This window comes from Cynocephalus volans, chromosome 9 (assembly GCF_027409185.1).
Source record: "Cynocephalus volans isolate mCynVol1 chromosome 9, mCynVol1.pri, whole genome shotgun sequence".
Taxonomy (NCBI): domain Eukaryota; kingdom Metazoa; phylum Chordata; class Mammalia; order Dermoptera; family Cynocephalidae; genus Cynocephalus; species Cynocephalus volans.
The window spans coordinates 94,060,793-94,186,654 of NC_084468.1; the positions used below are offsets into that span (position 1 = coordinate 94,060,793).

General features: G+C 39.0%; 1 protein-coding gene across 6 annotated transcripts; it reads left to right on the top strand.

The window, feature by feature from the left end:
• Positions 1–33,156: 33,156 nt before the first annotated feature.
• Positions 33,157–107,983, top strand: SGMS2 (sphingomyelin synthase 2). Of its 6 annotated transcripts, none has more exons than XM_063108062.1 (7): positions 33,158–33,367; positions 37,757–37,852; positions 91,347–92,045; positions 95,448–95,565; positions 100,315–100,468; positions 104,484–104,650; positions 105,957–107,983. In XM_063108062.1, the coding sequence occupies exons 3-7, from the start codon at positions 91,594–91,596 to the stop codon at positions 106,158–106,160; spliced, it is 1,095 nt and encodes a 364-aa protein (XP_062964132.1). In that variant the 5' UTR covers positions 33,158–33,367; positions 37,757–37,852; positions 91,347–91,593; the 3' UTR covers positions 106,161–107,983. The 6 variants fall into 6 exon arrangements, with proteins under 6 accessions (XP_062964139.1, XP_062964132.1, XP_062964136.1 ...); XM_063108066.1 differs by having other exon boundaries at positions 37,761–37,852; XM_063108064.1 differs by lacking the exon at positions 33,158–33,367 and adding an exon at positions 33,506–33,815.
• Positions 107,984–125,862: the final 17,879 nt, after the last annotated feature.

A 125,862-nucleotide genomic window follows, 5' to 3' on the forward strand; every position in this document is an offset into this window, starting at 1 on the left:
GTAATCATTCTCTGTGTCCCTTAATCAATTTCTCATTAATTTTTCATTAATTCCCTTTGTCTCCCCTCCTCCTTCCATTTCTAGTAACCACAGTTCTGTTCTCTCCTTCTAAAAGCTTGACATATTATTGTGATTGTTGTTTCTTTCTTTATTGCTTATTTATTAATTCAGCTCCCACTTATGAGTGAGGACATGCAGTATTTCTTTTTCTATGCCTGGGTCGTTCCACTTAACATTATCAATTTTTTAAAAAGTTTAAATCTTCCCATGAATGTTCGGGCTGCCGCCCCCTCCTTTTGCTCCCCTTTGCAGGAAAAGCTTTCTGAAAGAGTTGAGCACACTTCTATCTCCCCTTCAATCTTAAAGGAAAAAAGAGTTACAATGTGTAAATGATTTTTATGTAACATGTGCAAATTCTTTTTAAGATTCCACTAGTACTAAAAGGCTTTAATGAAAACTAACACTCCATTGCCCAGCCCACAGTCCTGCTCCCCTACCACACTCCCAGTGAAAACCACTTTCAACTCTTACACTGTTTCTACTGGTGATTATTTACATATTTCAAAATTATAGGCTTATACTGCTATTTCTTGATCTATTCTAAACTTTTCATATTCACCTCCTATTACAGAAGTTGAAGTACGTTATGAGACACACGCACGCGCGCGCGCGCACACACACACACACACACACACACACAGAGATAACTTCCCCTTCTGTCTTCATCCTCTCTCTACAGCTTTATTATAATTTTTGGCTACGTCAGCAGTCACAGTCATTGACACTATTATGACCAGTAAATATTCACTGCTCAGTATTATAGAAAACATCAAATTATCAATATTTTTGTTTATCCTGCAGTTAAAACTGTCTTTGCTTAGCTTTCCAACCAGCTCCTATTTGTTTCTAGATGTTCTAATAGATCTGCTGAACCTTTATCCATAATTTTTGCCAGACGACTGAACATATCGGTCCTATTTTTCACCTGGCAACCTCCCCATCGAGCCCTCTGTCTTCTGTTACAGGCGGGACAAGCTGGTTGCCCTCTAGAAAGGCCTGTGCGTGGCTCTCTCTTCACTCTTTCCTACGTATCCCTTTTATTAAACAGGGTGAGATAACCGCCATTATAAACAGACCCCAAAATGTATAAAAAGGCTTTCTATCAACATGTTGGAGCTTTAACCTCATTGTGACTGTATTTGGAGACATGGCTTTTAGGGGGTAACTAAGGTTAAATGAGATAATAAAGGGGAGTCCTAATCTGATAGGAACGTTGGCCTTATAAGAAGAGGAAGAGAGACCAGAGATTTCCCTCTCTCTGTCCTGTTGGGCCCATTTTTAGGAGCGAACATTATCTGTGAGCCACATGGTGCCTATAGGTGGAGGATAAAGATGGCGCCCGTGGGAAGTAGGGGTAACCCAAGATAGCTCCAAAAGGTTTTCATTGGTCCTCCAGTATTTCCGCACTCGTGAAGCCTGCGTCATCGCTATGCTCAACATGTTAGTACAAAATGCCTGCCCGTGTGATCCTTTAATTGATTGGTTAGTTCTTGGAAAGCCCCTACTTGTTGCTTATATAAGTTGCAGTGTAACGGCAATAAAGTGGACCTGCCTGACAGAACCCCTGCTGCGTCTGAGTGTCTCTTTCACGGGGCTGGGTTGGCGGGCAGCAGCCTCGCTTTTCCCCGAGATCCCTTGGTCCCAACCCCCGGGGTCATCCTGTCGGCTCCTTCTCCTTCTGGGTCTGTGGGAGGACCCAGGTGCGCCCCCGCAGAAGCTGGCGTCCGAACAGGGACCCACCACAGAAGAAGAACCGACCCACCGTGTGGCCTTGAGAGAGAGGCGACAAGCGGCCACGAGCCTCAGCGCGGAGTTTCCCTCCGGAGAAACGCCATCATGGGGTAATGGACGTTTTCAAGGTGAGTCTCCTTATTCCCAACAGGTGAATAGGGTAAGTCGTTCTCACTCTTTTCTTATTCCTCCTACTCTTACTTCCCACTATCCTTTCCCTCTCCGTTCCGTGACTTTCAGTGAACAAGCAGACGGGTGTGGGACAATTGGCAGGTCGTGGCCAGGGTGACTCTCTGGTAGACCTTGAAGGTCTCATATTAGTCGGCTCCAGCAGCAGAAGCCCGACCGGGTGAAAGTCCTCCTTGCCTTCTTCCAGCTGAGGGACCGGCCATCCCCCTTTCCCAAAATACAGGCCATCACCAGCCCCGTCAGGTTTTTTCTGGTGATAACCCTCAGCTGCTTTCTCTTTCTGTTTCTATACGTCTGAACACCATGGGAAATACCACGGACAAAACGGATGAACCGGCCCTTAAGGCACTAAAATATTTGTTAAAAAGTAGAGGACTTGAGATTTCTGACAGTATGGCTGCCAAGACCTGGGAAACCGTTCTAGCCCTGGCTCCCTGGATGGTCTCGGCCAACCTGTTTTCTTGGGACACGTGGGACCGCAGACAAATCCTTGCCCGGCAGCGTGAGGTTCACTGCGGGGAGGACCCACCCTTAGGGTTTTACCTACTATTTCAGCCCTTAAGTTTTGCTTCTCGCAAGGCCACGAAGGTGACAGCCATACCCCTACCTCCCCAGACTTAGAAGAGCAATGGGAAAAGTTTGAAAGGGAGCGTATTGAGGGCGGCCTAACCGTCTCTTCACAAGGTCATGCCCAGGATACCTTTCAGCCAACAAATAGTTCCGGGGACCCACCAGAGGACCGTGGGGGGGTCACAAGAGGACCGGGACTTTCCCCAGCATAAGCCCCCAGGGGAGGGCCTTTACCCTCCCCTCCCTCTTCTCACTGAAGACTTACAGGAGGAGGCCACAAACAATAAACAAATAACAGCCAGTTGGCAACACAAATTTCAACTAAATGATCCCTGGGAGGCTCCCCCGCCCTTTCACCACCAGCCTCAAGCTTTCCCCATTAATGTTAACTATAAACAGCATGAGCCAATGGGGAATCCCTCGGGGAAACTCCACCACCCTTTCCTTACCAGCCCCAGGCTTTTCCTGTCAATGTCAACCCTGGGGGCAACAGGCCAGCGCCCTGGTACCCCTGGGAGGCTACAGACCTAAAAAAGCTAAAAAAGGCTGTGGCTGAAGATGGTCCAAATTCCCCATGGGCGGAAACCATCCTCCAGGGATTAGCACACCAACCCTGCACCACCCAGGATTGGAAAATGCTGTGTAGGGCAGTACTCTCAGGTCTCCAGTATATTAAATTTTGTGCCTTTTTAAAAAGAAGAATGCCATGCTCAGGCAGAGAGGAATCAGGCCGCTGACCCAGGTATCCCAATAACCTTTGAGATGCTATCTGGAACGGCAGACCAATACAGCACAGGAATTCAGCAAGCCGCTATCCCCGCTCCACATCAAGACCAGGTTAGGGCCATCTGCTTAGCGGCTTGGAAAAAACTTGCAGAGGGCCCTACAGAGCCCCCCGTATCAGGCATCACCCAGAGAAACAATGAGGACCTCCCTTCCTTCGTGGATAGGGTAGAAAAAAGCATACAAAGGAATTCCCCCCAGGACCCCTAAGAGACCAGTTTGTTAAAATGCTGGTATGGGAGGGGATGACATCAGATCACAAATTGGCCTGCGCGGGTCAAAAGGACCACTCCATAGAAAGGTGGATTATCGCCTCTAGGGATGTGGGGACCCAAGGCCATCAGGCCCGCACCATTGCTACTGCCCTCCAAGCCCAAACCGATGCCCTCACCGAGGCAATGACTAAGGCCTTTAATACCATGACCTCCCATGGAAATGGCCTCTCTGGTAATAAAACAGGCCATTGCTTTGGCTGTGGGGAACAGGGACACTTTAAAAATAGCTGTCCCCAAAATCATGCAAAACCAAAAGGCCAAAAACCTCCCACCACCCCATGCCCAAGATGCAAAAAGGGCTACCACTGGAAGGCAGATTGTAAATCTAAATTTGATAAGGATGGCAATCCTTTAAATTAGAAAAGGGGCAGCCCCTAGCCCCGTCATCCCAAGGGGGACCCCATTTTCCACAATAACAAGTTAGAAACCCTCTGAGTCAACCTAAACCCGGATGCAACTCACACTGACCCCCCACAGAGCTAACAAGAGTTAACAAAGCCCGAAAATCTGCAAGGGCTAATTGGACGGTGCCTATTGTGCCTGGATTAAGACCCAAAATGGATATAATGATTGGGGGGGGGGAATTTCTGATGCCTAATTGACACCGGAGCTGACCGCACGGTCCTTAGAGAGGAGGAAGCTCCTAATAGCTGGAGGATGGTCCCAGGACCACAAATAATGGGGGTTCGAGGAAATACTCAGTCCAAAGAAACTGTTGGCTGGCTCCCCTGGAAAGATGTTGATGGCACAAGAGGGGAAGTCAAACCTCTTATAGCCGCAGGACTTAATGCAAACCTCCTAGGCCAAGACATTCTGGAACAAGCAGATGCCTATATCACCACTGATTATAAAGAATTTTATTTTGACATTTTAGATGAGGAGGAGTACCAGCAGCAGTTCAACCTCCCTTCTTGCCCAAATTATAGAGGGGACCCCGAATTCCAAAATATGGGGGAGGGAAAGCCACTTACAAGATGGAAGGTGCACCCCCAATCCTAAAGGCCACTGCCCCCCTGGGTCCCTCCCATCCGTTGGAAACCGGGACCCCCAATTTGGGTGGAGCAGTGGCTTCTCCCAGCTAATGAGTTGCAAGCACTTGAGGAACTTATCACAGAACAATTAAAATTAAAACATATTCGCCCATCCACTAGCCCCTGGAATACCCCTATTTTTGTCATTAAAAAGTCTTCAGGAAAATGGAGACTGTTACAGTATCTTAGAAAAATTAATGAAAGAATGTTGCTACAGGGAACCCCTATAAGGGAATTGCCTTGTGTACCGGCCATACCTAGTAACTTATGCCTCATGGTTATAGATATTAGGGACTGCTTCTTTTCCATTCCTTTAACCCCACAGGATTATGATAAATTTGCCTCTTCGGTCCCCTCAACTAACTTAAAGGGGCCAGATAAATGTTTTGAATGGATGGTTTTGCCTCAAGGTATGGCCAATAGTCCATCCTTTTGCCAAAACTATGTTTATGAATTACGCCAACCTGTCAAAAGGCTCCCCCATGTTGAAATGTACGTTTACATGGATGATATTATCTTAGGAGCCCTAAATACTCCCCAATTAGCTGAGGCATATAAAGTCCTGCAAATGTGCCTTACAAAGGGTAACTTGCATGTTGCAGCTGATAAAATCCAAGTTATTCCACCTTTTAAAATTTTAGGTACCTACTTAACCTTGCAAGGCGTTAGTCCTTTAAAACCTCAACTTTGTATCCCAGATTCTTGTTCTTTGGTTGATTTACAATGCCTTTTAGGTGAAATTAATCGGCTAAGGCCCTGGATTCCCATTTCAACAGGCCAGCTGTTACTTCTTTTTAACCCGTTAAGGGACAGCCTGCCTCATGATAAAATCTCGCTTTCAGTTGCACATAAACAGCTCTTACAAGAGGTTCAAAATTCTCTCAACCAGGCTGAGCTTGCTAGATACTCTCCCTCAAAAGACTTGCAATTATGGATTCTGCCTAATCCCACCATCCTCATGGCGGTCCTAGTTCAAGAGGGAAACCCCTTACAATGGATTCATATATCTCTGCGGGGATCCCCTCGAGTCTATACCTATATAGACCAAATGGCTGACTTAACGCAAAAGGGAAGGGACATAGCACTCCGATGCTATGCACGGGAACTTAACAAAATAATTGTTCCAAACCAACTGAGTGACCTAGAATGGATCTACAGAAACAATCCTAGAATGGCCTTGGCACTAGAGGGTTTCCCCAGCATCCTTGATTGTCACTATGGGCCTTATAAATGGGTCAGTTCTTTTGGCCATTTAAACTGGAGAGCACCTCAATTATTTCTACACAAACCCATGCCTGATGCCTATAATGTGTTCACTGATGGAGGTAAACATGGGGCTGCTGTTATTGTCTTTTTGCCACATGGAAAACAACCATCATCTACCATTGTCCCTCAAAAGTACTATGAGCCCTGTGAAGGATCTGCACAGTTTAAGGAACTCTTAGCTATAGTTTTAGCACTTAATAAGGTCTCAGAACCCATAAATTTATTTTCTGACAGTTTTATGCCACTAATTTGCTGCTGGGGTTGCTTAATTCCCATATTCATTTAGATAACAACCCAATTGCGCCTCTTATGATACAGGCTTAATCATTGTTATTCGAACGGGCCCAACCCATCTATATACAACATCTTAGAGGCCATCAAAAATTGCCGGGTCTACTTTCACTAGGAAACTCTTTAGCAGACAAAATAGCCTCTTCTAACTCCCATGTTTTAACTTTACAAGATGCATCTAATCTCCAGGCCCTAACTCATATAAATTGGAGGGGCCTACATAAACAGTTCCCGCAAATCCCTATTAAAGATTTAAAAAAGATTGTTCATACTTGCAAGTTTTGCCTTCCTTACTTACAGGTGCCCCCTTTACAATCCCCAGGAGTTAACCCTAGGGGATTAAAACCCAACGTATTATGGCAAATGGATGTTACTCATTTTTCTCCTTTTAGAAAGCTCAAGTATGTTTTTGTGACTGTTGATACCTATTCTCACGCCTGCTGGGCTACCGCTCTTTCAGGGGAAAAGGCTCAACATGCTCAAAGTCACCTTTTACAATGTTTTGCAACACTTGGACTCCCCAGTCAAATTAAAACTGATAATGGCCCCTGTTTTGTTAGCCATGCATTTCAGGAGTTCCTTTCAAGCTGGCACATTCGCCACACCACAGGTATTCCATACAATCCACAGGGACAAGATATAATAGAGCATTATCACCAAACTTTAAAAACTCAATTACAAAAACAAAAAGGGGGTACCACCAGCCCCCACCAACAATTAGGATTAGCACTATTTACATTAAACATTCTAAATTTTTCCAAAAATGAGTTAATGACACCTTTTCAAAAGCACTGGTCTAATCAAGACATAAAGCCCGAGGTACAAGTTAGATGGAAAGACCCCATTTCCAGACACTGGAGAGGACCTGACCCACTCCTAACTATGGGAAGGGGATTTGGGTGTGTATTCCCCTTTGACGAACCCTGCCCCATATGGATACCGGCCAAAAACCTTAAATTTGTACCTCAAATCTTGAACCAATAACCCAGCCCAGGGACAACAACCCTGAGGCAAATTCTTCTCTTTCAGGAGACTTATGTGACAACCCGGGTGAACCTGCCTCTTAATCCTCGTGGGAGAGTTTCTCTCCAATCCTGATTGCCTTTGTCCTTAACACCATCAACAGCAGCATGATGCGTCACCTGGTCATCCTATGGACCATCTGGCTCTCGGGCACATGGGGAACCAATCACCTACCAGTGCAACAAACCTGGACAGAAGATTGTTGGTTATGTTATGATGTTCATCCCCCGTATTTTGAGGCTGTGGCGTTAAGTAACATAACCATCCTCCCCACTAAAAGCACCCAGTGTGCCGTTAATTACAACAGAACCCATCCCAGTTTAACCATACAACATATGTTGGGGAAAGGATTATGTGTTGATGTAAACAACTCCTCCCTTTGTTCTAATACCATTATCCTCAACAGCACCTGGGCTAAACCCAGCCTTGGGTGATGGTTATGCGCCAAATCAGGGCTTACTGCTTGTGCGTTTAATCAATCCTTATCTCATGAAACTTGTGTATCGGTAGATATTGTTCCCCGAATATTATGGCATAAAGGGGAAGAAATGTTTCAATATTGGACAAGTAACTTTCCTCACTGCAGTAAAAGGGCACTAGGGGCTGCTGTTACCATTAGTACTTTATTGGGGATTGTAGGCGCTGGGTCGGGGGCTGCTGGAATAGGATATACTTATTACACCCATACACAAGCTTTAAAGGAGACTATAGACATAGATCTTGATAGGCTTGAAACATCAATTACCCATTTGCAAAAATCATTAACTTCTCTTTCCAAAGTTGTATTACAAAATAGAAGGGGATTAGACCTCCTATTTTTACAACAGGGAGGCTTATGTGCAGCTCACAGGGAAGAATGTTGCTTTTATGCCGATCATTCTGGAATAGTAAAAGAATCTATGACAAAGCTTAGAGAGGGCTTGGAAAGATGTAAGAGAGAAAGAGAGGCCAATGAGGGCTGGTTTCAATCTTGGTTTAACAGTTCTCCCTGGCTTACCACCTTAATATCTGCCTTAGCGGGCCCCCTCTTAATCCTCCTCTTAGTGCTAATGTTTGGTCCTTTAATTTTTACTAAAATCATGGCTCTCATTCGACGAAATCTAGGATCCATAACTATGCCCACCCAAGTGGTAGAAAATGTGGCCCAAGAAAAAACCCCCAAAACCATTGGGCCAATATGGCCCTTCAAAAAATCCACAGTAATCTTTAAGGGGGTCCACTGGCTCTCCACAAGTGGCTGGCTAGCCAATGACAGGTAAGATCCCCAGAGAGGGACAACCTAAGACAGGCACAGTCACAAAAAAGCCAATGAGGTTGAGAGGTTAGCCGCCTTCAACTGCCCATTACAGGGTTATTCTTCTTTTTATAAAGAAAATAGGGTGAGATGTTGGGCACATTTTTAGGAGCAAACATTATCTGTGAGCCACATGGTGCCTATGAGTGTAGGATGAAGATGGCGCCCACGGGAAGTAGGGGAGGTGTAACCCAAGATAGGTTTTTATTGGTCCTCCAGTATTTCCGCACTCGTGAAGCCTGCGTGATCGCTATCCTCAACAAGTTAGTACAAAAATGCATGCCCGCGTGATCCTTTAATTGATTGGTTAGTTCTTGGAAAGCCCCTACTTGCTTGCTTATATAAATTGCAGTGTAATGGCAATAAAGTGGAACTGCCCTGACAGAACCCCTACCGCGTCTGAGTGTCTCTTTCACAGGGCTGGGTTGGCGGGCAGCAGCCTCGCTTTTCCCCGAGATCCCTTGGTCCCCACGCCGGAGGTAATCCTGTCTGCTCCTTCTCCTTCTGGGTCTGTGGGAGGACCCTAGGCGCGCCCCCGCACTGTCCAACATGTGAGGACACTGTGAGAACTCAGCCCTCTGCAAGCCAGGAAGAGAGCTTCACCGGGAACTGAGTCTGCTGATCTTAGACTCCCCAACCTCCAGAACTATGAAAAATAAATGTCTGCTATTAAAGTCACCCAGCCTATAGTATCATGTTGTATAAGTTCCAAGCTAAGAAAGTCACATAACTGTATGGTGGGTAGGGTGAACTGGTTGGCAGGGAGCCCTCCTCCATGCAGTCATCCAGGGACCAGGTTGACAGGGACATTCTGTCATCTTTAATGCATCCCATCAGGTTTGCTGGGAAGCCATCCCCATTCTAGCCAGCCATGAGTGAAAGAGTGTGGAGGAACATGTGTGGGAAGTTTTTATAGGCCAGACCTGAAAATGGTGCAATTCATATCTACTCATGTTAAAATGGCTATATTCAGTCATATGGCCACACTTAATAGTAAGGGGTGCTAGGAAAGGTGGTAGTGTGTCCCAGAAAGAAAGGAACATTCATTGGGGTGAGTGGTTGGCTGTCACACCTTGTGTGCTGGATCTCATGTTTTCCTCTTGTATTGCTAGACTTTACACACCAATAGTTTTCTTTAATAAAAATGTACATGGGAGGGAAATTTTTCAGTCTTCATGTGTTGAAAAACAATTCTACCCATATTGACTAATTATCTGACTCAGAATATTGAAGTCATCACTGTACCTTCACTTAATATTCTGTGTGTTGTTTAGCAATCCATGCCATTTTGAATGCTCATCCTTTTCATTTGACTTATTTTTTCTCTCAATAATCTTCTGGTGTCTTATCTCTGTTGCTGGTTCTGAAATACCATTTTTTATTGATGACATTAGATACTCAATGTCCCTTTCAATATGGAAAATGTTCTCATTACCTTTACTTGCTTCCCATTCTTCCCCACTGCCCTTTTCCCTCATTTTTTCTACCCTGGAATTGCATCTCACAATAAAGCAATAATGCTTTGCCTTACTTCATTTTCTGAAAGGAATCCCTGTGTGAATCCTCAGAGTGAAGGGGTGCTGATCAGCTGCAAACAGGGTTCCAGTTGCAAACTGAATGATTGTGTACCACCCAAAATTCATGTTTAAGGTCTGATCCCCAATGTGATGGTATTTGGATGTAGGGCCTTTGGGAGATAATTAGGTTTAGATGAGGTCATGAGGGTGGGGCCCCTATGATGGAATTAGTAACTTTATAAGAAGAGGAAGATAAACCAGAGCTCACTTACACTGTCTGTCCAACATGTGAGGATGCAGCAAGAAGGTGGTTGTCCACAAGCCAGGAAGAGGGCCCTCACCAGGAGTGGAATCTTCAAGCACCTTGATCTTGAACTGCTAGCCTCCAGAACTATGAGAAATAAATGTCTGTGGTTTAAGCCATCCAGTCTATAATGTTTTGTTATAGCAGTCTGAGCTGACCAAGACAGTACCTTTTCAATATCTGATATTTTCAGTCTTTTCTCAGTGGTAGTATGGGTTCTCCAGATAAGAATCTTCCAATCTCCACTAGCTAACTTGCTGGTAACTTGAAGTTCGCAGGATCACATCCCTGAATGGGCCAGCCACCAAAAAAAAAAAAAAAGAGAGAGAGAGAAACAAGAATTCTACAATCTATTATCTAGGCTTTTACCAGGATTCTGGGAGTACGCAGGGGAAGGGAGTCCACAAAGTATAATTTAGCATGAAAATTTTCACTTAGTGCCCATATTTAGTACTCTATGTCTTGTCCTTTTGCTGGTCCTGGTGTCTTAATTTCAAGAGTTTCTTTAATCCAATTTCTCCAGAGAATAAAACTTCTTGGGCAGGCTAGGGTCACATGGGGATAGAGTCCTCTGGCTAGGTCATGTAAGGGGACTGGTGAGCTCAATCATTTTATAAAAACTTTCAATCAGCATCCCTGTTTTCACCCAGGCACCTCACCTCCCTCACTACCTGGTGAATCCAAGTGCAGAACATTCAAAGGGTTGTACATGGCAAACTGACTTGTTCCTGATCAAAATTTCTCACCCCTGCTAGTGCCCCCAGGTACGCAGATATATATCCCCCTGCTCTGCTAAGTCAAGTCAGTTTCTACTTCTCCTATATACTTCCCATCTTCCAAAAATGTATTGACATTGTTTACCTGCAGTTGTCTCCTTTCCCATTTGTTTGATCTTGTGGATTATCATCTTTTGTTATTCCTCTTTTCTTATTTGATGGGGATGTACGAGGGTATGTTCAAAAGTTCATGAAAGAATTTATCTTTTAATTCTATTTTTCCATGAACTTTTTTAAGTACCCTTGTATTAAGGTTCAACCCTCCAGTTTATCCTCAAGCCATTTTGGCAAACCCCACCTTTATTTTCATCACCACAGAAATCCTTACCAAGGTCAGCAAAGATCTCCATTGTTGCTAATGTAATGTGGGCTTCTCTAGCCTTATCTTACCCACATGCACAGTTGCAGAAGACACCATCGACCATTCCCCTTCACACAACACTCCTCTCCAGGAATCTACTGTTTTTTTCACTACATTACTGGTTCTAATTATTTGCCTTCTTTATTGGCTTGTCCACCTCCACCTGACCTTGAAATGCTGGAGTTTTCCAGGTCTTAATACAGGAACTTCCCTTCATTATTCATGTGTTTTCCCTGGGTAATTTCATCCATTCTCATGGATTTATCCACCTCCAGATTAATATCTCCAGACCTCACCTCTTCTCTTAGCTCCAGACTCATCTATCCAACCTATTTGACATCTCCTGTTAGAAACCGCATTAGTCCATTTCTGTTGCTTATAACAAAATATGTGGAACTGGATATTTTATAGAGAAAAGTAAATTTATTGCTTACAGTTTCAGAGGCTGGGAAGTCCAAAGTCCAGGAAACATATCTGGTGAGAGTCTTCTTTGGAAGTGGCTTTACAGCAATGCAGGGGTCTCACATGGCAGAAAATGGCAAAGCAGAGAGAGAGAGAGACTCTCACGTGCTCTCCTTTTAAAGCCCTGAGAACCATGCTCCTGACCACCATTATTAATCCATTCACTACAGCATGGTCCTACCATCTAATCACCTCTTCAAGGCCCTACCTTTCAATTACCATAATAGGATTTCCCATCCTCAACATTTACAGTGGGAATTAAGTTTTGGGGGGACATTCAATCCAAGGCAGACATCAAATAATTCTCTTTAGTTATTCAACCAATATTTACTGGGCACCTACTATGTGTCACAACTATTCTGGGTTCTTGGGATATATTAATGTTAAATCTTTCCCTGTGAAGCTTTCCAGTGAAAGGAGACAAAGGTTAACAAGAGACCTTATAAAAGAGTTATAGTATAACAAAAGGTAATGACATAGTAGTGCTACAAAGAAAGAAAAAGAATGCTGGGGATGGAAAAACAGTTAGGATTTTTAAAGGGGTGATCAGCATAGACCTCACTGAGATGCTAAAATTTGGTCAATGTCTTGAAGGAGATGAGGTCAAGAAGATATCTAAGATATCTTTAGGAAAATCATTCCAGGTGAAAGGAAGCGACACCATGAAGGTCCTGAGGTAGGAGTGTACCTGGCATGATCAAAGAACAGCAGGGAGGCCAGTGGAACAGAATGAGCAGGGAGGGGTGTAGAAGTGAGGTAATGGAGAATGGGTCGGAGGTGGGAGGAAGATGGAAGGATAATCTGCCATTGAAATGACTTTGGCTTTTACTCAGAGTTAGATAGGGAGTCATTGAATGGTTTTGAAATAAAACGTGAAAGATTCCTTTTACTGCTGTGCAGTGAATAGATACTGTAATGGAATATGGGTAAAACAAGTAGGAGACCAGGCAGAAGCCCGGTGCAGAAATTTCAAACTTAACATGTACAAAATTGAATTTTTAAATGTTCTCCTCTAAATCTATTCTTCACCACAGTCTTCCCTATCTAATAATTGACTCTGCCCAGAAGCTAAAGCCAGACACCTATGAGTCAAGCTGCGTTCCTTTTCTTCTATCATCTCCTTCTCACCAAATCCGTCAATAAATCCTGTCCCTGTTCTCTGAATACCTCCCATCTCCACAGCCATCACCTATATTCGACAACCATTGTCTCCCGCCTGATCTGTCCTGACTGCCTCCTAATTTATCCTCCAGCTTCCATTCTAACCCCAATCCAATCCATTCTCCATTTAGTGATCTTTTGGAACTATAAATCAAATCACGTCATTCCCTTGCTTAAAACACCTCAATGGGAAATAAAGAAAAACTTCTTAATGAGTAAGGGTTTAATTGGAGTGATGGAAATGTTTTGGAATTAGATAAAGGTGGTGGTTGCACAACATAATGAAGTTACTAAATGCCACTGAGTAGTTTCCTTTTAAATGGTTAAATTTATGTTTTGTGAATTTCATCTCAATAAATTTTTTCAAATCCTTTATTGGTTTATTATTGCATTCAAAATAAAAACAACATTTCTTACTATATTAGTTAGGTTTAGGTTTGGTTGCAAGTTTTTAAAAACCAAAATAATATGTAATTAAACAACATGGACGTTTTTCTTTCACATAAAAGTATTTGAGAATGACGCTTACCAATTAGTCAGACAGGATGCAAATGGAGTCCATTGGGCTAAACATATTTGACTAAGAAGCTGAGATCACCAACTAGTGCTATTCTGCATGATGTAATCCTAGATATGTCAAGTCATGGGATAGTGCAATGCCTAAAAAAAAGACAGCATCCAAGTCAAATAAGATTCTGGCATCAAATTTGTGACAATTACTGGGGTTTCCTTCACTGGAGCTACAACAGCTACTGTAAGATTGGGGGAGAGAACCTCACTGACTTAGCGATCCCCTTGCCTTCATATCTTCCAAGGCATCATCCCCAAAAAGTAAATTATTTTTCTGATCATTACTCAAATTTCCTCCACTTTACAAAAAAGAAAAAAATGTTGAGATGATCTTCTAGAACAATTCTTTGGGGGATAGAAATGACCAAAACAATACAGAAATCAGAAGAAGCAGAGAATAACATTTTCCTTCTTGGGAAGGGAGTAAAACACAACTATGAAAGCATTCCTTTGCTTTTTTCTCTCTGCCACCCAAGTTTTATTTGTACTTGACAAGGCCAAACTAAACTTTTTTGCTTTGTTAGGAACTGGAAGGATTTTTCCATTCTTTTTTTCCCAGACCACAGCAGTCCTCTTTCAGTATAGTTGGTTGACTTCAACTTTTCACCTTAATCCCATTGGATTTCTCTCCCCATTTTCTTCAGAGGATGTCATTTAAGGATGTCACTTCTGTGCCAAAAGAATGAGGGAAATGTTTTAGCTGAATATTTTTATATCACTGATTACTACTCAGTGAAGATCCAATGCTCCAGGATAAAAAAAGATTTTTTCTTTTAGACTTATTTTTATTTGGCCATAGCTATGCATCCATCCTCCCGTTGGTACAGTGGAAGACTTCACGGTAGGCAGTCACAAGTACTGAAGAGTTGCCTTATTAAATGGTGGTCTCTCAGTCTGCTTTGCTTTGTTGACTATTTCATTTGTTTTTTGTTGTTGTTGTTGTTGTTGTTTTAATATTCATGCAATTCTGAGCATTCCTGCTCATGCAAAGTTAGCACACTGTAGTGTAAGAACAGTAAGATCACGGTCTTTGAAGCCAACTGCTTAATCCAAGCCTGCCTACTTCTTAGCTCTGTGATCATCCGTCAGTCTCCCCATCCTATTGAGATATGCCCAGCACATTCTAAGTGCAATATAAGTGCATTCTGAGTGAAATTCTAAGTGCAATGTAAGTGCTAGCTACATCCAAAAGCAAGCTATGCACTTGGTGCTATGAATCAAATAATAGGCAAGACTGACACCATCCTGCCCTTATGAAGCTTACTAGCTGTATGACTGTCAGTTTAGGGCCATTGTCTGAATCTGCCAATATAGCCAATTGTATAGCTAAGTGACTATGCCAATTGTATCGCTAGGCAATTCATAACTAAAGCCAAAATGTTTCATTATTTTAGTTACACAAAGTTTTCCATTTGTATTGTCCAGGCTAGGGTTAGGACCCACAAAGCCTTCAAACCCATTGTACAGACTGGGTCACCAGACCCCTCACACACAGGTCCATGCTAGGTAATTGGGAAAAGATCCTGGGAGCCATTGGCAAATGACATGAGCTCAGTCCTCAGCTTCCTCGGCAGCAGCGGCAGCAGATTACAGCAGATCCAGCAGATGCAGTGTTGGCAGCCTCCTTGTGCACCCCCCCCACCAGGGGCATCCCAGGGGCAGGGGACACCATGGATCAGAGCCCATTTGTACTTTTTACTTAAGTCCAATAACCCAGGACACCTGGGCACACATGTGCAATTACATTAGACAACCAAGGAATACATGGGCACATGTGCATATTTGCATCAAATGCTCAGCAAGATTCTGAACATCTGAGGGGCCCTGACCATTTTTCCTATATTTTCCCTACAATGACTTAGGTAAATAACTTAACATAAACCTTGGCTTAATTATTTGTAATCAAGTGTCTCCCTTACAGTATTGTTGTGAGAATCACATGATGCTTAATATAAGGTATGATGAATATTAAACACTCAGTGAGTACTACCATTGTCCAGCAAGAAAAGCAGAAATGTAAAAAGCCTAAGGAATGTAATAACTTATGATAGGAGAAGTTCAAGATGCTATAGGAGCACCTGCCAGGATATGTAAATTGAGTCTGCTGGAGTGACCAGGACTAAAGCCATGTTGGGACCTAAAACTACATGGGCTCTAAAAGATTTTATTATTTTTTTTAAAGAATTTTAAAAGGACACAGTTGTTTTTTGTTTTGTTTTTTTCTTGGCATGCATTTCTCTGAGCTCCCTCTTTTCCCATGGTTACTTGATATTTTGAATATTTTGAACCTTGGTTACAGGGCAAGATGACATTATTTAGATGATTGTAAAGTTGTTTTCCATTCAGCCTGGAGCTGCAGACTTGCACGTACTACCCAGACCCTGGGAAACCAAGGAAGAAATTAATAAAGCTGTGCTGATTCCACCCGTCCGGCAGGACCTTGAGATAACACTAAGGATGGGAGCAGAAACCAGACAGAGCCTTGGCAAGAGCTTGCCCCTGGGTCCTTGCACAAGCCCCTGCAGTTCCTGTCCCCTCCATCCTACTTTTCATTTCCCCTGTTCCACTCCCTCATCCCCCTCTTTAAAAACCCCTCAGTAAACCTGAGTCTTGGAGATGGCTTTATTCTGGCCATTTTCCTTCAGGTTTATCAGAGAGATGGGTTAGCCTAACGTCTCTCCTCAGGTCACCAGTATTCCTGAATAAAAGCTGACTTCCATTTTTACAAATATTTGACTTTTGAGTGGTTTGCTTTTGAAAGGGGGCAGGCAGCTGGACTTCTGCCTGGTAACACACCCCGATAAATGAGGGGTTAGCTAGATAAAGGAGAACGGGAAGAGAGTTTACAGAAAAGGCCAGAGAGCTTCACCATTTTAAACAAAGAATTTAACAAGGTGAGAGCGAAAGCTGAGAGCAGCAAAAGAAAAACTGGAGTAATAGGCAGAAATCAAGCCGTAGCAGACCTTTTCAGCTATAACTCAGAGTTGTGCCTTTTCCTGGGAAACCGGAGAAAGGGGAAGCTGTGTGATGGCTTAATCACGAGAGTGGTAAAATCAGAATGGCATTTTAGAAACAGCCTGATGGCTGTAGAATGTGGAGTAGAATAAAGGGGGCCGAGACTAGGGCAGGAGTACCCCAGGAAGCTGCTGCTTGTCCTAAGTGAGGGATGGAAGGTGGCAGCTTGGGACAGGGTAGTGACATGGGATGGAGAGTCCTGGTATCCTTCCTCAGTCGTGCTGCTTTGGTGAGCACTTCACATACTCAGTTTGAAATGTCTTCCTTCTTCCTATAGAGTGCACTGTGACCATTCTTTTCTTTCTTTTTTTAAATCGTTTCTTTGGTTCACCTCCTCTCACCTACTGCAGGGAGGAGTATTATTTGTCCTCCTGAGACTTCCCAAAACATGATGCCACAGCAGCAGTGCTGGAGGAGAGTTCACCAGTGTTTGCAGGGTTGGGATTATTGCTTCCCACAAAGAGAACACTTCTTCACCAGATATTGCTCAAGGCTTGTGCCACTGGCTTTACAGCTGCCCCCTGGAGCTGCCCCTGACCTGTCATGCAACCAGCACACCACCGGTGTGATTCGCACTGCAGTTTTCTATCTAGAAGGCTAATGTTTACTTTGCTGGGAGGAGGAGTACAAGTGCTTCTTCATAAAATAAAATGAGTTACAAACATCTTCAGCTGGCTCTACACTATCCAACTATTTTAAAATAATTCCTTGGGGCCGGCCCCGTGGCTCACTCGGGAGAGTGCGGCGCTGGTAGCACCGAGGCCGCAGGGTTGGATCCTATATAAGGATGGGCCAGTTGGCTCACTGGCCGAGTGTGGTGCAGACCACACCGTGCCAAGGGTTGCGATCCCCTTACCAGTCAAAAATAAATAAATAAAATAAAATAAAATAATTCCTTGAAAATGACTTGGTGTTGGGGAGTAGGAAGAGTGTAAATTAGCTCTCAGGGGAGCCCAGCCCATTCTAATTCCCTAATTCACCATCAGAGCACAACGTAATCCATAGAGAGGTGATGGTTTGTGATCAGATAAATGAGCAATAAATATTTTATGCAAATAAAGAAATGACATTTTAAAGTTTAGTGACCTCAACTGTTTTTCTCTTAAACCATTATGGGATTGAGAGGACAGAGTTTCACGGTTTGTTTTTGTTTTTATTTTTGCCCAGTAGAAGATGTGAGCAGACTAGTGTCAAACAAAATTTTGAGTAAAAGAAGTGAACTTGACAGCATTTCTCACTTTACTATTCACTGCCCTTAACATTCCAGGCCTTCACTGGTTTAGACTGATACTCTCTTGAAAGCAGGAAAATGAATAAACTAATTCACAATAAGACTTTAGTCTGTGTAAAGTTAGGGCTAGGGCTCACAGACCTCTCAAGCCCGTTGCGCAGACTGGGTCACAAACCCTCCACATGCAGGGCTACAAGCTAGGTAATAGGAAAAGGTCCTGGGAGCCATTGATAAAAAATTAATAGGCTTTATGCAGAACTGAGAGCAGCCACCCTAATTGCTTCCTGGAGCATCCCAAGAAACCCCACGTATCAGAGCTGTTAGTCCTTTATACTTAAGTCCATAACGCAGAACACCTGGGGTGCCCGCGTGCATCTACATCAGACAGTAACAAGGAACACCTGGGCACATGTGCATATTTACATCAAATGCTCAGCAAGATTGTGAACAGCTAAGGGGCCCTGACCGTTTTTCTATATTTTCCCAACAGTGTGTGTTTCTGAGTTTAAGTAGGACCCAGTGCCAGGGAAGCAAAGGTAATCTCAGACTCACAGGTGTCAGGCTAGGGCTCAGACCCTTCAAACCAATCATTCAGACAGGGTCACAGACCCCTCATGTGCCAGGCTGGGTCACAGACCCCTCACAAGTCACAAACTACATAATTGGAAAAGACCCCGGGAGCCATCGGCAGAGTTGACAGCTTCATTCCAACAGGACCTCAGACCTCAGCTTCCTCAGCTTCCTCCAGCGGATCCAGCAGCAGCAGTGGTGGTGGCCTCCTGGGGGAATCCCTGGGGGCACTGGCAGCAACAGTCTCCAGCAGCAGTGGCGGCCTCCCTGTGACACCCCACCACAGGGATGCCCCAGGGGTGGGGGAACTGTGGGTCAGAGCTGTGTGTCCTTTATACTTAAGTCCAATAACCCAGAAACACCTGGGTGCAAGTCAGACAACCCAGAAACACCTGGGCACACATGCACAGTTATTTACATCAAATGCTCCACAAGATTCGGAACCCCTGAGGGATCCTGACCATTTACTGTCACTTTCCCTACAACAGGGCAAGAGAAATTTGCCAGAAAAATATGGCTTTAGGGTCATAAAGATAACAGAAGGAAGTGAAAAGTCAGAATGGTTCAGCTGAGATCAATGTCCAATCTGAGAGCCATGAACAAGTCTTCTTCCCCTCCTTCCCTCGGGCCGTCCCCTGTGCAACTTTAACAACTAACTTCACAAACCTTCCAGCCTCTTAACTTTGGATCTTTGACTGCCACTACTACAACAAGCTTCAGCCCCCAGGGCACTCACGTGAAAAGGCCCCTTGGCCAGAACTAGAGTAAATCATATATCATCACTTGGAACTGTGCCCACTCCACAAAAATAAACGTATAGATCTCTCTGATAACAATGTCCTCAAACCTACACTTCAAGTTCTTGGGGACTTCAGTCTTTACCCCTTTACCCAATCTCAGCCTTTCCTAGCTTCAGAGCCTTTCTAGTATAACCTGAATTTCATTCTCTCATTCACTAAATTCAATTTATTAGATTTCTACTTTATGCTAGACATTGTTCTAGAACAGTTGTTCTCAGCCTTGGTTGTTGCAAAGCTACATGACTACACCAGTTATCCGGGTGAGGCAATAGCTATGCTAAAGCCAAAATGTTTCATTATTTCAGTTATATTAAGTTTCCACTTGTATCTTCCAGGCTAGGGGTTAGGTCCCACAGACCCTTCAAACCCATTGTACAGACTGGGTCACCAGACCCCTCATATGCCAGGCTGGTTCACCAGACCCCTCACACATAGGTCCATGCTAGGGAATTGGGAAAGATCCTGGGAGCCATTGGCAGATGACATGAGCTCAGTCCTCAGCAGTAGCAGCAGCAGTGGTAGCCTCCCCGTGCCCCCCCCTCATGCATCCCAGGGGCATCCCAGAGGCAGGGGTCACCATGGATTAGAGCCACTCATCCTTTATGCTTAAGTCATAACCCAGGACACCTGGGTGCACAGACACAATTACCTTAGACAATAACCAAGGAACACCTGGGTGCACGTGCCTATTTACATCAAATGCTCAGCAGGATTCTGAACATCTGAGCGGCCCTGACCATTTTCCTTCACTTTCTCAACGGTTGTACACTGGAATCATTCAGAGAGCTTAAAACAAAACAAAACAAAACACTGTGCCTGGGCACAAGCCTCAAGCAATATCTGATGAAGAAGTGTTCTCTAATTTAATTGGTTCATGGTACAGTTTAGGCATCAGGAATTTTTAAAGCTCTCCAGGTGATTCTAGCCTACAGGTAAAGTTAAGGACCACTGTTCCAGGTACTGGAGATACAGTAATGAACAAGACAGATAAGGCAGCACTCATAATCCAACAAGTTCAAATTCTTTTCCTCCTCTTATTTTTCAGCTGCCTCAATTCCCTTGTCTTTCTACTACAGTTGCTCTTCCAGGTCCTGGTTTTAGATAAAACCATCAAACCAAGCACCCATGTGTCCTGGCACAGCTGTGTTAAAGATGTAACTGTTGGTTAGCTTCATTACAAATGTATGAGCTCCATTCTTAGCTTGGCTTTCAACACTGGTAAATTTTTATGTATCATTTGTCAGCTTCCTTTCTAATTTCTGACAGTAGATAGTTCAAATCTTTCTCTTTCTCTCTTAAACCCCTATCAAGAACCTGCCTCTCTACTCTCAGCTGATAACTCAACCTCTTACTTAAAGAAATTAGCAGTCACTGTAGTGAATTCCCTCAGTGCTCTTTCTCTCCATTTCAACTTTATATACCTTTTTTGTCTTCTCCACTCTGCAAATGTGCTCAAGCATCTGCTTGCTGAATCTGCTTAGAATCAGCCCAGCCCCTCTCTCTCCTTTCACTGACATGTCTTAAAAGAATTCCCTATACTTAAAGATTCCACTCTACTTCTCCATTTTGCCCTCCATAGTTGTAATTTGACTTCCACCACTTTCACTCCACAGCAGTGCTTTCCTTCTCTCCCATGTCATGGCACCCAAATAAAATTATTGTACTTATTTGCCATCCTGAGAAAGATAAGCAAGGTCATCTTTGCCCTTCCTGGCTATAGGAAAACTGAGGGAAAATGGTCAGGGACCCTCAGATGTTCAGAATCTTGCTGAGCATTTGATGTAAATATGCACGTGTGCCCAGGTGTTCTTTGGCTATTGTCTGTGGACTTGTGTGTGCACCCAGGTGTTCCTGGGTTGTCTGACTCACACCCAGGTGTCCTGGGTTATTGGACTTGAGTATAAAGGACAAATGGCTCTGACCCATGGTGCCCCCCACTCCCTGGGATGGCCACAGGGACGTTGCTACTGCCTGGTCTGCTAAAGGCTGCTGTAAGCTGCTGCTGTGGAAGCTGAGGATGCTGAGGACTAAGCTCATGTCATCTGCCAACAGCTCCCAGGATCTTTCCCAGTTACCTAGCATGGACCTGCTTGTGAGGGGTCTGGTGCCCCAGCTGGGCATGGGAGTCTGTGACTCAGTCTGTACAATGGGTTTGAAGGGTCTGTGGGCCCTACCCCTAGTGATACAACTGGCTACATTGGCAGGATTCTGACAATTGCCCTAGCAATACATTGGCCATGTCAGGAACTAAAGGGACTTATCTACAGCTCATCCATAGTTGCTCATGGCTCATCTGCCTGTCTTGGCATAGCAGATGGGAAGGTCTGTGCCACTGAACTACTCTGGTAAAGGACACCTGGGATCTCATTGATAAGCACAACATGTGCTTCTCTGTCCTCATCTGCTCTATAGCAGAGTTTATTGATCATGAAGATTCTTTAGTTCAAATGGCCACAGTTTGGTCAAGATAATGTGAAATGGGAGGCCAGGAAATAGGTGGGGATAAGAATGGTCTCCCTGATTAAAACCCAGTTGTGTAGGAGAACTCTGCAATCAACAGGCAATACCTGGGAATCCATTGTCAGATTACGTGTCCAGAGATGGTCATGACTAAAAGGTAAAGGGCCCCATCGGCTGAGGAATTGGTAAGTCATGATGCTCAAGAATTAATTTGGAGCTGGCCACTTAGTTCAGTTGGTTAGAGCACAGCCTTGTAACACCAAGGTCAAGAGTTCGGTTCCCAGTACTGGCCAGCCTCCCACCAAAAAAGAATTACTCTGTATATTATTGTACTCCCAGAACAGCCTCACAAATTAATTCTAAGTAATTAAGATTCTGAACATGGATTATCTGCATATTTCTGAGAGGTCATCCAGGAGATTTTTGCATTACAAATATCAGGATGGATTTTGTCACATGTGCATGCACATGTGTGTTTTAACTTGGGATTGTCTAGGGAAAACCTGCATAACTGCTCACTGTATCTTCATGTTAGCTTCTTTTTCTCCTAGTTAGCCCTTACAATAAAGGTAAGGTTTGGCCTGACAACAGAGCATTTGCCCACCAAAATAAGAGGGGATACAATGTTAACATGGCGTACAACTATATATTTAAGCTATATAGCAGTTGGTGTGGTGGGAGGGGGCTTGGGAGAGTGATTGGCTAAGCTAAATACTGAGGTTATAGTCTCCTCCATTTGTGCTACTACCCCAGTCCCCACCTGGGCTGGGGATGCTAGAGTTCACTGCCTTGGAAATGTCTTATCATAAACCCACCTATCATGGACTCCCAGAGCTCCACAGGGAGTTGTGCTGGTTATGCAACATTTGCCTCCATAGATCCATTCTCCACCCTTCTCAGCCCTGTCTTGTACCCCTGGACAGTGAAACTTTACTGACTGCATCTCCTGGGTTTCCTCACCCTTCCACTTCTGGTCAGGGTCAGTCAGTAGGAGGTCCCAGGAGGAAATCTGAGGGTAGGAGGAGAGAGGGATCAGGACAGCTGTGTTCTCACTCTCTCCCTCTTTCACTGTAGTTCTGAGCAGCTACATTCCTCCACCGAAGGCCACAGCTCTTGTCCAGCAACCCCTTTTCCACAATTACAACTCTCATCAGCTCTGGAAACATTTTTCCTTCACTTGCCCCTTCAGGCCTAGATGTTCTAATGACCTTCCAGTGTCCTGGGTTCTTCGTTTCTTGTATCTTTATACTGGCCTCTCTGACTTTACCCTTTATAAACAGTCCCTTCATTAAACTCTTTTTAGCATGCCATCTTTTCCCTGCCAAGATCCTGACTATACGAGTACAAACAAAGTTATAGGCCTATGGTTCCACATTCAATGAATATAATTTCTATTATTCTAGGTTTTTCTCTTAACTTTTTCTATTTATGTAGTTATCTACAACTTAAATTACCTAGCATGTAGGAGGGGCAGTGGGAAGCCAGAGGCTAGCCTGTTGGCACTGCCAGAGACAGTTAAAGCCAGTTCTAAGCAGATTGGCATGTCGCCCAAGAGTTTGGTTGAAAACATTTGAAAATAAATCTGAAACAAGTAAGTTTTACCTGGAAGTTTTAATTTACTTCCAGGTAAAATATGATCACATTGTAATAAATGTCATTCTAATGTATTTATCTTATTTTTCCAACTCTATTGAGAACACTTTGAAACCATCAATATATATACACCTTTCTCTTATAAAAGTCAGCATATAGCAGGTACTTTGTAAATGTTTATGGGATAGATGGACTCAAAATGGGTGAAAAATACAATTAATCAAATGTATTTATTGAATAGCAATAAATATGTAGAAACCTAGAACATACACCATAAAACCAAGGCAAATTCTCTCCTTCATATTTAAACAGAAGTAAAGTAAATATAATGAATGCAACCAGACCAGATGAAGAGGGGGTTAAAAGGACAAGATTATTTGTTCTAGAGAACAAGCAGGAAAAGGCAAGGGCAGGAGAGAAGGAAGACTACCAGGTTGGGTGTGTCTAAGGGGGCAGGGTATGATGTCATGAAATTAAATAGAAAACATTGAATTTTACAAGCAGAAAGGAAATAGGAAGTGTTTTTTTAAAAATAATGATAGGTAATTATTTTCTTCTGAATCTTTAAGCATTTGATATTAAAATAGTAAATGCAGACTAAGGCAACATGGAAGCTTAATTTAAGAGGATGCTGTGAAGATATAATAAATAAGTTAATGGCATATGAAATCCATAAGCTCTGGATTCTTTTCAGTAACAGCATTAGTATAAATGCAAGGTGTTATTTCATGTTGAATTTATAGATTATATATATAATATATACTTTAATGGACACTCTCTGGAAACACAGATTAGGAGAGTTGAAAAGGCTGAGAAGGCAAAGATTTTAATCTATTATTACTCATCCTTTGTATCTCTTTATCTCTGACCATATTTACTAGGAAGTTGTAAAGATGACTGATACAGTATTTATCACATGTCTGAGGTCATTGACTGGATACTTTCACATAGAAAGCACAATACTGTACAAATATTACTTCCCTTCATTATAGAAAAGTCTGGGATAAACAAGCAGACTTTGTACCTTTCTTGTTAGACATTTCAGTTTGAGCCAACAGCTGAAAAGTCAGGTCTGTGTAAGGTTAGCATATCCTCCAGCAAGACCATCCTCTTCTACATTTTAAATTAGGGGAAGAAGTGTCTTTTAATTTGCAATTCAAGTCCTTTTAACAAGGGCAAGTTAGAGTACGGTGATATAATCATATACAGTGCCTAATAAACTGTGTGGAGGAGAATGTGTGTGCACTTCTAACTGGAACAGAGCCAGAGCAAGCAATTGGAGAGGCAGCCAATGAAGCAGTGAGTGTGGCTGGAGGCTAGAAGGCTGCCAAAGTGACTCCTACAGGGAGTCACTCTCCTGGTGTGGGCACCAGTTTGTGAAGACTGGTCTTTAGTTTGGTAGACTTGAAAATCAACTCTGCTAGAATTCCAAGGTGATGGGTCTTCTTTAGACTGACTCACAAGAATTATAGTCATATAATATTGTGTTGTATATCTCATGATAACCAGAAAAGAGGATCTTGAATGTTATAACCACAAAGAAATGATAAATGTTTAGATGATAGATATGCTAATTACTCTGACTAGGTAATTATACAATATATGCATGTATTGAAACAACAAACTGCACCCTTTGAATATGTACAATGAAAAAATAATCAAATAAAAGCAAAAAAAAAATTATAGTTACAGAACACTCCAAAAACCAGAATATAACAGTATTAGTTATGGTTCTCCAGAGAAACAGAACCAATAGGGTATATATAGACATATGAAAGGGGATTTATAAGGGGATTGGCTCATGCAGCTGTGGAGGCTGAGAAGTCCCACGATATGCCACCTGCAGACTGGAGAACCAGGGAAGCTGGTAGTGTGGCTCAGTTCAAGTGCAAAGGAATGGGAACCAGGGGAACAAAAGGTGTAACTTTTTGTTTTAAGGTTTAACTTTCAATCCCAAGCAAAGGCCTGGGAACCAGGAGGCTGCTGGTGCAAATCCCAGAGTCCAAACAAACACCAGAGAACCTGGAGTTCTGATGTCCAAGGGCAGAAGATGAAGGATAACCTAGCTCTCAGATGCTTTACCAGCTATCTGAGTACCCCTTAATACAGTCAAGTTGAGACCTAAAATTAACCATCAAGATTAAAGTTGGTTAGTGAAGTCTATTCCTGTAGACCAGAGTCTATATCAATGATTGTGAAACAGGGAAGGGGACTGGGAGTGGGATGGTGGGGGATGAACTTCCTTATTGACAAAGAGTCTGAGTCTCTCTGGGTAAGCAATATTCTCCCTTTCCTTCTTGCTCCTCCCTCTCACCCAGCCCCAGAGAGCCTTGTAATTCTGATAGTCCCTTCTAAGATGGCATGGTCCCTGATGAAAATTGCAGCTAATATTTCTTTAGGAAGGATGTAATTCACCTCAACTATACAGAAAAAAAGGTGAAGAATCATTACCTTAGGCTAAAAGTTTCCAAATTTTTCTCCATATTAGAATTATCTTGGGAGAAGCCAAGGGCAGCCTCCTCTGCCCGTGTGTAGGCAAGAAACAACACACCCAGGATTCTTAGGCAGAAGCCAAGGGCAGCCCCTTTCACCCAGAAACAGGCAAGAAAACACCATTTCCTCACAGATGGCTCATGACAGCCACTGTCATGGCTGCCACAAATGTGGCTCAATGCTACAGCAATAGCCACAGCTACAGCGTAGGTGGCCTGCCAGACACTTGACTGCAGTGACACAAGTAGTTTCACCAGTGGAGACCGAAAAAAGAAGAGGAAGTCTCTCTCCTCAAAGCCCACTCCAGCATAATAGAAGAAGCAACTGCTCTACCACACCTCTGCTTTATTTCTGACTTTAGTAATCTGTCTTCTCTTTTATTGTTGGTCACTCTAGACAAAGGTTTGCAAATTTTGTTGATCTTTTTAAAGAATCAAAAAAGAAAAAAAAAACCACCACTATTAAGCAGTCTACAAAGCGCCATCGATGTAAATATTTTAATCAAACATTAACTTTACATAATTCTTTTAGGGTATAATAATCTTTATATATATTGTATAACTTGTTAAATATGTACCTATCATTCATTTTCTTTGACATACTTTGTTATGGGAGATTGAAAGCAAGAACAAAACTTATTTCTTATTATGATCTAAGTTTTTTCCCTTACTTTATTTCTTTTCTGCATCTCCTCTGTTATGACAGTTTTGAATTTTCTAAATCAGATAATGAAGAACATTTTTATTTTCAAGAACTCATCGTAATACATTTCTATATTAAATAAAAAAAAGAACATAAAGCTTTGTAAAAAAAAAATCATCTCGGGCACTTGCTTAAAAGGGTGTCTGGAACCCATCCCATGAAGATTCGATAAACAATGGGTGGGCCCCACATAATGATGACTCTTCTGTGGCAAATTTAGGCAGTGCTGTTCCAGGCTAATCTTCCTAGGAGACAATCAAATCATTGTCAACATTCGGGCCTTTCAGGCCTCCTTTTCTTTGCTGCTCTTGAATTTGTGAAGTCGAATGACCACTATCCACTATTTCCAAGAGACAATCAGAAAACTGTATCTGCTATTTCTTTTTGTTTGTTTGTTTTGTTTTCGTGGCTGGCCAGTATGAGGGGTACAAGGATCCCAACCCTTGACCTTGGTGTTAACCAAGAGAGCTAACCAGCCAGCCCTACCGTTTCTCACATGGCCCTAACACTTACCCCTTTAAGGTAAAGTGAGGGTCATATAGTAAAAAAGCAATCCTATACACAGTCCTACGCACGGTCAATCATATACACTGCAAAGAATAAAATTACAACAAATTTAGTTGAAGATCTCCATTGGTTTTATTGAGATTCTAGAATCAGGCAACACGTTATTCCATAAACTAGAATAAGTATTCCAATGAGCCGAGCAGAGGAGGTTGGTTTTATAGACAGAAAAAGGCTGCAGAAAGCAGAAACAAAGAACAAAAAGTGAATTGGTCATTTCAAAGTTACTTTCCTTGTAAGATGGGGACAGAAAGAATAGAAAAATAACATCACATTACTTAAGGCTATCTCTTTTGTGTAAGGATTAAAACTTTATTTATTTAGAACTTTATTGTCATGCCTATGGAAGACTTAAACTGGCCTGTTCAGGAAATTGGCTATTATCTTTCTTCTGACTTCTCTGAAGGTCAGACCACAGCCTAAGTGACATGGAACTTTTTAGTCTGGCCTTTGTGCAGGAATTTTGTCCAAAACAATGGCCTCCTATAATTTTTATTTAACAACACAGAATCCCGAGGTTAGAACCAGCCCTTATTTCCAGTTCAAGCATTATATTTCAACCAACCAGATGCCCCTGAGTGATGGATGTTTGTACTGTTCTCTCTAACCCAATCAGTTTACTCCCTAACCACCACTGCTCCATCCACAGTTGTCTGCTATTTCAGTAGACCCCATGGCTTCCTCTCTTGATCAGCAGAGTGTGGCCCTCCGACTTTCACCCCTACCAGCATCTTTCTACCTCTTCCACAAGAAATGCTGCTCAGAATTTTTCAACCTCTTTTCTCCTGCCCGTTCGTTCCCACAATATTTGTCATGATTGGTCATTTAGTTTCAAGTATACCTAAGCACAGCTGGTTGGGGCAAGTTGGTGGTCTTTGGATCCTGAGGGAGGAAAGGGGGAGGGGCAGGGGTATTCATAGCTGTTTGGTCTCTGAATGGAACAGCTAATGTAAAATGAGACCACTTGCACTGCTAAGATTATCCTCCCTTTGACATAACTCCTGAATTTTATTGTGCTAAATAAGTACGTCTCCATTCTAGGCTTGAATTACATTATATAAGACCTCCTTCTACCCTAGCTTCAGGAAAGGCTCTCAGCTCCAGAAAAGAGAGTGAGGGGGTGGGTTCAGGGAGAAAACCTCCCCTACTACACTCACCTGCCTGTCCTATCTCCATACACTTGTTTCCATAATACTCTGTGACTTATTTCCCCTGATCTCTCCCACTCAAAACATGGAACATTGCTCCCTAACCATTTTTATATATCCTCTGAAATCACTACTGTATAATCACAAACTCTCCTATATACTTAATCCCTTCTCTGAATATTCTCTGTTATTTTCTAGCCTTAACAGAAATCTAGGGACACCCTTTCTTTGTAGCCTGACAAGGATGACTAATTATCTTCTCGTATTTTACATACCCTAGAGTTGAAAGGAAAAGTCTGTGTCTTCTTTAATTTCTAGAGATACTCTAGACCATGATTATGCCAGGCTTTTGTGAATGCCCTGATCCTGAGGCATTTGTGTCTTCTGTACTGTCCTCTTCCTCTCCTCAATACAACTCATTATTAATCGTTTTATAGTTTTCTTCTCTACCCCTAGTCTGGCCGTCATTCCAGATAACTTCAGCATCGGTCGGGATGCTCTGCTTCCACTTGCACTGCTGTATTCTCCTCCTTCACCTATAGTGTTGGGTTCTCTCTCAGACCACTTCTCACTCTACTCTTTCTAGGCCATCTCATTTTTTCCCTATGGTTTCCATTATTATTATATGCTGGTTATTCTTAAATTTATGTCTCCAGTCCATGCCTCTTTTCAGAATTCCAGGCCAATAGCATCAGCTTCTCACTTGACATCTCCCATTTATACATCTCAAACTCATCAGGTTTAAAACTCACCATCTTCACCCACAAATCTGCTGCTCTCTCAACATTCCCTGCCTTGGTAAAGGGCACCATCATCCACACAAGTGCTCAAACAAGCAAACAAAAAAAGTAGAAGTCATCTTTGGCTCCATCCCCATATCCAATTGATCTGCAAATCCTGTCCATTACACTTTGAATCTGCTCTACTTCCTCCTCCCATCACTGCTCTACTAACCCAGACCACTGCCATTTTGCACCTGGATCACTGCAGAGCAGCATATTGCTCTCCCTACGCCCTTCCCGTCCCTCCAGTCCAGAAGGAACATGGCCAATAATGTTACCAGAATGTGGCACATGGCACCTTCCATGTACTTTTCTGAATACTCAAAACACTTTTATTTAATAAAGAATATTTGTATGCATTGTGTAGTAGATAGTAACTACTAAGATAGTCAAAGGGTTTTCATTAATAGAAAAATGTAAAATATTGCACTAAACTGCTTTCAAATTAAGAATTAGACTACTAGATTATAAATAATTAGATTATAGAGAAACTAAATTCAACACACACAAACACACGTGTGCACGTGCATGCATGTGCATGCACGTACATACACACAAACATTTTCTGGCATACCATGGAGCCACTGATAGGATGATTGAGGAAAAAATATGAGATACTGCTTAATTTTTAAAAATCAGAATAAGAATCTTATATTCGAGGGGTCTTTAAAAAGTTCGTGGAAAGAGTCATATTACCTTTTAATTCTATTTTTCAAGAAACTTTTTGAAATACCCTCATATGATGGTTATATTTTTTTTCTTCATTTTCTAATTGCTCTATAATACTTAGGTACTATTACCTTATATATTTTTATAAAGTTTAAAATAAGTATGTTTTTAAAACTACAAAAGTTGGTTAAATCTCAGCCTGATAACCCCAAGGTCACAGGTTCAGATCCCCATACTGGCCAGCCACCAAGAAAAAAAAAACACCTAAAAAAGTAAGAGTATTGTTAATCAGAAGAGTTATATTAGTGTAGATGAAATTTAAGGAATGGTGGTCAAAAGTGTGAATTTGATAGCCAAAAGGTCCTGGTTTTATATCCAGACAATGCCATTTACCTGAGTATGATCTCCAGTAAATGACAATCTCGCTTGTCTTTAGTTTCCTCTGATGTAGTGAAGGGAATTATGAGTACCTACCCCAGAAGGTTGCTGAAAAGATTAAATGACAATATAGGAAAAGCAATTTGAATAGTCCATGGCATACAATAAGCAGTCAATAAATGGTAGGTGTTTGCTTTTTGGGTGGGCCTGGCACCGGATGAATATCTGAAACCCCAAATCCAGATGTAAGTAAACTTAACCTCTAGTTGTTTTGAATCTTTTTGTCTCACCAACTAGAGAGACTCATTATGTTACTGTCTTCTAAATTCTAACATTGCCTGCAGTAGTGTTTTTAGTTAGAAAAGTAATGTGGGCTTTAGAAAATAGTCCAAAAATACAAGTCTCCCCCTCACACTACGCTCTACTGTATCTCATTGCCAAGAGGTAATATATAGTTTAGCTATGAATTTTTTTTGGTGGAGAATAGTGTTTGTTTCATAAAATGGTATATATATTTTTTCTGTTTATATTTTTCACTTAACAAGAGCAGTTTTCTATGTCAGAGCCTATGGAACTATTTTATCTTTTTTTTTATTGGCTACATAGTATTTCATAAAATGGAGTTATTTCCCTATTGGTTTGTTCTTTAAGGCTTATTCATTTGTTTATTCGTTTATTCACTCACTCAATGATTCAATGCCAGGCACTATGCTGGATCCTGGGAAAATTATGAATAATGCTGCAATAAACATTCCCATGCAAAATGAACAAACAAAAAAAAAACTTTCTCATTGCTGAGACATATGTTTAGAAAGTATACATGGTGATTTTTATATATACAACCATGGGCACAAAGCGGGAACTCAATAAAAATTTGTTGATTCAGTAAACGACTTTAGGTATGTTCAGAGTAGGAGTAATTTATCATACAAGGAGATTAGTACTACGTATATATATATGTATATATATATATAATGTTTTCCTAATTTAATCAGTATGTTTTATCAAACCAAAGAAATATCTGTATAACTTGATTTACAGTAAGCACTGGTTTAGAAAAAAAGCAATTAATAAGAACACACCTGTCAGCCCTTTCTCTCCCTTAGAGCATTCAGCACCATTATTTTTGAAATGATGTAGTAAACTTTGATACACTGTAAGAATAAAAGGTGCAGTTAAAATAAAACAAAAAGAAATCACTTCCTTGAGACAGATATCATTATTTCATTATTTTTCAAAACACAGAAATTAAGATGAATAATTTGTTTTCCATATGTTGACAGTAGAATGGAAAAACTTCATGTAACTCAGTCACAATTACACTATTATATTTACTTGAGGATATTTAAGTAGTGTAATAAAGTGACCTAATTTTAACACCAAGGACTAGGGTTTGATCTCTGTACTGGCCAGCAAAAAATAAATAAATAAATAAATAAAAATAAATAAATAAATAAAATGACCTAATTATTTATTTCACAACATTTAAACTGAAGCACACTAGTAAACACAAATTACAAATTCAGAACTACCCAATAAACAGATAGAGGACTATGATGGACCGTAACAATGCCTGCTCTAACCAGCTGACCTAACTGGTCAGCCCCTGTTTGGAGCTTTTTGACTTCATCCATGTGTATAGACTAAAAAGTCCACAACGTCATTTTTTCAGGTCCATAGAAAATTTAATTTATGCATATTTCCATAATGTCCAAATATTTGGGTCATAAAATAGGAAGAAGGTAGGATATTCACCCAAACTTGCCTCTGCATAGCTACACATTTGTGTAGTTTTTTGGTTTTTTGGCAGCTGGCCAGGATGGAGATCAGAACCCATGATGGCTACACATTTGAATCTAGCCCCTGTGTGTTACCAATGGACAGGAAGCCCAAGCTTCTGAATTATATCTATGATGGTCTATAAAAATTGTTGATTTGAATTTCCATTTACTTTGCATCCTAGCAAGCCAATCCATTTGCTATTGCCTTTTGGGCAAAATGCCTGGGCTTTTGTAAAACTGAAAATGAGCTCCTATTGAAAAGGAAAAATAAACCCCTCAAAAATAAATTTTAATTATCCACGTTCTCTTCTGGGTTACCTTTCTGTAGCTTTAAATGAGTACATTTTCCACAGCAATGATGTTGAGCCTTTGGTTAGGCGCATTTTCATTTGGGGGAAGCTTCTGTACTGTGATACCATCTTGCAGTTGTCAGTTTGGGGACTGCCCTGCCTGTTCTTTTCTGTTACCATCATGTTTAATAAGCATAGACAAAAGATTGTTTACCCACATGATATCTGCACTAGACACCCAGAGACGCCTCTACTTATTTTTGTTGATTATACGGAAGCACCCATAAGCTAGTGCAAATCCTAAACATAATTACCTTGTCTTGAAGTAGAAATTAACATAAAACATATCTGTCAATTAATTCATTAAAGATTGCTCAAATTCCCTCAGATAGGTCATTCCTAGTTAGACTCTCTGAGACTGCCATCGTTTCCTTTGAAAACTGCCCAGCAGGTGTATGAATAGCAACTCCAAGTAAATGTAGAGCCTTGACCATTTTTAAGACGGCAACCTCCTTCCAAAAACATAATTGCTGAGGTCTTCGAAGAAACCACACACGGCCACCTTGTGCACCAAAAGCTGCGGAAAAGCACACTGTTCAGTTGAGCAGAGAACTACTCTTTCACTGTTTATTTTGGTTACGGTTTCTTATCCTTAATGAGAAGCAAATCAATTAACAGGACAAATGACACGTGGTCAGGCACGAAGGGAAAGGTATCATTAGCCTCATTTACTTGGAGCACCCTCCCCCCTCACACCTACAGCTGTCACCATGTGGACTGATGACCAGCCTTGCCAGGCGACCCTGTCAGGTTTGAAAACCCACCTCTTTGATCTAGGCCAGGGCAACACCCTGAGTCAATGCTAGTGCTCCCCAAGCCCACTCATATCCCGTCAGGAAGCAGGAGGCAAACAGGCGGGGTGCGGAGGTGGGGGATCCCTTCCCAGCCCCACCCCTGAAACTTACTGGGAGTGGCACCCAGAGAACTTTCCCAGATTGATCCCGGTCAGCGCTCAGGGAGGTCTGCGCCGGGCCCTCGCGCTCTCCGCTCGGAGCCAATCTGCCCTGCCTGCCAAGCCCCTCCCTTCCCTGCACCTTTAATTGCTGGGAGAGGGGAGAGTCGGCCGGGATTTTCGTCTTAAGAAGTCGCACCGGTTTTTCGGGCTCCGCTCTTGTGCCAGGAGAGCCCCAGCAGCGGCAGCGGGCGCTGCCGCCACCGGGCCTCCGGGTGAGTCACTGTTTGGAAGTGGAGTGGGCGGGCGAGGGTGTGAGAATGAATGATGTCAGGAGCGCGCAGGGCGAGGGCCGCGCGGCGGGCGGGGAGAGCGGGCCGCCGGGCCGCGGTAAACACCGGGCGCCGCGCCGCGCAGCGGGCAGAGCGGGGCGGGGAGACCCCGCCCTCGGCGCGCACGGAGCCCGGCCCGTGCTGCAGCACCGCCGAGTGCGGCCTCGGGGGCGGCGGCCGCGCGAGGAGCCAGGAGGGCAGCTTCCACTCGCGGGGCCGCGGCGGGGGAGGGCGAGACCCTCAGCAAACTTTCTAGCGGCTTCGGCCCGGGGGTGGCAGCGCCCGGAGCTGGCCGCGGCGGCTGCGGCAACGGGCTCCGTCCCCTGGCACGTCCCCCTCCCGGGAGCAAGTGCCTTCAGCTGGGAGTGTCGAAAGCCCCAGCAGCGAGCGGGTAAGGAGCGCCCAGAGGGGTGGGAGGGGGAGGGGCGGAGAAGCGGCGCGTGCTGCGAAGCGCGGGAGGGGAGGTGGGTCGCGAACCCGGGACGTGGCTTCTCATGCGGCCCCCACCCGCTCCGCCTCGGGGCATCCTTCCTCGGTTTTGTCTGCTGGAGGATGGATGCGTGGCTTAGTCTCCTGGCTCTGAGCATTCAGCTTCATTCATATGCCACCGGTTTCGGGTAACTCGGTCCTGGCGTTGAAGGGACACAGGTGAAATCATTGATTGTCTAGAGCCACTCGGAGGTCAGGGCTGAAGTTCGGTGGCGGAGGAGGGACTTTTTTTTTTTTTTTTTTTCTCCTTTCTGAGAGTCACTTACTGATGATGTGTGAGCAGTAACAGTCAGCTCTGGGCTGCCCACACCGAAACCCTTCAGCGCTTGGCATTCCAGAGCTGCTTCCCTAAGGAAGGGGAGACTTGGTTTCTCAGCGCAAGGAGGTGGAGTGGTCCCCGCCAACATCTGTGGGTATGCATAATTGTTAATAACCCGCGGTGGCATCTCGAAATCAATTCAAATGTTATGTCCTGTAATCTTTCATTTTTATTAATTTTGCCATTCCTTTATTTCAAGTCTTGCGTGTTCTAAAATGACCTTAAAAACATTTTGACATATATTTTAAATTTTGAAGACCTTCAACTAACTATTTGATGGCACTGAGTCCGGCAGGGATCTTTTTCTCTTTTTCTTTTTTGGCGGCTGGCCGTCATGGGGATCCGAACCCGTGACCTTGGTGTTGTAAAGCTGTGATCTAAGCAACTGAGCAAACCGGTTTGAATCTATACTTAATTTTTCAAACCCTTAGTTTCACTTCTAGTCTCGTCTATTAACGGTAGGTCTTCAGGTACATAAACACTCTGAACCAGTAAAATGGGATTATAACTACTTCAGATAATAATGAGGATTAAATAAGGATTAGTAATGAGAATTAAAGCACAAAAGATCTGTCATAATGTCTGGTACAAAGCAGGCCCCAACAAATTGTAACTGTTTATATATAAATAATAGTATATTCCAGCTGGTTTAGGTAATAATTAATTTCCACAGAATTTCCTTCTTATAAACCTGCTCGGCTGAGGTTTAGCATGTGAAATCCTTTGGCAAGTTCTTTGGAGTGGGACATGTGTTCAGGAAGTTAAACATTTCAGTGTGGATACCTGAGAACGTTTTTAGTTCCCACCCTTTGTCATGGGAACTGCCATTCACTGTTGAAACAACTTCAGAGCAGTAGCTGAAGGTGACAGACCTGGAATTTGCAGGAAGAAAGGATTTGTGGAAAGCTCTCCAACTTTACTTTACCCTTACTTTTTTTTTTTTTTAAGAAGCAATGCAAAATTTCCTTTTTATAGCCCTTTCCTTGGTCTGCTTATGTTCTTTAGTTCACAGTATTATGGTTGAAGTGTTCTTTCCCAAGTTAATATTTAATTTGGTTTCTTTAGTTTCATTTTTAAGTAAAGCTGGTTGACTTTATGAACCTGGAGGGAAACACTGGGATACCTTTAAGTTGCTGCTCCCTGTTCTCTCAGATTCTCATAAAGCCCTAAGAACTATTTGGAACACTCTTAAGCATTTGCTCAGATGTTATTGAAAACATTTGTTTTTACCATATCTATAACAACAACAGCTTTTAGGGTGCAAGGTCATGGGAGATGTCTTCCCACAGTGTTGTGTAGAGAGATCATGGGCAGGGTAAGCCAGGTGACCTGAAACTGTCTGGGTGGTAGTTTATTAACTGCGTTTCTTCAAGTGAGTTACTTAAAATCTCTGGGATTTTCACGGGACTTTAAACAAAATATAGGGAAAAGATAGAAATAATCTTACTGTTTTAAAGTAGACACTGGAATATGAGAACTTTTTTTCTTTTTTTAAAAGTGATACTTTGGGGCTGGCCGAGTGCAGCCTTACAACACCAAGGTCAAGGGTTTGGTTCTTGGTACTGGCCAGCTGCCAAAAAAAGAAAGGAAAAAAAGTGATACTTTGAGATGACATATTCTTTCTTTCTTTTTTTAAGGAACCAATTACTGAGAATTTTAGACAGTTTTAGTATAAAGAATAGCTTACTGACCTTTATCTAGTTCTCATGGGGGAATTGAAGCCTTTGTCCTGAACTACTACCTGAATACTGTCAGATGTTTATTCAGTTCATTTATTTGCTGAACATTAAGTAAGCAGCTACTATACACCAGCCACTGTACTACTTGATAGCATTGCTAAGATGGAGACACCATTGCTGCCTTTGAGGCTTACAGTCCAGTAGAGAGAAACCCCGGGCTTTGATTACCAAGAGGAAAAAAAAAAAAAAGGAGTCAAAAAGGAGGGTTGGGGATTTGGGAAGAAACAAGAAGTGATTAGGTTGCCATAGGCTGCCTCCCACTGACAGTGGGAGATCTAGTGGCTTTTCAATGGTTCTTGAATTGATGGTTCGTCAATTCTTATGAGGCTGAATAATGCAAGTATGACTCACTTTGCCCAAAACAAATATTATAGTCAAGTTTAGCCCTTAAGCTTAAATGATTTTAAATGTTCTAGAGCAAGCTTGTTTAAATGAAATGTGAAGGATCAATTCAGCTCAACTAAGATTTATTTACAGTGAGCAAAGCACTATGGTAGATTTTTACGAGGATTATCACTGTGTGTGGATATTCTAATTTATTTGTTTTTCCTGTAAGTAGTGTGTTACTTATGGAAATTTTTTAAGTTTAGGTAAAAGAAAGCCATGATCCCACCACCCAGAAAGCCACTTAACATTATATCCTCCCATTCTTTTGCACCGCCATGCACGTGTAGCCCAAAGAGCTCACATGTATGAGCTTCCTGTAGGCCAGGCAATGTGCCATTTGCTTTATACACAGAATCTCCTGTAATCCCCACTCCAACCCTGTAAGGTGGGTACTATTATTATCATCCCCATTTTACTGAGAAAAAAACTGATTTAGGGAAATTAAGTAACTTTCATGAAGTTGCACATCTAGAAAGTTATTCTGTACAAAATTGGGTTCATTTTCTACATACTATTTTCTAACTTTTTTTCCCACCTAAATATGGACATCTCTGTGTCACTAAATGCTCTTACACAGCGTCATTTTTAGTTTTGTATTATATGGCTACATCTCGACTTAACCAAGCCCCTATTGTTGGGCACTTAGTTTGTTTTCAGTTTTCACTATTTTAAGCAGCTCTGAATTAAATCTTTCTAACTATATCTGTGTACACATCCACTATTATTTCAGTTGTTTTGCATTTTAAGAAGTGAAATATAGTGTTTAATTTAGCTGCCTTTGTTTGTTTGTTTTACTGTGTTCAGAATTAGAGAACTTTCTCCTTTCTCTTTAATTTAAAATTTAAGAGTTTTAACTTCTGGGTTTCTTTAGTGCATCTTGTAAGATTTCAGCAATAGGATCAACTTTCTTTGTGGTGTTGCATAGTGGGGTAGTAGCTTATTGTGCAAGGGATTTATCTGATGAATAGGGAACGTACAGCTTTCTTAAAGTACTGTTTGTGTTTGTGTTTTTGTTATTAGCTATGAAGCGAAGCCTTTTTTGTGGGGAAATGTAGCAGGATGAAGCAGTGCCAGTTTTGCTAGGCAGCTCTCTAAAAGAAATTCTACGGTTTGCTTCCTTCGTACCCAGTGAGATAAACCAGTTAAATATTTTCAGATATTGCATTTAGCAGATTTATCACTAGATTTAGAATAAGTTTCAGCAATTTTAAGTAGGTCTCTTTTTTTTAAACGTTACACATTTGTTTGATCTCTTGAAAAGCACAGTGTTGGCAAGATATTTTGGGGTTGATTTAATGAAAGTGTAAGAAATTTCTATTAGCCAATTTTCATGATAACTATAAAGCATTTCTTTTTTTTTTTTTTTTTTTTTTTGTCTTTTTCATGACCGGTACTCAGCCAGTGAGCACACCAGCCACTCCCATATAGGATCCGAACCCGCAGCGGGAGCGTCGCTGTGCTCCCAGCGCCGCACTCTCCCGAGTGCGCCACGGGGTAGGCCCTAAAGCATTTCTTTATTTAAACATTCTCAAGTTTTACAATAATAGCACATTTTTTTTGCTACTCTGAGTCAAAATTTTAATTTTGTCTGGTGTTTATATTTCCATTTCCAATGCTAGTTATTGTTATGGTTTTGATAAAGTATGTTGGAATATGAGCAGTGTTAAATTCAGCCTCATCATACAGATACCCGGATCAGTTCAATTTATTAATTTCTAACAATGACTTGTAATACAAAACAGAATTTAAAGAAACAGCTAATAAAATTAAAGTATAAATAGGATAATGAGTTATTTGCTAATTGATTTTCCCTTTTGCCAAACCCTTATATCATTTGATTTGCTTACAATTTGAAATTCAGCCTGATAATTTTGTGTTTAAATTGATTTTATTTAAATTGATAATATCACATAAAACATTCAAACCAAACTTGTGCATATTCTTTTTTTCTTTTTGAAGAAGCAGCATTAGCCGGATTATTTATCTTATATGTACAGTCTTTTCTTTCCCTATACCCCTGTATACTATTTATTTAAAAAAAAAAAAAAAAAAGGAAAAGACACATACTAAAATTGTTAAAGACAGGGGGATGAAAGGTAAGAAAGTCAAGGTCAGAGAGGCAGAAAAGACAGCCAACTATTGAAAGTCAAGGCAAATGAAAGACTCTTGAAGGCTCTTCAGCTAAGTGGCACTCCTTGGACTGGTGGTACCTGTGTTGAAGCTCATTTATAGCCAGACATTTTGGCTTTGGAGATAGAGTATGTTCAGATATCAGAGTGAGCCTCAGGCAAAAATTGGGAAAGAGCTGAAATACTCATCTTAGACATCTCAACTCCAAGTTTACCTGGCAATACTTGCCTACATGGAGGAGGTGTTCTGATACAGAGTGTCTGATTATTGGCAAATTGCCATCCAGTTGAAACCATGGAACCAGAGGCATTATGCTTATGGAAAATTGGGGCAATGAGTGCCTACCACTGGAATTTAATCACCTCTTTTCATTAAAATAATTAGAAATGCAAAATACATAAAAATTAAACTTTAAAAAAGCCCTTCCATGAGTTGGAAGGGACTGAAGGGAGGGGTAGCCCTGGAAGTGGGAAAACAACTGCAGAAAGATGGGGATGTGCCAAAAGTAGATCTTGTGTCCCTGAGAGAGTTGTACCTAATTCAAAGCCTGTTGGAACTGGGGTCACATTGTGTGATCCTGGAGGGCCTGGTCTGGCAAGGTTAAGACATATGTCAAGGCTTTCTCTGGCCTGCCCTGCCAATGAGAATCATTCTGGGAAGCTACTTCTTTAAGAGACAAACACATACCACCTAGACAGGTTAAAGATACTTCTCCTTACCTGGGGGTTACTTTAGTTAGGTAGTCTGATCTAATGCCAGGAGAAAATGTGAAGGAATGAGTGGGTTTTTTTTAGGGCTAGAAAAGAGTCAAAGACAGAATAAGTAGTTTATGATCACGGACCACTTAACTTATTGGGGTGCCACAGAGCAATTCCTTTACATAGCCAGTCCGAAGAGAAGTGGAGACCTTTCAGAAGGAATTGGTTAAGAGTGAAGCTAAACCTTTGAAACAGAGGTCAAACAATTGAGTTGGTTCCCCAAGCTTCACAGCACACAGAGGATGGAGATAGTGCAGTGATATAGGGATGACTAAATAATGGTAGATATATGTCATAATTTAGTCCACACATACAAAAATAATAGTAGGTAGTATGAGATAAGTACTAGTGAAGAGTAAATGAAATTCTGTTTTCATCTTTCAATAGCCTGGCAAAATAGAAATTGTTATCTCCACTGTGGAGGTGCAGGAACAATTTAGAAAAGTTAAAGTCCCCAAAGCTGCAGAGCTGGTAGGGAGTGGAGCAGGGATTGAAGGCAGGCCCAGCTGATTCTAATGCCCATGCACATCCCAGTATCCCTCGTGGCTTTCAGTTATCCCTCCATGATCTTCAGAAATTTGTCGGTTTTCAGGGGATATATTTTGATATAGAATTGTAGGTGTACATCTCCTGGAATGTGTCTCTGGTCTGTGCTGCCTTAAGGCTATGAAGTAATGCCAGAGGTGGCCCCTAGTAGGCTTAATTACGCAGACTTGGACTTGAGTCCCAACACCAGTGCTCACTCATGACCTTAAGCAACTTTCTCAGATGAACCTCCATTTCCTGACTGTAAAATGGGAATAAAATGATGTTTATCTCGTAAGATGACCATGTGAATTACATGATTTGATGTGTGTAAAACATTGAGAGTAATGTCTGGCTCATAGTGAATATTCAGCATCAGCTGTCATTTTCCTTTTTTGCACATAAGCTGCATTTCTAGCTTTTAAAACATTTTCAATCCTATTGCCTCAAAAATTGAACTGAGTTATTTCTCATTAAAGTAGTTTGTTTTGCAACAGAATATCCATGTGTTATCCTGTACTGATAGGGTCTGGAACCTGTTCCTTACTTTCCCCTTCCCCCTTTCCTTTGGGTTAAAATAAATGATTGAAGCCGGTTGTACTCTGCCATTGAATTCACAGACTTTCGTAAGAAGTATATAACATCAGTTGTGGACACTGAAAAGCTTTTGAAGCCGTGATCACAATATGCCTACCAGATGCTGGTAGCGTTAGACTAGCACAACTGGTACTGTTGCTCTCAGAGGTCAGCCTTCTGGGGAGTACTGTACCATGAACACCACTGTCCCAGAAAATGCTGGGGCCATTAAGAATCACAAACACTACTGTCCTCCCCGATGCTGTGCCTCTTTCTTTAGGAGGCTCTGAGACAGTTTATTTAACAGAGCTGTTACTGTCTTCTGAGATTTGCATTTGTTCAGTGAGTTAACTATCCAGATATTACTACTCCAGTAGTCGCTACCAAACTTTAATAGCAGCAAAGGGCATTGTTTTTGTTAAAATAGTGTTATATACCACTTCTTCTGAAAGAATGTCATTGAGTATATTTTCATGTATATATAATATATCCAGTGTGATGAATTAGTTCAGGCTGAGGAGTATGCTCCCTTGGTTAAATAATGGTAGATGGTATGAGATAAGTACTAGTGAAGAGTAAATGAAATGCTATCTTCATCTTCAGACAGCCCTGCAAAATAGAAATTATCTCCACTGTGGAGGTGCAGGAACAGTTTAGAAAGGTTAAGGTCCCCAAGGCTGCAGAGCTGGTAGGGAGTGGAGCAGGGATTGAAGTCAGGCCCAGCTGATTCTAATGCCCATGCACATCCCAGTATCCCTCGTGGCTTTCAGTTCTCTCTCCACGATCTTCAGAGATTTGTCAGGTTTTAAGGGATATATGTATTTTGGTGGCTGGCTGGTACAGGGATCTGAACACTTGACCTTGGTGTTCAGGGGATATATTTTGATATAGGATTGTAGGTGTACAATCTCCTGGAATATCTCCTGGAAAAATCTAGTTTGACTGGCAAGTTATAAGTGGCGAGCAGGAACATTTAAACTTTATTTAACAAAGACTTAAAGCACTATGTGCCAGGGTTTATTCTAAGTACTTAGAACTGTTACTCATTTATTTTCCAAACATTGAGGCCAATATTTAATATCCCGTTTTTAAGGATCCCCATTTGAAACACAGAGGTTAAGTTACTTGCCTAAGGTCACACAGCTAGTATGCAGCGAAATTGGGTTTTGGAAGCAGGCAGTCTGACTATGGAGTCCAATCACTGCATTGTTGATTGTGGAATTTAGCATGTACATCACAGTTTGGGCCCCATTTGTGTCCTTGTGCAGGCAATTTTATCAAAGGAAAAATTGCAACTGTGCAAATATGCTGTCAACTCCTGTGATTTACCATGTGGAGCATTACACTTAGATCATATATTTCAGATTTGCTAATGAAAGACATTGACATTCAATTTTTGCTATGGGATGGTCAATGATGTTTAATTTTTACTATGGGATTGTCAACCATTTCTCCCTAAAAGCTTCTGAGTAGTCGGACCTGGTGTTGAGTTCAGGAAAAGGGTAGTGCATGCTCCCATTCCCCTGATGACATTCAGCCAAGCAAGAAGAGAAGCAATCTCAGGCCTGCTGTTCTAACAGTATTTATTTTTTTAGCTTAGGGTTTTCTACTATTGTAAATTAAAATAGTTAAAAATCCTTACCAGTGGAGAGTAGCTTGCACACGTGAGGTTTCTCTGTTTTCTAATCACTGTTGGTGACAGCATTAAGTCCCGCAGAGGTGTTAACATGTACATCCCCAGAACCTGTGAATCTGTATTTTATATCACAAGGAGGAATTAAGGTTGCTAATCTGCTGACGTTGACATTAAGGTTACTCTGTGTTATCTGGGTGGCCCAGTGTAGTCACAGGATCCTTTCAAGTGGAAAGGGGAAGCAGAAGAGTCAGAACAAGAGAGTTGGCATCGTTGGACAAACTCGAATGGCCATTGCTGGCTTTGAAAATGGAAGAGGGCCATGATCCAGGGAATGCGTGTGGTCTCTAGAAGCTGGAAAAGGTGAGGAAGTGGAGTCTCCCTTAGAGCCTGCAGAAGGGAACACAACCCTGCTGACACCTTGAGTTTTAGCTCAGTCAGATCCATTTTGGACTTCTGCCCTCCAGAACAGTAAGAAAAAAAATTGTGTGATTTTAAGCCACTAAATTTGTGGTGACTTGTTATAGCAGCAGTAGGAAACTAATATAGAGAGTTACTGGAACACTCTATGTTTTGATTTGTTTCTTATTCCAACTCTGGGAAAGAGCCACCCAATCTCATGATGTCGCAGGTGTTTACATTTTGAGGGATGTTTTATTTTACATGTAAAATTAACCACTTTGGGGGAGGGGGAGTTAGCTTTTGATGATTCTGTCTATTCTTATACCTAACAAGTATTTAAAATGACAGTACCAAGATTTCAGGGGAGGAAAAAAAAAAGGTCTTATTGATTCCAGAGCAAGCAAAACCTCCTTGGGCCTTTTTTGTCAGAATTGTCTAACAAAAATGTGGGTCTCCGTCACACGTGGTGGTGGTGTACACACCCTTGCATTTGCTTGGAATAAAATGATAGTCCCAACATGGTGGTGGTGATTATTCCTTGATTTTTTTTTTTGGCAGCTGGCCAGTACGAGGATCCAACCCTGGCCCTTGGTCTTATCAGCACCACACTCTAACCAGCTGAGCTAACCAGCCAGCCCTATCCCTTGGCTTTTAACTCCAGATTCTCTTTAATTTTTTTTTTAACCTGGTATTTCCTCTGCTTGCCCAGCAATGTTGTTTTGAATTTTCTGAGAGTAGAAGCTGTCATACAAAGGCTTGATAAATTATAATGAATTAAACAAATAAAAAGTGGTATCATTCACTGGGTCATTTGTAATAAGTAAACTACAGGGTTAATGACCCCTGAAGTAGACAGTATCTCAGTATCATAGTGTCAGTTTCTGAAATTAAAAAGAACAAGAATTATCATAATGGGGTAAGTTGTTTTTTTGTTTTTCTGCAATAACTATCTACATTGTGATGTAGATACAACTTCCTTCAGTAATGGTTCTCCCCTTTGTACAATGTAGAAATAGCATTAGTGTAAGAAATAAAATTTTGGGAATTTTCCTGTGTCTTAAGAAATGAAATCATAGATAGTATAGGATTTTGGTAATTTTTAAAAAATATGGGTGGAAAATTGGATGGTATCAATGTATATGGCAGTTTCTAGGGGGAAGAGTGTCTTGTGTAGAACTGTATAATTTAGAAACTATAACCATACAGATAGACCTTTTTCATATTTGCAGTTCTTTTAAATATATCCTTTTTAGATTTGGAGTCACTTTGTTAGCTTAGTGGAAAATATATATGAAGGTACTTCAAGAAGTTCATGGAAAAATGGAATTAAAAGATAATATGAATCCTTCCATGAACTTTTTGAAGACCCCTTGTGTATATAAGATGGATCAATTCCCTCTTATAAATGTGAAGGTTTGGAAAAACCTTGATGTGATTGAAAGTTTTTATGTTCTAAAATGCTTTTGAAGGACATTTTTTAAGCCGTGACTTCTCTAGTCTAGAAACTTCTTGAGCCCTGTCTTTGTGGGTGCAGTGCCCCATAGGACTCTGACTGAATTTGCTTGCATTTTATCCTCATCAAGCAATTCCTGGTTAACAGTTTGTTTTTTCTTGCTGATTTCTCCTTTGCAGAATGAGGATGTCTTGGCTATGTAAGTGGCTAGGTGTGTCTGCTCCATCTCCCAGCTGTCACTGGTGAATTAATAGATTGATGTTCTGTGTTGCACCTTTTGTTAATATGAATCAGAGCTCCAGGGCTTATTTCTGTTAGGTGAACTGATGAAATAATTTCGGAGCTTACAAAGACTGGACCCAGGACCAATGTGCTGACCTGCCCCCAGGAGGTACCTATCCCCTGAGAACTCAGTGCTGTCCAGTGGAAAGATAACATGAGCCACACATCATAGCCATGTTTGTAATTTGAGTTTTTCCTATAGCAACATTTCAAAAAGTGAAAAACTGTTGAAATTAATTTTAACTATTTTTTTAACCTAATATATTAAAATATTATTGAATGTAATGCTATCAATCATAATATAGAAATTCTTGGAATTTTAACATTTTTTCTAAGTCTTTAAGATCTGGTGTGCATTCTATACTCAAGCACATCTGTGCTTGTACTGGCCACATTTCAAGTGCTCAGTAGCCTCCTGTGGCTAGCAGCTACTGTACTGGGCAGTGCAGCTCTAATCAGCCTTATCCTCATGAGCATAATAACCCACATGAAACCGAAGATAATCCATTAATAGTTGCCATCCAATGAATTTGGTATATTTTATTTTAAAAATCAGATTATATCATGGAGTTGCCTTAGTGGGTGCCATAGAAAGCTGACTCCAGTGCCTTTTGTGTTAGTATTAATGAACAGACTAAATGGTACAATGAAACATCTCTCTAAGGTGTCCTGTAACTTAGATTTGTGAATTTCAATGCCAAGAGATGTGCCTGGGCCTATAAATGAAAATTTTAGATCATTAGATTCATGGGTGTAGGAAAGATGGCTGCTCATATGCCTTTGCATCTGGTCTGGTCTCTTAGCCTCAGGTTGCCACCATATTTAATTCTTGTCATCTGTCACCTCATTGTATACCTATTATGCACCAACACCTTCACCCTTTCTTTGTCTTATTTATATGTATAATGTTGTTTGCTAATTTGTGTTCTTGTTCAGTTGCTTATTGTGACAATTTGGGAAGCAAGGCCACTGTAAAACCTAGATCAGAGAAATCATTACTTGATATCAAATATCAGCCTACCAGGAACAGATACAAGCACAGTAGAGAGACTGAGAGAGGTGGGATGGGGCAGGGAAGGGGAGAGACGGGGAGAATGCAATTCTGTGGGGGAAAATAAATGCAGAGGAAGGATTTCATAGCAGCAGATTCCCTCAGCCACTGGACAAACCACTGCTGTCACCAAGTTTTCAGGATAGGTTGCCTTGGATTTCATAAATGTATTGACTTTGTCAAATATCTGCACTACACAGATGGCTGAGACATGGTCCCCAGTCCTCTTCAGTTCCTTCTGAAATTGGTAAATGCATTGAACACAATTTTTTGAGCACTTGCTATGTGCTAGACATTATTCTTGATTCTGGGGATTTAGCAGTGAAGAAGAGTCGAGGTTTCTCTTCTAATGCAGATTGTATGTGTTGAGAGAGGGAATGGTGCTGAAAATGGGGGTTGACAGGATAAGCAAGTAAAACCAATAAAAAAATAGGTGTAGATTTGGACCAGTTCTTTAAAGCAAGTAGAGAGTGACTAGGAAAGCCTACTCTAGTAGAGGCAGGAAAGTTTTGTCGGAAGAGGTCCGATTTGCACTGTGATGTGAAGGATGAGAAAGACTCGGCATGAGAACAGTCTGTGCACCAGCTTGTGAAGGGAAAGAGCTTAGTTATAACAGGAATGGAAAGAAGGCCAGCCTGGCTGCAGCTTATGGACAGCAGAGGTAGGTGAGAGTTGGTGGTAAGACAGGCAGGACCAGGCTGGGCAAGGCTTGAGGGCTTTGTGAGGAGTATGAGTCTTATTCCAAATGCCATGAGAAGGCATTGTGAAGGGATCTAAGAAGGAGAAGGATGTGGTCTGATTTACATTTGTGGTAGATCTCTCTGGCTGCTAGGCAGAGAGTAGAAGCAAGGAGATCATCTTGGCAACATTCAGGGCGAGAAGTGATGCAGCTGGAAATAGGGTGGTGGGTGGTATTGGAGATGCGGCATGGAGGGTGGGTTTGAGAATTTGGGAGATTTCAGGTAGGATGCGTGACAGAGAATAGGAGAAATTAAGCATGACTCCTGATTTTTTGGTGGATGAGGGCGTTGTAGTGAACAGAGTTGTAGTTTGGCCATTGGTTAGTGAGTTGCCCACTAATTATCCCAATGGAGATAGATGTCAAGGGGCCAGTTGTGACTGAGAGACCTGCACTCGGGCAAGATGAAGACCAGAGTTGTCAGGATAGACATGGTATATACGAGGGTACTTGAAAAAGTTCATGGAAAGATTCAGAAGATTCAGATTATCTCCTATTTTTTCCCCGAACTTTTTAAAGTACCCTCATAAAGTTATGGGAAATCTACAATCACCTAGAGAGATGTTGCAGGCAGAGAAACACTGAGGAATAGCAGAGTTAATACTTGTAGGTCAGGTGGGAGACCATGGAGTAACTAAGGAGGAGGAGGACCTTGTTCCAGATGCCAGAAGAATCGAGTGTTTCAGACACGGTGGAGCAATCAGTTCTGTTTTAAGTTTGTGAGGACTTGAGTAAGATGGGAACACAGACGTTCATTGGGTTTAGCAATGTGGAGGATACTGGTGATCTTGTGGAGCATTTTAATAGGAGTGGTTTGAAGCACAGATGAACTGACTTCCAGCATCCCCTGCAGGAAACTTTCCCCGCTCTCTCTCTCTCTTCCGCTTCGCTCCTTTGCACTAGGGACCCTCTCCTTATTCCAGGGTACCTAGGCCTTTCTCTATCACTCGGCTACCATATTGTGATATGATTTTCTGTTGAAAGTGTGCTCCTTCTAGACCATGACTCCTTGAGCAGAATTTTTACTTCTCTCTCTCTTTTTTTTTGTTATTTCCTAGCATGGTGCCACTTCATATGTGTTTGCTGAATTAATGAGTTGAGTATTATCAAATACTGCTTTTTTGCTTGTATTATCTACCACTGTGTTCTGTCAGGCAGAGGAAAACAAAGAGCCTGGGTTTCATTTGTACCCCATACCTTCCTGGCAGTCATATGTGAAAACCTGTGGAAATCACTTCTTATCTATTTCAGAAACCTCATCTCTTCCCCACATTCGAGTTCTTTGAATGAAGTCAGCTCTGCAGTTACTCCATACAATTTGCCATTTTTGAAACTTTTATTTGCCCCATTGCACACTTGAGTGTCTTAAAGCCCTACAAAGTTTGGGCTTTACTAGCTTGATAGCAATTGACTAGTAACTTCAAAGGGCTTCTTTTTAGCAAGTTTTACTCCTTTTTTTTTTTTCTTTTGTAGTTATTTTGCCACCATGGTTGTGTAAAAGTGTTTTTTTCTTCTGCACTACTGTCACTTTGTTTTCCACTTCATTATCCTCCTGTTACAACACCCCAATTATACTAGTTGCCGTGGAGATACTAAGTGTTTTGCTAATGGAGGATATTTAGGTGGAGGGATAGAAGCAAGAGGAGGATAGAAATCCTGTTTCTGTGCAAATGTTTCCTAGTAACAAAAATAATTAACGTTACTAGAGACTGAGGTATAGAAACATCTATGTGGGGTTTATGTTTTTAGAAGGGATTGTCTTTTTTTTTTTTTTAGTGTTTGTGTGTTTGTTGATAAATTATGAGAACATGAAGTAGGTCTGTGCAGGGTTTCATAGGTGCTTTGTAAACAGAGTCACTTGGGTGCTTTTCTCCAAAAGCCTGAAATCAAATTACCCAGCCAAGGATCACTATTTTCCCACATGCTGTTCACAGGCTGCATGTTGACAAAGGGCAGAGAAAAAGTCCTCATAACTGATGTTTGGGTAGGAAGGCAAAGAAAGAGACAACCTCAGTCATCTGATGTACCAGGGAAGAAAGCCTAATGTGCTTTCCACAGAACCAAACTTCAGTACTAAATCAGGATCATGGAAACCATTTGAACTAAGTAAACTGTGGATGTCTTTTGCTGCTGGGCTACTAACTGGCAAAAGTCCTGAGCAGCTCTCACAATATCTGCTTTTCCGTCTTCTGGGGACAGCACCTCCACTGCCAAATGGCAATTTAAAACTTGATCATCTTTGTCGTTACTATTTGCAGACTCTGAGTATTTGGAACAATCTAGGCCAAGAAGTTCCTGCTGCTGTTTTAAAATTTCATCCATCAATCTGGAATTACTACTTTTGAGAATTCCTCACCCCTGCTACCATCTTCCTCCTCTCTTGGCAGCCCCGACCCACTAGTACGTGGATAGTTCTCAGGATGCCTTTCTTTTTTTTTTTTTTTTTTTTTATGTGCCCAGGATTGCCTTTCTTAATTAAAGATAATATTAATTTACTTTGCTGTTCATTCTTTAATTTATATTCTTTGTTTAACAGGATGTTGTCTCATGTGGACAAACTCTTTTGTGGATGTCATCTTGTAAAATTTATTTTTAGGGCCGGCCCGTGGCTCACTTGGGAGAGCGTGGTGCTGACAACACCAAGTCAAGGGTTAAGATCCCCTTACCGGTCATCTTTAAATAAATAAATAAAATAAAATTCATTTTTTAAAACTTTTTTTTAAAAAACACTTAGCTAAAGGAGACACATTTGAATATTGTTCCATCTAGTTTCTATTTCATGAAATCTTGCAGTTTTCCGTGGACTTTATTATAATTAAGGTGATCGTGTGTCCTGGTTTGTGTGGTGGGTGACAATCCCAGTGTATGTCTGTTGTCCTGGTGTAAAATTATTAATTAGTAAGGCTCTTTTTCATTCTTAAAATTGGCCTGGTTTGGATGTTAAATTATATGGTCACCCTAATTAAAGACCACACTTAATAGAAACAAGATTCCTACCCTCATGGAGCTTACCACTAGTGTGGGAGTCATCCCTTTAAAACAAGGAAACAAGTGTATAACTACGAATTGTGAAAGAAGACCAGTGGTGCTGAGAGATCAAGAGAGGACACTGACTTTAGACAGTGGTCGGGAGAGGGCCCATTTGAGGAAAGAGCATTAAAGTTGAGAGTGAAGGATGAGAAGATGTTGGCTATTTGTTCTTAATCCAAACAAATAACCCTGCGAAGTTGGTGGTATATCAAGGGAAATCTCAGGTTAAGTAGTTTGTTCAGGGTAATTTAGCCAATTATTAGCAAACATGAGGCCCCCTCTTGAATCTTCTATCACAGTGTTTCTCCACCTTTTTTTCATTATTGCCTCCTCCGCCCCAGGGAACCTTGTTCCTAACTGCCCTTCTCCCCCCTACGGAATTTTAATGCCCTTTGGAGGGCCACAAACCATTTTTCCAACCTTCAGTCAACAATTTTCACCCCTGTCGAGAAAGCATGGTTTATCAGTAGTGCCCCTTTTGGGGCCAGTCAGAAGTAGGCTTTCGTTGGGTTTAGCATAGTGTCCTTCAACTGGATTTTAAGCTCCTTAAGGCAGAGACCAACTCTAGTAGGGACAGCAATAATAATAGATGCTACTTATTGTGGCACTTTTTAAATTTCCATGAGGTCAAGAAGGTTCGATTAAAAATGTTGGAAGTAGAACTTGAAAGTTCTTAAGTGATCTAGTTAGTCTAACTTCTTACCAACTGAGCTAACCAGCCAACCCAGTCTAACTTCTTCATATGTAAGTGCAGAAACTAAGATTACTAGGAAGGTCAAGCTTAATCATTCTCCTTAATCCAATTTAGTGCTATTTCCAGGGTGCTCTTGGTGAGGACCAGATTCAGAAAGGTGGTGACTGGCAGGAGGAAGAGTTCCACAGCCTGATGTATGGAAAGTTGTGATTAATTAATTTGACTGGCCCTTCCAATACTTTTCTGGAAGAGTGGTGAAGAACCTGACAAGGGTGCTACTCATAGGGATAAAAAGGAAAAAAAATCTGATGAATAATTGCTATCGCATTTCAGAAGCAGCACAACATTTGTCTACAAAGACAATTTTACAGGAAGTGAGGAGAAAAGTGAACTAAAAATATGAGCTACTGGTAATTTTTTTTTTGTCTAAGATTTTAAAGCTGTTAGTAACCTTTTTAGGAGAAGGAAATTAAGGGGTGATATAACTGTTTTTTATCACTGTGATTCTTTAGTCATTGAGTCAAGATTATGCATGTCTGGAGGACATGGGTTTATCAGGGATAATTAATGTGTATGTTAGGTTGGGAGGAATGTACGGAATATATTTGAATTTAGGTGAAGAAAACTATAGGTCTTTTTCTCTCTATGTCTGTGCATTGTGTGTGTGTGTGAAATTTAGATCATGCTAGTTAGTTCTAGTTGTCTGACAGTCATGGGAACTGCAGTAAGGTGTACCTGTCTTAATGACCTGTCGTGTCATTTCCATTTGTGCCTCACTGAATTTTGGAGGTAGGCTCATTCTGTCAAACAGACTTCAAAATTTTGTAGTTATTGCTTCCTTTTATTGTTTCTTCATCAGTCACTTGTCACAGATCTTTCTTTCACGACTCTTTATCCTGTGGTGTAATACAAGACTGTTTTCCTCACTCTTCTGATCTTTTTGTTTTGTTTTCCTTCTTGACAAGTAAAGTGCCTTCAGTAGGTGAGCAAGGAGCAGGAAAATCATGAACTACACCCAGAAGGATGCTATTTATAAAAGTTCCTTCTAAGTGCTTTAGTAGGAAAGACAAAGGTAATACATGGTGTTAGTCCCTAAATTTCATTTCTGTTCCTTTTGCTCCATTTGCATGGGCAGTTGAGCCCCTGGCTTACTTTGCCATCATTACTGAAGAAAACAAGGCTGAATTTTTGTTTTATATAAAGTTTTTTTTGTTGTTGTGGTTTGTTCTTTTTTTTTTTTTTTGGCAGCTGGCCAGTACAGGGATCTGAGCCTTTGACCTCAGTGTTAAAACACCATGCTCTAACCAACTGAGCTAACTCACCAGCTGAATTTTTTGTTTTAAGTGGTGTACTTGAATCTTGCTTCTATTTAAATGTTATTTGTGAAGCAATTTTCGGGTTGGATATATACTCATTTTTTCTAAATTCCTTTCTTTTTTTTCTGAGCAGCTTTTTTTTCTTTCTTTCTTTTTTTTTTTTTTTGGTGGCTGGTTGATGTGGGGATCCAAACCCATGACCTGGGTATTGTAATACTGTGCTCTATCACTTTTTTTGTACAACTGATAATTAGCTATTTTAAGTTTTAAGAATCCTTTGATCCCTTCAACATGAAATTTAAAAGAAGGAAATATTGATAACATGCTTTTTAAAAATCATTTGTTCTCAGAAATATTTTCCTTCATTTAAATGAAAGTTGATTATATTCTAAAGAGAATTTGGATTGACTCTTTAAAAATAGCCGGAATTCAACAAATATGGCTGTCTGATGAGCCAGCTTTATTATTAAATCTTTGTTTAGAAACCACAAGTGTTACTAATAGTTTCTTGATATCGTGTATGGAAGCAGAAGTAGTGGAAGTGGTGTCAGCTGTGAATTGCCATGGAAGTGCTTGTCAACAGTGAGAAGCAGAACAAGCTGAGGGTGTCATGGCAACAGGAGGCTGGCGGTGGAGCTCTGAGGCCCAGTGTCCTTAGGTCAGCCTCCTTCCTATGGGTGCTTTCACAGGAAAAGGCTCAAAGATCTCATTTCATCCACGTTAGTACCAAGAGTAAATTCATTGTGCAATGGAGTGCTACTTTATGAAGGCGTTCAGGGTGACCAACCCAGTTCCAAGTGTGATTCTGAATTGTAGATATCATTCACAGAAACCACCAGAAGGTTGTTTGAACTTGAGGTGTTTTTATTTAAAATCATAGTATAAAACTTAGTGGAATTTTGAAAACAGCAGAAAATTATTGTTTGAGACCTGGCTGTTATTTCTGTAGTCAGATTTGTGTCTTCCTGGCAGATATGCTTCATGGTAACTGTATTTTCTTACCTGATGAGTAGATGGTCAGTTTTCAAGAGGTAATTAAAATACCTCTTTTTAAAATCATCTTGGATTTGGCCAGATGCGGTGGGGATGTTTAACCATAGTGTCTAGGGGTGTTTTAAAAAAGAATTGTGTCTACTCTCAGCAAGACATGATTTTAGATTATGAGATGAACCAAAGAAGTGACACTTGGTCCCTCTCTTCAGAGAGCTCATGTTTAAATGGAATTTAGCTATAGTCAAATCCAGATTAAGTGATTGTTTCTTTAAATGCTAATTTGTGTAGCCATTGGTCTCTCTTGGTTTCTAATAGAGACTGGACCATCTGTTCTCTCATCTCCGTAGACTGGGGACAGAGGAGATGCAAGTGGGACAAATGATTTTAGCTCTCCTAGAAAGCTAAAGGAGCAAGGCAGATCTCATACATGCAAAAGCAGCTTGGCTGAGTGAGGAAGGGGAACTGCTCAGAAAGGAGACAAGAGACTGGGCTGGGAGCTGTGAGTGCAGGGCTAAATGCCCAGGCCAGGGAGCAACCAGTTGTAGACCTCAGTGGCTAGGGACTGTGGCAGTATGCAAGATGAACCTGAGGCCTAGGTTAGAAGAACCTTCCTTCACAAAATGGATTGGGTAGTGGAAGTAGGAAATGCTCAAGAAGAAAGAGGGGGGTGATCATCCTATGTTAGAGGACTAGTAAAAGACCCTGTGATCTGGAAGGGAGGAAGAGGAGTGTATGTGACCATTTAGTGAACACAGGGTTGTTGAGAAGTCATGTGAGGTGAGCTCTGCACCTTCCTCAAATGTGTGTGGTTTGTTCCCCGACATTCCCTACATAACTTACTTGCCTCCAAGTCTGCTTCAGTATGGCAAACTGATGGGAACCAACAAGCCAAAGAAAGTACAAGAAAGCTGTCTCTCCTTGAGAAGTTTTTTTTTTTTTTTTTTTTTTTTGTCTTTTTCGTGACCCGTACTCAGCCAGTGAGTGCACCGGCCATTCCTATATAGGATCCGAACCTGCTGCGGGAGCGTCGCTGTGCTCCCAGCGCCGCACTCTCCCGAGTGCGCCACGGGCTCGGCCCAAGAGAAAAGTTTTTAAAAAAGAGAATCCTGGTCTGGTAATGTGGGTTCTTGAGGCAAGCAGCTAGGGAACTCTTTAAATAAGGGTCCCCAGTAAAGGGAATCTTTGGCTATAAGAACATTCATTGGAGATGTCTTAAAGATGTCATTTTGGAAGCAAAGCAGGCCTTCTCTTACGTGTGGTTTCATCAGGGTACAATTTTGCAAATGCATGTTGCAGATTTGTGCTAAGTCCCACTAAATGTGCTTATGCTGCGCACTGAATGAAGCTTTTCATTTCAGTTTTTCAGAGATAAGGCATGCCCTGCTACTTGGTATATAGAGCACCACCTTCATGAGTATGTATGTTGAGTATGAAAAGCTATAGGAAGCAGTGACGAGTTACAGGTCTAAATATGTTATGCCTCAAAATGGAATGCTGCCCTGACCACAAATGTTGTTTCATCAACATTAAGCCGCTTTAGAATGTTCTCTACATTTAGAAGGCTTAAGTGCTTTTAAATTATAAGGCAAGTTTGGATCAGTGACTGTGTCTGAGCAAATTGTCATTGTTCTTAAAAGGCATAACTGGGGGCTGTTTTTAATTCATGTTCAAGTTTGCTTTGCAGTTTAAATCACAATAGAGTATTTATTTTAATTTTTGAAAAAATGTATTGCTATCTTAAATTTTAGTAAGAGTTTATAGCTGATTTCGAGAAGTACATTTTTGGTAAACAAATAGGGTTTATTTTTTAGAGCAGTTACAGGCTTACAGAACAATTGAACAGAAAGTACAGGGAGGTGTCATATGCTGTGCCCCACACTCTACCAGTTTTCTGCATTGGAGTGGTACTTGTTACAATCAGACAATGTTATATGTTATTATTAACCAAAATCCATAGTTTTCATTAGAGTTCACTCTTTGTACATTTTATGGGTTTTGAAAAATGTGTAATGATGTGTATCCACTATTACAGTATCATACAGCATGGGTTCACTGCCCCCAAAATCTCTGTGCTTCACCTGTTCGTTCCTCCCTCCCACCTATCCCCTGGCAACCACCGATCTTTTTACTGTCTCCATAGTTTTTCCTTTTCCAGAATGTTGTATAGTTGGAATCATACGATATATGGCTTTTTCAGATTGGCTTCTTGCATTTAGCAATTTACATTTAATGTTCCTTCATGTGTTTGTGTCTTGAGATAGCTCATTTCTTTTTTGCACTGAATAGAATAACATTCTGTTGTATTATGTACCACAGTTTGTTTATCCGCTCACCTTTTGAAGGACATCTTGGTTGTCTCCAATTTTTGGCAATCATGAATAAAATCGCAATGAACATTTATGTGCAGGTTTTTGACAGGACAAAAGCTTTCAATTCATTGGGTAAATACCAGGAAGTACCATTGTCTTGTCACATGACAAAACTCTATTTAGTTTTATAGGAAACTGCCAAACTGTCTTCCAAAGTGGTTGTATCAGTTTGCATTCCCACCAGCTGTAAATGAGAATTCCTGTTGCTTCACATCTTCGCCAGCGTTTGGTGGTATTAGTGTTTTGGATTTTAGCTGTTGTGTGTAGTGGTATCTTGTTGTTTTAAATTGCAGTTCTCTAATGACATATGATATTGAACATCTTTTCATATGATTATTTGCCATCTGTATATCTATATATGTGTGTATGTGTATGTGTGTGTCTTCTTTGAGTGTCACTTTTGCCCACTTTTCAATTGGGTTCTTTGTCTTCTTATTGTTGAATTTTAAGAGTTCTATGTGTATTTTGGATGTAAGTCCTTTTTCACATATGTGTTTTGCAAATATTTTCTCCTGGTATGTGACTTGTCTTCATTCTCTTAACAGTGTCTTCCATAGAGCACAAGTTTTTAATTCTGATGAAGTCCAACATATCAGTTTTTTCTTTCATGGTTTGTGCTTTTGGGTGTTGTATCTAGAAACCTACTGCCAAAACAAGGTCACCTAGATTTTATCTTCTAAATCAATATTTAGATTCATTTTTTGCATGTGGATGTCCAGTTCTAGCACAATTTGTTGAAGAGACTGTCCTTTTGAGAAGCAGTACTTTCAAGATACAGAGAGAAGGACTGATTATCTAAGGGAATGCTTAATTTCTGCACAAGTTACCTTGGGATCCCTACATAAAACTTTCACAAAGTTTCGTAGAGAGCTGTATCTACAGTGTGTTGCCTTTCCACTCATTCATACGCTAGAGCAATCCTGTCCAGTAGAACTCACTGCAGTGATGGAATAGTCCATAATTCTGCACCATCCAATACAGCAGCCACAAGCTACATGTGGCTATTGAGCACTTGAAATATGGCTAGTGTGGCTGAGGAATTAAGTTTTAATTTTAATTAATTTAAATTTAAACTTAAGTAGTCCCATGTAGCTTGTGACTGTTGCATTGGGCAGCACAGCACTAGAAAGTTAGAAAAACTCAAGAGACTCCTAATCCAATATCTTTATTCTTCTCTTTTATTAAATACTTGATGAACACCTACTATATACCAGGCAGATTTCTGGGTACTGGGGATACAAGGATGAACAGTAGAAACTATGGTTGAGTTCACTGAGGGCTACAGAATTAAAGTGACTTTTTAAAAATCACAGCAATATCAGAGTCCAGATTAAAACCAGGTCTCCTGATTGTAATAAAATATTCTTTGCCCGTGCTCTTTTCCCCAGTAAACCCCTTTGGTTCTTGTTTTTATCATATTTCACTACTGCTCATAATTAGAGTGGTTCAGTAACTAATACATTATTACAGTTTAACCAAAGTACCATGAAAAACAGTGAAAATGAATGTGTCTCCCCACTGGAAGGAGTACATGTGCTTGCATTTCCCATATACATTATTGTTTGTTTAGAAATGTGATGGAAAACGGATTATTCACTATCTGAAAACTTTTTGCAATGATGAGTACAAATTATTCTTCTCACTATAGCAAGCTTTAGACACTTGACGGAAGTGGTGGGGGGCAGGGTTTGACCTCTGGGGTTCTTTTTCCATGTGGTAAGCCTCATCCTTCTCTTGAAGGTTCCATATTCTGTGATCAAGGTGGCATCCAAGGTGTCTAAAGCCATGGAGAGAGTGGCATGGTCACTAATAGTCATATTTGCAACATTTACTGTTTTCACTTTCTCTTCCTATACCAGAGGGGTAGCCCCTAACCATGCATGACTTAGAAGCCTGAGGTAAAAGCACAGGGCTTACGGACTGACTTGGTCAGCATCACCATTCCACTTTGTGACGACAAGTTAGAGCTTGGAGGTGCCTCGGGTTCCACCAGTGGTCCTCCAGTTCACATCTTGTGCTCACCCCTTCCACCTCACGCCCAGTACGAGTATGTGTTCATCTTCCCAGGCTTCTGAGTGCTTTGCTTGATCTTCCTTTATCTTGCTCAAGCTTCAGTTGCAAACACTTCTAATAGTGTGTCCCTCATTTCACTTCCTTCTTCCCTTTTCCAGTTATTTCTGGAAACTTTAATTGTTTCTTCCATTGAAACACCCAATAACTCTTTGGGGTCCTGAGAGTTTAATGTCTTGACTCCCATTTTGTTTTCCCTACACATCATCTTTCCTCCAAGACTTAAGAGAAGATTTGAAAGACTTTGCCTTATGAGATAGAGGTTTATCTAAATATGCTAATATGCAGTTTGCTTTGCCATTGCTTGGAAGGAATGCTGGAAACCTGCAGGGTGCCTGTGTCTGAGATGGGCACAACGTACACGGTAAAGCAGGTGAACTCATTATTTTAAAACAAGTTTCTCTCACAGAGAAGCAAACTGTGGATAACTAGTGGGGGGGCTAGAGTAAACAACTTCTTACAAATCTTAGGAGCAAGGACAACAAAAGATAAGGAGAGAGAGAAATGAACACTAGAGGAAACAGATTACTAACCAAGTAATCACCATCCAGTCAACCAAGAGACTTGAATGGCTGGGAATCTAAAAGAGACTGCCTAATCTGGATACAAGTTTAGCTCTGGCTAAATTACTCAGGTATAGCTACTCTGCTCATCTTCTTAAGAGTAGTCAGGTATATATACTACAGGATCCTTGCAGTTTTGATGATAATACTTCCATATATCCCGAGGAGCTACTCTACCTCTCAACAAATGTCCTGTTTCCCTGAGCAGAGGTGAACTTTCTCTGGAAGCTTCTCTGCAGTACCCGTCCCCGCCACCCCCAAAATTTGCTTCTATCTTAATTCATATTAATGAATTAAGTTTCTTGTTTCATTTTTACTTTTAGTTTCATTTCTGTTTTCAAAGACAAGATTTTATTTGAACAAGAGTAGTACTCATAGTAAATATGTACATTTTACTTTAATTTTATCAACTATATAATTATGCTATATTTAACTGGAGAGTCTAGCCTCTTTGCTACTTGGTGGTCCATCACCACAAATGGCATCTTGCTAAAAAGAAAATTTTTAAGATTCCAGGACTGAGTATTTTTACTTGCTTACCCCCCACACACAAGCGACCAAAAAGAAAATGAGGTTTGCTGTTTTTATCCTTAGTACACAATTACATGAAACAGACTACATGCTTGTCATAATAAACTTTTTTTTTAGAGACTGTTAATATAGTAGGTAATATTTGGTAATTTGTTTTGGGAGTTTTAGTCTCATCTTTTCTTTATAACTTTTCAATTATAATAACATGTTTATTCTAGGAAATTTTATACCTGGATAAACAAAAGGAAAATTTAAGTCATGTATAAATCTGCTGCCTATTAACATTTTCCATTATCATTCCAGTCATATTTACGTTTACGTATTACACTTTTAAAAAACAGGATAAATAGGGTCATACAAATATCATTGTTTTATACCCATGAATATATCATGAGCCTCTTGTCACTCCCCACTAAATAGGGTAAAAGTTTTTACTGTTTCATTGTGCCATCCACTACAGTCTATTTAAGCAACCCCTTATTATTGGACCCTTAAGTTTTCAGTTTTTCATTGTTGTTAACAATGTCATGGTTAATATGCCCAGAACTACATGTTTGTTTGCATTTTTAAGGAGTTTGTGAAATATAAGAAATGTATTTTACAATAGCCCTGGAGAGCATCTCGGTAGTTTTATGGTGGGTTTTTTTTTTTTTTTTTAAAGCCAATTTAATATGTGAGAAAATGATTCCACTTGTTTGATTTGCGTTTTTTTTTTTTTTTTTTTTGCTCACCAGTAAGGTTAAACACTTTCACACTTTCAATGTTAAAGCACAAAGGGGTTATTTTCTCTCATTGCAGAAGGTTCAAATACATTTGTTAAAATTAGAAATTACCTAATTTTCTCTGTTATGACTGTGTGACCATCTTGTCATTGCTTATGACTTTCACTCTGAGGAGTTTAGGAGTTCGGATGTAATAACAACAACTTTGTACCATGAAGGGAAGAACTAGATTGCTGATTGTTTGGGCCATGTGAAAAAAACCTAACAGAAAAACTGTAGAAAGGAGAGGTTTCGAGACACGGGGCTTTTTAATCTGCTGTTAAACCTTCCTCTCTTAAAAAAAAGAGAGAGAGAGAGACTCTTGTTTCTAGGATGCTTTGACTGCAGCCTGCACTAGGTGGAGGGCAGTACAGAGTGATCTTTCATGATATTTTAAATTTGAGTCTGTAATTAGAAAACACTATTTGAGTTCTTATAATAAAATCTTAAAGCACCCATCTAAATTAGGGGGTCATTGCTCCCTTCCTCCCTCTCTCTTGCTTATCTGCCATAGGAACGTCCATGGACTCTGCTTCTGAAATCTTCAAAGTTCAAACTTGTGGGTCACTGTTTCATAATATTATCATGCTTTCTCTGTCCCCCCCCCTTTGTAGGATTACTTCAGTGACTTCCTTATATTGCTTGCAAGAAGGTGACATGTGACATTTGGGAATACAGCTTATCTTATAAAGTGGGAGTTACTGAACAAGTATTTATAACCATCCAGTTTGTGCCAGAAAGACAGCAGAAAACGTGATAGATGTGATCCCTCCCTCACAGAGCTCACAGGCTGACAGAAAAGAAACAAGTACATCTTTACAAATAATTGACTAAATAATTACAATTAGCAAACTGTTATGATGGAGAAAAAATATAGAGTAATATGGAGCCAGTGAAGAGGAACCTAATCCAGTCTGGAATGGTCAAGAAAGCCTTCTCTAAGAAAGCACTGTTGGCCCAAGGCTGCATAGGGGCTGGTTATAAATGCCAGCTCTTGCTGTTCCTCCTCGCAGAATACTACATTTAGTGCCTGTGAACTGCACATGTGTTAGTCTATTTCTACTATAGCAATACCACAAGTTTTGGTTTTTTACTGGTGGCTGGCCAGTACAGGAAACCAAACTCTTGGCCTTGATGTTATAAGGCTGCACTCTAACCAACTCAGCTAACTGGCCAGCACCCCCCCCCCCCCCCGCCAAGGATTAAAATGAAAATACATCGTTGTAGTTGATTAGCCACTTCAGGATTAATACCATTTCATCTGAAGGAAAAACTTCTTAAATAATTAGTCTTAAGAACAATGTACTTTGCCAGATGAAATGAAAAAGGTTGACAAATCACTGGGACATCAACTTATTCCCAGGTCTCTGGAATCACCATGAAAATTCCAACTGTATCACATCTTCCATGCATAGTAAAGGAATATCTGAAGGAACACAGGTCCTTTTCTAGCTCAGGTTTGCTCTCTAATAACTAATTTTTTAATGAAAATTCATTTATTGTCCAATTTACAATAAAATGTGTCTTAACCACAGTAGCTTTTGTAATTTGGAAAAGTTCCACGTTTAACTGTTAGGTAGAGCCCGAGACAACCATGACAACTAGGAGTATTCTTGCAAGTTGTTTAATCCCTTTAGATACTTATACTTGTTCTTTTGCCAGGCAGTGACTATCAAGTCCATTAATCTTAACAGGTGCTTCTGGCAGAGTCCCTTTTCAATGCATCAGGTTACTTAGTATTTTTATGTGGCTATATTTTGGCCATCTCCTGATGTTAGAGATTTGTTCCCCAAATCTGGAACTGTCTCCTCCTCAGCTCTGATTATCAGCAGCAGAACTGAGAGAAATGGAGATCAAAGATGGACTGCAGGTTTCTGGGGCAGTTGTGTCCCGTGAGCCAGACCATCAGAGCTGTGTGTTTGTATCACATTGCCTTGGCTTCCTACTAAAGAAGCTTGAGAGAGTTATGCTTTGGAGTTTACTGAGGGATACAATGAAAAACTGTCATATGACATCATATGATGGTCTGTGCTATTGCTCATTGCCTCTTGTATACAGACCCACGGTGAGCATATTAAAGCCAAGTGTCAAGAAAGGCTGTTTTCCTCCTGGAGAACAAAACACAGTTTCTTGTTCCACTCCTCCCAACACATACAATGTGAAGACACATTCTCCCTCCCTCCCTTCTTCCCTCCCTCTCTCTCTCTCTCTCTCTTTGGAAATTGTTTTTCTTTTTTTTGCTCTAGCTACAAAGGAATTGAAAGCCAAATATGCAGTCTATAAAATATAGTCATTTGTAAGGCTTAACTGGTATACTCTTTCCCCTTGTCTCCGTGTCTCGGTTAGTCATCTAATGAGAACATGTAATGTTTACCGTATACCAGGTAGTGTTTCTAAGCTCTTTATCAATATTAATTTCTTCAGTTATTTTAAAGGATCCTAGGAAGATAGTACTATTATTGTCCCTATTTATAGATGAGGAAATTGAGGTACATGGAAGTTTAGTATCTTGCCTGGAGATGCACAAGAGCTAAGTGTGGAGTCAGGCTTTAGAATCCTTATTCATACCCACCAAGCTTTGCTGCCTCTGCAGTGCTTCGCTACTTGGGACAGACAGAACAATTCAGTCACAGTGAACACCTCTCCCTCCTCCACTGCATCTTGTGATCAGGAACCTGGTCTATATTTACCTGGCTCTGTGATTCTACATTACTCTTCTCACGGCAATATGTTGTCATTGTTTTGAAAGTTATATCATCTGCTTTATTTCTTTGTGAAGTTATGCATAGTACATATACTTAAAATAAATCATGAATTTCTGTGATAATATTCAAAATGAGTCTTTTCTTGACACTACATTAAGATGTATACAAAAAGAGTTTTTGGAGTAGTGTGCATGAGTTTGTATTCTGCCACCTATCCCCTTTTACCCATTTTCTTTTTTGGCAAGGGCACACATTTTAAGTTTCACCAGATGAAAAGGCACTATGTGTAGCTGTGTAACTGAATCAAATCTATAAGCTGACAATATTATTAGCATCATCAATATCATGTTATAAACAGTTATGATTGTCCACAGACTTAGTAGCCAAAGAGCAACTATTTGCTTTAATTTGATTTGTGCTTGCTATCTAAGAAATAGAATGTATAGTATCTCAATGTTCTAGAACCCCTTAAATGTGGGGAACCTTTAAAGGGGTTAAAGTTGGAGAGTAAATTTACAGAAAGATCAGTGTGGAAAATGGGAGGCAGGAAGAAATTACTATAATCCAGGGGAAGCATGGTGGCGGCTGGAAGTAGGGTCAGTTGAGGGGAGATGGTGGGTGGGCTCAGGAGAGAGGGTAACAGCTGGAGTAGGGTTATAAGTGAAATGAGGAAAACACCCTCCAGGGGTGGGATGATCTTTCCAAAGGGGTAACCATGTCCCATGGAGAGTAGTGTACAGTATCTGTGATATAAAACTAAATTACTTACCTCTTATTATGAGTCTTACTGGAATGTAGCATTTTTGTCCAGTTGAAGTTTATTTCATCTCGACACAGCATTGCAGATACACTTTTGTTCCTTTGTTTTATAACAGCTTTACTGAGATATAATTCACATAACTTACCATTTGCCCTTTTAAAGTATACAAGTCAGTGGGTTTTAGTATATTCACAGAGTTGTGCAACCATCACCACTACCTAATTTTAGAATATTTATGTCACTCCAAAAAGAAATACCGTACCCATTAGCATTCACCCTCCATTCTCCACTTACCCCAGCCCTTGGCAACCATTAATCTTTCTGTCTTTATGGATTTGCCTGTTCTGCACATTCCATATAAATGGAATCATACAATATGTGGTCTTTTGTGACTGCCTCCTTCCACTTAGAATAATGTTGTCAAGGTTCATCTGTGTTGTAGCAAGTATCACTACTTCATTCCTTTTTATTGCCAAATAATATTTTTTTATATGGCTATACCACATTTTTTTTTATCCATTTTATAGTTGATGAACATTTGGGTTCTTTTCACTTTTTGGCTATTATGAATAATGCTGTTATGAACATTTGTGTACACATTTCTATATGGACTGGTGTTTCCATTTTTCTTAAGTGTGTACCTAGGAGGGATATATTTGTTGTTGATTCTCCTGCAAGAGAGTTGAGAGGTTTTTTGGTTTGTTTTTTGGGTTGCTGGCTGGTATGGGATCCAAACCTTGACCTTGCTGTTGTAACACCATACTCTAACCAACTGAGCTAACCAGCCAGCCCCAAGTATTTTTGATGAAGGTGGGATCTCAACTAAAAATCAGTTTCTGGTTGCAGATGGGTATATGTCCTGCAATTGTTAAGTGGAGATTTTAATAAAAATTGTTAGGCTGTTAAAGGATATGTGTATCAACTACCAAATTCTCTATATATGCACAGTTTGGTAGTCTCAGGCTGTACTCTTCGGATATTCATCCTGTGGTTCTCTGAATTGTAGAGCTCTGGCTAGTGGCATATATTTCACTTCCATCCACAGAGTGCTCTTTAAAGTGTTGCAAATGAGGCAGTGAACAAAACAAAAACCTTGCTTTCATGGAGCTTTAATAAAACTCTCAAAAACCCTTAGCGAGCAAATGTGAGAGGGGAGTTGCAAAGAACTGGACTCACTTTCAGGTGTTCTGGGAAAACACCTTCAAGATGGCAGATGAACACAGGTAGAAAAGGAGAGAGTTGGAACCTGATTTGGAAAATAAAGCAAGCTTATGCTCCAATTTAATCACTGCAGAATTTTAAAAGCTTATTAAAACAACAAAAGAGGTGCTAGGTTGATATAACTTGGGCTCGAAAAAGAAAAGATTGCTTTTCAAGTACACCATTTTTATGTTTTTTTCAGATTCACAGATTCTGTCCAAATTCTGCCTTCATCCTCTCCCAGCCTCTGTCATGAGTGTCTAATGCATCCTTCCAGAATTTCTTTATGAATAAACTAGCAAATAGAAATATGAATTAATATTTGCCCCCTTCATAACATGAAAGATAGCATACTATACTTCTCAGCAATGTATACTTTTCTCCTAACAGTATATGTAGGAGGGTTTAACAAATCCAAGCTAAAAGACCTTTCTTACTCTTTTTTTTTTTTTTTAAAGCAGTTACAGAGTAGTCCATTGTATGGATGTACCACAATTTAAATAGTGACCTATTGATGGACATTTGGGTTGCAGCCAGTCGCTTGCTCTTAAACAGTGCTGCAATAAATAACTGCACATAGGTTATTTTGCACATATGCAATTATATCTGTATATGATTGAAAAGTAGAATTGCCTGTCATAAGGTGTATATATAATTTTGATAGATATCATTAAATTGCCTCCGAGAGGGGGTTTTCTTACCCCTACTAGAAACTGGTGAGAGTACCTGTTATCAAAGTCTGGATTTTTGCCAATCCTGGTAGGTTAAATGGTGTCTCAGAGTAGTTTCAATTTAGAAATACCATTTATTCAGAATTTTCCGTGGCATTTTTTTTAAAGAAAATGCTCAGAAAAAGGTACGACTAGAACTCAGTTCTTCTTATTGTATGTGTTGCTGGAGGGTAATTTTTTTTAAAGGCCTATTACAGTCCATCTTAGATTTTTTATTATGTAAAACATTTTCCATATTTAAAATGCCATATATTCTGTAAACATATAGGATAAAAGTACTTCGCAGGCACACGATGTACTTAAGCAACCTACTAATAAGAATAAGACCTTTTCCTATACTAAGGGCCTATATTGCAGCTAATTTAAATAGGTCAGTGTGCAAAAATGAGTTGACACAGCGGGCCTGAGACTGCTGTCTTTAGAAAGTCCTGCTTGCAAGGTTGGCCCTTGGCTGGCATCTGGGAACTTAAATTTGGGGAGGGTTTCCACCAGTCCCTGATAAGAGTGCCTCACTATGCCTAAACTATGCAAAAAGTATGGTTTATGTCAAACACCTCCTTTCCTCCTGGGAGTATGTAACTTGGATACATGCCCAGCAGAGGGTACCAACATGACCATCCCTAATAAAACTTCAGTCACTGAATATCTAATGAGCTTCCCTGGTAGACAACACTTCACACTGGTTGCTAGAGGAATTAAGCTTGTCCTACATGACTCCACTGGGAGAGGACCCTTGAAAGCTTGAGCTGGTCTCCTCTGACTTCACCCCATGTGCCTTTTCCTTTTGCTTACTTTCCTTTGTATCCTTTTGTGGTAATAAATCATAGCCACAAGTACTACTATATGCTGAGTCCTGTGAGCCCTCCTCGTGAATCATCAAACTGGGGGTGGTCATGGGGACCCCATACAGTTGGCTTTGCAAAGATTTTAATATCCTGTCTGTCTGCAGTACTAGGGTACTTCAAAAAGTTCATGGAAAGGTTTGTATGTATCTTTTCATTCTATTTTTCCATGAACTTTTTGAAGTACCCTTGTATTATTAGTAAGTGGCACAAATATTTTAGAATGTAATTAATTGAACTTTGGCATTACGTCTTGACTTGTAATCTGTGTTTTATTGTAAAGTGTGCAGTCTTTCAGATTTCTGAATAGTAATTTAGTATTCACATCTAACAAATGGAGGTAACAAGAAGGCTCCAGGTACTGGATGGTTTTATGCCTAGCAGTGAATCCACATGACTGGTTTTTTAGTCTTCTCAGTGTCTGTGTTTAAAAGCTTCTTGCTTTGATTTTCTATAATTTGATTACTAGATAATTGGATTTACTCAAATTCCTTTGGATTCATAGCCACAGAATTTTAGTTAAGCAGTCTGATTTCTAAAGTACGCTTCTGATTCTGAAACATCTGCAAATAAATAGTCCTAGAGCCTTCACTTCAGGGGCACGTTTTAGCCAGTTGAACCATGTGCATGACTATCTGCAGGACAGCAGATCTTGGCTCAATATGGCATAAGGCCCAAAGATTGAAATAAAGCTTTATTTTTGTATAATTGTGTTATATTAGCATCCCATTTAAAATTTTTAAATATTCAAATAGATAATCGAAAAAAGTGTTAAACATAAAGATTTAAGCAGCATTTCCTAAAGAAATTAAGTGGTTTCTAAAGGTAAGAGTTAATATTTGTATGGTTTAAAAATGTTAAGTATAATCAGAAGCAATTGTTCTTTTTTCTTTCCTAAATTTAAATTTATTTATTTTTTCATTGTACGTGTTTACATATTTATTGGGTAGAGCTTGTTGTTTCAATACATGCACATATTGTATAATCTGATCAGAATAGTAAGCATATCTGTCACCTAAACATTTTTTACTTCTTTGTGGTTATAACATTCAAGATCCTCTTTTTTGGTTATCTTGAAATATACAATACAGTGTTATTAGCTATTGTCACCCTGGGGCACTAGAATTTATTCTTCCTATGTAGCTGCACCTATGTATCAGTCTACCCACCTTTCACTGTCCTCCCCCCACCCCCGTTCCCTGCCTCTGGTAACCACTATTCTACTCTCTATTTCTCTCTTTTTAATTTATTTTTCTTAATTGACCAATGATAATTGAATATATTTATGGAGCACAATATGATATTTGGGTATATTAGGAGCAATTGTTCTTAAAGCTGACCGGTATGTTTTTAATAATAACTCACATTGAGTGACAGCCACAGTTCTCAGTGCTTTACAGCCACAGTTCTCGTTTAGTTTTTATAACAACCTTATGAGGTAGCTACTACTAATTACACTTTGAGACATAGAGGGCTTAAGCAACTTGCCCAAAGTTAAGTTATTTGCTAGAACGTGATGGAACTAGAATTTGAGTTCAGGTTGTTTCTCTTCATAGGCTGAGCTCTTAGCCACTATGCTTTCCTGGGTCTCATGGTAACATCTCCCTGCTGCTACAGAAAATTGGCTAAATGAAGAGTCTTAAGCATTTACCTTTGGCTATAGGAATAATCTCATCATTTTCATTTGAGCATAAGAAATGCTCAGCTTCTCGGTCTCTGAGTATCAGGAATCATGAGATTCTTAACAAAACACAACACTGAGCATGTCACTTCCTGATCCCATTATCCTTGGAGCAAAATCCAGATATCATACCAAGGCCTTACCAGGCTTTTCAAGAGCTAACATTTTCTCATTTCAGCCAAGCTGACTTTTCCTTCCATTTCCATACACATCCTTTGCATATACTATTCCATCTGTCTTAGGTAACCCCACCCTAACCTGCCTGACTCCTCTTCATCCTTGAGCTCTGAATTTAGAGAGCCTTTCTTCCAAGAAGGCTTCCCTGCACTTGCTTTACTGGGTTGTGAACTTTGGCAATGTGGTCCTGTAAAGTCCTGAAATTTAATTATCCAAACGTATGTCTTTCTGTGTGATAATGATTTGTTTCCCCAACTAGATTGCAAGCTCAGTGAGGCCAGCAACAAGGTCTGTCTCAATCACCTGGCCATCACAGACATTCACATATCTAAATGAAGGTTAAATAAGTTTTCAAAAGATGAGACAATTAGTGGTAATTTAACTCTCAGAGTACACAAATGCGTATACTGTGCTCACTGTCATAGAGGGGCTCTACTCCCATTTAATGATCAGAAATCTTCTCTTACAGCACGGGAACAAGTTTTTTCTTTTATGTTACTGAAATTTCTATTAAGCAGGTAGTCAGCAATAAATTCATGAGCCTAAATCCTCAGCTATCTGCTGACAATTTCATTTCCCAAGACGTAAACTTTGTTTTGAGAATCTGAAGAACTAAGCTTTCTATTCCCAGTTACGTGCATGAGCCGAAACATTTCACAGGCCTTCAGGAGATCTACCTCTCAACTACGAACTCCAAATTGGGAAAACCTGCTTTAGACAATGTTAAGGACTTTAAAATATTTTGCAGAGCAATTCACCTTCATATTTCTTGTCACTAGTAATCGTAACCCACAATTAGCCACTTCTAGATGATAAGACCCTTTTTAAAAATCTGCTATGGTATTTGTCGGGTGGAATTCCAAAATTTTTTTAGATGTGAAAAGATATTTTTTCCCCTTAAATATGCCTTTCTAAAAGAAAAATATTTTGGAGAACATAAAGTATTAACATATGTTTAAGATGAAAATCTTTCTAAGTAAACGTATATATACCCATTTTATAGCTGTCAAAAGCAAAGTAAAAATCCCACAGCCAGCACATCGCACCAGTGCCTGGGGGGCCCACCCTGGGACCCGGGACATGGAGAAGGGGACCATATCTCCCTCCTACCACCAGGCACACTGCACCAGTGCCTTGGGGCCCACCAGGGGACCCAGGGTATGGAGCCGGGGACTGGACCCCCCACACATACACACAACCAAGCACCCTGCGCCAGTGCCTTGGGGCCTGCCCGGGGACCTGGGGCATGGAACCAGGGATTGGACACTCTCCACAACCAGGCACACTGCCAGCACCACAGAGCAGGCCAAAAACATCTCCTCCATGTGGGTGGCCCACCACAACCACCACAATAACCATGGCTGCCTCAAAGTTGGCTAGATGCCACAACCACCAGGCAGATGGTCTGCCAGCCACTGGAGTGAGTTAACACAAGGAGAGTCACCAGCAGAGATAAAGAAAGGAGGAGGATGTCTGTCTCCACAGAGCCCATTTCACAGTGACGTAAGAGACATCTGCTCCATGATAGTATTGGGGGACCTGATCACGCCTCTCAGCATTGGGTAGATCATTTGGGCAGCAAATCAACAGAGTAACCATTTTTCTTTCAGAGGGAGAAAAGAAATCTAGGGTGATTAGAGGGGGTAGCGGGGAGGGAAAGGGAGATGGGGAGGGATTGGTCAAGGAGCATGAAGAGTAATTACGATTTGTAATAATATATATGCTAGTAATATTGATTTGATCAACATATCTCAATGTTGAACCCCCAAAACATGTATAATCAATTTTGATTCAATAAAAATAAAAAATAAATATGTAGTCATCCCAGGCTAATGTGCCAAACCCATACTAAGTTGGTTTCTGGACTTCAGAGAAACAGAGAGAGAGAACAATTTCCCAAGCAGGCCAGTTTAAATCTTCAATATGCATAATAATGACATTCTCTTTGCTTTAATCCTTACATAGAAGTAACCTGATATTAACCAGTCATTTTCCCATTGTTTTCTCAGTTCCTACCTTACACTTTAAAATAACCAATCCACTTTTTGTTCTTTATTTCTGCTTCTTTTTTTTTTTTTAAAGCCCTTTTTCTGTCTATAAAGCCAACCTCTTTTGCTCAGCTCCTTGGAAAACTTAATCTACTTTACGGAATGAAGTATTGCCTGATCCTAGAATTGCAATAAAGCCAATTGAAATCTTTAAAAAAGTAAAATAAAATAAAATTCATATTATCTATTTGACTTTTAGTAGTATTTATGGATATCAGGTGTACCAGAACCCCAGTATTAGGATGAATATTATTTGATGAGGGGAAGAAAAAAATCTTTCTAAATTACTTTTGTATCCTTCAGTCCGTAAGCATTAAATAAATTTAGGATTCAGGATTCTCCCATTAAGACTAGAGGCAACGTGTAGGCACAGTCTTGCACCTTATTTTCTTGATCCTATAACGGGCATGTCCCCTGAAAAGGACAAAAAACAATCAGAAAAACTCCAGTATCTGGTATGTGTATATGTGTGTGGCTTTTTTAAAAACCACTTTCCCCCCTTTGAATAATGCATAGAAATGGATGGCTAGGAAAATGATGGAAATTTAAAATATTAGGGGGAAAGCAGTAATTGTTGGAGCGTTTATATGGAATGCAAGCCGAGGATTTTGTTCTAGATTTTTGGCTTGTGGAGTGACCTAGACAGGTATGCTAACTTAAATTTGAAGATAAATGTTAGCAAGGTGATCTTAGGGCAGCTGTGCTATCTATTTATATTCATTGTGATATCTGAGGGTGAATTCCCTCAATTCTGAAGCTACATATATTGTGGTCATCAATTTTTTTTCTTGTTTAAAAAAAATATTGACAGGTATATGTATTAGTGTAATAGTTTATCCGGCCTGGAATGTAGCCCACCAAATGAGTCAACCCTCTTGTTGCCTGAAAAAAATTCTCTTAACCATGAGGTCAGAATTAGTGACTCAGTGCTGTTTGGAAATATTTTATATAAACTGTTAATTCATAAGAGAACCAATTCTTGTAGTGATGGCAAGTAACTTCCATGACACCATACAATTCCAATTCCATTTTATATATAAGAATCCAGTAATTACCCTTTGTTTTAAAGTTTTTCTTCAGAATTCAATAGGAAAAATAATGTATCCTATATTTCAGCTACAAGGGATCTGTTGATTCTATGCACAGCATAGTGCCTTTTGAATTCTCCTGACTTAAAAAGAATGATTGAAGGGGACTTCTACTAACAGTGAGAAAGTGGAAAAGAAGAGGGTGAAGGTTAAGCATTAGACAGTCTAGTGTTGGGTGGAGGTTGTGCTGAATAAATATCTGTCCTGTGTCTGACTGTACCTATGCTGTAGTTGCATTCATCCTGCCCAACACAAACAAGTTACCAGGCAACAGGAGTGATTCAGACTTTCTAAACACCTCACTATAATGAAATGTCCAACAGCAAGATTTCCAGGAAATATCCCTCTTATAAGTCACTGGGGAGCTGGATAAACATTCACATAGGCACTGAGGGTATCAGACGACCTAGAGCTGGTAGCTGTGTGTTAGATGGTATCACTGGCTAATGTTTAGAAGGATGTCACTTCACATGGTAAACACAGACTAACTCGCGTGAGGAGGAGAGTGGCGGGGGGAGGTGCAGTCTCTCCCCAGAAGAACTCAACTGGAAGGAAATCCATTGCTCTTAGGAAAAAAAAAAAAAAAATACATTTCTAATCGTCAAAATAGCCAAAGATTCCAGAAAGTTACAACATAGCATAGTGGCTAAGAGCATGGATTCTGTACCCAGACTACCTGGGGTCAAATCCCACCTCTGCCAGTTGCTAAATTTCTGATTTTCACTTCCCATACCTCCATGGTGGTGATAATGGTACCTACTTCATAAAGTGGTTGTGCATATTCACTGTAATATTTGGGAAGCACTAGAGCTGGTGTCCATAAGCTGGGTTAGCTTGCCCTCCACACTGTAGACAGCTCCTTAAGAGGTGGGGGCCAAATTGTGAAGGAAAACCCAAAGGTAAGTGGGATCCTTTTCAAGGATTTATTATTCTTTTATAATTTTGAGGACTGCACTTATAACCATAAATCATTTAAGAAACTCTCCAAGGGTTTTTAGCATTACAGACTTTGAGAATTATATATTGAAAACAACATCAGGGTTATGCACAGGGGAAGAAGGATGTGATCGTAGGGAGTTGGTGTGTGGCTTTCAAGGTATCCATAATGTTCTCAAGCTAGATGTGGGTGTTGCTTTACTGTTTTTTATACTTTATGTTATATCCCCCTTTTTATATATGTTATAATAAAAAAAAAAAAGCCGTCACACAAAATAAACCATAGTATATCAGATAAAATTTTTGCACTCTATGTCACACACAGGAATCATAATTATACAGACACATTACTGACTCATTTAGGAAAAGGTACCTGAGTTTCTTTGGGAAAAGGTAAGATGATTCTAGTGTCTCTGAGTCTGTGGACTGACACATTCATTCAAGAACCATTCTGGTGCCTGGAAGCCAGGCCCTTGGCTGGTGGCCAGCAACACTGACACAAATAAGTCTTGGACTCTGTCCTTGCAGCTCATACCCAGTGGAGGAGATAGCCCTGTGCAGGCAGTGAGCTGTAAAATTCTGTGCTGGGCTAGAGAAATGTGTAGGAGCACAGGTAAAGGAAAAAAGCCAACGGCATTAAATCCCAATCTGATCTTTCAAGAGTTGTAACTTCCCTTGAATTTATTCTATTTATTTATTTATTTTTAAAAAGATGACTGGTAAGGGGATCTTAACCCTTGGTGTTGTCAGCACCACACTCTCCAAAGTGAGCGAACCGGCCAGTCCTATATAGGGATCCAAACCCATGGCCATGGTGTTATCAGCACCACACTGTCCCTAGTGAGCCACGGGCCGGCCCCTGAATTTATTTTTTTTAAGGGAAATCAGACTGTTAGAGACTTGTATTGGGAATATGTTGTGTGCTGGGCCAGCGACTCAGCAGTGCCCGGATGGTGTCCTGTATCAGTGATTGAACCCTGCTGTGGGAGGGTTGTGACAATAGGAGATCCAAATGAGAGTGAAAGTAATTGGAACCTTCCTCCTTCCTGAACATGCAGTCTTTCTCTTGTTCTCTCTGAGCTGATTGACAGGGGGAGGTCCGCATCCAAGTCAAGAGGAAGAAAGGTATTAGGGAGTGGCTCTCTGGGTTATCTAAAAAACCCATCATAAAAGTTAATTTAAGATTATTTAGAAACCCTGGTCAGTGGTACGGCATAAGTACATGACATCATTTTGGTCAGTAATGTCAAGATTTCTTTCATAAAATATTTATAATTGGCAAATGAAAATTTTCCATGTATAAGGTGTATAAATGATATAGATTTCTTTATTACCAAAGATTTCTTTAATTGTCAATACATTTAAGGTGTATAAATGATATAAAGATTTCTTTATTACCAAAATGGTAGCCTAATGACTTAAGGTTAATGTTTCAATCTCTATAAAAAGTAAGAAGAAAAACCCATTGAATTGTAATTTTTTAAATTTTTCCTTAAAACCACAATACATAGTGCTTCACTGAATTTAGTGTTGAAAGTAGAAGCCCTGTTTTATATGTACTCTTCTACTTTGAATAACTTTCTATGAAGTGTAGAATGTTGATGTGGGGGAAATACTTTGGTTTATTTTATAAAGAAGTTAGAACTCTGGCATCAAGATTCTAAGATGTTACTAGGCAAATTTGACCTGTGTTTAATTTGTTTCTGAGATTAGCAAGAGTATGTTGCAGTAGCCATTGTTGTTGAATGAACTTTTATCATTCATTATCTTGATAAATTCATACGGACCTATTATCTATGAATTATCTATATCAAGCCAAGTAAAAATATCAAAGAAAGTATTTGGGATGTTGATTTCTCACACCATGGGACCAATTTCATGGTGGTGTTCTCAGCACTAAGGTGAAATACCTAGAGTATCCAATGGTTAGTACTCTCTTTATCAATAAGTTACCTTACCCTACTTCTTTTCTTTCTGTGAGATATGGGATTTTTATTTTCCTTCTTTAACTTTCTTTGGTGAGGTCACTAACATATCTTTTCTTTCTTTTTATAGAATGATATTTTTAAAATATGGCCAAGAGCCTAAGAAATCGATAAAATAATGGGGTTATATTGAGAAACCTAAAACCGTAGGTTGCAAAATTATCTACCCAGGATTAGTCATGGCTTGTTTGTGGACAAATTGAGATAAAGATTCTGGTCTCTTGACTTCTGATCCAGGGTCTTGCCATGACATCATTAATTTTTAAACTTTTTTAGCCATGGAACCCAGATTTTAGATGAGATTTTGGGTAATCCCTCCAAAATAGAAAAGCTCTTCAAGTAGAAGCAAGAAGGGGGCCTGATGACGTACATATCCACATGGTCTCCCTGAGACACTGTATCATAACATACGTCTTTCTTCCCAAACACAGTTCACAACACAGAGAAACTGTGTGGCTCTTCTCTCATTCCCCTAAACATAGTCTGGTTCTTTTCTGGAGCATTTATGTCCTCTATCTCTGAAAATGAACATAAATGGAAAAGTTGGGGAAGATAAGTTGACCCAGTGTGGGAATCACGTTTATAAAGGAAATGTCAGGTCTTCCCCGGTGGTTCTAGAACATTTTTTTCCTGTTAAGAGGAAGCAGCAGGGGAGATCTGGCTATGAGAATCTACTGATCTCCAGTGTTGGTACTTCTGGACATAGCAGGAACATGCTGTCCCCCTTTCTTTTCTTTGTTTTAAGAATTAATCCTGAAGCCTTGTGCTCACTTGTGATGCGTTTCCCAAAGAAGGGTAGAGAAAAGCATCACAAGTCAGAACTACCAAAGTACCAAATGCTGGCCGTGACTACTTACCAGCTAGTGGCCTTATGCAGTTCACTTATGCTCTCTGTGCTCATCTGTGAAATGTGGGTAATGATAGTATCTACCTCACAGAGTTGTGGGGAAGATTAAATAAGTAAAGCACTTAGAATAGTGTTTGGGGGATAGTAACTACTGTGTAAGTATTAGCTGTTGCTCTTATTCTTAAGTCTGGACTATATAAATTTAAATTATTAATAGGATATATATTCAAAAGTTCTTAAAGACAAAATATTCCAATCTAGTGTTGTTAAACTAAAATAACAATATTTCCTTGGCGGAGAGAATATAGCATAATAGTGATATATCCCAAATGGCTTTGCATGATCACAGTGTTGATGAAATTGTTTAAAGTGTATATTCGTAAATACTCTTCCAAATAGAAGCTTAAAATAACAACAAAGCCAAAAATATAGTAGTCAGTTGGCTTCACAATATAAATTAGACGTGTTAAGGACCCGGAGAAACTTTTACTTCTATCTAGTTTTATGCATGATCTTGTTGTAGGTAAGGAAAGCTACACAAGGGGTCAACCAGCTTTTCCTAGAAAACTCATTTTGACAGTTGATCTTCAAATCTAGGTCTCTGATTGCACTTCAGTGAAAATCTCTGCAGAGAAGGTCTGTTTAGGTGGTTATCTGTTGAAGAACATTCATGTCCTGATGAGTCATTTTTGTTTTTAAAAGATGGTACCATTTTCAGAATAAAATGAAGCGGATTCTGGAGCTCTGCTTTAGAGTTAGAGTCTTTTTCCACCAGCCTTTTTGTCCCTGTCTTTATCACACCCCAATATTTTTCACATTTGAAGGTTTTGTGATCATTAAATATTATGTTCAAGTAATTCTGTGGATTTCCTTACTATTGACCATTAATCTTTTTAAGTAAAAGTCTAATTTGTACCTATAGAACACCATTTTAAAGAGATTTGTGTAATCGTGTATGAATATATAAGTCGAAAGGCAAACATAAAGGATGGTAACCACGCCATGAACATGTTGGACACAAAGCACCCAAGTGGGGGAACATTAGTTTCTAACAAGCAGGAAATTATAAATTGGTATTTGTTTTTAAAGAGGAACTTGGGATGAGGGAACACTAGGTTTTGTAACCTAACTGGGCAGTGAGTGCTATATTTGATAATTCCAGGAGCGCATACTGGGAGTTGTAGCAAAAAAGATTTTCTTGGAGGATCTGACAACTATGCTGAGACCTGAAGCATGGGAGGCAGGGGTGTAAGCAAGAGGGATTGGGAGGGGGATTTAGGCTGCTAAAAAAAAAAAAAAAAAAATTACTTGGAAAGACCCAGTGAGAGGGGGTATTTCAGACGAAGGGAACAGAACTTAAGTAAAATATGGCAGGAATCACAGGCTTTAGAGAAGGCAAAGGGCAGAGGTCAGATGATGACGGGCCTTGTAAGCAATGCTAGGAAATAATGGATGTCAGAAGGATGCACCACCATCTGAGAAACAGCCTTGAGAAAGCATAAATAAATAATTGGAGAAAGAAGACCTGACTTGATATTTGTTACTAAGGAAATTGTTAATTTTGGGTAGAGGTAACAATGGCATTAGGGTTGTATTTAAAAAAAAAAAAAAAAAAAAAGCCTCTATCTTAAAGAGCTATACCGAAATATTTACAGATGAGATTATGTCGTCTCTGAAATTGCTTCACAAAAATCCGGGATAAACATTTCTCACGATAACTATTGTAGCTAATGGGGTACACTATATTATTCCCTACTTTAAATAGGTTTGAAATTTTCTGTTATAAGTTTTGGTTTGTTTTTTTTTTAAGTCAAAAGAAGCAATGGACTTTTGGGCCATAGGGAGGCCATTTAAGAGCTTTAAAGAGGACAGTAGAGCAGGAAATGGGTTGGGAACAAAACCAGAGGAGGAGGGACAGTCGCATTAAATACAGTAATTGTGGAGCTGTCAGTTTCTCCTTGTGTAAAAATGTCCGTGGCTTTTTATCTTCTTTATGAACTGTTCTTATCTACTTTCTCTTAATACTTTGACTTTGTACATACAAAGTACTAGTAGTGCCTGATATTTCTAGTACTATATCAGCTTTTTATTTAAAAACATTTTTTTTATGTATCTTTTTGGTGGATGGTTTAACCCATTTTACTCTGAATAACTGGATGGATGGTGGTACAGTTTACCGAGATAAAAGAGGAGGTGCATGTCTGGTGGAAGGAAATTACCAGTGTAGTTTGGGACGAGTTGTAAGTATCTGTTTTTCTCATTCTCAAGGCTATGAACCCTTTAAATGGAATTCACTCTTTTCTTTTAAAGATTACCCCCACCCACCCATAATCACTTTTGCCATTCTTAAGAGTGCCTCTAAAGTATTACACATTAATCAGAATGTCATTTTTGTTCTTGTCCAATGTATGCTTTGGAAATGGGCTCCCAATGCTAATTGCTGCAGATTATGCTACATATATAAATATAAAATATAAAAATATAAATATAAAATATCTCTTATTTTAGAAACAAATAAAAATGAAAAAAAAACCTCATTTTCTAGATCATTTCTTTGTTTTATGGGTAACAAAGAAGTAGAATTTCTTTGAACTTTTTTAAAAAACAGATTTCGATAGCATAAGTATGTTTTAAAAAACAATTTCAAGTGATTATTTGTAGTCAAGCACTTTTGTTTATGTAAGTTCATCAATGAAAATTAGATTTCATGGAAATAAGATTAAATATGGAATTACATCTTTTAGCTTCCTGATGCTAATTGAACATTGAATTTATAGCATTTCCTGACTACCTCTTGACATTATATTCAGGTTTGGAGACAGTATTTTAATCATCCTGTGTTTTTCTAAACCTGCTTCACCCCATAGAAAACAGTTCTGATCATAGTTCACTCCCCTGGATAGCTCAGTGCTAAACCAATTAAGATAACCACTTTGTTGATTTTCTATTTACTACTGGTAGGTGGAGCTTGGCATTTTAAAAGGCTATTAACAAAAAAAGAATATTCTACTTTTTCAGAATTTTGTTTTCAGTTTTTATCTATGTCCCCTAGTCTTTTTTGTTGTTGTTGTTACTTTTTTTATTCCCAAGTTATGTATAAAGTCTTTTTTTTTTCATTTTATTTTTATTATTTGAATTTTCTTTTCACTTTTACATCTATCTGGCATATGGTTTCACTAAACTTGAAATGTTATTTCAGGCTCTTCTCTAATATATAAAAGTTTTTTGTTGCACATTGTTCTTTTTAAGTGACTTCTGGTTGGAAAGGAACGAGGGGTAGTCACCAACTCAAAATACCTTGAGGGTAAGAGCTGTTCTTCTCTTCTGCTATCTTCCTTAGTATTTAAAACCCAATTGTGCACAGAATGGGAGGACAGAAATAATTGTCTTCTATGTTGGATGGCTGTTTGTTTGCCTTATGTAATTCCAGGCTTTCAGCAGCAGTATAAAAATTGCTACATATTTAACCAGCAAGTACTCCTTATCTTGAATTTGGATACTCTGCTTCCATAAACTCAAGGTACAGTTTTAAAAGTTTTCTATAGCTGGAGTTTTTGTCCCGCTTTGAAGGTCAAATTGAATTCTAAATCCTCGTCAGATATTTGATAGCTTCTATTTTTCTGTCTCCACATAATGCTTTTGTTTTTATTCTTCCTGTGTTAGTAATATTGCATCTTTAACCTTTCTTAAAAGCCTCATATAGATTAAACATTTCTTAGAAGACAGCCCTGAGATGATCAATTAAATAAAAGTCCATTATAATCGATGTAATTAGAATATTATAAACACACACATACACATGATATTTTGGTCTATTAGAAATGGAAGAGAACTCAAAGGCAAGAATCCATAATAAAGTGTTGGAACATTTTCAGTGGAATCCCTTTTTAGTTTTAAAAAGTTATATTTGTACAGGTTTCTAGAAGCTGTTTACTGTGTTTGGGTCTCAGGTTGGAACATAGATGTTTTTGATGTTCTTTTGACTTGATTGATTTTTTTTCTTTCTGATAATGAGTATTTATTTAAAATATTTAAATTGAGAGTGATCCTAGTTTCACTAGCTCTCCTGTTATTCTAATGCCCCACCTGGCTTTATTTTTCTTCATAGCACTTTTTATCTTTATCATTGTTATCATTATAATCATCTTTCATTAGCAGAATGCAAGCTCCATGAGGGAAGTGACTTTTTAAAACTGTAGTGTCCCTAGAACAGTGTCTACTCCAGAGTAGGCACTCGCTAAATATTATTGAATAGGTAATGTTTGTCTTTTTAGGCAGTAAAATTAAAACATGCTGCTTTTTTTTTTTTAGATAAAAAGTAAATGTTTTATATAATATCACCCTTCCAGTAATCATGTAATTTATTTATATATAAAACACAATTTTATATGTATTAATTACACATTTATTTATAATGTAACTAGTCCCATCTTGGTGGACAGTGTGGTTCTGGTTTTTCAGTCTTACAGGTCCAGATTCACTTACTCGTAATTCAAAATCCAGACATTTAAAAACAGAAAGTCCTTCTGGCCTTTCCTTCCTCCCTCCATTCCTTCCTTTCTTCCTCTCTTCCTCAATCCCTTTCTTCAAATAACCCTTGGTGTCAAAAACCTTCCTGCACTGACAGAAAGCTCCTTGTACTCTTTCCTCCACCGTAGTGTGAATACATCCTTATGTCTCACTGCAGATACATTAATGTTTCAGTATCTGGTATTTTCCAGGCCCACCAAGGTGGTAGGGGTGAGCTGTGTGCTGTAGCATATGGTATATGTCCCTGTAGTCTTTCTGAAATCCAGAGTTCTAGATTTTAAAATGTGTCTGCTGCCAAAGAAGTGTAATGAGTTGTGGATATTGAAAACAGTATTTTGGTGCTTGTGCGAGTATCTTTAGGATAAATTCCTAGAGTGATTCAAAGTAGGTAAAGCATAGCTTTGAAATTAGGAAGAAAAATACCAACATGAGTTTTTTTTTTAAAAAAACATGAATATTAGCTAATAGTACAATAAAGCAAACAATAAAGCAAACATCCACCAAATATAGGAAAAAGGTTTTTTAAAATGCTAAATATACAAGCTTACTAAAACATCCCGTGGTGTGGACCAAAAAATTATCAATATATGCAAAAGAGGGCTTGGGGATTTGTACTTTTTACTGAATTATCTTCTCCATCAAACCAGGTTCTGCCTGATTCTCTGCTATTTGGCAGCTGGTTTTGGTCCAGGGTTAAACAATACCAAATAAATGACTGGTTTTATTTTGTGAAATATTGAGTGACATCCATTATTAGGAACCGATTCATCTATAAAGCAGTCCTCACCCTTCTTGCTCATTAACGCTGCAGAAGATAGCACCTTCAACACAATTAAGTCTCTTCGACCTAATTTTTTTTCTCCCACACTAAGACTAATTTAATTGTATGTGTACTTCAGGTTAGGGCAATAACATCCAAATAGTTATTTTATTAGTTTACTAGGCTTTCTCCAGCACCAGTGATAATATAGACCTTTCCAAAACATGGCATTCTAAATGTATATTTTTTATTGCAGTTAATTGAGGCTATGAAGAAATGAAATAAATAAAGGGAAATAATAAAAGCTTAATAATGTTTATAGTGTTAATAAATGGTTCTGTAAAAACAGCAACAACTACACATGGTTTCTAATACTTTCAGCTATAAATATGACACATTCTTAATGAAAATATTTTTAAATGCGGACTATACAAAACTGTAGAAACTAAAAAAATCTCATACTCCTACCATATGGACAAACATTTTCAATATTTTAGTAAACTTGGGCCCTGACTTTGCTGTACACACATTTTTTACATACTTGAAATCATTCAAAACACAATACCTTTTTTAAAACAGAAGTACATTCTTTCTATTAACTCTGTTAGTGCTTTTATAGTTAAAATAGCTATTAGCATTTTTCCAATTATAGGATGATGATTAATGTGGAAAATTAGAAAGTATAATCCAGCATCTAATCAAAATAAAAATCACCCATACATTTATCAAGCAGTGTTAAGTTTTGGTATATTGTCTTCAGGCTTTTTTCTGTGTGTATGTAATATACATCTTTATATTGCTGAAATTATACTGCAATTTCTTCTTATTAACATCTTAAATATATTTTTAAATAAACTATGTGAAAATACTATTGTATTTAGATACATAGTGAATACTTTTATTGCAAAAGATTTTATTGTAGGAGAAAATAGGAAAGTGCTAAAGAAATTAAAATTACTGGTAAATGACCCCACCAGTATTAACATCTGATATTCCTTCGGTGTATTGATTAATTTGGTCTTTTTTATATCTATATTTACACTTTTATGAAAATAAGAATACAGTTCTGTTTTTAAAACAAGTTTAATTCATTTCCTGGATGCTTTGGTCTCCAACTATATAGACGTTTAGATCATTTTAATGTTTCACTGAATGTTTTTTCTATATATAAGACTTGTTCAAAAAAAAAAATCTCAGTAGTAGAGTTACTATATCAAGAAATATAAGTATTTTTAAAGTTCATCATATGTTTAAAAAGAGATTTGCAAAAGAATTGTACTAATTTATTATTCTTCTAGCAATTTAATGCAATTTTATGTTCCTTTTTGATTATAGCTTAAATATTGTTTTAATGGGCTTTGTTTTAAAGTATCTTTCCAATGTTTCTTATCCATGAATTACAATAGGATGGAAGATTGGGTGTTAATTTGTCAATGAGACATTCTGTAGGAAGTTCTTGTTATTAGTAACTAGGAGATGTGTAGTCTTGCAAACTCTTGCCTAAATATGTCAGAGGAGGTGTAGGGGAGGCCAGCTCCAAACAGAAAGTGAGGAAATGAGTTCTGGTCTGGAGACCAAAGCCATGTCAGTTGTATACTCTATTTCTGTTTCTCCACTCACTGCAAAACTGTGGATATCACAGCAGAAATTATTCTCTATTCCTCTTGTTTCTTTCCATGTTTTCTCGGTGGCATTTGAGGATGGACTTCAAGGGTTAGATTTCTAAAATCACCTGCCCTCATTGAGAAGAATATGGGAATGAAAAATGTACAAAAAAAGATGCGTGCCATGGCCCCAAGTGAAAGCCTTAATTAAATAATCATAGTTATAATATATCTTATATATTATATATAATTTATATATTTATAATTAGATTTATGTATATCTGTTTATTTACATGTAACTAATAGTTCCTGCTAAATAGAATATCTGTTTTCACATGTTACATTAATTTTAATGATATTGTGTGTACTATTACTATGGTAGACATGTTTCAGTTTAAGTAGCCCCAGACTTTTAATATCACGTTGCTGTGTAACAGCACCTACCCACAGTTTGGGTTCCCATCCAAATACTGCAGGTTTTAATAATAAAGTTTGCTGTTTACCCCCAGTGCCTCTCTGCACTCTCCAAGCTGTAAGCTGTGCTTTTTACTAAACATGAGTTACTTTGGGCCCCTAAGAACTCTTTAGTGCAGTTCCAATGTCTGTCTTTACTTTTCCATATTTTCCTTCTAAGCCTTCATTGTAGAAACTCTTGCCCTTGTTCTGCTATCCCTTTTCTTTTCCAAACTCATTTCATTCTTTTTTCTAATTATCTGCTGCAGGGAGAGCTTGGGAATGTTGGAACTAAATTTCTCATGTTCTGATATTCCTAAAAGACAAAATTAAAGCTGTGTATTCTGTTCTAGATTTTTGCAAATGGGCAGTTGGCTAGGGATCACATAATCAATGTTATGTACTCTGCAGTCATTATACCAATAGCCACCTACGCTTTGTGGTACAGTGTTCAATTCAAGCTCTGTACAGAAAGCATTTAGTAGAGGAGGCAACAAAAGACACATTTGTATATTAGGAACTTTGCTTTGCAACTTTGTGAACCAGTGCAGTTGGTTACAAATGGAAATAAAAGTCTTTTGAGTGAGCTGCTGTGCCTCTTTTGAGAGAGAAATGCCTCATTCCCTGAAGGTTACTGGATCAGTTGCTCTAGAGCTAAAATCACAGAGATGTATTTCTAAAGAACCTCATTTTCCCCTAGAGGACCATATGTCTATTGGCAATCATTCTGAATATTCATATTCTTAGCCACTGATATTTCCTAAAACAATTTTTAAATATGGTGGTGAAAAATATTACAGTGAATAAACCAAATTTCTTTATTTCCTTCTGGTAAATTTTTTTTTTTAATAGACTTTCCAGTGAAAATTTTGGAAATTTGCATATTTAACAGTTCACTTTCTTTATTAGAATAAATGAAAATTCAGTAGATAATATTTTATAGGTATGTTTCAAATGCCAATGTAACAGTCACTTGCATTCCTTAAAATTGTTTAAATGTCATTCTGTTATATTCAGGATTTTAATCTCTTAGGCAAATTTAATCTCTTAAGTAAAGTTATCCTCTTGCTGTCTCTTCATCATGTGTTCAATTTCTTCAATGACATGTTGAGTTGGGTTGGGAATCTGGGTCCCTCTTCATACACCCAAATTTGGGGAACATAAACCATCATTATTAGATATTTTGCAGAAGGTAATCTTTGAAGCCCGATTGGAAGCATTGATCAAATAAGTGCTTTTGAGAAACTATTATTTATTTAAATACGACATAGCAGTTTAAATTCTAGGAGAAACTAGAGCCTAATACAGGGACCTTAATGGCTTTGGAGAAGGTATTGCTTTTTATAGTCTCATACCACTTGAAAGCAGTATTTTATTCAGCCAGTATGTGAAAGCAACTCTAGAAAATACACAACCGTGCATTTTTTAATGGAAGCTGAAAATAGCATAGACTGTACATGAGTGGTCTGCCTTCTTTGTTACTTCATATGTGGAACATTTTTGTGGTTGGCATAAGAGAATGAGAACTGTAGGATTTACAAACCTTTCTAGATCTTCCCTGGTCTCTCCCCTTTCCTGTTTTTTCCTTTTTTTTTTTTTTTTTAAACAGTGAAAACCATGCTGTAACTTGAGGAACCCAGGTGGGCTGAAGCCACAGTGCTTTGAGACACCAAGAGCTATCTAGCCTTCATGCTCCTCACCCAACATTGCCCTTTACCAAAGCCTGTACATCACCACAACTAAATCCCAACGAGCAGATGGGACTAACCTGCTGAACGTGCAGATTTTAAAACCTTCCTTCTCAGTTTTTCAGTGTTTAATTCATACTACCAGGAAGCTCCTCTAAATCTCTCAGGCTTTATTAAGCTATCTCTTTAACTTTTTGTTTAGCACAGAGCACTAAGCACAAATATAATAACCAGTAACCCATTATATTTTAAATAAATATCAATATGTCTAATTCTAGACTTTAGACTTCTTTGGGGAAATTATATTAAAGTGTATCTAGTTGTCACTTGTACGTAGCACTGGGGATTATGTCAGTTTCCTGTTCTTAGGCATGTGTCCTCTGCTATAAGCACCAGATATACTAACCACAAGCACTTGTTAAATGTTGTCTCTCCTCCTTTACCTCCATACTAGAGTGGGATTATTTAACTCATTTCTATAGATTCTTGCTTAAAAGTAGTTTCATGTAAATTTTCCAGTGCACTAGTTAATAACAAACAGTGTTTCAAGAAGTCATTTTTGAATATTCACTTCAGTAGCCTGTTTATATTATTCTATGAAACTATTCTGAAATAGTATGAAATATGTACACTATTTGCTCACCCTGCCATAGAGGGAGAAATCAATAGGTGGATTTCTAAAATAATCTAAAGGGCATGGAATAAAGGAGCTGAATTAAAGTAGAGAATTATGAAATTATTTTAAAGGAACTATTCTTTTTTTTTTTTTTTTTTTTCCTATTCTCATTTCTTATCCTGGTTTTCCTGTAATAAGGTCATGCTTCCAAATCTAAGGAATTTTTTGTCATTGATGAGGAAATATACTGTTGACTTTGTGATCTATTTATTTACTTAGAACGAGATCTCTACTATCAATTAGAAACTGTTGTATGGTTCGAGAAGTATAATGTTAAGCTTGTTAGACTCAGCTTTTGCTTTTCTCTTTTAGACCAGCAACTATTCTTAAGAGAAAACATTAGCTCCGATATCAGACCCAGCTACCTTTTAAAAATATTAAATGGGATTTTTTTTAATGGTTTTCGGACACCTCTCACTTCAATAGGTAATCTACACAGCCTCCTATTACAGAGTAATAAGTATTAAAACCTAAGGGAATCAGTTTCTAGGTATATAAATCTTTGGGGTATATAAGGAAAGCTGGGAATGTAGAAGCAGATAATTATCACTGTTCAGTTAGGCTGTTAGATTTAACCTTTCTGATAAAGCCCTCAGGGTGTTTATACTAAACAAGTGCTGACTGCTTTTGTTTGACCATTAAACACGAAACAGGTAATGCCAGTTGCATGGAATGATTCCAGTGACCAAATATCTATCCTGTGCAGTTTTTTGTGAATTGATAAAATTATAGTTCAGATTATTGGAAGTACAAATGTCTGTTTATATTATGGGAACTTCCTTTGTTTATATGCTAAAGTAGCATTGACTAAGCATTTTAACACAAGGAAAGCCCTCAGCCCAGCTTATTCTCTGAGGTCATGGGTATATCATACTTCACGAGCAGTAAGTCCAGAAAGGGGCAGGTGGTAGAAAATTTCAGCCCAGTTCTTTCTACTAAACAGTGGAAACATCTACATAAAGGAGGAAGAGACTCACCAACCCCACCTTGCAAAAATCCTTAATGTCGGGAACGGAGGTGGAGAAAGGGGGACGGGGATGGGGGCAAACATAAGCCACTATTTGGGAAAAGCTCCTCAAATGTGTGATGTGTCCCCCACTCCCACCCCTTAACTTTGAGAACCTCTGATTTAGAGTATATCTGAGTGGGAATGTAAAGGACTATTTTAAATATTTTCTAGTCTTCAGCCTTGTCTTGTAGCTGTCACTGTCTTCAGGATCTGGGCACACCTATCTTTCTATTTACCTGTCTACCTATCTATCTACCCTACCTACCTGTTTATATATTCACTCATTTATTTATTCATTCGTTTACTCATTCACCTTACCACATGCTCCATATTGTAGCACAGATGGTTAAATTGTCTTTCCCTACCACTCCACCTCCCTTTAAGGAAAGCTTCAGTCCCACAACCCCAGGGCTGCAGTTTTCTCTTTCCAAAATACACTGGAATCAGATCTGATAATCAGAATTCTACAGACACCAGTAGAAAGCTAGGAAATCGTCTATGAAAAGAAGCCAGATTTTAGAACATCCTATAGAACGTTTTGAAAGTCGGATTTTATTGAAAGTACTTTACTGTATCAACTTAGTTGAGGCAAAAACAGTTGGTACAGGGGAGCGCTGTTCCATGCTCTCAGTATGCCATGCCACAAACTGCAGACCACTCCTTCTTGTGAAATACTCCCAGTCCCACAATTTATTTTCAGATTTGCACAGCTAATATTTACTCTGGACAAGGAAGTATTCCTTTCAACAAGCATTAAATGGTCTACCTTGCCATTTAAAGTGGCCTTTTTTTTTTTTTTTTTTTTTAGGAAGAATGAAAACAGAACATCTTTTCTCCTTTCAGTCTAACTCATAGTAAATTTTGATTAATTCTGTTAGAAAATTCATCTGTTTTTTGTCACTTCATATTGTTTAGTTACAAGTTTATTTTTGGAGCACAGTTTACACAAATTTTGTTAAACAGTTTGCTTTTCATTGGCTGTTTGTTGATCTTGTCTGTAGAAAACTTAGAAATGTATGTTATTTCACAACCACTGCCAAAGAAGTGCTCAGCTGGTAAGAACAACACTTTAAAGGGATAAGTGAGTCTGGAAGTTAATAACAGAGTATGGGATATTCCTTGGTTTTCTAGTTCTTTAGAAACAATTGTCTCAACAGGCTATATCTTTTTTAACAGCTTGAGTTATAACTCAATATCATAAAATTTATTGGTTTTAAGGGTAAAATTAAGTGATTTTTAGTAAATTTACAGAATTGTGCAGCCATCATCATTATCTAATTTTAGAACATTTCCATTACCCCAAAAAGAAACTTCCAGCCCACTTGCAGCCCCTCCCATTCCCACCTGTGGTCCCACAAAACCACTGATTACTTCCTATCTCTCTTGATAGGCTGTATCTTTCTCTTGTAACAACTGGACACAGAACTAAAGTAGTCCAACCTACCTTAAAATGAAATGGTATTGATTTCCATTCCTCTGGGTATATTCCCAACAGTGGGATAGCTGGGTCGTATGGTAGATCTATCTGCAATTGTTTGAGGAACCTCCATGGATGGACCTTGAGAGAATTATATTAAGTGAAACAAGTCAGGCACAGAAAGAGAAATACCACATGTTCTCACTTATTGGTGGGAGCTAAAAATTAATATATAAATTCACACACACACACACACACACACACACACAGAGACACACACACACACACACAAACCGGGGGGGGGGGAAGAAGATATAACAACCACAATTATTTGAAGTTGATACGACAAGCAAACAGAAAGGATATTGTTGGGGGGGAGGGGGGGAGGGAGAAGGGAGGGAGGTTTTGGTGATGGGGAGCAATAATCAGCCACAATGTATATCGACAAAATAAAATTTAAAAAAAAAAAAAAAAAATGAAATGGTAAATAAGTGCCAGAAATCAAAATGTCTATGCTCTACCCAAGCAAAGTTCAGAAGTAGTCATTGGTATCTGACTTTTCAAATGTGTCTTTTACATTAAAAACATTGTTTCCTAAGCCATTCTCAGAATGCAGCGTCACCATGATACCTTACAAACCTACCCATTTCCTTAAATTAAATCCTGGCATATGGAAAAAGATATGGGACCTAGTGTCAGCATAAAAACTTGTAATCTGGCAAGGACTCTTTTTCATGTTACTTTTGTTGGGAAAGTATTTCACAAATACATAGAAATTTTTTAGTGAGCAGTGGATCTTTTTAGTTTTCAAGAACTTGTTAGGCAAAATATTTAACGAATTTTGTGTATGCTTCTGAAATAGAATCCCATCACTCACAAAGCACCCTCACATCTGCAAGCATATCAGCAACTATCCTTTTTAGGTGGGAAGAGTTTATAAACAAGTTAAGCTCTGAGACTGTTAATAAATAAAAGCTAAGATGTCTTGGTCTTTAAGAAAAACTTTGTAGGCATGAGATTTCTTAGCTAAACTGGATCTTGTTAACATAAAATGATATACCTGTATTACAAGTTAATGGTGGTTTATTAGTAAGAGTTACTATAATTAAATGGCAGATATGAATAATAGGGAAGGTAACAGGCTCCTTTTCTTTTTTTTTCCCCACAAGAGGAGTGAACTATGTATTAAAATTTTTCATAAGTTTGTATTGATTTTTGCAAAATTTCAAAGACTAAAAATTGCCTGTAATGCTCTGTAGAGGACTTTCCTATGTATTTACAGGTCTCTTTTAAAAAGTAACAAGCTTATAATTGATTGTCTCAATCTTTTTCACTGTCTATATTACTGACCTCTTAATGTGTAATGGCCATAGAGGTGGTAGTGTGCTATTTAAGAACAGATACCTGATTCAGAGCTAGGCTGGGGCAACTCACTATCTCAACTTCTTTCTTAAAATTGGGCTAACAGTATTTCCTAAATTTGTTATTAGGATTAATTAGATAATACACCGTACAGCACCTGGCATATAAGTAACATTTGCTGAGAAGTATTATTTTGTGTCTATTTTATTCTACAACTTGATTTTTTTAATGACTTTGTGGTGACAACTAAGTTTTCCTCTTTAAGGTCTGGAAAAGCTTTTGAGTCTGTTAAGAAACTCATCAGCTGTTTGTTTCAACTGCTGTTCTATTCAATAAAATTCTGTTTCAAGACGTAGTTTTCCTTAAGCCTTTAAGCTCGAATCTCTTTTATTTGTAATTCCAATTTGTAAATGGAGGCACACATTTTCGTTGATGACTGTTTAACTCCTATCTTTGACAGATTAAATTCTCTTAAACATTAAAACCCATATATAAACTTAGATAAGTTCCCTTAATTTTAAAACTATATTTACACATTTAATATATCTTATCGTCTTGAACACTTCAAATGCATGACCGAGTGGACTTAACAAATCTAGCAAGCAAAACATTTCTCAGTCCTTCAACTGGAGCGCACGTCTGTCTGCCCAGTCCCCTCTGCAGATGAGCTTCAGATCAGAACTGCCCTGGGAGGTTCGTGAGAGTGGGCCTTTGACACTTTGCACCTTTTCTTGTAGCCTTGAAATTCTACATTTTCTATTCAGATCAAAGTTTCTACCTAATTAGATACTGCATTCTTTTTATGTAGTATCTCTATATCTGTCTTGCAGTTTTGTACTTACTATATCACCACACCGTATTTCAGAATATTAAGGTAACCGTAATTCATTTAATATCTGTTCTTGGTTATTAGGTTATATTTCCAGTTTTATAAATAACTATTGAAAATATAATTGTAGGAATATTTTGTGTACCTTAGGATAAACTCATAAAATTGGGTAACTGGGTAAAAGTGCCTTGCCCCGATATTAGTTGTGTAATGTAGTCTATTAGTGATGTAATGTAGTCCAGTGGTGCAAACCTTCTGCAGCTCCCATTTTCACTCCTTTTTTGAACTTTAGAGTCACTTTGTCAAATTACAGGAAAGACCCTATCAGAACTGTTAAAAGAAAATGACTAACATTATATATTAATATGGTAATGTCAAACCCTTAATGATATGATATCTCAGTTTCCCTCCTACGAATATGATGAAGTTTTGTGTTTTTTTTTTTATCCCCATCAGCAGTAATTTTTATAGCTTGCTTTATATAAATTCTAAAAGTTTATTTTTAATTATGAGGGTTTGAAAGCATTTTTTTTTTTTTTTTTTTGTCATTGTTGTAGTGGCTACATCAATAGCCAATGGTCAGGTATCTGGCCATATTTTTATTAAGTTTTCTAACTGGTTTTTATTGGTTCTGTAAGGAAGCTGTGTATGTGTTTAATTTGTAAACAGAACCCAACCTTCAGTGGAATATTGTTTGCTTGAGATAGACAGTTGTTTTCACATACACATTTCTTTTTTCTGCTTTTCATAATTACTTGTCTGTTTTCTTTTTCTTGTCTTGATTTATAGACTAGAACAATGTTAAATACCAGAGGGGATAGAAGTAAAACATAGATGCACTATGATGTCTAAATATGTTTTCTTGTAATTTGACAAAAACATTTTAAAGTTCATTTGAGGGTGAAAAGGGACACAGCAGTAGAAAACTTTTTCTACTAGACACTAGAAGATATATTACACAACTAAAATTGTGATATTGACATAGAAAGAGCATAGCTATACACACTTCTATTACTATTGAATACTTTTCCCCCACAAAATCAACTGGGTGTTGGATTTTATCAAGTGCCTTTTTGGCTTCACTCGAGATAATCATATCTTTTCATTTTATATATGTTTGTAATGTATTTTGTTATAGTCATTTCTTAATTTAAGCCTTCCTTACACTTCTGGAACAAATCATACTTAGTTCTAAAAAAAAAATACTAGTAAAACAATATCATGTACTAAAAGTTCGAGTTTTGCATTTGCCTTCACAAGGGAGAGAAGCGTCTGTAGAGATCTTTAACTTTTTTGATATTATCTAGGGTAACTCCCAGTGTCTTGGAGTGTAAGAGGACTTGGAAAGCTTGGCATCTGCTTTGTGCTCTGCCATAGTACTCTAAACAAATGAAGTAATGGAATTGCCATCCATTGAGAGGAACTGTTGTTGTTTTGTCACTTTCCTAGACGCTGATAGGAAAGGATGACTATAGGAATGAGTATGTTGAAATCATCTTGATGACAAACTTTGTGTCCCATGATTGGTTGATACATGATGAATCTGCTGTGTATATTTAATCTTCTTAATGAAATCCCAAGGAAAATATCAATCCTACTACTAATGATGATAAATGGGCATTGTACTCAGAGCGCGCTTACTCCCAGGGGCACAAAGTTCTTCATGATTAATTATTTCAGTCATCCTCATGGTAGTCCCATGAGATGGGTGGCTGAGTGCTTCCTTTAAAAAAAAAAAAAGTAACTAATTGGATTTTCTTCTGTTCTGTATTCTATGTTCTAGAACTGGGTAGCTACCTTAAAAAGACCTCCACATGGCCACTGGTGAAACAGGGTTTCAAAGTCACAAGCTTCTTTTACATATGAACACCAGGCCAGGGACACATGTGGAATAGTAAAGTTGGAGAGAATTTGGATCATAGTTTGGGAAGATGCTATGAGTGGATGAAGCTAGAGTTGGTGAAAAGAAACAGGCAATGGCTGAGTGCTTTGGTACCTCCTTTAGAAGCAGTAGTCCATGTGTTGAAGGTTTATCGTTGAAAGTATCTTACTAAGGCACCTCTTTATACTTATTCTTCCCTCAACATTGTGCTAGGGCACTGCAGAGAATGTCTATCAATCCAGAGTGGCAGTGGGCCTTTCTCATCGTGCTGTATAATGTGTTAATAGCTGGGGCATTTTCAAAGGGACAAGAGAAAGGTGAAATGTTCAAAGTTCTCAGTAACACCTCCTAGCCAGTCCCCTGCTCCCGTGATCCTCTGTTTCTCTACCAGGCCAACTCTCCTCCTGCTTGTGCTTTCTCAGAAATGGGCAGTGCCTGTGTGTGGACACATCTTGTCCGGGGAGCAGGGCTCCATTACAGTCAAAACTACGTTGTGATGTAGTGACTAGCTCATCCCTCTCCTTACTTTCACTGTATGCCCTTCAGGCTTGTCCAGTAGTCTTCTCATTTTAGATGTCCCTTTGCTTAGACTGCAAACTCTTCTTCTTTTCCCCCACATCTCCCTCAGCCCTGGGGTGTTTAGGTGCACAATAAACACTTGTAGTTAATCTGTTTGCCACCCATAATTGTAAAGTATTGCCTGTACGTATTGACTGCCATTTTAACTTTTTTCCCTTTTTCTTTTATTAAATAAAGGCTTAGCTGTCACCACCTTGAGTTTTTCCTCCTCTTTACTTTTTCCTGAAAGGGAGGCCTTTAAAATGCAATGGATTATACTTAAGTTGTGCAGTGTACTCAGGGTGGGGACTAATTACAAGGTTTGAAAACCTCCTTAGGTGGCTGGGTTCTGAAGCATGACTAAAATACCGCTTTCCTAAATTGAGAACATCTGGGGCCATGTTGCTAGCAAGTATAAAAGAGTTGGTGGTGGTGCTCTGTGTTGTAAAGAAGTCTTTGCTCTTGGAGCCTGTGGAGCTTAAGCCAAAGGTACCCTATCCTCATAAGTGTCGTGGTGGGTAAGTGCCCCAAGATGGTCCTGTGGATGCCAGTTTCTATTGTTTGGTAGAAATTGTGGTGGCTGCATCAAAATGTTGTTAGTTACTAATTTACTCTGCCAATTAGAGTAAGTTATTTTATCCTTCAACTAAAAGATTCTACTTGTTACCTAAATGAGACATAGCTAAGGCTTTGTGTATCTTTTCACCGTGTTATCTGAAGGTTGCCAACAATCCCTGTGTATGTTGTGCATCTCTGAAGATAAAAGAATAAACTGAGGCAGTGTCATTTTAAATACCTTGAATGTGTTGCTCTTGAATCTGTTCTTAAAAGTGGTCACTTAAAAGGACTGTAGTTTTTTAATGAGAAAATAGAAAATTGACTGTTTTGACAAATGCAGAAGGTAACAACTATTCAGTGCATGTAAGCAACTCACATGGGTTTTTTATTTAAGATTCATAGAAAAGATACAGTCTTAGGAAGAAATGATGTGATCTCTGGGCAGGTTCTAGCTTATTATGACTTCATGGTTAGCAACAAGTAATAGTGCCTGATGAAGTGTTTGCAATGTTGGGTCCTAACATTTATCTAAAGAAATTTAAAGGGAGTTAATTGTTAAAAGTTCATATTTATACTGACATCAGCTCAAAAAGAGACAAGAAGTCCAAGATAAAACAATTTAATATTTTGTAAATAAACAATCTCAGCAGGTTTAACTATGTTCTGAGGATATATTTATAAAGGAAATGGCTTTGCTATGTTTCCTTACTTTGAGAATGTTTTTGTTTTGGATGGTTGACAATTGGACAAGTATAGTTTTTGAACACAGTTTTGTTTTGCTTTTAGGTGGGATAGTAACATCTTTTGGGAGGAAGGAGAATTGCCTTCCTTTCCTGAAAGTAGTGAATGTACGGCAGATACCTACGTGGGAGGAGCAATAATCCAATGGCTACCTTCTATGTTTTGTATTAGGAAACAAAATCAGTTGTAAGTGCCCATGTTGATCTTGGAAATAGAAGGATTTAAAAAAATTAAGTTTCCGCAGAGAACAAGAACTTTACCATCTGCTTTTTGATCTGAAGACTGGGGGACAATGGATATCATAGAGACAGCAAAACTTGAACATATGGAAAATCAGACCAACGACCCTGCAAACACTTACACAAGACCCACTGAGCCTGTTGAAGAAGAAAACAAAAATGGCAGTGGTAAACCCAAGAGCTTATCCAATGGGCTGCGAAAGGGCACCAAAAAGTACCCGGACTACATCCAGATTGCTATGCCCTCTGAATCAAGGAACAAATTTCCTCCAGAGTGGTGGAAAACGGGCATTGCCTTCGTGTATGCACTCTTCAACCTCGTCTTGACCACCGTCATGATCACAGTTGTGCATGAGAGGGTCCCTCCCAAGGAGCTCAGCCCTCCACTCCCAGACAAGTTTTTTGATTACATTGACCGGGTGAAATGGGCATTTTCTGTATCAGAAATAAATGGGATTATATTAGTTGGATTATGGATCACCCAGTGGCTGTTTCTGAGATACAAGTAAGTAGTTCTAACATGTTTTTTGGGTTTGTCATTGGTTTGTTTTTAAGTGAGTAGATGTGTAACTGAAATTATTTTTCTCAGTTTTTCCCTGATAAACTCAGTCTTAGACATTTGATGAAAGCAATAGAAATAACACACAGCATTGTGTGTTATTGAGCTGCTGTGTATGAAAGTTTCAAGCATACAGCAGTACTATGGCGGGTGATTCAGAGTTTATGAATTTAAGGTGCAGTTTGTAATTTCTAGTTACTCAGCACTGTGGTATTTGCATGATAAATCAAGAGGCTTGGAAAGAAATAACATTCACTTCGTCATGCTTATGTTATTTCAGGCTCTTGACAGGTAGGGAAAGGAGTGGACCGGGGAACTTATTTCTCCCTTACTCATCATGTGATGACTGTGTTTGTCAATAGTCAATAGCCTGCTTTGAGGTTTGCCTCTATTCAGTTCTCAAATTTATGTTTCTTTTCTTTTTGCTTATTGACCATCCATTCTCAACACTTTGTGAATTTAGAACTCGGTCCATGTGGTTTTGGTTTTAGATTTCTTAAGTAAACTTGCTTTCTCGTTTCCCCCTAGCACCACAAAGAAACTCATGGTTCATTGGGTTCATCCTCCCGTTTTGGAATAGTAGGAATCAGGAAGTAGTAAGCCAGGTACTTTTGCTTTGAAGACACTTAAAAATTGAACATAGCTCTGAAGTGGTTACTTCTGTTTCTCTGTGTGAATTCTGACTTCTAGTCCATAAAACTAAGGCCCCTCAGTTCCCCTTTTCATCTCATTCGTCATTCAGATGTTTGTTTTCTACTAGGAATCTAGTAATTAAATCACTCAACTCTGCCCATAATCTGGGGATTTTAAAAATGTAATGAATGCAACTTACTTGACACAATTTGACAATTCAAAGTCAAATAGATTTTAATATTAATGCCACAAGGTGGTATTTTTTAGAATTTACATCTTATTGTTTTTTCAGTTGGTTATTCCTTTGTGTTTGAAGTAATCCAATCTATCTCCGCTAAAGAGTTCCCCAAATGCAACTTTGCAGTTTTGAAAACTTATTCCACAAACTAAAGTTTGTTCCTAAGCATTTTTCTTAATATAACTCTCTTAATATGTTTCCTTCATGTATTTAAGTAAAAGACACAGCTGTCAATTGTCTTTTATTTAGTAAAAGTAAATTGCTTCTGAAATTTAGTTATGGCATACTTTATGCTAAAAGTAAAGAACATATTAGTTGAACTTTAGTGTTTTTCTTTTTAGTGTCTGGCATTGACACTGAATATAAGAGAGCCTACTTGGGTCACAGGCTTGCTTTCTCCTTTAATTCACAGCAAAGTTTTATAGATATATGTGTGAAAGAGAAATTTTCCAGGGTCTGGTAAGTACCTGGACTCCACCCTGAAGTACAGTCTTCACCTCAATTTATTTGAATCTTCATCTAGGAAGTTAACTGCCTCTCCACCACCACCTTGAATTTTATTACGGTCCCATAGCTGAGCCACACACTTTAATTACATCCACTGACTGTGTTTCAGTCATGAATCATACCAGTTTGCCTTTTACTTTTGAAGTAGAATTGGGTCTTATATAGTAGTAACTAATGGAATAATTCTTATAACCTGTTTTGAACATCCAGCTGAATGAGAAATCTTACTTGCTCTCTATCTTTTAAAAGCACCTTTCAAAGCTAGGGGAAGAAATCATCAGCAATAGTTCTTTTTCTAAATAAGGCTGCAGAGTACATGTTTCACCTTCTAAGTTAGTTTTCTGTTCTGAGTACAGCTGAATTCAGAATGCTAGAATGAACATAATTGATTCATCACAATTTCTGCTTATTACTTCACCTTGTCTGATAGCATGGAACAATTCAAAACAGTGCTCTTTTGGGGTCTGGGGTTGAATCAAAGGGTGAGTCATTTTTCACTTCAAGGGGAGAGACTCAGCACTGTTTATCACCTGCTCTTTTTCAGTACTAGAAAGGTCAGAGCTAGAATAGCATTTTTTTTTTTTAAGGACCTTGGAATAGATAAATACTTTCATCTACCAGTCTAGGTGATGTGCCTTTGTTTGTTTGTTTGTTTGTTTATTGACCCCAGAAACACTGGAATATTCTTAAAATAGCTATAGGAGACAGGCAGCTAAAATATATATTTGTACATAATTCTTTAAATTAGAAGTTCCAACACTTACCTGCATTAAACCTTGATTCATGTCAGAACCACATCTTGGAGAAAACTTAAAATATGCCACATTCCTGAAACTGCCTGTTTTTCCAGAAGTCTTTGATCAGTACCAGTGTTGAAAAGTTGGAGAGCTCTGAAAGTGGGAGACCTAGAGTAATGTATTTTATGCACTAGCGAAGTTGCAACTAGCAATCCCAGAGGCTTTCAGGAATCCCACTCATCTTTTAATCCCCAGAGCTCATAGACCTAACTACATGACAGAAAGGGAGTTTTGTCTTCAGCTGGAAGTGAGGACACTCAGAACCCTTGTGCCCATTCAGGTATCCTTGAGGCAGTGGTGTAGTGTCAAAGCCTTTCCCTTTGGAGGACAGCGTGCTCAGAGCCTGGGGACCAGTCCCTCAGACTGAGGACTCAGGTAATGAAGCACAGGGACTAAAGCTAGTCAAGACAACTATCTTCACAAAAAAATATAAAGTGAAAAAGAATTTGGGGGATTGTTTTTACTTTTTTTTGATCAAGATTGGATAAATTAAGAGTAAACCTATCCATTTACAGCTTCATTATTAAATGTTCTTAAATGTACGAGGGCCACTTTGGACATCTTCAAAATACAACTCTCTGAAAAGCTATTTGGTCACAGAGAAAATAGTTCATGCCTAAGTCATCAGAATACCCGTGTTCCCAAGTAAACCTTGTTCATATAACTTGGGTTAAATGAGTTGTCACATTTCCCTATGTGTCTAATTATGTAATATCACCTTGGTTCATTAGTGAATTCCTCTGTGACCGTGGCTCGCTTACGCCTTTGGTATGTTCTCAAGGGAGTTCTAGCAATGCAGTGAGTTGACTGAGAACATAGAGACATTCATTGAATTCTCTGGCAAAGGGTGACTTTTTTTTAGAAGAGGTGATTATCTGGACTCTTAGTGGATGTCAGTTTCCTCACTCCCCACACAGTCATTCCTTTTGGGCCCCAAACCTCCTAGATTTACTGTAGTTTGCGGGTCTTCATTTCTGGAAACTGAGGTGCAATCTCTTTATGGCATTGTGGGGATGGACAGCTCATAAATAAGCCTTTAAACTCTGGGATACTGGTCTGTTTGTCATTCTGTATTAATTATTTTTTCTTCTGTCAAAAACATAGTTTTATATTACACTAAGAACAAAAACCGACCAGTGAACTTGTGTTTCCCCATCCCTGTTTTTCCTTTAGGTCAATAGTGGGGCGCAGATTCTTTTTCATCGTTGGGACTTTATACTTGTATCGCTGTATTACAATGTACGTTACTACTCTTCCTGTGCCTGGAATGCATTTCCAGTGTGCTCCAAAGGTAAGCAACTCTTAATTACCATTTAGAGGAAATCAAGAAAACAGTTTTTAAACGCCTGCTCTCTATCATACATACTTCTAGATGCTTTCATGTGTGTTAACTGAAATCTGGTTTATTTTCTATTTTTCTTTAGATTTAGGGGGAAGAAATTAAAACGTATTCATTAAAAAGTCCATCTTTCTGCATAAAAATTTCATTTTCTGCTAACTGCAAATTACCATTGGGTGTTTGACTCCCTGCTTTTTTACCCTCTCATTACTCATTCTATAAGTATTCAGCTTACATACAAGGCACTATAGTAACCAAAGTAAAGTCCCTCTTCTGGAGGTTAAATTCTGTTGAGGGATGACAAATGATAAATTCATAACTTGTCACGTGATGATAAGCCAGGTGATTGTCAGGTGAACAGTAGAGCTGAGTAAGGGTGAGAGGGAGTGTGAGGGCAGGTACTATTATACAGAGAGGTCAGGAAAGCCTTCTTTAATAAGAAAACATCTGGCAGAAACCAAGATGAGAAAGTGAGCCATGTGGATGGGACGAGAGCTTCAGGCCAAGAAAATAGCCTGGTCACAGTGGGTTCAAGGAAGAGCAGTGTGGCCAGTGTGGTGAGTGGAGTTGTGATGGGTCAGGGTGGTGCAGGCCACAGATCCCATGGGGCCCTATGTCCATTGTAGGAACTTCAACTTTGGTGTAGCAGTGGAAGTGATGGGAAGTTGCTCAACTTGGGACATGTTTTGAAGGTAGGAGCAACAGGATGGGTTAATAATAAGTTGGACATGGGTTTGAGAGAAAGAGTCAAGGATGTGACCCCAAAGTGTTTAGCAGCTGGAAAGATAGATTGGTCTTTTGCTGAGATATAGTGTGAAGATGTTTGCTGAAACTGTCTTCAGCAGGAATTACAGTTTCTCTATGAAGAGTTAGTTCTCAGAGAGCTTTTAATCATCTCAGACCCCAGTGTGTTCTGGTTTATGAAATGGAAGCTTACAAATCTCATGCTTTCTGGACAAGGGAATGAAGTTTAACATCATATTTTACTGAAGACTAAGCAGATATCTGAGGTGAAAGAAAAATAGAGTTGTTCTGAAGAAGTCAGTAGTCTCCACCAAATATAGGTGTGGTTGGAAGAAGCTATAATTTTCCAAAGCCATCAAAGCAGAAAGTGTCTGTAATTAAAACAGTGTACATATTGAATTTAAATATTGGCCGATTTTTAGTGAAACTAATTTAAGGCATGGGAGGGGTTCAAAAGCTTAATAAACAGTTCTAATGGGCTGTTGCAATGTGTTAAATGGAGAAACAGCCACAGAGAGGAAGACAAGCTCATCCTAGTAACGGATGAGGTTTGCAAAGATGAATTGCTATGACTACAGAAAGAAAACAAATTAAAGATTGTCTTCTGTGGAACAGCTGCAATTTTCGGAAGCCACATCAGTAAATGTGCCGCTGGGCCACCAAGCTACAGATACATATAATGGAAACTCAGGTGACATCTTTCTAATCATCTACCGTGTTCAGTTGTCAGGACGTCTTCCTGAGGCATAGCAGGCTCTAGGTGCCTGAATCGTGGTTCAGTAAAACAAACACAAGTCACTTTGTTTGACTAGAGGTGATGTGGTGTTATAGAACAGAAGTCAGAATTGCATTCTAAATTTGGTTTGCCCACTGGCTCTGAGTGCTGCTTAGATTTTTGTGGTTACAAGGCTATTAGATAAATCTACCCGTTTCCTGTATTGCTCACTCTATAGAATGCCCTTCATGACTATGAGCAATGACAGAACTTTGCATACTGCAACTACTTGCTATGGGAAGTTATCAGATCTAGTGACTGGTGCCTAATACTACTTGTTACTCACCAGATGTGATCGCTACAAGAGCCATTGCCGTGAGATCCTTGGCTTTCACAGTTTCCCGGTTGCCTTCTCCCTTTTCCACTATACACTTTAAGTCCTTTGCTTACAATTTACTTTAGCCACCAAACCAAGCTTTGATTTGCAGTCAAAAATTTTGTGTGTTTAGATACCTTTTGGTCCAGTTATTATGAAATGATTTAGCTTTTCAAACTATTTTGCCACATACAAGAATGTTTGGCTGGGATAGCGGCATGCCCCTTCCCTGAGAAAGCTTTCTGGGGCTGGCTCTCCCTCTCAGCCTGGCCATAGATGGCCAAAGGACTTCTTTTAATTAAAGGGACAGTGTGGATGAGTGGATGAAAAGGTTTCTCATTTGGCAGCAGCCACGGTGGGCTCTCGTGTACCTAATTTATGTTTATGGAAAGTGGCGTAGGGAGGTCACAGTTGGAGGAACTTCTAGGTATACTGGAGCCTTCTTCTGGCTTGGCTGTTTTGATTGATGTTTCTCCTCTTAGGTTTCTATATCTGCAATTCCATATTCAGTAGTGGCATAGAATGGTGCCTGAAAATGAGGAAATTGATAGGAGAAAGAGTGTTTTGTGATGTGTGATTAGGAGATCCCAGTGAACTAGAATAGAACTAGAAAAAAAATTCGTTAATCCTAATACTGTTCTCCCTCCCTTCTCCAGTTTTCTTTCTACCCTCTTCTTTTTTCTTTCTCTTCTTGAGGTTCTATTTAGCATTTATACTAAGCATGATATGGTATCCAGGATAGCAGTGAGAGGCTTGAGGAATTAAGAACTAAGACAGAGCAAGAAGGAGAGAGTCCTTCTGTTCTATAAAGGCGTGGTGACTCTCCACACTGCTGAAAGGAAGAGGGAAAAGGAAAAAATGTGTGGCTTATTTCAGCTCCTAGTGTGTTTTTATCTTTGAATCCATCTAACCCCAAGTATAGGATTGGCTTCAAGTGTTTCTGCCCTTAGAAAATTATAGAGTTGAGATGGGTGAATAGATTTTTTTTTAAAAAGTCATTATGGTTTTGAAATGAAGAATAACGTGTCTTTTTAAACTGGAAACACAGTGGTCGGGAAGAGTGTGTAATACCTTTGTGTTTGATCTCAGTTTTGGCAGTTGTTTGTACCAACCTCATGACAAGAAATTCCTCAAGGGCTGTGGCTGATCTGATAAAGCACATGGCTTGATTCTATCCTAGATAGCAAGGGCACGTCACATCATGTTACCTAGTTTGTAGTATGTCTTTTCTGAGGTGTGCCTGGAGTGAGACCTGCAACTTTGTCACAGTCCTCTTATCTTCCACAGTTGTGGATCCTGTCTTTTCAAGGCAGGATCACCCATTACTCAGTATGTTAAGTTTAAGGACTGTCTACTCTTGGCAACACACATACGTTCCCTTGGTTTTGCCACCTGGGCTTGCCATAGGCAAACTTACAAAGAAGGTGAAGTTTCCTTGAAAGCTCTGGTTTCTCACCCTACCTCTAATCATGTCTTATGTCATTTTCTATGTAGTGCCTTTTTCCCAACCATCAAGCAATCATGGTGTGTTTGCCTTTTTACAACGGTTTCTTGAACATCAGACGCATAAGATTTATTTTTTTTAATTGGGACATTTTTAGGCACCTCAAGAGGGATGTTTTTAGGCAAGGAGTCTTGCCCTAATTCCTTACTGTACTAGATAGGATGGTTTTCTACCTGCTTTGGGGACTGACTTAATTTCTCTACTCCTAGACTTTCTCCCCGTTCATCTGTACATGCCTTACCCTCCTTTGCCAGGTTGCATCCATGTGGACAAGACATGGCCTTGTCTTTACCACTGAACTGTCTAACCCCTGTCATGGCTGCACTGGCCATGCTTCAGGGCTCCAGAAAAACCATCATTGAGTATAAAAGGCAGCATGTCCTACACCTGTCCTCCAGGTCTCAAATGAATAGTCAGTGATGGTCTTTCTACATTTCTCTTCCATGTATACTATTACTTGATCTCTTCCTGAATATCATTGTTTTCATTTTCTAAGCCTATTTTCTCTCTACTAGACTGATCTGAAACCCTTTATGTAGCCCCTCAGAATTTCAGTATTTCAACTTTCCATGCCTAGCATTTTGAATAGCTCCTTCTTGTATGCTTCTGTTTTAATAAGGTATAAACTTTTGACTATTGCCTCAAACTCCTGCCCTAACCCATCATCATTTCCCATGTCATCATAGTGGCTTCTACAGGCTTCTGCACCCTTGTTCAAGGAAGCTGTCTTCTGAGCCTCTGCTCCAGCACATAGGTTGTTTCTTTGGGGGATGTTTTTCCTGATCAAAGCTACTCATTTTTAAAGCCGCCAGTACATTCCCAATCCATCATTTTCAAACCTGCCGAAATTATTTAGTGAGTTTCAGCTCCTCTTTTAAACTGTAAATGTTTTTAGCAGACATTATTACAGCTCTATGTACACTTAAGGTTGCCCACTTAATACAGGCTAGCAGTAGGCTGTAGAATATTAGTAATGTGGCATGCAGCTGAATCGAATATTAACATTCTGAAACCCTCACTTCCGCCTGCAAAAAGGATAGAAAGTAGCTTTGATCTGCTTTTTAGTGCTTAGCTGTGGTGAAGTCATTGGTTATTAATATTTTTAAAAGCTTTGCTCAAGGACACACCACCACTAAAATATATTATTAGTAACATATTGAATAATTTAAGGTTTGTCAATAAAACTTGCCAGCACAATGAATAAAACCCAGTTTGAGGAGCTTCCCCTTGGATTCTTTTTGACTTTTTAGGTTAAAAAGAAAAAAAAATCACAACATAGTGACCTTCCTAAGTGTCACACAATTAGACTGAAAGATGATTTTATCACCTTTAAATTTTCTTCCTAATTTTTGTGTCATTCAGCTCAATGGAGACTCTCAGGCAAAAGTACAACGGATTCTACGGTTGATTTCTGGTGGTGGATTGTCCATAACTGGATCACATATCTTGTGTGGAGACTTCCTCTTCAGTGGTCACACAGTTGTGCTGACACTTACTTATTTGTTCATCAAAGAATGTAAGTAATAGCACATTCCTCTGCATTGATTGCTGTTGTGGGAGGGATCCTGAGCCCCTGAAATTGATGGGAGCTCTTATTCTATTGGGATTGATAGCTATGAAAGAGACAGGCTCGTGTGTGCGCGTGTGTGTGTGTGCGTGCGTGCGTGTGTGTGTGTTTGTGTGTGTGTGTGTGTATACTTTATCATTTCAACTAGTCATATATGACTGAATGCTTAAAACCTGGCTTCTCTCAAGCATTTAGCATGCCTCCAGAACATCCCTCTTCTTGGTTAGTACTTCTCAAGGTATGAAATAGCTGTCTTAATATCAGAACTAAGAAGAACATAATTGTTAAGTTTATCACAAAAACAATTGGCACATTCTAAAGCCAAGTGTAAATGACCTTTGAATGACTTGCATGACACTTTCAATCCATCACTCCAATAATTCAGTTAATGTTTTACCCTTTATAAAATGTTTCCTTGTCCCACTTTATTTTGATTTCATCATTTTGCAGCCACTTTCTATGCTTTAATAGGCATCTTCATGGGACATTTTGCTAATACTGATCATTTTCTTCTTAAGAAATGAGGTGACAAGAAGTTGAAGTCTTTTTTTATATTTATATACTCAGTTCCCATTGTACAAAATCCTTGTGTTTTCCAATAGCATTTATGGGTGAGATAATATCTTGTTCATTGTAGGATTGAATTTGGTTTTAGCTGCCTCCCAGGTCTCATTTTTATAGATTTCTGCAGTTTAGTATATTTAGGCTCATTATCTCAGAGTCCTTTAGCAACAGTGATGCTTCTTCCTTCACGTTTGCAAAGTTGATCAGTGTTGACATTCAGTTTTAGTTCCAAGGTACACCATGCCAGTGTTTTTTAGAGGTTTATCTCAATTCTCTTCACTTAGCATATTCAAAAGGAGGTCTTCCAGCAGACAGTAGCTGAAGGAGGCCTCTCCTCCCCTGTCCTCCTTGTTTCCCTCTTCTCTTGGCTCTCAATTAATCCATACAGCTGGACCCTGCTCCAATGGCAATGTGGACATCAAGGTTTACTTTCCAACTTCCAATGGTACATAAGTGAATTCTTGCCCCACAGATTGGGGTTTTAGGTTTAAGTTCTGCTTTGAGGGCAATATGACAAAGAGTTGAGATTCTCTGTAGTAGAGGAAGTAAAGTCTTTGTGAGAGTTGTAGACCTTCTGTGTTGTTTTCCTTTCAAGTTCTACATACAAACTGGCAGTAGGGAGAGTGGTGTGCTAACTGTGGGGCCTTCCTGAGGCCTGCTGACCCTTCCTCTTATTTCTGCCGTCACACTGTTGGGGAGGGGCTAGATCTGTCTCTGCACCATCGGGAGTGGTCGCTGCCATAAATTTAATCACTACATTTCTGATACCTACTAATTGATTTTGTGGGGAGGGTGATGGTGAGTGCAATGATGTGTGTTATTTATGGTTCTATTTTTTTCAATTTTTGGTGAGAAACATAATGACAATTCTATAACATGTAATACAAAACTCAACTTCATAGTCAGTTCTGTACATAAACAGTGCATTCCATGTTTATGCCTATTTCCTGTGCAATTAGGAAAAACAATCACCTTCTAAATTATACTGTGTGTTATTGTTCTGAGTAAGTAGTGGTTACAGTGGTTTCTTTGAAAAGTCTGCTTCTAGACTTAAATGGATCGTCTATGGTGGGGTTTTTTTGGTTTTTTTATTTTGCTTTCCTGCTTTTTGATCAGTTTAGACTCTCCTGGTTTGCTCTGTTGTCATGAGTAGATTTAAATTTAGTTGTGAGAGCATTTGAAAATGTGGGACCAGGATCATTTTGTCAGTAAGAGAGGGCTTTATACAGTTGTGCAAATATTATCATTGGGGCTTAGGTTCCCTATAAAATAAGCCTGGAGAAATCAGCCTGGCCGTTATCACCAAGTGTCTGGCTAAAAGACTTTTCCTTTCTTAACCTTGCCACCTCACCAAGTCCATTGTCTCTATTATTCAATGCCAACTAGGGCTAGGATCCCACACAGTGAAGTGTATTATTTTGTGTGTGATCGTCTTGTATCTCAGTGTTATTTCTATGGGTAGGAAGAGAACAAAGAGGATTAACCCTTTTGCCATTTCTGTTTCAAAAAAGCTTATATTAAACCTTTTCTTTGGATCAGCCAGTGTTCTGAATAAATGTGTAGTGGTCCCAATATGGTAGCATAATAGGAAATATATTTTTATGTGAGAGCACTGCTAGGGTTTCCAACCATTCCTAAAATCTCACTTTTAATTCCATGATAGGAAAATTAACCCTTCAGGCCACCTCTTTTCTACTTACCTACTTCAGTTTGCTTCTTGTGAATAAACAAATACAAAATAGTTCTAGTTCGCCCAAACATTTTGAACTTTTAAGGTAAATAACAGGTGACCTATAAGTACCATTCAATGGTCAATGAAAAGGTGAGAGCAGTGATAATCCTTGGTTAATTTTTTTCTTTAAATGAACTAGACCCCTTTTCAGAAAGTGGGGTTTTAAATAGCTTAATGGGAATAGCTGCTGTTACCACCCAAGTGTGGTTTAGGTCAGTTCACTTAAACTTATATCTATTACTACTTCTTAAAATAAAGAACTTCACAAATATAAGTGCCATTTAAGAATTAAAATGCTATAAAATTGTAGAGCACAGTGCTTTGCTAATTCAACTAATTTATACTAGACTTGAAGAAGCATATGTGCTAAATTAAAATTTAGAAACCTTCTCTGTAGAAGTGTAGTGTGAGACCTTAGGGAGGGGTGAGGTCTGTGGTACTGGAGAATGCATATTTACTGAGGCCTCCAGATTTCTGAGTGTTGGTTCAATATTTAATGTTCTGAGCCTAACAGAACGGTTATGGGGACTACAAGAATAAGGCTTCTCGTAACATTAAAATTCGGGGATTCTGTGAGTTATCTGCCAGAACTTAGTGGCAGGATGAAGCAACTGAGAAGCAATAAGGAGCACATCCAAAACTAGAAAATCAGACTTTCAAATGCAAATACGGATTTATTTTCTTACTGTTCTATTTGGGACCAACAGAGGGGGCAGCTTTTTTACTAAAAAATATTCTGTATTTGAATTTTACCTGATTTGGTATTCCATCTGAAGTTCTGAAAATGAATCCTTTGGCTATTCAACCACTCTTCTACACATGAAAGTAAATATCACTATGAATGTAAACACAGTAAAACATGAAATAAATTTCAGTTTATTGGATTATTAACTTTTATTGTGAGCCAATAAAGCTTTAAAATACAGAGGGTAGAAAGAACACATGACCAAGTTATTAGAGATGAACTCTGGTTCCAGTTATATCTGTCATTACCACTTGCATAAGAAGGCTGCAGGGTGCATGATCGTGTTTAACGTGATGAGTGCTGTGACCAATGGAGTCAACTTCTTGGTAGCCTCCCCAGGAAAGCTGAAAGTCCATGAGTGAATGGGCAGGAATCCTAAGCTTTACTAGGGAGTGGTTTATAGTTATTATTGGCAATACAGAAAAAAATTGGTGAGAATCAAAATATTGCTAGCCACAATGCCATTCTCCCCCACCCCTACCTCTCCACACCTGGAAAAATCAAAGTAAATTTAAGACCTGAAACTCCTGCTTTCTCAATTCTCCCCTTATTTTCATAGACAACTACCTTTTCTTTTGATCCCTACTGTTTTTCTTCCCTTTGGGGTCCTATATTTGAGCCAATATGAACCAATTTCAGCCAACCTAATAAGAAACAGTTCTGTGCTAGCAGTGGGCAAGGCCTAGACTATTTAACATTTCCAACCTCCCCAATGACTGACCTGCTACCTGTGGTCTCCTCTTCCCCCCTCCTACCTGAGCAAATCCTGGGCAGTTCATAGTGACACGTTTTAGATGATCAGTTTGCTACTTCCAGTGACTTCCCGATCCTAGATTATTCTACTTCAGGTCATGAGGCCAGATTGTACACGTTAAATTCATCTCTGGGAATCTTATTAACTCTGTCATTTTTCTACTGTCCAGATTCACCTCGTCACTTCTGGTGGTATCATTTAATCTGCTGGCTGCTGAGTGCTGCCGGGATCATCTGCATTCTTGTAGCACATGAACACTATACTGTCGATGTGATCATTGCTTATTATATTACAACACGGCTGTTTTGGTGGTACCATTCAATGGCCAATGAAAAGGTGAGAGCAGTGACGATGCTTGAATAATTCCTTTTCTTTAAATGCACTAGACCCCTTTTCAGAAAGTGGGGTTTTAAATAGCTTAATGGGGATAACTGCTTTTACCACCCAAATGTGGTTTAGGTCAGTTCGCTTAAACTTATGTCAATTACTGCTTCTTAAAATAAAGAACTTCACAAATATAAGTGCCATCTAAGAATAAAAATGCTATACAATTGTCAAGCACAGTGCTTTGCTAATTCAACTAATTAATACTAGACTTGAAGAACCGTGTGTGCTAAATTAAAATCTGGAAACCTCCTCTGTAGAAGCATTGTGGAGAAGCTGGGTAGGAGATGCTTCCAGCCCTTAAAGAACTTAAGTTAATGTTGAGAAAGAGATGGCAGCTGTTTCTAAAAATCAGGCACAATAAATAGCCTGTGAATTACTGGATTTGCTACGTCTTTTGGTGACACGGTGCTCTCTGTCTTCCCTTCTTATCCTTCCTTACTTGTTTCTGATGCTTCCTGTTCCCAGATGACCTTTTCTTTCTTCCCCCATTCATTCTTAAAGAGCTAGCTCAAACACTTTCTCTTCTGGGAAGTCTTCTCTAACTCCGGCTCTCTTCCTCTACTGCTGCCCTCCTATGTGTTTTCCTAGCCTTGGTGTGTGTCCTTGGTGTAATAGAGTTAGTTCGTGCACCATGACTACTTATCTTTGCATAGACTTGCTGTATTGTCTGGTGCATATAATGTTTGGAGAACTTGTGAGCAATTGAAATACGTCATTCCCTAAGGATCTCTATCCAACTCTTGGTGTCTACTAATAATGCCCTTTCTATGGATTACTTTATTTCTCTTTGTTGCTGTATTTTCTATTTTGTAGTCTATTTCCATCTTCCTTCTTACATTTCCATCTAGGTGGCTCCTCACACCACTGAACCAAAATTTTCCTCTTTTCTCTTAAATGTGTTCAACCTTCTAAGCTTTCCTCTCACTCTTGTCTTCCTTGGTTCCCAGATATGTCCACTCATGCATCCTGAAAATTATTCCTCTAGAGTAATTCTCACATCCATTCCTGATTGTCCATTCTTACTGGAATTGTAGGCAGAAGAAATTGCACAAGCCACAAAGAGAAAAAGGCACCTAGGTGTGTTGGAGACCAGAGTCATGGCAGAGTTAGGGAAAAGGCATGAGAAATACTGCCCTGTGATCTGGATTCTGCATACCCTGTTAAGTTACAAAGAATTACAATTTAACTAAGAAAAAAACTAGGATGCTAATCATGAAAGATATGTCTCATTTTACTTTTTTCCTACTATTTACAGAACTTGAAGGTCTCTTCACAGACTAATTTCTTGTCTAGAGCATGGTGGTTCCCCATCTTTTATTTTTTTGAGAAAAATGTGCAAGGCTCAATTCCCTGCTGCTTCTCTTGGCCATTGTCTTGGCCTCCAGGCTGCTTCAAGTCATCATGCAAAAAGTATTCGCGGGTCCAGAAGATCGGTGAAGATAATGAGAAATCTACCTGAGGAGCAAAACAAAGGCATCAGCTCTTGTACCAAAAGAGTTAACACTATAACCAAAGGTATAGTTTTGTTTTTTTATTTTAGGAGAACTGACTGGTAAATGAAGAATTGGACCAAATTTCATGGAAATGATTAGGAAAATGAAAGAAGTATTACCCATTGACTCATTTTTTTATTCATGCTGAGAAAGATATATTCTCCTGCAGCTCTTCATTCATTGGTGACAAGCCCCAACACTGGGATTTTACTAATGAGCTTGTTAAAGAGGTGCCAAAGAACATACTACTTTCCTTATTCTTTGTCCACTAAAACTCTCTACTTCAGAATTTTTTCAGGAATTTTTTCCTCCCAAGGTCAGAAGAATTTGTTAATGTTTTAAATAAAATATCTGGATATATACAGCCACTGTGCAAATAGTATAACCTAATACTGAGAGTGGTTTTTAGCATTAGGTTTAGTGAGAGGGAGATTCATGGGTTGGTTGTGTGTCAACTTTGGGAGAACTTTGTTTCTACCCTGTCATGAGGAAGGTTGGGGTCCGGTCTGGGAATGCGCACTGCTGCTACCACCCAATGCACAATGTATCACTTCTACCTTTTTCTGTTTTTAACTCATAATTTTATTTTAAGAAAGTCGATCCAAGTAAATATGAAAGTACTTGATATACCCCACGGATTTTACATACGTGAACATATTTCACTTTAAAATCTCTGTGACATACATAGGAAACGAGGATGTTTCTGCTAGTTGAGTGTGTACACTCATAGATGTCTGCCTGGTCAGTTTGCCTCTGGTACCCCCAGGGCAGTCAACTGCTCTAGCACAGGCTAAAAACATGTATGTGAACCGATGCTCACGGCACTCAGGGAACAAGCTATTTCCCTTTCAGGTCTGCCCTGGTGTGAGATCTGTTTGAGGGCTCCTGATTGGAACTCAAATTCTTTTCATTACATTTCATTGAAAAGAATTTCTTCCTAGTTACATTGTGCTTTATGAAAAAACCATGATGGAGCCTGAAAGTTTAATGTATCCTTGCCTTTTAGCAAGAGACTCAGCTTCTCATAGACTGGTTCTGGGGACATATAACACAATTGAGTAATTTTATTTTTACCCTATGAAAATTATAACATGGTGCTGCGCTATACTATACTGTTGGAATCAGTGCATTAGACAGTTACAGCTACACAGTAAAGGGAGATCATTGTTTCTAATTCTTTGAGGTGATGCTAAAAAGATGTTTTTAAAAATCTGAACATGTTTAATGCTGTCAGATTGAGTGCATTATTTAATGCTATTGACTCTTTTGGATAATTGTCTTAATTTTTTAACTACTTGGAGGTTAATCTGGAAGACTTCTCATAACCTTGGAAAAAGGTTTATGGTTACAAAGTCATCAACACTAAGGCAGATGGTGGAGAGGCCAGTTGGGATGGGAGGAGGAAGTTATTTTTATATTGAAGGTGAAATTTTCCCTTTACCTAGAATAGAAAACATTCTTAAATTTATCACTATAAATTAGTCAGCCTTGATTACACAAAATTGACCTTTTAATTGCTTGAGAAAAGCACAATACAAATCTGTTCAGAAGCGTCATCATCCTTTGGTGCTGAAATTATGTGTATGTTTTCAGGGTGGCTCTTTTGTATAATAGAAGAAATTGCAAAAAGAAAGGTAGTTGAATTGAAAGACAAGAAGAGAGACTCTGTAATCTGGTTATATTAAACAAGAATTGAAAACCCTAAACATCCTTGGCAAGCTTTGAAACAAGCATTTTTCTTGTATTTCTTATTAAATAAACCAATAATAAATGTATATCCAGCTTCTGATGTGTTTAGACATAATTCTATATGTTCACTTATTAAATAGTGACACTTGTGGTAGAACAAAGCATTCTGCTTGAAAACACTGATTTTGAATTCTAATTGTCTGAGTAGGAGGCAAATCATCTGACACTGAAGCCTGGGTTTTGCTCTCCTAACAGTGATATTTCCCTTGGGCCTCTAATCCAAATAAAGCAATTTGATATATCTTAGGGCCTTATTCAGTTGTGTCTTGAACAACCCACTTTTCTTCAATTGAATAAGGGAAAGTTTTAAGCTTTAAAAATAATCGCATATTGATTATTGGACACCCTGGAAACAGTAAGCCTTGCATTTTAGCCGATTAATCCAGTTTTTTAAAAAATACCATCACCTTTTAAGGAACTTTAAAAACACCTGTGACCCCAGGTGAGGACACTACTGCTCCCATGTTCTTTACATATGTCATAGCTCTCTAATAGATGTTGAGGAAGCATGTGGCTTAAAAGTAAGGGGGAGAAAATTAAAATTTTAAGATTGGAAAAATAAGAAAAATAGTAAAACTCATTTACATGTAGGAGAGCAAATTTGGGATTTAACCCGACATGCCACTTTGAGATATAAAACATAAAACAATTATGATCTTGCCTTTCTTTGACACAGTCAATTTTCAGCATACCTTTTCTTTGCCAATGAAGATACAGATCTCAGGCACCATCCATGATTTTCTAGGTCTGTGCTCCTGCTCAAAGTATTTGCTGTGGTTTAATCCTTTAGTGAAGTATCTAACATATAATTCCTTTAAAGTATGCCACATTTTTTTGTTTTTTATGCCAGCTGGTACAGGGATCAAACCCTGGACCTTGTTGTTATCAGCACCATGCTCTAACCAACTGAGTTAACTGGCCAGCTTCCACATTTTTTTCCTAAACGCTTTCAAATGAAAATGAGGTTGTCTCAGATTCTAGGTTTTGAGCTCCTCCACAGAATCTGAAAATAAAGCATTCTTTCCCGGTTCCATTTGAATGAATTGTGAATTTGTTATTTAATTTACTGGCATCTTGGGATACAAGTTTTGCTGGAGAAGTGAGCTTTGCGTCTCTAGTCTGGTTTGTGGATTATGGTTCATTAGATGTCTTTGCTGTATTACCGGTGCCCCCTGGTGGCAATATGCTATATGACTTGGAACACAAACACCACTTTTTAAAGTGTATTTTCAAGTTTTTAAAAAGCATTTGTCTTTTATTATTTTTGCCAGTAATTTGAAAGTATCATGTGAAAGAAGTTATTTTGAAAGCATTAAAAACCTTCCCCAAAGGGAAAGTGTGCTCAGATCATAGGCAGTTGCAATTCTAATCTTTTATCCATTTGATCAAGGAAAATTTACAAACCATTTTTACCTCTCACTATCACAATCATTAATGTCTCCTTTTATAGCTACCTACACTTTGTTTACTTTGAAACACCAAGTTGGCTGCCTTTTTATTATTATCATTTACATCCTAGAACTCATGCAGTTTCTTTTAATTGAAAGTTCACATTTTGTTCCTTGAATATTTTGAACATTTCTTTCTTAACTCTTTTTGTTTTTGGTTTGGTTTTGCACTGTAAAAGTGATTAAAATTTAAGCCGGTCTTAACACACTCACCTCTGTAGCGTAAGGAAGTGTGAGAAGGAATTTCTTAATTAATGAGTTTACATGTTTAAATCAAGCATATTATAAGTTATATGCCATGTGTTGAAGGCTTTTCTATTTGTATGTATAAAGACTCTTGGTATTTTTGTTTTTAATGTCATTGTGTTGCAATAATTTAACTCCTTTTACTGAAAATATTTCTTCTGTTAAGTAGCGCTCTTGACTTCAATACCCAAACACTGAAAATCATATCAAAGGTACCCAAAGATAAGTTTTTATACAGATACACAGTTTATGAGTTCTGATTTATTTAGTACTCATTAATCTAACTATGCTATGTTCTAAATGAATCATGAATGAGAAGAATACTTTATTATGGAATTATTTAAAACTCCTTTAAAAGAAAACGAAGAAACTATAAACATAAGCTAATCTAGTTGCCAAGTTGGAATTCATTAATTTACCTCCTATGCAATGATTAATGCTGCAAAATGTACAGTTACAGTATGTTCACAAAAGAAATATTATTACAAGGCTTGAGAGGTAGCCAATTGCATTTTTTTTGAAAACTTAATGTACTGTTTCAATGTGTTAAGTGCCTTGTTGTAAAGTCAAATTTTAAGTCTAGAATTCATTATTTTCCTGACATATATTTTTCATTATGATATCTACTGTATGCTATTGTAATAGTTTTATTAAATGCTTTCATTTTAATCAAATATGTGAATATCAGAAGGTCTTTTCTCCTGCCCACAGTACCTTAATCATTGGTCTATCATACAGGATTTGAATTCAGGTTCTTTTTTTAATAAAGAGGAAATTATCTTTGTTTAGAAATATGTTTTTCATGCTTGTGCCTTTGTGTTTGTAAAAATATTTCAGGAGGAATTTAGTTCATAGTTTATACTTCTGAAATGCCATTTTACATTTACATTTTTAAGTGCCTAATTGTTAGAACTAATTTATGTTTCTATTCTAAAGAGGATATATGTACTTGGTTTCTAATCTCTTTGGTTTTGCTTTAAAAAAAAAAAAATGCAAGAGCCTATACTTTGTATTTTTACCCAATAAACCACAATGACATCTACGGTCTTTGCAAAATTAGTATTACTGTTTCTTTCAATTTTTTTTTAAATGTTTGTTAAAAGATTTCTTAAATTTACTTTTACAATACTAATTAAAACCACAAGAGGGTTATTCTCTTCAAGCACTATTTTTAAAATAAGGTGATAACCTTCAATTAATGGATTATAGTGGAATAATACCCAACAATATGAGGTTATTCATGGAGAAAAAAAAAATCAGTTACATGCTCCATGATTCAGATTCTCACTGTTCACAAGGGGACAAAATCATTGATTTTTCAAAAATAGCATAATCCTTTCCGTCACTCAGTTCTGAAACAAATGTTTCCTCCTACCTTACAGAGGGGGCCCTGGGGCAATGTACTCAACTGGACTTCTCTGGTCATTGCAACAGGAGGTTGCAGTAAGTTGTTTTGGGACCCCCTGGTGAAAACGAGTGTGATCCCCAAAAAGATAACTTTAGTAAGAGCAATTCAGTGGGATGAGGGGCATAGGGTAAGATAATATTTAGGTTCGAAGATTAAGTTGTTGAATATAGTCCATGTTTTATCCTTGGATTATCTGGAAATGATAGAGCATAGGTCAGAATAGTTTTCCCACCACCTCTACCCAGGCCTTGGGTGAAAAGCTTATCACGGGGATGGTCCTGCCCTGTTTGAAACATTGGCATGCTGGTTTTGCTGGCCATAGGCTCAAGGACTCCCCTTATCTAGAATGCATTGTGCAAGAAACTAACATGAACTCATTTATCATTACAAGGAACTAACAGCTTTTATTAACAGGCTAATTCTCTCTGGGTTCTTTTTTTTTTTTTTCTTTATATGTAAGCTCTTGGATATGCCTCCTATTAGTGGATAAAAATCCCTGGGCATTTTTGAAAGTGCTGATAGTGAAATATTTTAAAGTAGTGATTCTCTCAAGCTAACTCTAATAAGGAATTAATAGGCAACTTTACAACTACAGTTAAAGTGGCATTTTGCATTGTACTATTCATGGGCAAGTTTCATAAGTAATAAAACCACTTTAAAACCCACAATAAGGATGGTGGGTAGGAAAAATGTTTATCATCCATGCCTGGGTTGAGACTTCTACCTCAGAGCTGTTGATTTAAGGATTAGAGTGTAGTGGTGTATACAAACAAGTCTTCCCACCAGGATTAGTATGCAATGAATAGATCAAAGGTTTCAGCTAGTTTCACTAAAAGATGAATACACATTCAATTCCTGTGACCTTCATCCCCTCCTCAGCACATTTAAGGACAAGAAAGCATCATCCATATACCTACTTAACCATGGACTCAGCTTCAAGTCTGTAAGGCTTTTTTTTTTTTTTTACTGTTAGTCATTACAGTCTTGGACTTGCAAAGAGCCTTCAGTCTCTCCAGATGATAATGCTATGTTGTTTAGAGGTGACCACAAGATTTGCTGATACTCATCTTCTTTGATATTTTTAATCTGCTGAGAGATAGGAAGACAGGAGACTAGACTTTATTCACCAAGCATCTGAGTGCCACTATGTGCCATGCACTAGAGCTGCCGATAAGTGAAATTCCTGCCATCAGGATGTGAATGTCAGTACTGTAAAACTCACCCATAACTGTTAGATCAGATCTTTTAAAACTCAGTTGCATAAAATATGATGTCTTGGATTTGCAAGGTTAAGGAAATGTTGGGGAGGGTATTCATAACTAACCAGCTAGATGTTCCAGGGAACTGGGAGCTTATTACTTTTTGGATGCATTGTCACAGGATTTTATCATGTTTTTCTATTTAATAGAATTGCAATCAGGCATCAGATTTTATTTCATCTATGTTGGGAGAGGCAATCTGCCATGGGCCTCCATCTCAGATGAGCACCCATCGCAGCACATTTTTTCTGGGCATGCTAAGAATACAAGGCCCTGAGCACTGTTACCCAGGCCATTTCTCAGGATTGTGTCTGCAGAGAACCACCTTGAAGGATGAGGTAGCACATCACCCCAATAAAGAGAAGGCTTGTTTCTGCTACTATAAAGCAGTAAAAACCCTAAACTCATTGTTCCTCGGCTAAGATGCAAACCAATGCACATGTAGCATCCATATTGACCCCTCAAGTCGCCCCATGGGATCTGGAGATCAAAGTGAGCCAAAGAAACCACAATGACACTTTGGCTACTATTGTGCCATGAGTAATTTGTCTCTGACCCAGTAGTCTTGTGACTTCTCCCAGCATCTGTGAAACAAGAACAGGCTAACTTATTGGTTTGTAAGTAGGTAAAGTCATAGACGCTTCACAAATCTTGACGTCGAACATTTCATTTTCTCCTAATACATAAGAATAGCAGAAGTGCAATACTGAATTATTCGCTAATATAAATTAGGATAGAAAGTGATTATGCACTACTATGTATATATATTGCACATTTAATTTATATGTGGCACCTGTAATGAGGCATAGCATTTTACAGTTTATGCTTGACATACATTCTTTAATCTTCACAAAACCCTGTGAAGTAAGCAAGGCAAGAGGTGGTGACCCTATTTTATGAGATGAAAGGGTTCACAAATGTTAGAGCTGGAACTTGAGTTTGGTTTTCGCTGGCAATAGTTTGCTGCCTCCCTGTCATAATTACTGTGGCCACCATCACAGTTAAGAGTTTTGTTGTTGTTTTTAAGGCAAAAATCATGGTTCTCATTTCCTTATCAGCCACTTAGTTTAAGAGCAAACTGGTCCTTGGAACTTGTACTTTGTCCGATCCTACTGATTTTTCTTACAGTTGCAATTTACTCCATTTCAAAGGGGAGAGAAGTCGGCTCCTAGTACAAAATGGACTTGAACACAAAAGAATCCCCAAGTTTTTGAGCTCACAAATTTGTTAGAATAAAACAAATTGTCAGTGACTTTTAATGTCACGTGTTTAAGCTTATATTTCCAAAGGCCCCACCGTGCCTTCCTATCCCACATTTGCATACTCACCAGGTACTTGAATTGTTCTGCTCTATCCTTCCAGAAACTTCCAGAAAAGTGAGTAATGAATTGCTACTCTGGAAGTATTTTTTCTTAATAAAGAGAGAACAATTCATTCAATGTAATTTTTGGCTCACCCTAGGCCTGCTGCCCTTGACCATGGAATTAAGAGTGATCATTTTATCCCAGTCACAAGTAGCTACAGCTGATCCATCACAGTGGCACTGTATGTCTGGTACCATTTTGTACAACATAGTAACAGTTTAACAATGTTACTGCGTTTCACCAGTAACTAGTGAGCTGATTTTTGAATGACCTTCCTATACACTGGGGAGAACATTAGAGTTTGGGTAATCACCAAAGCATCTTAAGATTAAATGATATTAAAGAGAGTTAGGCTCAAAAGCAGAAATAGGTTTTAAAGGTTGTTTTGCTATACAGCAGACTTCCCAAAAGAAGTGGTGAGAAATCTGCTGAATTAGCAAGCTGAATTAAGCAGCATATTAAAAATGGGATTTATTCCTGGAGTGAAAGGATGGTTTAACATGAAAATAAACCAATGTAATATACCACATTTACAAAACGAAGAGGGTAAAAACACATCATTTAAACTGATGCAAAAAAATCATTTTACAAGTTTCAACACCTTTTCATGATGAACACTCAACAAACTAGGAATAAAAGGAAGTTACTCAACATAATTAAGGCTATATATGAGAGTACTTCAAAAAGTTCATGGAAGGGTTTGTATTATCTTTTAATTCTATTTTTCCACAGACTTTTTGAAGTACCCTCATATGAAAAACCCATATATGACATATACTCAATGGTGACTGAAAGCTTTTACTCTAAGATCAGGAACAAGACAAGAAGGTCCGCTTCTCCTTATTCAGCACAGTATTAGAAGTTTTAGCCAGAGCAATCAGTCAAGAAAAAGAAATAAAAAGCATCTTTACTAGAAAGGAAGAAATAAAATTAACTGTTTGCAGATGATGTGTTCTTACATGTAGAAAACTCTAAAGATTCAACCAAAAACTTAGATGTAATAAGTGAAGTCAGCAAAGTTGCAGGATACAAGATCAACACAAAAATCAGTTGTGTATCTATACATTAAAATGAACAATCTGAAAAAGAAATTAAGAAAACAATTCCATTTACAATAGCATCAAAAGAATAGAATACTTAGGAATAAATTTAACCAAAGAGACAAAAGACTTGTATGCTGAAAAGTAAAAAATATTGCTGAAAGAAATTAAAGATCTAAATAAATGGGAAGACATCTCATGTTCATGGATTGGATGACTTAATATTGTTAAGATGACAACGCTAACCAAAGTGATGTAGAGATTCAATGCAATCTCTATCAAAACCCCAGTGGTGGTGGTGTTTTTTGTTTATTTGTTTGTTTTCACAGATATAGAAAAACCCACCGAAAAATTCATGTGGACTTTTCTCAGGGGATTAAAACAATAGCCAAATTGTTTGTCAGTATAGCCAAATTTTTCAGAATAGCCAAAATAATCTTGAAAAAGGAGAAATAGTTGAACTCATACTTCCTGATTTTAAAATTTACTACAAAGGTAAGTAGCCAAAACAGTATGGTACTGGCATAAGGAAAGACATATAGACCAGTGGAATAAAAAGTGCAGAAATAAACTCACATTTATAGTCAATTTTTGACAAAGGTGTCAAGACTATTCAATGGGGAGAGGACAGTGTTTTCAACAAACAGTGCTGGGAAAACTGGATATCCACATACAAAAGAATGAAGTTAGACCTTTACCACCATATACAAAAATTAATCCAAAAATGGATCAAAGACCTAAATTTAAGAGCTAAAACTATGAAACTCAGAAGAAAGAGGTGAAAAGCTTCATGACCTTGGATTGGGTAATGGTTTCTTAAGTATGACACCAAAAGAACAATCAATTTAAAAAAATAGATTAATTGGACATTATCAAAATTAAAAACTTTTGTGCATCAACAAACGTCAAGAGAGTGAAAAGACCATCCACAGAATGAGAGAAAATATTTGCAAATCATATCTCTGTTAAGGGATTTCAGAATATCTAAAGTGCTCTTACAACTCAACAATAAAACCAATTCAAAAATGGGTGTATGATTTAAACAGACATTTCTCTAAAGAATAAATGAAATAAATAGCCAGAAAGCACAAAAAAGATGCTCGGCATCATTAGGAAAAATGCAGGTTAAAACCATAATGAGATACATTTGACACCCATTAGGATGGCTATTAAGAAAAAAGAAAAAACAGAAAATGACCAGTTTTGATGAGGACATAGAGAAATTGAAACACTTCACATTGCTGGTGGGAATGTATACGAGTGCGGCTGCTGTGGAAGACACATTAGGCAGTTCCTTGAAACGTGAAACATAGAATTATGTGATCCAGCAATTCTACTCCTAGGTATGTACTCAAACGAATGAAACCAGATACTTGGTTTCAAACAGGTACTTCAACATCCATGTTCATAACAGCATTTTCGCCATAGCCAAAAGATGGAAACAACCCATATTCAGCAACAGATGAATGGAGAAACAAAATGTGGTTATACCATAAATGGAATATTATTCAGCCATAAAAAGAATGAAATTCTAACACATGCTACAAAATGTATAAACCCTGAAGACATTATGCTAAGTGAAATAATCCAGACACAGAAGGACAAATATTGTATGATTCTCCTTTTGTGAGGTACCTAGAATAGGCAAATGCGTAGAGAGAAAGTAGAATAGGGGTGATCAGGGCTGGGGGAAGGTGAGCATGGGGAGTTACTGCTTAATGGGCACAGAGTTTCTGTTTGGGGTGATAAAGTTCTGGAAACTGGTAATGGTGATGTTTCTACAACAGGTGAATGTACTTAATTCTACTGAATTGTACACTTAAAAATGGCTATGATGGTAAAAAATAAAAATAAGTTTTTTAATTAACCAAAGTGATAATTTCTCTACTCTTTAAGTCATTTCTATGTAGCTTCCGAGCCCCTCCAGCCCCTGCCCCACATTTTGAAGTCACCTCTTTCAACAGTCACCAAGGACAGATTTCCTAACTGTCAGATTCAGGGGCCTCAGAGTATCACCTGTCTTAGCTTCTTGATCTTGCCTTCACAGTTGGCTCAGTTCTTTTGAGTCCTTTGCTTTATCTGAATGCAGTCTGCACTCTGCATCTACTGCCTGTTCTCGTGCATGCTGATTGCTCATTCCTGAATGCCTGCCTTTTCTCTCTTTCATCTGTCAGAATTATACTAAACTTACCAAGCACTCATTTACTCATCTCATTTTCAACCTCAGAATACAAGCAGAAAAGAGTGCTGTTATCAACTGGAATGTCGGTCGTGGTTTAAGACTTGGCACATATTTGCTCTTCCTACTCTAAGGATGAATTGTATGTTAGGGAGTACAGCTGTTTGTAACTTTGGGAATGAGACAGAAACAGCCAAGAGTGCAAGGACCACACCTTTGGGACAATAAGAAAGTAAACAGATATACTTGGGCAGTGTATTAGTCCATTTCTGTTACTTGTAACAGAATACCTGATACTGAGTAATGTAAAAAGAAAAAAGATTTCTTTTTTACAGTTTTGGAGGCTGGGAAACCCACAGTCCAGGGGACACATCTGGTGAGGGTCTTCTTCTTGGTGGGAACTCTACACAGTGTCCTGAGGTGACCAGCTTATCACATTGTGAGAGATAGCATGAGCAAGATAGAGTTAACCTCACTTGCTCTCTTTATGAAGCCATCAGAACTATGCCCATTACTCCATGAATGGATCAATCCATTCAAAGGGCACAGTCCTCACAATCTAATCACCTTTTAAAGGTCCCACCTTTCAAGTACCATAATTGGATTTCCCACCCTCTTAAAACTTTTACAATGGGGGTCAAGTTTCTAATATATGAACTTTGGGGGGACACATTTAACTCATAGCAGGCAGTACGAGATTTGAGATTTTCAAGGGCTATAAATACAGACTTGGCTTACCTCTTTTCACCCATGTCCTTCACTAGTTATTGCAAAATAAACTATCCATTTTCCTTTTGCAGATATTAATTGAATTTATTACATGCTGCATGCTAGGAGTTAAAAACAAACACACACTGTTTAAGTGCTCGCTATGTACCAAATATGGCAGAAGTGTAGAAAATCACAAGATGAATATGATCTTGGCTGCTGCCCTCAATTGTTCATGGTCTTTTGAGCAGGCAAATATATAAACATATACAGTGTGATAAGTTTGATAATAGATGAATGCAAAACATACACAATGATTAGTTCTGATGACAGGGGTGGCCCCGGGGATGGGGTGGGGAATAAAGGTCACAGCTCCCAGAGGAGGTTTCATCAAGGAAGCAGTGCCTGAAAGATCCAGGGACCCACCAACTCCTGAGAAGGTAAACAGAAGACATGAGCTATTCTCCACTGGGAAGGCTTTTAAGAAATGAAAGCAAAGAGGATATAGATGATTATCTAAGGAAAAAAATTCAGTGTGGTAAAATGGAAGGTTTATGGGCATTGGACACAAACAGAGCTGAGTTCGTATCCAGTTCCCCAAAGACCTAGCAGTGTGAATTTGGGCAAATTATGGAAGGTGTCTGGGCCTCAGCTGCCATGCAGGATGGTGTGAGGACTGAATGAGTTAATGTGTATAAAGCCAAGAGCAGGTATTGTAATTGATAAAACCCAGTTGGGCAAAGGAGTGTAAATTGGTACTATATATCAAAAGACCTTATAATGTGTTTTGACCAATAATTCCACCTCAAGAATCCTAAGGGAGGGAAAATCAGCCAAGTGTTCAAAGATGTATTAATACAGTATTTGCCAAAGAAAACATACAAATGGCCAATAAGCACATAAAAGATGCTCAATGTCATTAGTTATTAAAGAAATACAAATCAAAACCATGAGACAATTTATACCCATTAGGATGGCTGTTAAAGAAAAAAAATGGAAAATGACCAGTGTTGGTGAGGATAAAGAGAAATTGAAACACTTCACATTGCTGGTGGGAATGTAAAATGGTGCAGCTGCTGTGGAAGATATGTTAGGCAGTTCCTCAAAAAGTTAAACATAGAATTGCCATATGACCCAGCAATTCCATTCCTAGGTATATACCCAAATGAATGAAACCAGGGACTCAAACAGATACTTGCGCACCCGTGTTCATAGCAGCATTTTTGACCATAGCCAAAAAGTGGAAACAAGCCACATTCATCAACAGATGAACGGATAAACAAGATATGGTTATATCATAAATAGAATGTTATTCAGCCATAAAAGGAATGAAATTCTGACACATGTTCATACAAAATGTATGAACCTTGAAGATATTATGCTAAGTGAAATAATCCAGACACAGAAGGACAAATATTGTATGATTCTCCTTCGATGAAGTATCTAGAATAGGCAAATGCATAGAAACAGAAAGTAGAATAGGGGTGATCAGGGCTGGTGGAAGGGGAGAATGGTTATTGCTTAATGGGTACAGAGTTTCTGTTTGGGGTGATGAAAAAATTCTGCAAATAGTGGTGACAGTTCCACAACACGGTGAATGTAGTTAATGACACAGAACTGTACACTTAAAAATGGCTAAAATTGTAAATTTTGTGTACAATTTACTACAATTAAAAAAAAAAAAACCCTCTCCAATATTCATTCCAGCACATTTGTAATAGAAAAAGACTGGGAATAACTCAGATATTTATTAACAGAGGATTTGGCTGATGAATTATGACATACTTAAATTGATCTCTTAATGGTCTTCTTGGTTTCATCTTTGCCCCTTTAGAGAGCAGCCAAAGCAATTCTGTTAAAACATAAACCAGATGACGGTATTCCTCCTCAAAAACCATTCAGTGGCTCACCATCTTACTCCAGGTAAAAGTCAGTCTCTATAATGCTCTACATAGCTTCCTCTTTGATTCCACCTCTTACCACCCCATCCCTGCCCTTTCCAGTCCAGCAATGTGGTCTTCTTTTTTTCCCCCCACTAGTTTTTTTTTTTTAATTTATTGAAACATAATTGTACATATCTTTGGGGTACAGTGTATCAATACTTGTGTGCAATATGTATGCTCGATGCGGCCTTCTTGTCCTGGAAAACTCCCAGCACACGGGCCTTTGCACTTGCTGCTTTCTCTGTCTGGAATGCTCTTCCTGCAAGTTTTCCATCAGGGGATCAGCAGTCTGTTGAAGAGAGGCCTTCCTGAACAGCCTGTATGAGATAGCAAGCACCCCCCACAACACAGATAGCACATCCTACCGTCATCTTTATGTGCCTTATTTTCTCCATAATACTTATCACCAACTGACACATTATGCATTCGTTCATCTATTACATGTATTCCCCCACTAAAAAGTAAGCTCCTTGAGGGGCAAGCACTTTGTTTTGTTCACATATTATCCCCAGTGCCGAGAACAGTTCATGTCAATTAATGCTCAATAAATATTTATTGATGAAGAAGTCCATTCAATGAGATACCAGACAGCTGTCTAAAAGGACGAGGCTAATCGATACTTGCTGACACAGTTCAAAGTTCACTGGTAAGTGAAAAAAGCAGGTTGGTGAACCAAAAGCACAGTATGATGCTGTTGGGGGTGGGAGATCTGTGTAAGCATATAAGAAATTGAAAACAATACATCCTTGAACAAAGGTTTACTCTGAGAAGTAGAAAGAAAAGGTGCACGCATATGCATGTATGTGTACACTTCATTTTCTGTATCAATAGTCTTAGGAATGTACCAATTATACTTCCTGGTATTTATTCTACTGAAATAATCAAAGATGTTTATATCATAGTACTGCTGATAATAGCTAAAAACTGGAAAATAGTGTCAACAACTAGTATTGGTCAGATAAATTTAGAAATATTCCTAAACAATGGACTAGATTTTTTAAATCCAGGGGTCAGCAAATAATAGCCTGCAGGCTAAGCCCAGCTGCTGCCTCTTTTTATAAAGAAGGTTTTACTGGAATACAGCTACACCCATTAATAAGAGGTCTTCAAAAAGTTCATGGAAGGATTTGTATTATTTTTTAATTCAGCTTTTCCCTAAACATCTTGAAGTATCCTCGTGTTTACTTATTGTCTATGGCTGTTTTCCTGCTCCCATGGAAGAGTGGTGTAGTTGTGACAGAGACTGTATGGCACACAAAGCCTAAAATATTTACTATTGGGCCCTTTCCAAGAAAGGGTTGCTGACCTCTGGACTACAAAATAGCAATTAAAAATGATCTGTGGGATAACAATGTGGAAAATGTTGATAATATTGCAAATAAACATATCTATAAAAATTTAAAATATCATATATAAATAAAAGACTGAAAAGATATATATAAATGTTATAATTACCTCTGAGTGACAAGAATAAAAAGATGACAATTATTTCCTCCTTTACAGTTTTCTGCATTTTCAAATTTTCCACAAAAACTGTGTATTACTATTTTAAAAATCAAAATAAAATATTGACTTTCAAATATCTGGTTTGCTTTGAGTATGTTCTTGCCTAAAGAAAGAAGCAGGTAACCTTTAAATGACCTTCCTAAAACCTGATTCTCAGTGACACTTAGAAATGAGGCTTCATGATTAGGAAAGGGACAAGCACAAATACCTGAACCAGAAAGTAACAACCCTGTGTTAGTTTTGTTGAAGCAACTAGCTTATACAGTATTTTGCCTTGTAAATATACTTTATTCTTTCAGATTTTATTGACTATGCATGTTATTAATCAAACACCAAGTTCAAAGTCCTAAAAATTCACTTAAGGAGAGTGTTAGGGACCGAAGGAATCTGAGTCCTTATGTTACCACTCCACCATAGTACCAGGTGAAGAAAACAGGAGTCAGAATGGTTAACATCTCACCCTTGGCAGCCCAGTTACATTGGGGCAGATGCCCCCTTCTGGTTTCCACGATGGTTTCTGCAATAATAAATGGCAATAAATGAGGGAGAAATAAAGAACAACAGGTATTTCAGCAATGCTTTGACCTATGTAAAAGTCAGGAATCGGTAACAGTTATGGCCAGGCTAACCACAGTAAGAGTATATTTATTTTTTAAGAGGAATGTTGCTCTTTAATCACTTTCTTTTTAATTCTTCTTTATTTACATACTAAACCACTAATGACTCTTACTGTAACAATGTATCATATAACTCACTGCGGGACCACCTCACCACAGGCACATCTCATAAATCAAACCTGCTAAGTATTACTTCACCATGTCTTTTTCTCCCAAGACACTGGGATTTTTGTTTGTTTGTTTTAGTTTTACTGAAATATAACTTACCTACAGTGAAATGCATAGTTCAGTTTTGACAAATGCATATAGCCAAGTAACCAATACTCAGATCAAGATATAGAACATTTCTTCCACCCCAGAAAATTTTCTCGTGCCCTTCCCAGTAAATTTACCTCCTGTTCTGATTTCTATCACCATAGGTTAGTTTTGCCTGTCCTAGACTTCACGTTAATGTAACTATTCCATGAATTCTTTTATGTCTGCCTTTTTCATTCAGAATAATGTTTCCTGGATTCATCCATGCTGTGGAGTGTATCATGATTTATTCATTTTTTATTGTGGAGTAGTTGTCTATTGAATAAATATACCACAGTTTCCCCTGCCCCCCCCCCTTTTGTTTAAGGACAGCTGGACATTTTGTAATTAAACAAGAAATTTGTTCTAATCCTGGCACCACTTCATCCAAATAAAATGAAGTTTGGGGGGTTAGATTTTGTTACTTTTGAGATTCTGCCTTCCACTGATATTTAGACTTTTCAGGGGCTTCCTACCTTCATCTCCTCTCTAAGTAAATCATAGTACACACATGCAACTGGAGAGGAATGAAGTGGGTAATATTGAAGATGGGCAAGTTTATTCATTTAGCATACAAAGGCATAAAGGCTAAGTATAGAAAACAATATCCTGGGCACTCTCCCAATCTAATCTCAGCTGGTAGACCTGCAAGCGGTGAGAACAAGGCAGAAATAGTGTCAATTTATTGAGCTTAAAGTATTATAAGGGCCACAATGCTAATTATTATGATTACAGCTTATACTCATTGAGCATTAACTAAATGCTAGACATTGTGCTAATTATTTCACTTAATTCTTCCACTTGATGTGGGTACATTTATTATCCCAATTTCAGGTAAGGCCCTTGGAGATTCAGAGAGTACATATAGAAATACATAACCATGTAGATAGAAGACAAAGGTGTATAAATGAAGCAAATCATAGGAACTTAAGGGAAATGAAGGTGTTAATTTTAAAATGTCCATAGTGGAGTTGTGCAATGAAATAGTATAAATAACATTTCCATTTTCTTTTTTCATTAGCATTTTGCAAACCCTTCGTAAGCCATGAGCCCTCTCTGTTCCTGTTCACTGACTCTGGATGAATGTGGTATGTGACATTTACTTCTCAGGGAATTACAAACCAGCTGGACTTTTACATTGTAGTTTTATAAAGAGTAATTTAACACCACTCTTGATAACAAAATAATGAGTACTTAGATATTTTGGTTATACTGTTACCAACAATTCTGGCCAAAATCCATGTAGAGCAAGAAGGATTTCAGTGGGCCAATACGTGGTTGAAAATATTCTTTGGGGGCCGGCCCCGTGGCGCACTCGGGAGAGTGCAGTGCTTGGGAGCGCAGCGGCGCTCCCGCCACGGGTTCGGATCCTATATAGGAATGGCCGGTGCACTCACTGGCTGAGCGCGGTGCAGGCGACACCACACCAAGGGTTGCGATCCCCTTACCGGTCACAAAAAGACAAAAAAAATAAATAAAAATTCTTTGGGGCCTCAATAAAAATGATTTTGATCCTTAATGCTCTCATCGTCTTTCTCTGCCACCTCTCCGCACCCAAAAGATCTTTTAGTATTCTCTTCCTGTATTGCTACTGATTATTATTTTATTCACCTATTTAAAAATAGGAAAGATGGAGTGGAAAGTATTTCTTTATCTGGCAAAAATGCCCTGTTTGTAATTTGGGAAAATTCATCCCTAAAAAACAATGGATAGTTTCTGCATAGTATTATGACCAACATAGCTTACTGTATTAGTCTTTTAGGGCTGCCAAAACAAAGCACTATAAGCTGGGTGGCTTAAACAACAGAAATTAATTTCCTCACAGTCCTGAAGGCTAGAAGTCAAAGATCAATGTGTTGGCAAGGTTGGTTTTTACCTGAGACCTCTTTCCTGACATAGGTGGCTGCCTTCTCATTGTGTCCTCACGTGGTCTTTCCTCTGTGTGTCCTAATTTCTTCTTGTAAGGATATCAGTCATGTTAGATTAGGACCCACCCATATGAGCCCATTTTACCTGGACTCTTTAAAGGCCCTATCTCCAAATACAGTCACATTCTGAGATACTGGGGGTTAGGACTTTGAAATATGAAGGGGTGGAGGTGGGGGGACAAAATTCAGCCCATAACACTTCCTATCTGCCTCACAAAGAAGACAAAAATAAGAGAATGTTTAGGAAAACACCATGAATGCAGTTATATTCTGCAAGAGGGTGTCTTTTAAGGTTGTTAAACTAGTCACTTCAACTACTTTAAAATCATTTGTGAATTTAAGTTGCTTGTAAGGAAAGATGTTAGTGGCTATTATTTTACAGGGCATTTCGGGTGACATTTTGAAGATCATATCTGCAAACAAGTAGTTTAATTTTTAATTCTCTAATTTAATTTAGAAATTTAAAAAAACAAGGGCCGAGCCCGTGGCGCACTTGGTAGAGTGCTGCGCTGGCAGCGCGGCGACGCTCCCGCCGCGGGTTCAGATCCTATATAGGACTGACCGGTGTACTCACTGGCTGAGTGCCGGTCACGAAAAAACGAAAGAAAAAAAAAAAAGAAATTTTAAAAAACAAGAAAGTAATCTAACAATTAGTGGTCAATTATACAAGATGTGAGGTGTGTTGGGATGTAAGCTTAAAATAAATAGTATGAGAACAGAGTAGACTTGAAATTTAGCATATCCTTCTGGCATTACTTGTTCATAGAAAAAAAATAGAATAGATCACAGAATGAATGAAGAGGGCTCACTATACTTTGGTCACATCTTTATAAGTACAGAGTGGTGTTCAGACTTTTAGTGTGTGAAAAAGAATAAAAAGGGCCAAAAATGGTCTGATATAGACAATTCTACAGTCAACCTAGTATTAAAAAACCCCACAGGATATGGCCTGTGGAAGACCAAAGGGACGAAATTATCAAGGAAGCCATTATCAGGGACCATTATCAGGGAAGATTAAAGAAGGACTTTGTTTTGAAAGCATTCCACAATTAAGACTTAATACTTCAACCTCAGCATTTCAGGTTCGGATTATTACCAATAATAATATTGTTATCCCTCCCCATCCGATTTTCTTTTTATATTTCTAACTACTTAAACCCACCAAGCAAATTCTTGTTTATTATTCCTGGATTAAGTATTCTGTTTTACCCAGGCCACGTGCAGAAATGAACACCTTGCTTTCTTTCACCCACTGCATTAAAGAAGTTTTCCTGCCTAGGGCAAGTTCAAAGAGCTTTACTGTTATACTTACCTGGCAGGGGAGAATACCATGATCACGAAAGAGCTTTACTGCTCCGCTCTCCCCGGCATCCCTTCCGCACCTTTGGCTGCCTGCACCTATGAATTCTACACCTCATGGCTTTCCCGTCATCCTGCTGCTTGTGGGTGGAGGAAAGCGTTCTTCCTGCAAATCCCGGTTTGGATAGAAAAGTAACCCTGTCTTGTTGCTACCAGGAACGCTACAGCAAAGCCTTTGGAGAGGGAGCGGGTACCCTACTCTCCTAGCCTCAGGTTGGAGGTGCTGGCGTTGAGGCCGAGTCATCTCAGGGAACCGTTCACCACGGCGTCCGCAGCACTCAGTACAGAACCTCACACGGTTTTGCACTCAATGACCATTCGATTTGTCCACTGATAAACGGAGGACACGGGGAAGCCGACAGCCAATCAGAGCGCAAGATTGTGTTGCTAGCATACTCGTCTCGGGGGCAGTCACTGCCAAGCCTGACCCAGAGAAGGGACGCAACCGGACTTGGGGGGCAAACTTCAGGTCGTGCGCCCCCCTCGTCCGCCGACCTCCTCAGCGGGTGGCGAGCTCGTCCCCGGGTTCCGCCCGGGAGCGGCGGACTGCAGGGGGCGGGGAGAACGCACGGGCCGCAGCCAATCCGGGCCGCTCCCCGCCGCTCTCCTCCCCGCCCGCG

Coding starts and splice junctions, on each gene's coding strand:
- SGMS2 (XM_063108062.1), top strand. CDS start 91,594: ATGGATATCATAGAGACAGCAAAACTTGAACATATGGAAAATCAGACC. Junction 92,046..95,447: donor TGGCTGTTTCTGAGATACAA/GTAAGTAGTTCT, acceptor TTTTTCCTTTAG/GTCAATAGTGGGGCGCAGAT. Junction 104,651..105,956: donor ATTCAATGGCCAATGAAAAG/GTGAGAGCAGTG, acceptor TACTATTTACAG/AACTTGAAGGTCTCTTCACA.